Below are 144,179 nucleotides of genomic sequence, written 5' to 3'. Positions count from 1 at the left end.
AAAGGGTAGACAAGTGCTTTGTGCTGCTGATATGTGCTAGACTGCTCGATCTAAAAAAAATAGTAGTATGTGTGTTCATCCAGTGCTACGTGCTGCTACGTCATACATAAATGCACAGGGTGGTACAAGCAGGCTGCTGTGCTACAATAAGGCACTCTGTTTACCAAGTGCTACTTGCTACATAATACAGCCGACCAGCTGTACCTATAAAATATTCATACACCCTTTAATAACCAGGTAATTCACCTGTATAACATCGACTTGAAACTTTATTACCGGTGATTTTGGGGTGTCAGATGCTTCTCCTGCTGTCCCAGTTGCATTCCGGTGGTGTTGGCATAATTTCCTAAAGTGTCATTGTGGACTTGGTGACCTCCAAGTGGTCGAATAGATGTTTTTCAATAAACGAATACTTGTTCCCATAGACTTTAATGGGATCGAATATTTGATCAAATATTCGAATATCAGGAGTTATGCATACGAATATCGAATATTCCAGATTCGTTACGAACTTTTTGCGAAGTTCGTAACGAATCTGGTTCGTTACGGTTCGGTTCGCTCATCCCTACCTCTAATGTCCCCAAAATGTCAACTTCTACTGGTTTCATAGTCCACACCCCACTAAAGCAGCAGGCGGTGTCAGCATTGGTCTCTCCAAACACCTCCCCTTTATACTTATATCTCAGCACGTAGACCCTGAAGGTAGATTCCTTATCTTGAAAGGCACAATAGCACAGGAAATGTACTCACTAGCCTGCCTGTATGTGCCTAATATTGACCCAGTTCCCTGGATCTGCACCACACTGCATTCCTTCTCTACGTTTGCGGAGGAGACATGTATTGCCGGCGGTGACCTCAACGTTGCTGTGAAACCACTCTTACATCCCACATCAATCACTTCTCACATCTCTTATAGGAAACTGGCCAAACTTAACTGAATTTAGTCAATGTGTGGAGGTTATTTCTCCCCCCCCCCCCCCCCCTGTGACTCTTATTATATGTCTAGCAATGTAGAAAGAATCAGTGGCACTCACCAGGATAAGTTGCAAAATCAGTGAATATCTTTATTTCATTTTCTAGTCACTGGGATGGGTGCAGACGGGCGACGATCGTTTCGTGTGCTCAGCTGACGCACGCTTTGTCTCAGCCTACTACGTCACTCCGTTGCCTCTCCCTTTATAGTGCAAACAATTACAATTGTATAAACAAGTAAATACATAAATTAAATAAACATTACTTACACAAGACGTGTCTACTCCTATACTGTGGGAAACCCACAAGGTGGTTCTACGTGGTGAACTGATTGAATTGGCGTCAACTAGGAAGAAAGAGAAGTCTAAAGAAGTCTGTTGATTTTTTTTTTCTCCCAAATCTCTGTTCTGGAGAATCTGCGTAAGAAAAATAGAGTAGCTAGGACTTTCGAGGACCTTACTAAGTTACACAGTCAGCTGAAAGATGTGCTAAATGAACAATCAGCCAGAGCCTTCCCGAGATCCAATTGTCGTTACTATGGAAGACGGAAGATATAGCTTCAGAATCCTCCAAGGTTTATCATCCCCTTTACAACCTCCAGCCTTATCCCACTCCAGCAGGCCGTGCGGCCCACCAAGCTCTAATTGATTCCTTTTTAGGCTCCATTAAGCTCCCCTATCTCTCGCCAGCACAGCAGACTGCTCTTTTAGCCCCCATTTCTGTAGAGGAAGTCAAGAAGGTTCTGAGTTCTATCCCATCTGGGAAAGCCCCTGGCCCCGACGGATTCCCTATACTGTATTATAAGAAGTTTCGTAGCCTCCTAGTCCCCCACTTTACCTTCCTTTGTAATTGTTTGCTTTCAGGCTCTCCTCTCCCTGGTCTGGCCCTGGAATAACACATCACTATTATTAAGAAAGAAGTTAAAAAAGCCCAAACTGTGTGGCAGCTATCACCCTATTTTCTTACTGAACACGGATGGGAAGTGGTGGGCCAAAGTTTTGGCCTCTAGATTAAACACATTTCTTTTAGGCCTCATAGGCCCTGAGCAAGCTGGGTTTGTCCCAGGGCTTGAAGGCCATGATAGCTGCCCCACACTTTGCTAAACTTTGTAATGACGCCGTTGTCATCTTAACAATACCACTTCTCTTGCGCTCAAAGAATCTCTCAACACTATAAGGGAGAACTTGTTTGGTACGGAGGAGGCCGGGATGGGAGAAGTGGTAACAGAGCTTGACACTTTGTAGCGGCAATTTCAGGAGGAGTAGGCGGCTCTGGGCTTCACTGCAGAGCGTAGCACTCAGGATGGGTCCATTACATTTGTTTAGCATATATGGGGCGAAGAATAGGGAGAGGAGGAGATGGAGAGTCATCCTCCTGATGGGGGCAGTAAAGGCATGCCTATTCAGAGTCTGGCACACATGGCTCACTTCATGTTGGGCTGCTTTTCCTTTGCGTTACCCACATTATGGAGAGCTGAAAATACTGGATCTGCGCACTCCTTGATCCCAGGTATAAAGAGAATGTGTCCTCTCTAATTTTATTATAGGAAAGGAGCAATAGGTTAGTGGAATACCACAAGGAACCAATTCAGAACATGATGTAAATCTTCCCACCTAACAGCAGGTCTACAAGCATCAGGGGAACACTCTCCAAGGTGTAGGACACTTTCATGACACCTCCTCTGGAAACTTCCACCAGTGCCTTCACTATTGTGAGTAGAAGGGACAAGTATCAGCAGATATTGAGCGAGTACCTTGCCAACCGTAACCCTCTCCCCTCCAATCCCTCTGCGCTCTACAGTTATTGGGTGTCCAAGCTGGACACATTGCTGGAACTGTCCCTTTATGCCTAGGAGGAGCTGGCCTGCCCTGCAGCCAGCTTTCTCTCTGAGAGGGTAATCAGCATAGCCGGAGGCATTATCACAGATAAGCACAGATGCCTGTTAACTGACAGTGCTGATCAAAATGAACAGCCACTGGATTGACCCAGACTTTGCATGTCCACCGGTGGAAAGCAGCCAAACATGAAGTGCCATGTGTTTTCTCAAGCTCTGCCAGACAATTTCTCTGTTATTACCATAACAAAGTGTGTGAAGTGCATGGTTTCGCTATTTACTTCCTCCGGCAAAAGATTAACGGGATAATTTTTTAAGGCAGGACACCACAAGATTCTTGGACACATTTTTGTAGCGCTCATTTCAAGGGCTTTAAAATTAATGTTTGTAGGGCTCACCTCAAGGGCCTTAAAATTAACAAGGACATATAGAGAAAGGAGCAGCTGCCCCTCACACCTAGGGCTGACTAATGCCGCTCGGCTAAATTTAAAAACCAAAGCCAGCATGTTGGTATACAATTTGATCAAACCATATTGCCTCATGTACCACGTGCAGGTCTCCTTGTTCACATGAGTCCCTACACTAAATCAACACTGCACTGTATAGGTCAGCGACCGCCAACTCCGCAGAGTGAGAGCAATCAGGGAAGGGAGGCCACGGAATGGCCCTGCAACCCCAATGTCACAGGACCCCAAGGGCCCCCCAAAACCCAGCAGGCACCGCGGGCGGAGAAAGCATTCACCAAGCAACACAAGTGTGAACAAGGTCTTACCACTCGCCACTGCACCAGAGGTAGAATGGGAGGAATGGGAGGTACTTACCATGTGTGCACAGGTGCTTTCTGCTAATTGGGGTCAAATAAGTCTTACAAGGCGAGTGCTAGCACTCAGAAAAGGGAGAAAAGTAAAATACGGACATGGAGAGAAAGGAGCAGCTGCACCTCACACCTATGGCTGACACTAATGCCTCTCGGCTTACATTTCCGTGGCCTCCCTACCCTGGCCTAGCGGGGTTAGCAGTCACTGACCGACACAGTGTGGAGTTAGTGTAGGGACTCATGTGAACCAGGAGACCTGCATGTGATACATAATATGGTTTGATAAAATGGTATACCAACATCCTGGCATTTGGTTTTTAAATATAGCCTAGAGGCATTAGTGTCAGCCATAAGTGTGAGGTGCAGCTGCTCCTTTCTCTCCCTGTCCGTATTTTACTTTTCTCCATTTTCTGCATGCTAGCACACCCCTTGTAAGACCCATGTGGCCCCAATTAGCAGGAAGCACCTGTGCACACATGGTAAGTACCTCCCATTCTACCTCTGGTGCAGTGGCGAGTGGTAAGACCTTGTTCACACTTGTGTTGCTTGGTGACAGCTTTCTCCGACGGCGGTCCCTGCTGGGTTTGGGGGGCCCTTTGGGTTTTTTTCCTGTGACAGTGGGGTTGCAGGGCTATGTCGTGGCCTCCCTTCCCTGCTTGCGCTCACTTTGTGGGGTTAGCGGTCACTGAACGTCACAGTGTGGAGTTAGTGTAGGGACTCGTGTGAACCAGGAGACCTGCACGTGATACATGAGGCAATATGGTTTGAACAAATTGTATACCAACATCCTGACGTTGGTTTTTAAATATAGCTAAGAAGGATTAGTGTCATAGGGTTTGTAGGGTTCACCTCAATGGCCTAAAAAGTAATGTTTGGAGGGCTCAACTTAAGGGCCTAAAAATAATTGTTTGGAGGGCTCACCTCAAGGGGCTAAAAATAAATGTTTGGAGGGCGCACTTCAAGGGCCTAAAGAATCATGATTGGAAGGTTCACTTCAAAGTCATCAAAATAAATTTTTGGAAAGTCTCAACTCTAATTTAGGGTCTCGAATTTCAATTTTTACATGGTTTCCATGAGACCCATATCTCTTTATGTGTAGGACGTGTCTGACCACATCACACAGAAACACACACAGTGACAGTTAGCGGTGGGTGCTGTTTGATTCTCCCCCTGCCTATGCCATCTGTGGTTGTCATATGCAATGTGATTTAGGGGTGCAGGAAAATTTTTATTTTGCTTACAATTTAGCTTTCTGTCCATGCTCATGTAGAGGAAAGAAGGTTTTTTTCCACTTTACATAGAGGTTATATTGTGTTTGGAGTGTATTGTTAAAAGGCTGTGAAAGTGGCGTACTTGGAAAGTGCGACTTGGACATGGTAGATACACCCAGGCATGCTTCCCCTGCTGTCCAATTTGCATTTCAGAGGTGTTAGCCTCATTTTCTGAGGTGTCATTGAGAACTTGGCGACCTCCAATTTAGGTTTCCAAGAAACAAGCATTTTTCTCCCATAGACTTTAATGTGGTTCAATATTCGATCCAATAGTCAAACACCAGACTGAATTTCGAATATTCCACCACTCTCTCATCTCTGGCAGTTTGTTTGAATTTGGTTAGAATCAAACCTGAACTTTGCGCTGAAATCAATCAAACCAAACCAAACAGGCTCCCGATCCCTGCCAGAGCACCTTATACATACCTGAAGCCCGGCGCGCGCACTCCTGAGATGAGTCCAACGCTCATAGTGAATGACGGAGCATCAGACTCACCAGTCATTCTCTATGAGCGTTGGACTCATCTCAGGAGTACGCGCGGCGGGCTTCGGGCGCTGACATCTCCGTCACCGGACCATCTCAAGAAGCAGGACCCCGCGCGATCAGGTACGTATAAGGTGCTCTAGCGGGGGGTCGGGAGCCTGTCACCTCGGGACCTGGGGTTACAGGTCCTCTTTTTAGGATGTATAACCCTGTTGCTTACTCTTGAAGACCATGAGCTTCTACATGCCTGTGGCCTACAAGAGGAGGACAGGGCATGTCAGTGTCCTAGTGCTGTAGCATGCGGATTCCATCTACTGCTGTACATGGAAGAGGAAGAGGAGACAGGAGGTAACACTAACCCACAATCAGGAGCAATATCTCATCTTACTTAGATACTGTAGTGAATAAGCGAAACAGGATCCAGTTAATCACTCATCTGTACATTTATCTATTTATAGGCCACATTTTCAGGGATTCATACATTTCCTGATATTTTTCTTTGCCATTGATAATATTAACCTATAAATCCTGACATTTTACCCAACATTACCCTGGGATATCACGCCTATGATTCCTGCTTAGATGTAAGATTTGCAGTAAAAAAAGTTATCCATCTTCTGTCCGGTCCGGATAAGGTGAAAACGAATTACTCTTATGGGAGCCGTGGCCAGCTGGGCGGGGTCATTGGAGATCACCACTCATCTACCACTATTACTGCAGCACAGATCCTTGGACTATATAGATATACAGTGGTGCCTTGGATTACGAGCATAATTCGTAGAAATTATAGAAATCATAGAAATGTAAACAATTGGTTTCACACCCCAATAATAATAATTTATTATTTTGAATAACATGTAAAATAGATGAAACAAACATTCAGAAACAGCAGAATATGTGATATTATATGTTACTGTACAGTAATGGAGAGGATGGAAACCACAAGGGCTGACAGATACTGCAGGAAGTATGAGGGAATGAGCAGGGCAGATGTGGGCACATACACGCAGCGCTCTCTGTCCAGGGAGACAGGGGTTACAGCTACATGAAGAGGTTACCTCCACAGTCTTGTCCCCTGATGTGAGCCCCAGCCTGAAGTGGATCTGCTATGATTTGGAAGGTGAGGGAGACTTCCTGGGTCAGAGTAAAGGGCTGTCGACCCCGCTATGACCATACCCCTCCTCCACTCGCGCTCCCACCCAGTACAGGGAGCTCTTAAACCAAAGCAATGCTCTTAAACCAAGTCACAATTTTGAAAATCTGTGAGCTCTTAAACCAAAACGCTCTTAACCTCTTAAGGACCCATGACGTACCGGCACGTCATGGATCACTGTCACTTAAGGACCCATGACGTACCGGTACGCCGGCCCTTTAAACGGGCGCCGCACGAAATCGTGCGGCGCTCCGGTGAAGATGGCTGCTGATTCTATCAGCAGCCATCTTCCTGTGTCACGTAGGGGGCAGTTTCCCTGCCCCCCCCCGTGACGCCGATAGCTGTAATTGGCCGATGACTTCTCATCGGCCAATCATAGCAATGTACTTTGTTTCCGGGACCGGACCCCGGAATTCAGCGGTGATTGGTGCTGTCCGAGACAGCACCAATCACTGCTGTGCCCGGGCGTCACCTGCCCATGGATCCTGCCCCCTGATCGCCCGTGATTGGCCGGTAACCACCGGCCGGCCATTCATGGGCGATCGTTACTACTTCTCCCATCATCTCCTTCTCTGCTCGCCGGAATTGGCGAGCTGAGAAGGAGATGATGGGAGTACTGTGCAGTGAGCCCGGCGCCCGGTGCATACCTGGTGTGTGTCGGGTGCCTCCTCCCCCGTACTGCCTCCTCCTCCTCTGGCCCCCTCGTGCTGCCGCCAATAACAGGGAGATCAGCAGCCTCTGATCTCCCTGTGCTCTCTCCCGCTCCTCCCCGGTACCTCCTCTTCTTCCCCGCCGCCGATCCATGCTGCCCCCCCTTCCTCCTCCTCCCCATCAGCCGCTCCATGCTTCCTCCTTCTCCCCCACACCTCCGCCCGGTGCTTACTCCTCCTCCCCGTTCCGCCGCCGATCCATCCCTCTCTCCCTGTGCCCTGCTGGCATCCACCCTCCCTCCCTCTCTCCCTGTGCCCTGCTGGCACTCACTCTCCCACCATCCCTCCCTGCTGGCACCCACGCTCTCACCATCCCTCCCTGCTGGCACCCACCATCCCACCCTCCCTCCCTGCTGGCACCCACCATCCCACCCTCCCTCCCTGCTGGCACCCACCATCCCTCCCTGCTGGCACCCACCATCCCACCCACGCTCCCTCCCTGCTGGCACCCACGCTCCCACCATCCCTCCCTGCTGGCACCCACGCTCTCACCATCCCTCCCTGCTGGCACCCACGCTCCCACCCCCCTCCCTGCTGGCACCCACGCTCCCACCCCCCCTCCCTGCTGGCACCCACGCTCCCACCCCCCCTCCCTGCTGGCACCCACCATTCCACCCCCCCTCCCTGCTGGCACCCACCATTCCACCCCCCCACCCTGCTGGCACCCACCATCCCACCCCCCCACCCTGCTGGCAAAAACCATCCCACCCCCCCTCCCTGCTGGCACCCACCATCCCACCCCCCCTCCCTGCTGGCACCCACCATCCCTCCCCCCCTCCCTGCTGGCACCCACCCTCCCTCCCTGCAGGCACCCACCTTCCCTCCCTCCCTGCTGGCACCCACCATCCCTCCCTTCCTCCCTGCTGGCACCCACCATCGCTCCCGGCACCCACCATCCCTCCCTCCCTGCTGGCACCCACCTTCCCTCCCTCCCTGCTGGCACCCACCATCCCTCCCTCCCTCCCTGCTGGCACCCACCATCCCTTCCGTCACCCACCATCCCTCCCTCCCTGCTGGCACCCACCATCCCTCCCGGCACCCACCATCCCTCCCTCCTTGCTGGCACCCACCCACCTACCAACCCTCTCTGCTCTTCTGCCACCCTCTCCCCTGCCTGCCACCCTCTGCCCTTTGCTGTTTTTTTTTCTTTAGTGTAAATTTCTTTCTTTTTTCTGCACCCCCCCCCCCCTTCTCCCCGGTGTGCCTGCCAAGTAAAAAAAATGTAAAGTAAAAAAATAAATAAAAGAAAAATGTAAAAACAGTACATAAAACACACACACTTTCATGTGTAGAAGCATAACACTTACACACCCCTCTAAGGGTGCCTTCACACACTCCGGATCCGCAACGAAATCCGCTCCAGATCCAGTGTCAGTTCATCCCTATGAGAATACATACACGCAGTGGGCTTGACATGCTGCTGCGTGTATGTAAGTTCACCCCCCGCTGCCCGGAGCATACATCATCTGTTCCCCGCTCCAGCTTGCTTCGGAGGTTCTCGGCAGGATGTCCTGCTCAGCCTATCTGTGGTTGCGGCGGGGCAGCACACTGATTGGCTGCGCGGAATGAGCAGACACCGTAAACCCTGAAGCAAGCCGCAGCAGGGAGAAGGTGATGTATACTCCGGCCAGCGGGGGGTTAACTTACTTACACGCAGCGGGATGTCAAGCAACATGTTGGCACATGTTCTACGTAAGTGCCCTTCACCAGTGGGGTCCATATCCTCACTGCACCCCTTGTTAGATTCCATATGGGGTGTAGTTTCCAGAATGGGGTCACTTGTCGGGGGTTTCTACTGTCCTGGCAGCACAGGAAATTTGTAATTGCGACATGGCCTCCATCCTCCATTCCAGCCTCTAAATGGCGCTCTGTCCCTTTGGTGGCTTGCCCTGTGCCCATATGGCACATTATGTCCACATGTGGGGTATTTTCGTACTCAGGGGAAATTACACTACACGCTTTGCGTTTATTTTCTTTTTTAGCCCCTTGTGGAAATGGAAAAAAATCAAGGTTAGACCAACATTTAGTATAATTTTTTTAAAATTTTTACTCTAAATCATTGATCTTGTCTTGATTTTTTCATTTTCAGAAGAGGCTAAAAGATAAAAAAAACACAAAATGTGTAGAGCAATTTCCCCTGAGTACGGAAATACCCCACATGTGGACATAAAGCTCCATGCGGGTGCAGGGTAAGCCTCCAAAGGGAAGGAGCGCCATTTGGTTTTTTGAGGCTGGATTATATTTCGAGGGGTCATGTTGCATTTAAAAGGCCCCTGTATTGCCAAGACAGTTGAAACCCCCCACAAGTGACCCCATTATGGAAACTACACCCCTCAGGGAATGTAACAAGGGGTGTAGTGAGCATATGGACCCCACTGGTGACGGGCACAAATGTGGAACAATGTGGCGTTAAAATGAAATATTACATTTTTTACACTATAATGTTGGTCTAGCCTTGAATTTATCATTTTCACAACGGGTTAAAAGAGAAAAAAAAAACACTCAATGTGTAGAGCAATTTCCCCCGAGTCCGTAAATACTCCACATGTGGACATAAAGCGCCATGCGGGTGCAGGGCAAGCCTCCGAAGGGAAGGAGCGCCATTTGGATTTTGGAGGTTGGATTTGGCTAGAATGGATGATGAACGCCATGTCGCATTTACAGAGCCCTCCTGCTGCCAAAACACTGGAAACCCCCCACAAGTGAACCCATTCTGGAAACTGCACCCCTCAGGGAATCTAAAAAGGGGTGCAGTGAGGATATGGACCCCTTGATGAAAAAATGAAAATTTTCATTTTCTCGTCACATTTTTCCACATTTGTGCCCGTCACCAGTGGGGTCCATATGCTCGCTGCACCCCTTGTTAGATTCCTTGAGGGGTGTAGTTTCCAGAATGGGGTCACTTGTGGGGGGTTTCCAGTGTTTTGGCAGCACGAGGGCTCTGTAAATGCGACATGGCCCTTGAAATCCATTCTAGTGAAATCCAGCTTCCATAGGCCAATTGGCGCTCCTTCCCTTTGGAGGCTCGTCCTGCGCCCCCTTGGCACTTTATTGCCACATGTGGGGTATTCCCATACTCGGCAGAAACTGCGCTACATGTTTTTTTTTTTTTTCCTTTTATCCCTTTGTAAAAATGAAAAATTGAAGGCTAGAACAACGTTTTAGTGTAAAAAATACTTTTGTCCTTTTTCACGCCATATTGTTCGGAAAATCTGTGAAGCACCTGTGGGGTCCAAATGCTCACCGCACCCCTTGTTACATTCCTTAAGGGGTGTAGTTTTCTAAATGGTGTCCCTTTAGGGGTGTTTTTTAGGTTTTGGCACCCCAGAGCCTCTGCCAACCTGAAGTGGTACAGTCAGAAATGACCTAATATAACGGAGCCATTGAAATTCACTAGGCGCTCCCTTATATCTGAGGCTTGTGGTTGCGTTAAACAATGCAATAAGGCCACATATGGGGTATTTCTATAAACTGCAGAAACAGGGCAATCAATATTGGGGTGCATTTCTCTGGTAATAGGTTTATAATTATGAAAAATATTGGATTACAATAAAATCTCTGCACAGAAAATAAAAATTTTCAAATTTCTTACACACTTAGCTTTTATTTCTGTGACTCCCCTAAAGGGTTAAAACACTTTCTTGATATGCTTTTGCAGAGTGTGGGGGGTGCAGTTTCTGAAATGGGGTGCTTTGTGGGGCTTTCTAACACAGAGTCCCCTCAAATACACTTTAAACCTGAACAGGTCCCTGAAAATATCTGATTTTGAAATTTTACTGAAAATTTGGAAATTTGCTGCTAATGTTTTACGCTTTCTATTGTCTAAAAAAAATGAAAGATCGTTTAATAAATGCTGCCAACATAAAGTAGACATGTTGCTTATGCTATTTAATATATAATTTATGTGGTATAACCATTTTCTGTATAAGCAGAAAAGTTTTAAAGTTGGAAAAATGCATTTTTTCACAATTTTTCACGTTATTTTGGTTTTTTTCATAAAGATTCGTTTTAAGTATCGACTCCAATTTACTAGAAATGTGAAGTACAATATTTCACGAGAAAACTGTCTCAGAATCAGCCGGATAGGTAAAAGCATCCCAAAGTTATTAATGAATAAAGTGACACTGGTCATATTCATAAAATTTGCTCCGGTCCTTAAGGCCATTTCAGGCCCGTTCCTTAAGGGGTTAAATCAAATTACTCTTAAACCAAGGTACCACTGTACTCAGGTATAAGATACTTTACATACTGTCTTATAGTATGATATAGAATAGAATGAAAAGAGTACAATGTTGAGTTCAACCTCAGTTTATTATCGGACACGCACGCATAGCAGGGAGGAGGAGACAAACATGTGCAGGTACGGTGGTGGGACGACCATTTTGCACCTTATCCCCTTCCTGCTTTCTGCTTGTGCCCGATAATAAACAGTCTTTAGTGGGAACTGCTTTATGTAGTCTAGAAGTTCTCTTTCTAGAACCTTCTAGAAGGTGGGTGGAACTTGCTATTATGTTTTACACAAAACCCTAGCTGTAACAAGAAGTAGGGTTCAGTGTTAATTGTCCAGTGTTCACGGTCCACTACAGTTAGTTTCTGTGAGCAGGCCAGTCAAGGTCTGATCAAAGCACAACGGTATATACAGGGTCAGCACTCAGTCATGGAATCGACCATTCATGTCTCCTGACTGAATTGCCTTCAAGTTGAGCACATGAGAGATGCCCCTGGACACCGGGGTAATTCACAATGAAAAAAGAAGAAAATTTATCTCCAGCTCTCGTGATTTTCAATGCTTTATTAAATATTTATACAAAACCATGTTGTACGAATATGTTGCATGAATGTTTAATAAAGCATTGAAAATTACGAGAGCTGGGGAGAAATTTTCTTCTTTCTTCAAGGTCTGGTCAGCCAGATAAACCTGTCTGTTGCCGACAAGAAGACAGAGATCAAGGAGAAAGAGGAGAGGCTGAACTACAGAAGGAGAAAAGATAAGAGAAAGTCAGAGAGTATTATTCATGAGTATCTACATAAACTTAGGATACTTCTCTACAGTTTGTGGGAATTCTCAGGACATGAACCTAAATCAAGTGGACTTGCATACATTGGGTAGCAGAGTTAACTTAGGCCTCTGAACAATATATTTCTGTGTTCAAAGGGGAAGTTGAACAAAGACCTTTGGATAATTCTAGGAACATCAAGTAGTAGCTTTTGGGTTGGCCTAGATACTAAAGCAGAAATCTCTCTAGCTGTAAGAGAGGAAAACGTCTCAAGCTCCAATGGGAAAGCCAAGATCTCAGGGTTAGTGTGTCCACTAGTGTCCCACTTGTAGGGACAAACTGGAGTCTGAGGCAGACCATCTCTTAACACACAAAACCTCTCCACAACAAGCGCAGTAAACCGTTTAAGTAGTAGGAACTGTATTCAACTGGACTGTACAAGTGCCTTTAAGTTATCAGTAAAGGAGTTATTGTTACACCGCTTCAGTCCTTTTCTCCCTGTTGTCTGGTCCACGTGCATCTCATCATCATCAAGGGCCATCTTGCCGCACAGAAGTTCTACAGGTCTATACCAGTGATCACCTTAAACCTGGTGCAGCCCCACTAATACAGTGGCCCCCAGAAGCGAGTGGGATCACAGGGAAGCACCAGAGAGTGGCCTGCTCCAGCAGAAGCCCTCATACCCACCTGATACAGTGAAAAGTCTGTAAGGCTGTGGTGCACCACAAGACCCAACCATCCTGCAGGTATCATCACAACTCTCACTCTGCAGTTCTCAGTGCATCTTCTCATTTCAGCACTACACACAGGACAGACTAAAACCTATACTACCAACAGCTCCACTTTCTCCATTAACTATCTTACTTTTTTCCACACGCAAGCTCAATGCAGTATTGTTACCCTTTACTTTCACTTTTAAAAACTTTACTGGGCCTCACATAAGGATGGACTGAACAGTGATCACACGCAGGGCTGTACTGGGACTGAAAATCAGCCCTGGCATTTCAGGGCACACAGGCCCACTCGCCGTGCAGTAATAAGTTATGAGACAATGTTGTGAGTGCAGCGCGGCTACATGTTGTATCATCACGGCCATGGCTGGGATAACAACACAGCAAATGGGGTCAGAAGCTTCTGTCTCTGCACTATGTCTGGTGCTTCAGTTACAGCTCATCCCCACTACACAGTGTACAGAGACAGACTGCTTCGGGCCCTGGTCACCGTGCTAAGTTTAACACCACCACCACATACTGACTAATACCAACACATACTGACTAATACCTCCACATTCTGACTAATTCCACCAAATACTAACTAACACCACCACCTTCTGACTAATACCACCACATTCTGACTAATACGACGGCATACTGACTAATACCACCACATACTGATATATACCACCACAATCTGACTAATACCACAGCATACTGACTAACACCACAGCATACTGACTAATACCACAGCATACTGACTAATACCACCACATACTGACTAATGTCGCCACTGCTACTCCATAAAATCCATTTTAAAAAGACTAACATCACCTCATACAGTTTTATAGAGGTAAACACAGCTCTACACAGGCTCTATACACCATATAAATTACAGTGCAGTTACATCAGGGGACTCACAGGGGTCTTCTTCTTTGATTGGAGTTTTTCCCTTTTCATTTTCTTCTCTATCTGCCCTGGGCCATTAGAACTTCTCCGAGTGACTTAGAACTTTTCCAAACAACGAATCCACAGAATCTGCCAGACAAACATATTAGGCTCCTCACTCTAGCACCATCCTCATCTCTATACTAACTGCACATGTGTATTGGCCCCTTTACACCCTCATTTAGTGGGTAGGGTAACTCTATGTGACCCCCTTATAGTATATCCCCCCCCTCTATGTAGCCTCCTTTTTCATGGTCCTCCTCTGTGTGTCCCCTATAGTATATGAATCCCCCTCTATGTAGCCAACTAATAGGTGGCCCCTTGTTCAGTCTTCCATATAGATCGCTCCATGTGCATCTACTTGAGAGCCCCCCCTCTGTGTATTCCCCCTTTAGTAGATGATACCCTCTGTGCATCCCCTATAATATATGGCCCTTCTCTCTGAAACTCCTCCTTATAGATGTCCCCTTTGTAGAGTCCACTATAGTAGATGCCCCCCTCTATGAATGCCCTACTATATACGCCCACCTGTGTAGTCCCCATTATAGATGTCCCCCCTGTGTTGTCCCCCTTATATATGCCCCCTATAGATGGTTCCCCCTGTGTTGTCCCCCTTATAGATGGCCACCTATGTTGTCCCCGCCATGTTGTCCCCTTATAGATGCCCCCCATGTTGTCCCCTTATGCATGCCCCCCATAAAAGGTCCCCTATGATGCCCCCCTTATAGATGCCTCCCTATGTTGTCCCCTTATAGATGGCTCCCTATGCCCCCCCCCTTATAGACGCCTCCCCCCAGTAATGGCTCCCTATATCCCCCTCCCTCTATATTGGCCCTTTATAGATGCCTCTTTCTCCCCCTATGTTGTCCCCTTATAGGCCCCCTCTCCTCCTATTATGTCCCCTTATAGATGGCCCCCTTCCCCCCTATGTTTCCGCTCCCCTTATAGATGGCCCCCTCTCTCCCCCCATTTAAAGATTGCCCCCTCCCCTTTATAGATGGTCTCCTCTCCTTCCTCTTTATAGATGGCCCCCTCCCCCCCCCCCCTACAGATGGCTCCCTCCCCTTATAGATGGCTCCCTCTTCCCCTCCCCTTATGGATTGCCCCCTCTCCCTCTTGCAGGGATATATTATACAGAACCCAACAGCTCTTTTAAGGGCTTACATTTTTTTTTTTTTTTTTTATTACTCCAGACTGCTGGCTGGGACTTGCAGTGCAGATAACACAATTTTAGCAGCACACTGTGGTGATCGGCTGCTGTCAGAAAGGGAACATTAGGTGTTGTATACAGACCCCAAAGAAGTCCTCAGTACAGTGATGGCCAAAAGTTTTGAGAATGACACAAATATTATATTTTCACATAATCTGCTGCCCTCTGGTTTTTATGTGTGTTTGTCAGATGTTTTTATCACATACAGAAATAGAATTGCAATCATATTAGGAGTAACAAAAGCTTATACTGACAGGTAGATGAGTTACTGCAGCAAGTCTATAATATTTGCAGTGTTGACCCTTCTTCTTCAGGACCTCTGCAATTCTCCCCGGCTGCTCTCAATCAACTTCTGGAACAAATCCTGACTGATAGCAGCCCATTTATGCACAATCAATGCTTGCATTTTGTCAGAATTTGTTGGTTTTTGTTTGTCCACCCGTCTCTTGATGATTGATCACAAGTTCTCAATGGGATTAAGATTAGAGATGAGCGAATTTGCTGGATTTCTGGTTCGTATGAATCAGAAATCTCGGCGTCTGATTCTCGCTGTCTGCTCGCTCCGTGCCAATGCCAATGGCTGTATCCCAGTTTTCCAGGCGTTCCTTACGCTGTATCCACCCGCTGCACGGAGCCGGCAGAGGGAGTCAGACGCCGAGATTTCTGATTCAAACGAACCAGAAATCGGGCAAGTTCTCTCATCTCTAATAAAGATCTGGGGAGTTTCCAGGCCATGGACCCAAAATCTTTATGTTTTGTTCCCTGAGCCATTTAGTTATTACATTTGCTTTATGGCAAGGTGCTCCATCATGCTGGAAAAGGCATTGTTGATCGCCAAACTGCTCTTGGACGGTTGGGAGAAGTTGCTCTTGGAGGACATTCTGGTACCATTATTTATTCATGGCTGTGTCTTTTAGGCAAGACTGTGAGAGAGCCGATTCCCTTGGTTGAGAAGCAACCCCACACATGAATGGTTTCAGGATGCTTTACAGTGTGCATGAAACAAGACTGGTGGTAGTGTTCACCTCGTCTTCTCCGAATAAACCGTTTTCCAGATATCCCAAACAATCGGAAAGGGGATTCATCAGAGAAAATGACTTTACCCCAGTCCTCAGCAGTCCACTCCCTGTACCTTTTGCAGAATATCAGTCTGCCCCTGTCAGGGCCCCTGGGACAAAGACACACAGGACAAGTGGGCCCTATGGCTAAGACCCCCCACACTGTCCCTACCTGCTTGCAGAGCAGGCCCTAAACGATCGTCCGCAACTGGGCGGCGTTCCCTACGCTGCAGTAAGTGCGAATATAGACAAGACACACAGGACAGACAAACAAGGTACAATGACATAAGACAAAGCAAAATACCACAGAGGGACAGGAGCAAGAAGGCAGCAGGAACAGGGGACCAAACAAACAGAGGACGAAAGCCAGAGATGCAACCAGGTAATGGTGAAGCCAAAGCCAGAACAGTGGAGCCAAAGCCAGAGATGAAGCAAGAAGAACTGAGCACTAAGCAAGGTAAAGGAGGACTAAGGAGAACACTGAACCAAAAGACAAAGAAGGTAATAAACAAGCAAGGGATCAGAAACCAGGAATACAGACAATATTACAAAGGCTGGATCTAGCAGAACAGACAAGCTGCAAAACTATCAAGAGCCCTGAGTGAAGGGAGAGGCACAGGTATAAGGGATAAGAAGTCCCGGACTCCAAGCTGATAGGTAGAATAGGAGAAACACACAAGAGAAAACCGAAAGCCAGAGAGGCGACCTGTCAATCACAACACAGCAGACACAATCAGTGAACAGACCACAGCAAGGAAAGTGCAGGGATAACTAAGAAAACCAGGACTGGATTACAAAACACAAGCAGAGAACATAACAAAACCAGGCACGGACCTAATGCCAAAAGCGCAGTCTTTGGCGCACATGTCGAATCTTTGGAACAGAGTATGGCACTGATGCCTTTTCAGGCGCGATCATGACAGTCCCTGATGTTTTTTCTGGAATGAAGTGGCTTCTTTGCTGTCCTCCTTGAGACCAGGCCTTGCTCCAAGAGTCTCCGCCTCACAGTTCACAGTGCAGATGCACTCACACCTGCCTGCTGCCATTCCTGAGCAAGCTCTGCACTGCTGGTAGCCCGATCCTGCAGCCTGCTGGTCTTTCTTGGGCACCCTGGAGCCTTTTTGGCAACAATGGAACCTCTCTCCTTGAAGTTCTTGATGATGCGATAGATTGTTGACTGAGGTGCAATCTTTCTAGCTGCGATACTCTTCCCTGTTAGGCCATTTTTGTGCAGTGCAATGATGACTGCACGTGTTTCTTTAGAGATAACCATGGTTAACAGAAAAGAAACAATGATGCCAAGCACCAGCCTCCGTATAAAGTGTCCAATGGTGTCATTCTTACTTAATCATGACATATTAATCTCCAGCCCTGTGCTCATCAACATCCACACCTGTGTTAATGGAGCAGTCACTGAAACGATGTTAGCTGGTTCTTTTAAGGCAGGGCTGCAATGATGTTGAAATGTGTTTTGTGGGATAAAGTTCATTTTCTAGGCAAATATTGTCTTTGTAAGTTATTGCTGTTAAGCTGATCACTCTTTATAACATTTTGGAGTATATGCAAATTGCCATTTAAAAAACTGAAGCAGTGGCCATTATAAAAATTAATATTTGTATAATTCTCAAAACTTTTGGCCATGACTGTACTACTATATTTTTTGTGGCTGGTGCTGCTGCTGTACATTGTATTGCTGTGATTTGTAGTACAGCTGCATAGAACGTCACTGCTCATTCTCCTGTGTAACAGCTGGCATACACTATATAGCACCACTTACACACAGACTATACGACAACCTCCAAAAAGTAGTGTGACCAGTATATTTACTTACTTCTTCATTTCTGACTTCAGTCACATCCAAGCTCACTGCTAATTGCCCTGTGTAAGAAAGTGGCATACACTATATATCTGCAGTTGGCAACCGATTGTATTATACGACAGCCTCCAAAAAACTAGTGTGACCACCAGTATATTTTCTTATTTCTTAGTGCAGCCATATCCAAGCTCACTGTTAAATTGCCCTGTGTAAGAGGGTGGCATACACTATATACCTGCACTTACACCCAGGCTCTCTACGACTACCTCCAAAAGTAGTCTGAGTAATATATTTTCTTGACTAGCTTTGATCTGTAGTGCAGCTATCTCAGTCTTGACTCTGCACTGTCCATAAAATGATGAACCCCAGGGATAAGGGTCGAGGACGAGGGCGTGGGGTTTCAATTGATGCAGTGGGCAGAGGCCGTGGTTCAGGGCAGGGTGACACAGCAGCACCCATTGAGGAGGGAGCAGTGGCTCACCGCAGACATTCACTCCCTAGCTTCTTCTTGCAACTTGCGGGGTCTCAGGGTACACCGCTATTGAAACCGCAGCAGTGTGAACAGCTGATCACGTGGATAGCGGATAATGTGTCCAGTAACTTACTTAACCACCCAGTCTTCCACGCAGTCTACCCACGCTGTCGCTAGCCAAGAGAGTGGAACCATTGCCCCATTACCTCAGCCTCCTTCCCCACAGCCTGGCCCATTCAGGGAAAGGAGGAATTCAGATCCACCACTATGCTCCCGGGAACTCTTTTCTGGACCCTTCACTGAGTCTGAGCAGCGGGAGCAGTCGATCTGTCCCGATGCCCAATTTATGCAGCTCACGCAGTCAGTGGGTGATGAGAGTGGGGACTTGCAAGCAGGGTTTGAAGAGGTGTCTGATGATGATGATGAGACCCAGTTGTCAGACAGTGACGTTGTTTCATGGATGTAACTCAAAGTAAGGGGGGAAATGAGGAATTGGAGGAAGAGCTGGTGGATGAGGACGAGGTGACTGACCTGAGCTGGGTGGATAGGCCTAGTGAAGACCGTGCTTCTGAGGGGGAGGCAAGTTCAGTCACAGGACCGGTTGGAAGAAGGGTGAGCAGAGGCAGAGTGAGTAGATCAGCAACTGTTTCACAGACTCAAACTCCTGTGGCCAGGGCTAGATATTTGCAAGTCTGGAGGTTCTTTAACCCATTAAGGACCAGGCCTGAAATGGCCCTAAGGACAGAGACAAATTTTGTGAATATGACCTGTGTCACTTTATTCATTAATAATTTCGGAATACTTTTCCCTATCCGGCTGATTCTGAGATTTTTTTTCTCATGGCATATGGTACTTTACATTTCTGGTAAATTGGAGTCGATACTTATAACGAATCTTTGTGAAAAAAACTAAATAACGTGACAAATTGTGAAAAAATGCATTTTTCCAACTTTGAAACTTTTCTGCTCATGCAGAAAATGGTTATGCCACATAAATTATATAGTAAATAGCATTAGCAACATGTCTACTTTATGTTGGCAGCATTTATTAAAGTATCTGTCATTTTTTTTAGACAATAGAAAGCGTAAAACATTAGCAGGCATTTTCCAAATTTCCAGTAAAATTTCAAAATCAGATATTTTTAGGGACCTGTTCAGGTTTAGGCTATGTTCACACTACGTATGAGACCGACCGTTCCGTGACACCGGCCAGGTCATGGAACAGCAGGTCTGAGCCCCGGATGATCTTTCCTCCGTGGAAAGCAAAGAGTGAAGGGGGGCGTGGCTTAGCTGCCGAGGAGAGAGGACGTGTTTCGCGGAGCTCCTGCACTAGCCTTCATCTAGCGACTATTCCACCGATTGGACTTATACTTTTATCATTTCCAGACGGACTTATTATCTCTCCCTCTCCGGTACCATGCCTGCTACCTCTCGGAAGGCCACGGCAGCCGCTCGGAGGCGACAACAATCATCCCTTCCTTCGGTAACAGCTCCGCAACATGGCGCGGACATCCTCGCTGCTCCCTTCTTGAACCTTCTTAGCGCAGCTGCCGGAGCGGCGTGGCAGGCTTCCCCGGCAGAAGTGGAAACGATAGAGCAACCCAAGGAGGAAGCCTTGCAGACATCCAGCAGATCGCTGCAACACCCGGGACGCTATTCACGGGGACGGGCCGATGTAAGTCATACTCCTGCCGCCAGTTGCCAGCTTTCACCCTCTGTAACATCGGCCTCTTCAAGGCGCCGCAGAAGGAAAAGCTCATCCGGGATCCCTCCTGGCTCGGTCGCTTTGAACCCTCTTCCTGCACTCGGGTCCCCGGCGGCTCCAGAAGCAGATAACACCGCTCACGTATTATCTCAGCCCCTGGGATCTTCTGCCTCTTATTTCCCATCTGTCGCCATTGACAAAGCGACGAGTAGCTGGTTGGATGTTTTATGTGATATATCTGCTCCTCTGACACCCGACTCTGAGACAAATCCTCCTCACGCTGATCTCTGCTGTGAATGATGGGCTTGCTAAAACTGTAGCCGCTCTCAGAGACACTAATCGGGTTATGGACCAAAGAATACTCAAACTGGAAAACACTATGGGTGAACTCTTTGATAACCATAACAGCTTAATAGATGACCTCTGGGATTTGGATTTGGAAGTGAACCGCCTACGTATCACATTGGCTCAGGTTGACGATCGTTCTCGAATTAACAATATAAAGATAAGAGGAATTCCGGAATCCATCTCGACTCCTGATTTGCCTGGATTCACTCAGACTCTTATTAGAGATCTTCTGCCAGCATATTCCCCGGAGGAACTCACCATAGATTGGGTAAGACGTATCCCCCGACCTGAACAATTGCCTAGCATGGTACCTAGAGTCACTATTGTGCAGCTACACCACTTCAGCGCTAAAAAAGCAATTCTTACGGCCACTAGGAAACGCAATGGCTTCGCAAGAGAAAAAGATGGTATATCGGTTTACCCTGATTTGTCAGCAACTACCTTGGAGCGGCGCAGATTACTGGCACCTTTTACATCGGCGATGAGAGAACACCACATATTTTATAAATGGACTTCCCCGGGACGTTTGCACATTTCAAAAGGGTCTGAAACTTTTATTGTTGACGATTTGCAGACTGGCCTTCTACTTTTGGACAAGTGGAATATACCACATGGACAGCACCATTCTTCCATATTATCGTTGACGGAGAAGAGAGGTTCTCTCGATTAAGAAGTGCATATCCAATGTTATGTCCTCATATTCCAGCGGCTTGCAGGCCTGCGGAGCCTGTTATAACATCCACTCGTACCTACTCCTCGGTTTTGAACGAACTCAGTGCCCCACACCTTTGTAACTCATTTTCCATCCTGAGTTGATATTGTCAATACATGTAGCGTCGAATTGACGCTTGTTTAATTGTCTATGTGTAGTCTTGTCATGGATGCTCCAGTTGATGTTCGCTGCGTTAATGCTTTATTTCAGATTTGCTTATGTATAACGATATTTTACTTTTCATTGTCTTTATTGAGCCTCGACATAGCAACGTTATTCTCTATTAATGCCTGCTACTTCATATAGCTTTGTTTTCTCCTGTTGGTTTCCAGTTATGCCACAGCCCCCTTTATTGTTAGACTGCGCTATGTGTTAAAAATAATTTTTTTCTTGCCAGCCTTTAAGCTTACAGGTTTATCTTGACCCTAGCGTGGTCTCTATTTTAACATTTGATGACCAACGGTGTAGAATCTGCAGGCAATGCTTGGTATTATCAGGCAAATCGCATCATTATGCTTATGATTCTTTTAGGTTAGCAGCTAACATCCCCTTGTTAGCATTACTTGTTGTTTTGTCTTTATTATGTGTGATGTCTGAGAGTCTTCTTTGCTTACCTTTGCATATCTTACATAGTGTTTCTTGACTGCTCAAACCTGTTGTGTTGTGTAAAACTTTTGAAAATCTTCTCAATAAAAACCATTGAAACAGAAAGCACAGAGTGAAGCAAGCGGCCGGAGCCGCTCGCTTCACTGTGTGAACTGACAGGTCCTTCTGTCCATTGAATTCCGTCTGCAAGTAATGGACCTCTCAGTTGTTTGCAGCGCCGTATGGGAACCGGCAGGAGCGTATACGATGTGTGTGCGCTCCGGCCGGGATCCCATAGCAAATAATGCTATGTTCCACCCCGCAAATCTACGGCTGTAGTTCTGCGGCGAGATCTACGGCAGTAGATTTACGTAGTGTGAACATAGCCTTAAAGTGTATTTGAGGGGACTGTAGGTTAGAAAGCCCCACAAAGCACCACATTTCAGAAACTGCACCCCCCACACTCTTCAAAAGCATATCCAGAATTTTTTTTACCCTTTAGGGGAGTCACAGAAATAAAAGCTAAGTGTGTAAGAAATTTGAAAATTGTAATTTTCTGTGCAGAGATTTTATTGTAATCCAATATCTTTCATAATTGTAAACCTATTACCAGAGAAATGCACCCCACTATTGATTGCCCCGTTTCTGCAATTTATAGAAATACCCCATATTTGGCCCTACTGCGCTATTTGACGCAACCACAAGCCTCAGATATAAGGGAGCGCCTAGTGACGCCTCCGTTATATTTGGTCACTTTTGATTGTACCACTTCAGGTTGTCAGAGGCTCTGGGGTGCCAAAACATAAAAAACACCCCTAAAGGGACACCATTTAGAAAACTACACCCTTCAAGGAATGTAACAAGGGGTGCGGTGAGCATCTGGACCCCACAGGTGCTTCACAGATTTTAAGAACAATGTGGCGTAAAGAAGGAAAAATTCTATTTTTTACACTAAAATGTTCTAGCCTTCAATATTTCATTTTTACCAAGGGATAAAAGAAAAAAAAACACCAAATGTGTAGCGCAGTTTCTCTCAAGTACGGAAATACCCCACATGTGGACATTAAGTGGCAAGCGGGCGCAGGGCGAGCCTCCAAAGGAAAGGAATGCCAATTGGCCTTTGGAAGCTGAATTTCACTGAAATGGATTTACAGAGCCCTCGTGCTGCCAAAACACTCAAAATCCCCCATAAGTGACCCCATTCTGGAAACTACACCCTGCAAGAAATCTAACAAGGGGGGCAGTGAGCATATGGACCCCACTGGTGACGGGCACAAATGTGGAACAATGTGACATGAAAGGGAAAATTTTCATTCTTTCACTTTCACGGCACAAATGTGGCCATTCACAAGGGGTCCATATCCACACTGCACCCCTTGTTAATTCCATGAGGGGTGTAGTTTCCAGAGTGGGGTCACTTGTGTTTTTTTTTACTGTCTTAGCAGCACGAGGGCTCTGTAAATGCGACATGGCGTTCATCATCCATTCTGGCCAAATCCAGACTCCAAAATCCAAATGGCGCTCCTTCCCTTCGGAGGCCTGCCCTGCACACACATGGTGCTTTATGTCCACATGTGGGGTATTTACAGACTCATGGGAAATTGCTCTACAGATTTTTTGTGTTTTTTTTTCTCTTTTAACCCCTTGTGAAAATGAAAAATTCAAAGCTAAACCAACATTATAGTGTAAAAAATGTAATATTTAATTTTCACGCCACATTGTTCCACATTTGTGCCCATCACCAGTGGGGTCCATATGCTCACTACACCCCTTGTTACATTTCCTGAGGGGTGTAGTTTCCATAATGGGGTCACTTGTGGGGGATTTCAACTATCTTGGCAAAACAGAGGCCTTTTAGATGCAACAAGGCCCTCAAAATCCATTCCAGCCAAATCCAGCCTCCAAAAACCAAATGGCGCTCTTTTCTTTAGAGGCTTACCCTGCATCTGCTTCGCACTTTATGTCCACATGTGGGGTATTTTCGTACTCAAGGGAAATTGCTATACACATTTTGTGTTTTTTTTTCATCTTTTAACCCATTGTGAAAATGAAAAAATCAAGACAAGATCAATGATTTAGTGTAAAAATTTGAAATATTTTTAAACTAAATGTTGTTCTAGCCTTTATTTATTTATTTTTTTTCACAAGGGGTTAAAAAATAAATGAACACAAAATGTGTAGGGTAATTTCCCCTGAGTACGAAAATACCCCACATATTGACGTAATGTGCCATATGGAAACAGAACAATTCACCAAAGGGACAGAGCGCCATTTAGAGTCTGGAATGGAGGATGGAGGCCATGTCGCAATTTCAAAGCTCCTGAGATGCCAGGACAGTTGAAACCCCCCACAAGTGACGCCATTCTGGAAACCACACCCCTCACTTAATCTAACAAGGGGTGCAGTGAGCATAGGGACCCCACTGGTGACAGGCACATGTAGAACATGTGGAGTGAAAATAAAAAACATTTTTTTTTTCATTTTCACGGCACAAATGTGCCCCTTGTTAAATTCCTTATGGAGTGTAGTTTCCCGAATGGGGTCACTTGTGGGGGGTTTCTACTGTCCTGGCAGCAGAAGGGCTTTGTAATTGCATCATGGCAAGTCTCTAATGGGAATGGCGGCCATGCCTATTTAGTTGGGGAAAAGGGACAATTCTGATTTATTTGGGGGTATTAGGCTAATTATTAGTTTATTTGTATGTTTTCTGTTGGTTTTAATGTATTTTCTCAGTCGTAGTTCACTGTTTATTATGACTTTTTCTAAATGTATGTGCCTTTTTATGAAATAAAGAATTTTTGTATGTTGACTAGAGTCCATCAAATTAAACCTGTGTTCATCCAGAGGAAGGCAAAAAAACCCTCATGAGGCAGACGAAAGTAGCCTCATCACTGGGAAAAAATTCCTTCCCGACTTCAAAATGGCAATCAGAATAATCCCTGGATCAACGTGACCCCTGAAATAGGAATAAGAGTAAGAATTTAGAAAATGTAGAACCCCAATGACGTGTAGTACGCCTTGAAGCGATCCTTTATGCAGAGGCCGGGTAGATCAGTACAGGTTTCACACTGGAAAATGGAGTCCTTTCTGATCCCCCTGTTACGCCACACTATGCACTTCTTCTGGGGTCTCCAATTTTCCAGTGTGGGGGACGTCACCTGGAAAATGTTGCCCTGGTACGAAGCAGGGTCCTTCATATCCAGAAGCGCTGGGTCCGCTCCATGGCTGCTAAAAATTAGGGCTCTAGTTACTGCTTCTGATATTTTCAGATCATGCTGCAAGCTACAGTAGAGGGGATGCTGGTATAAAAGTTATCCCCGTACAGGTGAAAACCTTTATCCAGCAGTGGGAAGATCAGCTCCCGAACGATCTTCCCACTAACTCTGATGATGGAGGGGGGCATCTGGGGGCTGCATTCGGGTGTCCCTTCCTTCATACACTCTAAGGGTACCTGCACATTGCGGAATGGTGAAGAATAACCCTTCGTGAATTCCGCAGCTAGCACTCACCAGCGGACTGATGCAGGCTCGTCTCTGCCCGTGTCATAGACTCCATTGTATGCACGGGCGGATTCCACCCTGTCCAAAGAATGAACATGTTTATTCTTTGGACGGACGAGGGAATCTGCCCATGCATAGAATGGAGTCTATGACACAGGCGGAGACGCACGCCCGCATCAGTCCCCCGGCGGGTGCCAGCTGTGGAATGCACAAAGGGTTATCCTTCGCCATTCTGCAGTGTGCAGGTACCCTCAATCTGTAAGCGTACCCTGAGGTACACTCACAGAGTTTGTAGAATTTCACGCCATACCGTAATCTCTTATTGAGAAGCAGACAGTGGCAGTAGGATATAGAAAAAAAACACCCTATGTCAAAAAGGAGGAGTTACTGATTAGCAGCGCACTTACGTGCGATGCTGATCAGCACTCAGCGGCGATAAGGTGCGTAAAATAATAAAAAAAAAAAATTAAAACAAAAAACAAACACTTTCTACAACCCTATAGATACTGATAAGTGTATAATATGTATAATATACACTTATCAGCTGCAAGGGGGCAGTAGGACACAAAAGCCGGAAAAAGCCGAAGATAAACGACGCTGGAGCCGACGGGACCGTTGGAAAAAGCCGAAGACAGTTGCAGGGAAGAAGGACGCCACGGGACCCGGAAGACGCAGATCGGGACCCTGGATCAGGTAAGTATGGGTCAATACCTGCTCTGGACACCTCAGCTACCTAGCTGAGGTGTCCCAAGCAGGTATTTAACCCTTTGTTGGGGGACAAAGGGCCACAGTAATGGCGGTCGGTGCTGTCTCATTGGCCTGTTACATTATAGCAGTCCACCTTTCTCGATCGCTGTGTGTGTACACACAGCAATCGGGGAAACCGGGGGCGTAAATGTATGCCCGTTTGCGTAAAGGCACGGGCTTCTGGGGCGTACATTTACGTCCGTGGTTGTTAAGGGGTTAAAGAAACAGTGGTTGACTGACAGACTGTAGTGTGCAACCTGTGCCACACCAGCATCAGCAGGGGAGCCACCACTACCAGCCTAACCACTACCAACATGCGCAAGCATATGAGTGCTAAGCACCCCACTCAGTGGAACCAAGGCCATTCAGTTACTGCAAGTCACACCCCTGCTCATTCCCCTGTGTCACGTGCTGGCTCTCTCAGTCCCCCCGCCCAGGCCCCTGGAACGAGCGCCTCCCGCCCTACACCCACCCCTTCACCTCCACTATGCTCCACACCTTCCAGCAAAGTGTACAAGCGCAGCGTTCAACTGTCCCTGCAACAGACCTTTGAACCGAAGCGCAAATACACTGTCACTCACCCACATGCACAAGCCCTAAATGTGCACATAGGCAAACTACTGAGCCTGGTGATGCTGCCCTATCGGCTGGTAGAGACAGAGGCTTTTAGGAACCACATGGCCGGGGCTATCCCTCGGTACTCTATCCCCAGCCGCCACTACTTTTCACGGTGTGCCGTCCCAGCCCTACACCAGCATGTGTCAGATAACATAATCCGTGCCCAGTGACAAGGTCCATCTAACCACTGACACGTGGACAAGTGTTGGCGGAAAGGGACACTATATCTCCCTGACGGCACATTGGGTCAACTGGTGGAGACTGGGACAGAGTCTGACCCTGGTTCCGCTCATGTGCTGCTCACACCGAGGATTGCGAGGCTTACCTCGGTCACGGTCTCTCATGATTTGTATACCTCTTTATCCTCCTCTTCTTCCTCCTCCTCTCTATTACTCTCCATGAGCACTTCGCTTCCATTTGGTAATGCAAGGTGCAGTGCCAACAGGCAGTGTTAAAACTGCTCAGCTTAGACAGCAAGAGGCACACCACCCAGGAGCTGTTGCAGGGCATCACGGCGCAGACCGATCTTTGGCTTGCGTCATGAAACCTCAAACCAGGCATGGTTGTGTGTGACAACGGGTGGAACCTGTTGGCTGCTCTGCAACTCGGCAGCCTCACACATGTGCCATGCCTAGCCCACGTGTTCAACCTAGTGGTGCAGAGGTTCCTTAAGACCTACCACAGATGCTGCCACCCTTAGGGCAGTGCAAAGGCGCTTGCAACTGCAAGCTCATCGACTGTTGTGCATCGTGCCCATGCGGTGGATTTCCACCTTCCACATGGTAGCCAAGGTTTACCAGCAACGCAGAGCCATTGTGGAATGCCAGATATCAACCTCGGCAAGAAGCGGTAGTCAGGTCAGTCAGCTTCCTCAAATCTACAATGAGGAATAGACGTGGATGTCTGCTATCTGTCAGGTACTGGGCCCTTTGAATAGTCAACACAGATGGTCAGCGGTGATGCCCCCATCATCATCCCCACCATCCCGCTGCTGTGTGTGTTTCAAACCTCTCTGCTCATCCTCAAGTCTGAGACTTTGCCTTTGTCTCAGGAGACAGCCCAACCTCACGTCTGTTTCTCAGCACAAAGTAGAGGAGGAGGAAGAGGAGCAGACTGCCGCCGCGACTGAAGAAGGTACCTATGCTCAATCTTTAGCTGTTGAGCATGTATGGCCTGAAGAGGAGTAATTGGTGGAGGAGGAAATTGAGAGTCAGCCTATTTTTGAGGAGAGGAAGTTCTTGTATGTTAGGACCCTGGCGCACATGGCTGACTTTATGTTAGGGTGTCTTTCCCATGACCCTCGGCTTAAAATTTTTTTGGAGAACACTGATTATTGGGTGTTCACCCTTGGTACAAACAGAACTTTTCCACTCTCATTCCTGCCGAGGAACGCAGTATGAGAGTGAATCAATATCAACAGGCCCTGGTACAGAAGCTGAAAATGTACTTCCCATTTGACACCACTAGCGCCAGAGGACGTAGTTCTGTGGGCCAAAAAGTGGGGGAGAGGAGAGGTGGAGCAGGCAGCTTGTCAAGGGGCAGGGGAACCCTCTCCAAGGCCTTTGACGGTTTCATGGCACCCCAGAAAGACTATGTCACCTGTCCCCAGTCTAGACAGAGTGGGGGGGAGGCCTTCAGAAAGATGGTGAGGGAGTACCTTTCTGACCATACCAACGTCCTTCCCGGTCACTCTGCTACATACAACTACTGGGTTGCAAAGCATGGCCGAACTGGCGCTTTACGCCTTGGAGGTGCTGGGCTGCCCTGCCGCTAGCGTGTTGTCAGAGCGGGTCTTCAGTCAGCTGGTGGCATCATCTCTAATAAGCGCACCCGCCTGTCAACTGACAGCACTGACAGGCTGATGTTTATAAAAATGAACAAAGCCTGGATTTCACCTGAATTCAACTGTCCACCCGGGTAAAGCAGCTCAACATGAAAATTCTTTGTATATCCTCTCCTCCTCCTTCAATTCTCAGCCAACAGTCAATTCTTGTTCATCCAAGCTGTGTCAGCATAAATTTTGGGAGGCTCACCTGCTACCACTTCTACCTGGGTCCCTCTGTCTTCACCGCCATGCTGTGTCTGTCATAATTTTTGGGAGGCTCACTTGCTATCTCACTTCTAATGGTTCTCTGTGTCCTCACTGCCATGCTGCGTCTCGCATAATTTTTGGGAGGCTCACCTGCTACCGCTTCTACCTGGGTCACTCTGTCATCACCGCCATGCTTTGCTTGGCATAATTTTTGTCAGTATCCTCCTCCACTCCAAGATGGGTAAAAAAGGCGCAGTTCCAAGGGGTAATAGTGATTTTAAATATCATAAAATTTATTAAAAGAATTATGCCAGCGACAACGCATTTCGAGACCGTTTCAGTTCTTTATCAAGTGTCTAATACCATAATAATACAAAGGCACATATATATATAGAGAAAAAAATATATAACGGTGGAACCACCACTGCTTACATCATCATGGGGAGGATCAAAAAAGAGTTAGCCCTTAACATCTAGAAAAATACATAATTTGCTATACCATAAATAACTCTCTCATGTATATAAATCCACTTTAAAAATACACATATTTATATCACTATAAAAATATTGTAGATTTTTACTATAATCTCAGACATAACCGACAATAACTATACCAGAATCCATATCAGCAATTAGTGGACTGAATTTAACAAATAGTTGTGGTCAGAGTGTGTGAACAGATGCTAAAACACATAATCCCATGAAACTGCTGCAGTGTGTGAACAAATACTTATGCACAAAAACCTACGAACCTGCTTCAGTGTGTAAACACATTCTAACACACATAATCCCATGGACCTGCTGCAGTGTGTGAACAGATTCTAACATACATAATCCTATAAACCTGCTGCAGTGTGTAAACAAATATCATTACATATAATGGACAGAGACTATTGCACATAATCCTCTTGACCAGCTACAGAGTGAGAACAGATACTAAACAATAAACCTGCTGTAGTGTGTGAGCAGATATTGGTACACATGATACCACTATCCAACTGCAGTGTGTGAACACATACTGTTACAAATAATAATAATAATAATGATAATAATAATAACCCCTTAACGACATTGGGCGTAAATTTACTCCCCCGCGCCCTGGTACTTAGCGCAAATGGACGTTAATTTATGCCCGATGTTTCCCCGATCTCTGTGTGTTCACACACAGCGATCGGGGAAGATGGCCTGCTATAATGTATAGCAGACCATCTCTGCTCGTCGGCACAGGGGGTGATTAACCCCTCCCGTGCCGACGACCGCTGCTATAGGCTGATCAATACAGATCAGCATATAGCAGCTAAATTCAACTTTCCGGGTCATCAGTGACCCGGTGACCCGGAAAGCACTGGCGATTGGTGCTGTCCGAGACAGCACCAATCACCATTAGTATCCGGGGAAAAGATGGCGCCCATGCCACCCCCACAATCGCCGTGATGGGCCGGCCAGTACTGGCCGGCCCATCACGGCGATCAAAGCGTTAAAAAACAATGTCCCCGGGTTCTGCACCCCTCAGCTAGGTAGCTGAGGGGTGCAGAACAGGTGTGTATAGTGTAGGTGCACTATACTCACCAGATCTGGGCGTCCGGAGCAGCGATCGGGTCCCGCGCGTCCTCGCGTCTTCACTTCCGGGTTCGGTCTGGTCCCGTCGGCAATTTCCGGCTCTTCGGGCTTTTCCGTGGCCCCTATCTTCGGAAGTCTTCGTCAGCTTCTCTGTACAGCCCCCTAGCGGCTGATCAGTGAATATCATTCACTGATCAGCTGCTTTAGGTTAAAAAAAAAAGTTTTTTTTTTTACTTTTTATGCGCCCTAACGCCGCTGAGTGCTGATGAGCATCGCACGTAAGTGCGCCGCTGATCAGCAACTCCTCCTTTTTGGTGTAGGGGCGTTTTTCCCCCCTATATCCCACCGCCACTGTCTGCTGATAAGTGCCGCACATCTTGCCGTAGGGATATTTTTTTCTTACTGTCAAAAAAACGTAAAAAAACACTACACTACACCACACTACATGGAATAAAGTTTTACACTACACCAGAACACATTTACATACCCCATATACTAGTCCCGGTATAAAGATGGCCCCCAGGGTGTTTTCGGCGTCGGACGCATACGTTGTTATTGCCTCCGACACTGAAACAGCCAGTGAGGATGAATGGGGGGGGATCCTTCTTTCCCGAATCAGCCCCCAGATGCCCCCTCCCCCCCCCAATCCTCGGAGTTAGTGGGAAGATCGTTCGGGAACTGATCTTCCCACTTCTGGATAAAGGTTACCACCTGTACGGGGATAACTTTTATACCAGCACCCCCTCTTCTGGTCCCTCGCTGCCTGAGCTACTGTAGCTTGCGGCACGATCCAAAAATATCAGAAGTAGTAATAAAGCCCTAATATTTAGCAGCCATGGAGCGGACCCAGCGCTTCTGGATATGAAGGACCCCGCATCGCACCAGGGCAACATTTTCCAGGTGACGTCCCGCACACAGGAGAACGGGAGACCCCAGAAGAAGTGCAGAGTGTGGCGTAACAGGGGGATCACATTTTCCAGTGTGACACCTGTCCTGATCACCCCGGCCTCTGCATACTGGATCGCTTCAAGGCGCACCACACGTCATTGGAATTCTACATTTTCTAAATTCTGTCCCTTATTCCTATTTCAGGGGTCACGTTGATCCGGGGATTATTCTGATTGCCAATATGGAGCCGGGAAGGAATTTTTCCCCTGTGATGAGGCTTCTGTCGTCTGCCTTATGAGGGGTTTTTGCCTTCCTCTGGATCAACACAGGTTGAATTTGATGGACACCTGATATTTTCAACCTTATAAACTAATAATTGGCCTAATACCCCCAAATAAATTAGAATTGTCCCTTTTCCCGAGCTAAAGAGGTATGCCCGCCATTCCCATTAGAGGATGTCATGATGCAATTATAAAGCCTCTGTGCGTCCAGGACAGTAGAAACCCCCCACAAGTGACCCCATTCTGGAAACTACACCCCATAAGGAATCTAACTAGGGGGGCAGCGGGTATATATGGGCCCCCTGGTGATGGCCACATTTGTGCCGTGAAATTGAAAAAAAAAATATTTTTTATTTTCACGGCACACGTTCTACACATGTGCCCATTACCAGTGGGGTCCATATGCTCACTGTACCCCTTGTTAGATTCCTCATGGGGTGTAGTTTCCAGAATGGGGTCACTTGTGGGGGGTTTCTACTGTCCCGGCAGCACAGGAGCTTTGTAGGAGCATTCATTTTCTTTTCTAAACCCTTGTGGAAATGGAAAAAATCAAGGCTAGACCAACATTTAGTTTAAAAAATGTTTAATTTTTACACTAAATCATTGATCTTGTCTTGATTTTTTCATTTTCACAAGGGGTTAAAAGATAAAAAAAAAACACAAAATTTGTAGAGCGATTTCCCCTGAGTACGGAAATACCCCACATGTGGACATAAAGCGCCATGCGGGTGCAGGGTAAGCCTCCAAAGGGAAGGAGCGCCATTTGGCTTTTGGAGGCTGGATTTGGCTGGAATGGATTTCGAGGGGCCATGTTGCATTTAAAAGGCCCCTGTGTTGCCAAGACAGTTGAACCCCCCCACATGTGACCCCATTATGGAAACTACACCCCTCAGGGAATGTAACAAGTGATGTAGTGAACATATGGACCCCACTAGTGACGGGTACAAATGTGGAACAATGTGGCGTGAAAATGAAATATTACATTTTTTACACTATAATGTTGGTCTAGCCTTAAATTTTTCATTTTCACAAGGGGTTAAAAAAGAAAAAAAAGCCACAACATGTTTAGAGCAATTCCCCCTGAGTACGGAAATACCCCACATGTGGACATAAAGTGCCATGCGGGTGCAGGGCAAGCCTCCGAAGGGAAGGAGCGCCATTTGGATTTTGGAGGTTGGATTTGGCCAGAATGGATGATGAACGCCATGTCGCATTTACAGAGCCCTCGTGCTGCCAAAACACTGGAAAACCCCCCACAAGTGACCCCATTCTGAAAACTACACCCCTCACGGAATCTAACAAGGGGTGCAATGAGGATATGTACCCCTGGATGACGGGCACATATGTGCCGTGAAAGTGAAAAAATGAAAATTTTCACTTTCACGTCACATTTTTCTACATTTGTGCCCATCACCAGTGGGGTCCATATGCTCACTGCACCCCTTTTTAGATTCCTTAAGGGGTGTAGTTTCCAGAATGGGGTCACTTGTGCGGGGTTTCCAGTGTTTTGGCAGCACAAAAGCTTTGTAAATGCGACATGGCCCTTGAGATCCATTCCAGTGAAATCCAGCTTCCAAAAGCCAATTGGCGCTCCTTCCCTTTGGAGTCTTGTCCTGCACCCAAATTGCGCTTTATGTCCACATGTTGGGTATTTCCGTACTCGGGAGAAACTGCGCTACACATTTTGTGTTTTTTTTTCCTTTCATCCCTTTGTGAAAATGAAAAATTGAAGGCTAGAACAACGTTTTTGTGTAAAAAATAAATTTTTCTTTTTTCACACCATATTGTTAGGAAAATCTGTGAAGCATCTGTGGGGTCCAAATGCTCACCGCACCCCTTGTTACATTCCTTGAGGGGTCTAGTTTTCTAAATGGTGTCCCTTTAGGGGTGTTTTTTAGGTTTTGGCACCCCAGAGCCTCTGCCAACCTGAAGTGGTACAGTCAGAAATTACCAAATATAACGGATCCATTGAAATTCCTTTGTATCTGAGGCTTGTGGTTGTGTCAAATAGCGCAATAGGGCCACATATGGAGTATTTCTATAAACTATAAAAAGTTTTAAACAATCGCGCTCCTGGTAAAAACACTAATAAGTGTGCGTACTGCTGCGAGCTACAGCTAGTGGTATCTGCCTCCACTAAAAATAGAAACAATATAAATAATTTTAAAAAATGCCGTGCCGCGCTAAGTACTGATGTTAGGAAACATAGTTTAAAAACATAGTCATTTCTATCAGTGCACAAAAGGGACCAGTGCAAGATATTAAACCAGATTGCTCACCGTTAGTTCGGGTATGGGCTAGTTGGGATCTGTAGTCCTCCACGTTCGTGAACCTGTGTGGATTCCTATTAGATGTCCTGTTGTGGTCGGTGAGTTGCTGGTCACTGCCCACTACCCGAACTAACGGTGAGCAATCTGGTTTAATATCTTGCACTGGTCCCTTTTGTGCACTGATAGAAATGACTATGTTTTTAAACTATGTTTCCTAACATCAGTACTTAGCGCGGCACGGCATTTTTTTAATTATTTATATTATTTCTATAAACTGCAGAAACGGGGCAATCAATATTGTGGTGCATTGCTCTGGTATTAAGTTTATAAATATGAAAAATATTGGATTACAATAAAATCTCTGCACAGAAAATAAAAATTTTCAGATTTCTTACACACTTAGCTTTTATTTCTGTGACTCTCCTAAAGGGTTAAAAAACTTTCTGGATGTGCTTTTGCAGAGTGTGGGGGGTGCAGTTTCTGAAATGGGGTGCTTTGTGGGGCTTTCTAACATACAGGCCCCTCAAATACACTTTAAATCTAAACATTAAACATTTTCCAATAAACCTACTGCAGTATGTGAACATATACTAATGCACGTAATCCCAAGGGTATGTGCAGTGTGCAAACAAATGCTATTGCACTATATGTGTGAACAAATACTAATAAATACACATAATCCGATAAAATTGCTGCAAAGTGTGAACAATTACTATAGCACATAAAGAATCAATACTATTGCACATATTCCAATAGACCTGCTGCAGTGTGTGAACAGATGGCTACCAGACATACTGTACTACCTTGGATTTTCTATGGTCTTATTCAGACCATGTAGGAACATGGTGGATAGCTTTAAGATCCAGAACGACTGCCAATTGATGAGGCGTCTGAATCTATCACCTCTATCAGCAGGGATGCTCTCCAGGATGGTAAGTTTTATAAGAGATGGATCACAATGGTGTTTTAAAAAGAAGTGTTTGGACACACTATGTAGAAGAAACCCATGTTTAATATTGGATCTATGTTTATTTATGCGTGATCGCAGAGTTTGCACTGTACGGCCCACATATTGAAGTTTGCGATCTCTCTCTCTCTCATATATATATATATATATATATATATATATATATATATATATATATATATATATATATATATATATATATATATAGTAGGGATCTTCCCGGGGGGATGGTGTGTGTGGTCACAGTTCACATCAGGCCTTGAGTTATAAAAGGTCAACTTGGCGTTTATTAGCGGCATAAACAGACCAGTAAACGTAAATAGAGCAATACCATGCTTGAAAAACAGAACAAACAAAAAAGGTCTTGCCCGTCTGGGCACTTACTAACACAGGTCTCCTATCTGACTCTTCAGTAGGCAGTATCACAGGGTATGAATAGGCCCCAGCGGCGGCAGTATTCGTTGCTCCCAGGAGATACAGCATGCAGGCTGTTCACCCCTGGCTGAGAGCAATCCCTTTCAGACTGACCAGAGCTTTTGTCTTCTCAGGCTGATTGGGATCAGAGCTCACCTGATCCCAAAACCCACACTGGATCGAGGGGGAGGGAATGGCAGGTCCCACTACCAACCTACCCACCATTCCAGTAAATCCGGCCCGGAAAATGTAAAGAACAACTCAGCAGCATAATACTGCTGAGTAAGAGATCTTTCCCGGATTTACCACCTCACCATGTGCAGAAGCCTGGGTGAGATGTACCTCCCCTAGAACACCTTTCCTGTGACATGTCCACAATATATATATATATATATATATATATATATATATATATATATATATATATATATATATATATATATATATATGTGCCTTTGTATTATTATGGTATTAGACGCTTGATAAAGAGACCGGACTGGTCTGAAAACGTGTTGTGTCGCTGGCATAATTCTTTTTATAAATTGTATGATATTTTATATCACTATTACCCCTTGTAACCTTCGCCTGATTTACCCGTCTTGGAGTCAAGGAGGATACTGACTGTCTTTAATCCCTTTGGGGATTAGTCGGGAGTGGCTGCGGTTCATTCACATGCTATCAGTAAGAGTTGTGCCTTACACCAGCACAACCTCCTCAGGTAAGAGTTCTATGTGCTTACTTTCACCACTTCAGTCCTGTCTGAATTACGCTATGGAGCGCTGTCTTATATTTTGTTTGTGGCATCATTTTTGGGAGGCTCACCTGCTACCGAATCTACCTGGGTCACTGAGTCCTTACCACCATGCTGTGTCAGGCTAAATTTGGGGGTGGTTCATATGCTACCTTTGCTTTAATCCTTCACTGTGTGATCACTTCCACACTGTTGCCCATAATTTGGCATAATAGTGCGATTAGGCAGCCTCAAAGGCATCCATACATGCTGCCCGTGCTGTTTCCTGTCCATCTCCGTGGTGTTTCCATCATTTTCTGAAGTTGACAGGTTTTCACACAACCTTCCCTGGGCCGAGCTTGGGTCCCCTACAAAAATGCTCAAGTTTCCCATTGACTTCAATCGGGTTCGTTACTCGAAACAAGCACCTGAGTATTGGGAAATATTTGTCTCGAGTAACGAGCACCCGAGCATTTTAGTACTCGCTCATCACTATTCGGTTATTAAATATTTTTCACAATTTGTCTACTTGTCTACTTTACAAAGTAAAACAAACAAACTAAAAACTAATATCCATCCTCCAAAGGAGCTTATTGCAGGGGTCTTGATAATGTAAGTGTAATGTTCACAATAAATCCCTATTATCAGGCAGTGTGATATTTCCCAGTCATTCCTTCCTTTTCCCCAGCAGGTCAGATTTTTTGTTCATTTCAGACCTAAATAAAATGATAAAACATTTGGGGAGAAACACACATCCTAACAGTCCAGCACTGGACGCCATCACTGCAAAGACCTCCACAGCCACCATGGATTTCCCTGTGGTGCTCAGATAAGCCGGGATCATGGCGATCCAGACACTGCAGAACACCAGCATGCTGAAGGTGATGTACTTGGCCTCATTGAAAGTGTCCGGTAATGTCCTCACCATGAAAGCCAGAACAAAGCTCACTGCTGCCAGGAACCCCAGATACCCCAACATGGAGTAGAACCAGATATCAGACCCTGCATTACACTGAATAATGATCTTCCCAGGATAAGACTGAGTGTCCAGGTCCTGGAATGGTGGAGAGATAGACAACCAGATAACACAGATTACAACCTGAATGGATGAACACAACAACACTATGGTATAGGGCAGCTTCACACTCAAACATTTCCTCCAGGGGCTTCCAGGCTTGGTGGACTTAAAAGCAACACAAACCATCACAGTCTTGGCGAGAAGTGAAGAGACGGCAACTGAGAAGAAGACTCCAAAACTGGTTTCCCGTAATCTACAAGTGACATCACTGGGACGACCAAGAAACAAGAAGATGGAGAGGAAGCTGAGGATGATGGAGACCAGTAGGAGATAACTCAAGTTCCGGTTATTAGCTCTAACAATAGGAGTGTCCCGATAGGAGATAAATATTCCCAATATGGAGCCGGTCACAAGACATCCGAAGAGCGAGACACAGGAGAATACAGAAGCCATTGTGTCATTGTGGTAAGAGATGAAGTCCAGGACTTTGGGCAGACATCGGTCTCTCTTCTCATTCGGCCATTCATCACTTGGACATTTATTACAGGTGTCAGAATCTGTAGGAAGATTTCATAACATATTCATATCAAAAGCTTAGTCTATCCATCCATCCATCCATCTATCTACTGTATCTATCTATCGACTTATGATGTTCCATTACCATAACTATTAGTGAAGCCAGCTTATGTCATTGGATTATTGGTGAAGAGTTTATAAGGAAATAATTGCTGTTGGTGTCTGGATATAACAATATATTGGTAAACCGCCTAGATCAATGACCTCACCATATTCCTATCACAGTGTAAAATCATATAGAATACTATGTATTACATGTAGTTTCCTAAAGATGGAATAACATTATAATTAGAGATGAGTGAAGCATCTGAAAATTCATTTTGAGAGTGTTGCAAACTTTGGGTCAAATTTGTTAAGATTTGCAAATCTAATCTTAATGAATTTAGCTAAAACAGCCAAACTACACTAGCTACAGTACTGGAACTATGACAGAAAAACAAATTTGTTGATGTATGTTCTAGTATAAGTGGTAAAAACTGGAACATCACAATTTAAAAGGGCCTCAAGTAGTACAATAATTTCCCATGCTACTGTATTTTCCTATGCACCCCCCCCCCCCCCCCCAAAAAAAAAGGTGTGTTTAAAAAAACTTGTTAAATATGGGCCTGCATATCAATAACAGATGTTACTGTTTGGACAGAGTGCAAGACGCAACCCACGTGTGCATCTCTTGAGGTGTTTATGCTGTCTCCAGCTTAAATAAACAGGGAAGGGGCATACCTCTGATGGGGTATGGGAGTGTCCCTCCTACCCCTACTTTGACCACCATGTCCTTAACTTGCATATCTGACCGCCAGCACTGAAGTAGATGGTCGCTCTGCTGTAATTACCCTCGGTGATGAAATTATTGAGTGCGGCCTACATGACTTTAAGCAGAGGGATGACATCATTCCCGCTGTACTCGTTGCGGCTGACCAACAGAGTGGCAGTTCTGCGAGAAGGTGCCAGAATGCATGACGAGGAAGTCCGAGACCGCCAATCTCTGTTGGTAGAGGCGATCCAACATGTGTATAGACAAGTTCCACTGTGTAGGCACATCACAAAGCAGCCAATATTTTTGCAGTCCAAGATCTTGTGGAGGGCGTTCCATGTCACTTACTGGTGGCTAACGTAAATACATTTTTTTTGCCATCTGCAGCAGATCATTGAGTCCTGGGAGGGATATTTATCCAGTTGTCACGGCCGCGGCGGCGTCACGTGCTCCGGACCGCCGCCGGGACCTCTCCATGCAGCTGCCGGGGTCCATGTACAGGGACCCGGCGCTGCTTCTAGTTCGGCCCCAGGGGGCGCCTTACCTCACCCCACTCCTGTCACCCGCTGTGCCGGCCGGCGCGCGCGACCCCGCCTCCTAGGGCGCGCACGCACCGGCTGTTTCAGGTTTAAAGAGCCAGTCCGCACCTTATTGGAAGGTGCACTAATCACTTCCTATAAATTCCAGCCCTGCCCCACTACAGGGGTTGGAGGCTCTACATGCTTTCCATAGCGTTTGGCCCAGCTCCCTGTTGTTCCTGATTCCTGTCCGCTACCTGGTCCCTAGTCCTTGTTCCAGAATCCTGACGTTCCGGTGTCCCTCCTGAGATTCCTATGCAGGTGGAACGGGCTCACCTGACGCCTGATGAAATAATTCGTCGTGTGGAGCTGAATCTCTGCCTCTACTGCGGTGGTTCGGATCACTTTCGGCTGAGATTTCCCCAACGTCCTCAAGCGTCCGGGAAACGCCAGCACCTAGGTCCGGTGGGAGAGGTCTCCCTAAGTGTGAATGTCACCTCTCCAAGGTTGTCTGTGCCAGTCTCCATCCAGACACCTTCAGGACAAATTCACCAGACTACTGCCTTTCTCGATTCTGGGTCAGCAGGCAGTTTTATTGCAGCTACTTTGGTCCAAAGATGGCGGCTACCCGTGACCAAACTAGCCAGACCCCTGACTATCTCCTCGGTCACGGGCGAGATTCTTACCGACCATGTGCATTACCAGACCGCACCTCTTGTCCTCCAGGTGGGCACTTCACATCAGGAAAAGATCTCCTTCTACGTCCTGCCCCATTCTTCTTCCACCATCCTCCTGGGACTTCCTTGGCTGTGATTACATGCCCCTAAGCTGGACTGGAGAACTGGGAAGATTCTTAGTTGGGGTCAGGACTGTTCCAACCAGTGTCTGAGGTCACCTCAGCCCAAGTACTCTATGTTGTCACCCGACCCCGCCAAGCCTCTATCCGGCCTACCGGCGGAATACCAAGACTTGCCTGATGCCTTCTCTGCCACGGAGGCGGACTCCCTACCACCTCATCGGGCGTACGATTATCCCATAGACCTCCTTCCTGGGTGTACCCTCTCTCAGTGCCCGAGACTGAGGCCATGTCCTCTTACATCCGGGAGAACTTACAGAAGGGTTTCATCCGCAAATCCACATCCCCTCGCCACATAGGGATGGACTTCATCACTGATTTGCCTCCATCTGCAGGCAAGAAAGAGGGGGAGGCCAAAAGGGGGGGGGGGGGGACTGTCACGCCGCGACCGCGCCATGCAGCTGCCGGGGTCCATGTACAGGGACCCGGCGCTGCTACTAGTTCGGCCCCGGGGGGCGCCTTACCTCGCCCCGCTCCTGTCACCCACTGTGTCGGCCGGCGAGCGCGTCCCCGCGCCGGCTGTCTCAGATTTAAAGGGCCAGTCCGCCCCTTATTGGAAGGTGCACTAATCACTTCCTATAAATTCCAGCCCTGCCCCACTACAGGGGTTGGAGCCTCTACATGCTTTCCATAGCGTTTGGCCCAGCTCCCTGTTGTTCCTGATTCCTGTCCGCTACCTGGTCCCTAGTCCTTGTTCCTGATTCCTGTCCGCTACCTGGTCCCTAATCCTTGTTCCTGATTCCTGTCCGCTACCTGGTCCCTAGTCCTCGTTCCTGGTTCCTGCTCCTGTGTTCAGCCTGTCACCTGCGGTTACGCCTACAGACCTCTGCCAGCACCATCTCCTGCCTACTGCTCCTGCCACGCCTGGCCTGCCGTCACTAGCAACCAAGCCAGGCGTAGCGACCTGGGGGTCGCCTGCCGCAGCAAGTCCATCCCGCATTGCGGCAGGCTCTGGTGAAAACCAGCGGCCCCTTAGACTCCGCTCCCTGGTGAGGTTAGTGCAATCGCTAGTGACGGTCCAGTGGATCCACTACTCCAGGCGTTACACCAGTGACAGTCACAGACATATATCGCCCCTGGCCATAGCTGGAACTCCATATGTCTGTGCTAAGGTTCACCCGATGGTGATGAAATTATTGAGTGCGGCCTACATGACTTTAAGCAGAGGGATGACATCATTCCCGCTGTACTCGTTGCGGCTGACCAACAGAGTGGCAGTTCTGCGAGAAGGTGCCAGAATGCATGACGAGGAAGTCCGAGACCGCCAATCTCTGTTGGTAGAGGCGATCCAACATGTGTATAGACAAGTTCCACTGTGTAGGCACATCACAAAGCAGCCAATATTTTTGCAGTCCAAGATCTTGTGGAGGGCGTTCCATGTCACTTACTGGTGGCTAACGTAAATACATTTTTTTTGCCATCTGCAGCAGATCATTGAGTCCTGGGAGGGATATTTATCCAGTTGTCACGGCCGCGGCGGCGTCACGTGCTCCGGACCGCCGCCGGGACCTCTCCATGCAGCTGCCGGGGTCCATGTACAGGGACCCGGCGCTGCTTCTAGTTCGGCCCCAGGGGGCGCCTTACCTCACCCCACTCCTGTCACCCGCTGTGCCGGCCGGCGCGCGCGACCCCGCCTCCTAGGGCGCGCACGCACCGGCTGTTTCAGGTTTAAAGAGCCAGTCCGCACCTTATTGGAAGGTGCACTAATCACTTCCTATAAATTCCAGCCCTGCCCCACTACAGGGGTTGGAGGCTCTACATGCTTTCCATAGCGTTTGGCCCAGCTCCCTGTTGTTCCTGATTCCTGTCCGCTACCTGGTCCCTAGTCCTTGTTCCAGAATCCTGACGTTCCGGTGTCCCTCCTGAGATTCCTATGCAGGTGGAACGGGCTCACCTGACGCCTGATGAAATAATTCGTCGTGTGGAGCTGAATCTCTGCCTCTACTGCGGTGGTTCGGATCACTTTCGGCTGAGATTTCCCCAACGTCCTCAAGCGTCCGGGAAACGCCAGCACCTAGGTCCGGTGGGAGAGGTCTCCCTAAGTGTGAATGTCACCTCTCCAAGGTTGTCTGTGCCAGTCTCCATCCAGACACCTTCAGGACAAATTCACCAGACTACTGCCTTTCTCGATTCTGGGTCAGCAGGCAGTTTTATTGCAGCTACTTTGGTCCAAAGATGGCGGCTACCCGTGACCAAACTAGCCAGACCCCTGACTATCTCCTCGGTCACGGGCGAGATTCTTACCGACCATGTGCATTACCAGACCGCACCTCTAGTCCTCCAGGTGGGCACTTCACATCAGGAAAAGATCTCCTTCTACGTCCTGCCCCATTCTTCTTCCACCATCCTCCTGGGACTTCCTTGGCTGTGATTACATGCCCCTAAGCTGGACTGGAGAACTGGGAAGATTCTTAGTTGGGGTCAGGACTGTTCCAACCAGTGTCTGAGGTCACCTCAGCCCAAGTACTCTATGTTGTCACCCGACCCCGCCAAGCCTCTATCCGGCCTACCGGCGGAATACCAAGACTTGCCTGATGCCTTCTCTGCCACGGAGGCGGACTCCCTACCACCTCATCGGGCGTACGATTATCCCATAGACCTCCTTCCTGGGTGTACCCTCTCTCAGTGCCCGAGACTGAGGCCATGTCCTCTTACATCCGGGAGAACTTACAGAAGGGTTTCATCCGCAAATCCACATCCCCTCGCCACATAGGGATGGACTTCATCACTGATTTGCCTCCATCTGCAGGCAAGAAAGAGGGGGAGGCCAAAAGGGGGGGGGGGGTACTGTCACGCCGCGACCTCTCCATGCAGCTGCCGGGGTCCATGTACAGGGACCCGGCGCTGCTACTAGTTCGGCCCCGGGGGGCGCCTTACCTCGCCCCGCTCCTGTCACCCACTGTGTCGGCCGGCGAGCGCGTCCCCGCGCCGGCTGTCTCAGATTTAAAGGGCCAGTCCGCCCCTTATTGGAAGGTGCACTAATCACTTCCTATAAATTCCAGCCCTGCCCCACTACAGGGGTTGGAGCCTCTACATGCTTTCCATAGCGTTTGGCCCAGCTCCCTGTTGTTCCTGATTCCTGTCCGCTACCTGGTCCCTAGTCCTTGTTCCTGATTCCTGTCCGCTACCTGGTCCCTAATCCTTGTTCCTGATTCCTGTCCGCTACCTGGTCCCTAGTCCTCGTTCCTGGTTCCTGCTCCTGTGTTCAGCCTGTCACCTGCGGTTACGCCTACAGACCTCTGCCAGCACCATCTCCTGCCTACTGCTCCTGCCACGCCTGGCCTGCCGTCACTAGCAACCAAGCCAGGCGTAGCGACCTGGGGGTCGCCTGCCGCAGCAAGTCCATCCCGCATTGCGGCAGGCTCTGGTGAAAACCAGCGGCCCCTTAGACTCCGCTCCCTGGTGAGGTTAGTGCAATCGCTAGTGACGGTCCAGTGGATCCACTACTCCAGGCGTTACACCAGTGACAGTCACAGACATATATCGCCCCTGGCCATAGCTGGAACTCCATATGTCTGTGCTAAGGTTCACCCGATGAGAGACAGACATTCAAAAAGAGTCGCCAACCTTCTTCTGCAGGTACCTGTACATATATAGAATGGCTTTGTTGGCAAAACAATGGCGACTGGGCACTCTCCATCATGGTTTCGCTAAAGCCATCAGGTCCCTAAATGGCTTTGAGTCCACCAATTGGAACGGGAGAGACTGTAAGGCAATAAGCTTAAACATGTGGGCGTTTAATTTCTGTGCCAGTTGTAGGAGTACTGCTGCTTCCTTGTGATGGATTCAGCCAGCGACTGCTGTCTCACCGATGACAGTGTTTACTCATTGTGAGCCGCGGAGGAGGTAGAGGTAGAAGCCTGGGACCGACTGCTGGCTACACAAAAGGCAGATTCCTGTCTTGCAAGGCTGGGCTGCTCGATGGTAGCTGCAGATCTTTCTTCCTCCCAGAAGTACGTTGTTTGAGGGTCCTGGTTCTTCCAGGCAGCAGGGTGGTGTCGCTCTATATGCTGACGCATAGAAGTGGTGCCTGGGTTTAAACCCAAACCCTGACCAACTTTATGTTTGCAATTGATGCAAAGAGTTGACTTTTCCTCCCCCAACACGGAAGAACTGCCAGACTGCTGATCTCAGTAGGTGGTCCTTCAGCAGGTGTACTGTTAGCCGTGGGGGAGTGCATGGGACTTTCCGATGTGTACTCTTTGATGCTTTTGCACAACCTCTTTTTCCTCTGGAACCACGACTCATAGACGGTAGCTGTCTGGGTGGGAGAAACACAGATTCATCCTCTGAATATGACATATGTGGTTTGATGTTCCATGTAGGGTCTACCACATCATTCTCTAACTCCTGGACAAAGGCCTTCCTCCATAAGAGCTTCTGAGTAGAGTGGCTGAGACTCTTGGGGGAGTGCCAGACTCACCAGGAGCTCTCAGTCTAAATGCCGTCTCAAGCGATATTGTCCCTGAGACAGCACTGGGGAGGGACAGCAGAAATATTCTCACCTTGCCATGAAATGGTGGTGGTGTTACTTCGGGACGACCCTTCAGTTGACTGCTGCCTTTGTGATTGGCCACTGCCTGCCATTCAGCTTGAAGGATCCAGTCCACAATCCCAGCCTACCTGGTTGAAATAGGTAACTGAAACTTTCCTCCTTCCTTCCTCTGGGGGCTGCGCGCATCTCCGCTGCTCCCGAAGACTACATTCTATGGTTTGTTAGATTCTGCTAAGTCTGCCAAACCGTAGAATGAAGTCTATGGGGGCAGCCGAGATGTGCGCGGCCACAAGCTGCGTAATCCACGGCGGGTGATCCGCCCAGATTCCATAGTGTGCACATACCATAACTGTGGAGAAAACAGTCCGATACCTGAGCAGTGGGAATTATACTTTGCCCCCAGTCTGAGTTCTAATTTCCTTTGTTTTCAGGAGGAAAAAAAAAAAAACATTTCTGTAAATTATTATTAGATACAATTTTAGTTTTTGTCTTGAGGAGCATTGTATCTCTATAGAAGTGTATTGGGTTGTGATTAGGGATGAGCGGATGTACATTACTAGAGAAACACCTCCCTAGTCTGAGCGGTCGTCTTGTCAGAAGGCTGCCTTTGATCCCGATGCAGCTCCATGCCACTCCGCTCTGGGTGCTGGGAAAAGCTGGATCCAATCCAGAACTGGGAAAAGAGTCATGGAGTTTAAAGGCAGCCGACTGACAAGCCGACCGCCGAGACCGGTAAAGTGTTTCACTAATACTGTAAATCTGCTCATCCCTAGTTGTGATCTAAGAGAGAAGTCGGACGATTTATAAAAGGGCAAGGGCAGGGGGGGAATTAATTAGGAGCACAGACTTACCTCTCCCCGTGAATCGGGAATGACCGAGCTGATGGACTGGACACTCAGCCAATCAGTGACTGGGGTGGGACGCCAACTGGAACAGGCCTTTTCCCCAGAGATGTGACGGTCAAGCCGCTCACCACAGTCACAGGGAGAGGTACTGTGATCAATTTCTTCCCTGCCCCTACCGTCTTCCTTATTTTATTTTATCGGACTTCTTGACCATCATTTTATGTATCCACCCTGGTAATACTGTACTATTACACTACTATATACCTGATATATTGGATATCTCTCCCTCTGAACACAGGATGCAGCTATAGCAGCAGGTATGGATGGATTCTCCTGGCTTTTTCCGGCTTCCAGGTAGACATGGGTCTGAGCAGCGGGATACTGGAACCTGAATGAAAACACAATGAATTTTACAAAAAGACTGAATGTACGTTTCAAAGATTTTTATTGAAAGGATTTTTTTCATACAGGAAATTTTTGTACATAAACAATAAAGATATAGGAATACAAAGGTATAGGTAGGAGTGGGAACCACCATATCATAAATCGGTAAGTAAGGACCAGGGACCAGCAGAGTCCATGGGTCAACGACCCCTCCTGAAGGGGGTAGAGTATCGCCTTTGCTTGTATTCCATACAGTATTGCAGATCAGGGCGATAATGGCTTCCTTGTAGGTGGTCCCGTTAGGTTCCAACAGTAATCACATAGAAGAGGTAACTATAACTTTGTAAACAAGACGACCTGTCAACAGGTCAAACAGATCAACCAATCAAATAGAAAGGCAGGGCAGCGTCTCCAGGCAAGTAAAGGTGGGTATTGTACACAGTCAGGGGGGGGGGGGGGGTCAGGTCAAGTATCTAGTACTCCGTATATTAGTTGTGCCCATATATGAGGTAATCAACAAGGGGCGTTGGCAGAAAAGGGGGGGGGGGGGGAGGGGGGGGGGATGGAAATGTCTCTATGTGAGATCAGGGGTCAGGGGTAGTGTGGTGTTTACTGTTAGTCCACACCTCCCATTGTGCAGAGAAGGAACTAACAGTCCCTTTGCCTTGAGCTATGTACAATTCCATGGCGTATATCATTCTGGTTTCTGCTATGACCTCCCTAGCTAGGGGGGGGGACTCTAGACTTCCATTTTCTGGTGATTAATAGACGTGCTATAGTCAGGATTTTGCAAAATAGAGGTTTGTGTCGGGCCTGGATCTGGGGCAGACGTAAGGATAATAGTGCCTGATCTGGAGAGAGGGCGAGTTGTGTCTCAAACAGTGAATTCAACAAGTCTGATACTTGGCTCCAGAACAAGCGGAGAACTGGGCACTCCCATAGTACATGTATCAACGAGCCTGTTTGACCGCAGTGTCTCCAGCAAAGTGGATCCGACGATGGGTATATTAAATTGAGTCTTTGCGGTGTGTAGTACCAGCTCAGGCGGCACTTCACCACATTCTCTCTTTGTGGGATGCTTAACACAGACTTAAGGGACCAGCGGAACGCCTGTGTCCATTCCTGTGGTGAGAATGAGGACTTTAGCGCTGTTTCCCATTTGAGGATATATGGGTCCTTGCTGAAGACACTGAGGTCCCCCACGTATTCATAGAGTGGCCGTAGGCCTTTCTGTTTACGATTTAGTAATAGGGGTAAATATGGATCCCAGAGTATTTCTATCTTACCCTTAATACCCAAGAAGTGGCGTATTTGCAGATATATGTAAAAGTCGCGGACTGGCAACTGGAAATGTTCGCGTAGTGATTCGAAGTCCTTCAGGACCAATCCTTCATGCAAAAAGGCTGAGTTGGTTAGGCCTAAGACTTTCCACTTTTCCAGTGCAGAACCTGCGACAGAGTGCAGGAGAGGAGTGAAAGCTGTTATAGGAAAGTGTAGAGAGGAAGGGGTGTGAGAGGAGCCTTTATTTGTATGACAGAGCTTCCAGCACTTTAAGCTAGCTAACATGGAAGGGGGTAAATGTCTCGGGATTACAGCGGGATCTAGGATTGCTGCAAAAATGAAATCTTGTAAGCTGCCTTGTATATATGTTCTTTCTATTGTAACCCAGTTAGCAGATGAGTGATCGTTCCACCAGTGGCGGAGCTGCGAAAGAAGGGTGGCTGAGTAGTAGAAGAAGGGGTCAGGGACACCCAGACCCCCCATGTTGAGTGGTTTAACTAAGACTGAATACTTAATCCTAGGGGGGCGGTTTGCCCATATGTAGGATGAGATTACTCTACGGACAGCTTTAAAGAATTTCTGGGGAATCGTAATGGGGAGTGTTTGAAACAAGAATAAGAGTTTGGGGAGGAGGAGCATCTTGAACGCCGCCACACGGCCCATCCACGACGTCTCTGTTTTAGAAAATTGTAAGGTAAGCGACTGGAGCTCTGCCAACAAAGGCGGATAGTTTTTTTGAAAAAGTAAGGATGGGTGAGCGGTAATGTGAGTACCAAGATATTTTAGCGAATCACTTCTCCAGTCCAAGGGGAATCCGGCTTTGAGGGAATTCAGCTCAGCGGGGGGGATATGGAATGGGAGAATTTCAGATTTCGTTTCATTCAGTTTATAATAGGAGAGGGCCCCAAATTGTCGTAGCAAGTAAAGAGCGCGTCCAAGGGACACGGCAGGGTTGCTAAGTGACAGGATGACATCATCTGCGTATAATGATACGGTGTGCATATGATTTCCAATTTTAATGCCGAAGATTTGGGGGTCAGTGCGTAACAAGTGTGCCAAGGGTTCCATAGATAGTATAAAAATCAGAGGGGAAAGTGGGCAACCCTGCCGTGTTCCATTCGTGATTGCGAATGGAGGGGAGAGTATACCATTCGTGAAAATTTGAGCTGAGGGATTGCTATATAATGCAGTGATAAATTTATGAAAAGGGCCCGAGATGCCAAATTTCTGGAGGGCCGAGAAGGCGTACGGCCAGGAAATCCTATCGAACGCCTTCTCGGCGTCCAACGATACTAAGACTGCTTTAGTTTTATGTTGGGAGATATGGTGTACTATATTTATAACTCTACGGGTGTTCTCATAGGCTTGTCTTGATTGGACAAATCCAGTTTGGTCGTTTTTAATAATATGAGGAAGGAGGACTGCTAATCTAGTGGCGAGCAATTTGGCGTATATTTTTATATCTACGTTTAGCAGGGATATAGGACGGAAATTTTTAGGGTCTGTGGTTGGTTTGCCCGGTTTTGGTAGAGTAATGATAGTAGCCAATTGATTTTCAGCTGGAATTTTGCCGGATTCCCCAATGGACTGGAAGAAAGATAGAAGATGAGGGGCTAGAATAGGAAAGAAAGTTCGGAAATAGAGGTTAGTGAGGCCGTCAGGCCCGGGGGATTTAGAGGTCGGTAAGGACTTCACTATAGATTCCAGTTCAGATATCATAAAAGGAGCGTTCAGAGATAGACGCTGTTCTTCTGAAATAGAAGGAAGTTTGAGAGAGTCCAAAAAGGAATCTATAGCTGGTTGTGAGGGAGCAGGATTGTCTCTATCATCTCGTAAATTATAGAGTTTAGAGTAAAATGCTCGAAAGGATTCGGCTATATCTGACGGGGTCACCAGTTTACCCTTAGATATAGGGTCTACCAGGTATGGGATCCTAGATTTCGTGTGTTGAGCTTTGAGCCTCCTTGCGAGCACTTTACCAGCCCTATCCCCTTGCGAGTAATACACACTCTTAAGTTTACGTAGCTTATATTCATAGTCCGATAATAGGACCTCTCTCAATCTTTGTCTTAAGGACCTAAGTTCTGTAGTTATGGAAGATGATTGACAGCTCTTATGAATAGTTTCCACTTTTTTGATATCAGCCAGGAGAGAAGTGATCACTTTCTGACGGGCTTTTTTGACTTGTGAGCCTAGTTTTATGAGGGTGCCGCGTATCACTGCCTTATGGGCATTCCACAGGGTTTCTGGAGAGATCTCGGGAGAGGTGTTAGTTGTGAAGTAGTCGGCCAGACATTTTTCAACCTCTGGTCTATGTAATTTGTTCGATATGAGAGATGCATTACACCTCCACATAAAAGTTTTAGGCGAGTTGGTTTGCTCTGAAACGCATATGGAGATAGGTGCGTGGTCTGACCATGTGCGTGTCAGAATGGCTGACTCTGTGATACATAATAGGGTTGGAAGATTAGTGATAAATAAATCTATTCTGGAATAGGAATTAAATCCAGCGGAATAGAACGTATAGTCCCTTTCTGAGGCGTGGTGGGCTCTCCACACGTCATATAAGTCTTCCTTCCATAAGGTCTGATCCAAGGAAGGGTGAGGGCGAGTGGGGGCTCTTGAGACGTCCCTTTGGAGGTCAGGCGAGATGTTAAAATCTCCCCCTAGGATGAGAAGTCCTTTCTGGTGTCGTTGCACAATTCTATATACTTTCCGGAAAAAGTTAATTTGGCCTCTATTAGGGGCGTACACGTTGACCAATGTAAATTGGGCATTATTGATTGTGCAGATGAGGATCAGATATCTCCCGGCTTTATCAACTATTTGGTGGTCTATGGTGACCGCAATTGAGTTCCGAAAGGCTACAAATACACCTCTACTCTTGGCATTATAATGGGAATGTATAATAGTAGGGAAAGCAGAGTGTTTAATTCTAAAAGCATCTTGGGCTCGGATGTGAGTCTCCTGGGCGAATAGAATGTCACATCCGAGCTTAGAAATCTCCGACCATAGGAATGTTCTCCTCTTGGGAGTGTTGAGCCCATGTACATTATAAGATACAATTTTTATGACCATAACGACATTCTAGCAATATGCTAGTATTTACGTTCACCATCTGGGCATGCACTGGGGGGGGTACCCATGACTTACTTTTAGTAACCAATGACCAAGAGTGTAGGATACGGGAGGGGTACTGGAGACGCTGCCTGCAAACACAAAACAAATAGAACAAGGAAAAACACAAGAAAAGCATGAACATAAACCGGGCCATATTAGGCCCATAGGGCAGAAAAGGAAAGAACTCGGGAAAACGCATACTGTCCCGAGTAGGTGTGGGGCTCAAAGTCCGGCCTAGGCCGAAGGGGTAGAACACTGAATGGATCCATGGAGTGGCCCTTTATGATTTGCCGCCTCGACCCTTGCGGCGAGAGACGGTCTCCCATTCTGGACGGATCCTCTGTGGCTTGGGAGCTGGTTGGGAAGTCAGAGGCTCTGATACTAAATTCCATGCGTGTAGAAGCTCAAATCCATCTTCTGGAGTAAAGACAATGGAGGTCGCGCCATTCCTGGTTATGATCAGCTTATTCGGGTAACCCCATCTGTAGACAATATGCTCTGCTCTCAAAGCGGAGGTTATGGGGTTTAATGAGCGTCTCCACTGTAAGGTTGCGGCAGATAGGTCTGCAAAGACACTGATGTCCTTATATTTCTCTGGGACAGAGTCCCGCTTCCTTGTTGCCTGTAGCACAGCCTCTTTTATATGGAAAAAGTGGACTCTGACTAGCGTGTCTCTGGGGACTTCAGAGGAAAGGTGACGAGGGCGCGGTACCCTGTGTGCACGGTCGATAATACGGTCTCTGTTAGAGGAGTCGGGAAGTACGTCTTTGATAAAGCGTTGGACGTAATACAGTAGTTCGTCCGAGGGGACAGATTCAGGGATACCCCTTATTTTCAGGTTGTTACGCCTGGATCTGTCTTCCATATCAGTGATTTTATTCCTCAAAGCTTGTACTTCTTCAGCTAAGTTAGAGTGTGAATCCACCATATCGTTATGAATTGAAATCATCTCAGTCATCTTATTCTCAGTGTGGTTCACTCTGTCCTCCAGTTGATTCACACTGGCACGTATGGGGTTAACAGCAGTAGAAAAGCTTTGTTGTATAGTGTTGCACAGCATGGACAAAAGATCTATCATTGCTGCATGTGTCAGTGGCTCTGGTGAAGGTTGTATAGCTTTAAAGCAGTCAATAGGGATGAAAACCTGCTCCTCAGCAGCATGTGTGAGGAGAGGTCTTTGCTTAGCAGGGCTGGTAGGGGAGGGGGAGGGAGAGGGGGAATCTGCAGGCTCATGGCAGCCATCTCCTCCCTGTTTCTCTGCACAGTCATGGGAAGCTGAAGCTCTAGCTTCCTCAATGTCCTCTATGTCCCCCTCATTCTCCAAGCACGCTAGTGGGGTGAATCTGTTGGAGACTTGCCCCTGTCTCTTACCAGAGGCTGAAGTAGCAGGTGCCTGTGGGTCTCTCCCTGTGCTGCTGCGGGTGCCATCTTGGATAGCTGAGGAGGAGAAGAACTCCGTCATTTTGCGGGGTAGGAAGGGTCTTTTGCCTCTGCGGGCTGCTGCCATGATCCAGGAGGGATTCCGGTGTCGGATGGTACCGTTTTTGACGGTGTTCGGGTCGGCTGTCGCTGATGTGAGCTGCTATGGGCCAGGAGCTCTCCTCTCACATGTCCATCTGCTCCAGCTGCAGGCCACGCCCCCAAAAGACTGAATGTACATGTGTGATAAATGTAATAGTGGACATAGGGTGTATACTACAGGACGTGGTGTGTCCATTCATATATAGTATATCATCCTGACACCACAATGGTGGCTGTACAAGGTGTAAATCCTGATGGCTGGCTACATCTATATCATAAAAATGGAAGTCTGTCTGTCTGTCCCGTATAGACTTCCAAACACCTGAACCGTTTAACCCCAAATTTGGCACACAGATGCATTGGGTGCCCGGGAAGGTTATAGCAAAAGTCCCATCCTTGCCAGATGTACAGGATAGGAGGGGGATGCAGAAGAGCGCCCCATAGAGATGAATGGGAAAATCTCCACACTGCACACACAGGTGATATAATTAGCTGCAGCTTTGCCTAGCAGTAAATGGCAGTTGGAGCCTTAGCAACCAATAGGATTACTACTTTCATTTTCACAGGGAGCTATGGTTGCTAGGGTAGCTGCCTCACATCCACAGTAATAACTGGTAGACCCCCTACTCCATCTATACAGTACATGTATATAGGGCACTACAGGTATACAGGACCCCCTACTCCATCTATACAGTACATGTATATAAAGGGCACTACAGGTATACAGGACCCCCTACTCCATCTATACAGTACTTGTATACAGGGCAGTATTACCAGCTGCTGCTGCCCTAAGCCCTAAACCTAAGGACGCCCCATCCTCACTCACCAATTAGCATCATGAGAGATTGGTATATAATAGCTATGTCAGACCTGACCAATACCGCCATAACAGACCTGACCAACACCGCCACACTGTGACTGGATAACACTACCATCTAAGACCTGACCAATACTACCACACTGTGACTGGACAACACCGCAATACAAGACCTGACCAATACCGCCACACTGACTGGATAACACCGCCATACAAGACCTGACCAATACCACCACACTGTGACTGGATAACACTGCTATACCAGACCTGACCAATATCGCCATACTGTGACTGGATAACACCGCCATACGAGACGTGACCAATACCGCCATACTGTGACTGGATAACACTGCCATACCAGATCTGACCAATACCACCATACTGTGACTGGATAACACTGCCATACCAGACCTGACCAATACCACCATATCGTGACTGGATAACACTGCCACACCAGACCTGACCAATACTACCATACTGTGACTGGATAACACTGCCATACCAGACCTGACCAATACTATCATACCCCCTTCGAAAAGACTAGATTTTATGGCAAGTCTGAACAGGAGGTGGAAAACTAGAAAAATAAAAAAAAATGTAAAAGTTGTTTCCTTCCCCCTGCTCCCTGGTGCTGCGCCCATGCAAGGTGCTGCCCTAGGCAGACCACTAGTGCCTAATGGTAAATACGACCCTGCAGGTATACAGGACACTACAGGTATACAGGACCCCAAATCTATACACTACAGGTGCACGGGACCACCACCAACTATACACTACAGGTATACAGGACCTCCACCAACTATATACTACAGGTATACAGCACCCACACCAACTCTACACTGCAGGTATACAGGACCCAAAACTGTACACTACAGATATACAGGAACTTCACCAACTATATACGACAGGTATAAAGGACCCCAAACTATACACTACAGTTATACAGCACCTCCACCTACTCTATACTACAGGAATACAGGACCCTCAAACTATACAGTACAGGTATACAGGACCCCCAAACTATATACTACAGAACACTACAGGTATACAGGACTCCAAAACTATACACTACAGGTACACAGGACCTCCACCGACTATACACTACAGGTATACAGGACCTCCAAACTATACACTACAGGTATAAAGGACCTCCACCAACTATACACTACAGGTATACAGGACCCCAAAACTATACACTACAGGTATACAGGACCTCCATCAACTATATACTACAGGTATACAGGACCCCAAACTATACACTACAGGTATACAGGAACCCAAAACTATACACTACAGGTATACAGCACCCTCAACAACTCTATACTACAGGTATACAGGACCCCAAACTATACACTACAGGTATACAGGACCCCAAACTAAACACAACAGGGATACAGGAACTCCACCAACTATATACTACAGGTATACAGGACCCTCAAACTATACACAAAAGGTATACAGGACCCCCGAACTATATACTTCAGGTATATAAGATTTCCACCAACTCTAGACTACAGGTATACAGCACCTCCACCAACTCTATACTACAAGTATACAGGACCCCCACCAACTCTATACTACAGGTTTAAAGGATCCCAAATTATACACTACAGGTATACAGGACCTCCATCAACTATATACTACAGTTATACAGGACCCCAAAACTATACACTACAGGTATACAGGACCCCCAAACTTTACACTACGGGTATACAAGACCTCTATCAACCATAAACTACAGGTACACAGGACCCCCAAAATATACACTACAGGTATACAGGACCCCCGTACTATATACTACAGGTATACAAGACCTCGACCAACTATACACTACAGGTATCCAGGACCCTCAAACTATAAACTACAGGTATAGAAGACCTCCACCAACTATACATTACAGGTATACAGCACCTTCACCAACTATATATTACAGGTACACAGGACCCCCAAACTATACACTACAGGTATACAGGACCCCCAACTATTCAGAACAGGTATACAGGACCTCTACCAGCTATACACTGCAGGCATACAGTACTTCCCAAACTATACAGTACAGGTACACAGCCCCCCCCCCCCATTATACACTACTTGTAAACAGGACCTCCCTCAACTATACACTACAGATATACAACTCCCCCCCAATTACACACTACAGGTATACAGGACCCCCTCAACTTTACGCTACAGATATACAGCCCCCCCCTAACTATACACTACAGGTATACAGGATGGATGTTTGAAGTTTCAGACAGGGAAGTTCCAGACAGGGAGGGTGGAGAAGAGAGGAGGCCTGCATGCTGTGGCTCAGCATCACTTCTGTGGCACTTCAGCTTTCAGGGGAAAATATTAGTTTATAACTTTACAAAAGACCATTAGCAAAATCAAAGACATCACTTGTTTTTCCTATCCTGTTCCTATCACCTGCCATCTGCCTGTGTCTGCAACTCTTCACCTAGTACAGACCTGATAAATTCCCTTTAGACTGTTTTCTCTCTACAAAAAATACCTGAGAATATGGCTTCTTTTTTACATCAGTGGTCAGTGGTGTAGCTACCATGGAGGCAGACCACGCAACTGCTATGGTGCAAAGAGTGGTCTGCCTTCATGGCTACAACAGCAAACCCCTTTCTCCCAGCAGCAGCTCATACCATTACCCACAGTGCTCTCTGATTGTTTTATATTGTTCTTTTCTTTCATGAATGCAAAATTAAAAGACTGTATAAATAATCTTTATTGAAAATTTCCATGCAATTTTCCTACCACATATACAGACTGTAGGTAGGAAGTAGAGATAAGCGAATCTACAGTAAGGAGGAAGCGAAGTGCCCAGTCCCTATCTGTATTCCACTCATCAGGCTGCGGCGCTTTGATGTACGATCCCCCCCCCCCGCGACGCTCGTTTCCAGGTGCTGGGAAAAAGATTGATCCCGTCCTGGGAAACTGGGAGAAGATTCCTAGAATGGGATCCATCTTTTTCCAGCACCTGGAAAGGAGCGGGGCGGGGCGGATCGTACATCAAAGCGCCGCAGCCTGATGAGCGGAATACAGATTGGGACAAAGCGCTTTGCTTCGTCCTAACTTTAGGTTTGCTCATCCCTTATAGGAAGGAAAACAAAGAAAGAACAGTTTTCAGGGGAACATTACTTTGGCTGCGTACAAGAGAAGAAAGAAAGCAAAACCCACAGCAAACTGCAGTAGTAGAGAAAGTAAGTAAAATTTTTACATACATTTCGTATTGTTTTTGTTTTTCAACAAAAATACGTAGTAATAATAATAATAATAATAATAATAATAATAATAATAATAATAGTAAACTCTTTAAAATCTTTACTTTTTTTTAAATATCAAAAATTATGATCTGACCTTACCAATTTATCTTTACAGATTATATTTTAGCTTTGATGAGATTAGCTGAGATTAAAAGGGAGACTCTGCCTAGTCTCCCTGGGAAAGAGCTCTTATACCAGACTTGCCATGGAAAAGGGTGGCGCTGTTTCTAAAGAAAAAGCAGATCGCAATAATCTCATCCACAACCCTGAACATCCAGGCTATGTTCACACTACGTATATGTCCGGCCGCATATTTTCGCGGCCGGACATATACGTGTTAAACGTATATGTCGGCGAAGTTACGCCCATAGTCTACTTACGCTTCCTGAGCGCCGTACGTAGCGATCTGACAGCGGTCTTTTACTTGGAATTCTTCGGCTAGCCCCGGACACCCCACAGAACCTTTTGGATCGGCAAAGAAAAGTGCAAAAATGAAGAAATCACCACTCCGTACGGGACCGCATGTTACGCTATGGACGTAAGTTACGGTATTTTTGTCCTCAAACAATTGTCTGGTTCATTTTCACTGTGCCGCGTACGATCCTGGCGTAAGTTCTTACGTAGTGTGAACTGTGCGGCCGTAGACCGTATACTTTCCATTGTACGCAAACTACGAAAATCTCCGGCCGCTTATTCACGGAACGCGCTACAGCCGGAAACTTACGTAGTGTGAACATAGCCCCCAATTACACAGGAAAGTGATAGCTTAAAATTGGTTCCTTGTAGGTTTCTCAACAGTTGATTTTTACTTTTTACTTTTTTTACTTTTCGCGAGTGCTTAACGTTACACAGCACTGACTGCCGGGCTCTGAGCCAGGGAAACCATGTGACCAGTTTATTGGCTATTGTCACGGCCGCGGCGGCTTCCCGCGTTCCGGGTCGCCGCCGCGACCGCCTCCTGTCCCATGCAGCCGTCGGGATCCTTGTGTAGGGACCCGGCGCTGCTGCTAGTTCGGCCCCTGGGGCGCCTGACCTCTCCTCCATTCCTGTCTCGGTCTGTGCCGGCCGGCGCGCGCGTCCCCGCCTCCTAGGGCGCGCGCGCGCCAACTGTCTCAGATTTAAAGGGCCAGTCCGCCCTTAATTGGTTAGTTGCACCAATCACTCCCCTATAAATCCCAGCATGCCCTGTCCCTTGTGTTGGAGCCTCTACATGCTTCCCATAGCGTTTGGCCCAGCTCCCTGTTGTTCCTGATTCCTATCCGCTACCTGGTCCCTAGTCCCTGTTCCTGATTCCTATCCGCTACCTGGCCCCTAGTCCCTGTTCCTGATTCCTATCCGCTACCTGGTCCCTAGTCCTTGTTCCTGGTTCCTGTTCCCCTGTTTCACCATTGCTCCTGTGTTCAGCCTGTCACCTGCGGTTACGCCTACAGACCTCTGCCAGCACCATCTCCTGCCTACTGCTCCTGCCACGCCTCGCCTGCCGTCACTAGCAACCAAGCCAGTGGTAGCGACCTTGGGGTCGCCTGCCGCAGCAAGTCCATCCCGCCTTGCGGCGGGCTCTGGTGAAAACCAGCGGCCCCTTAGACTCCGCTCCCTGGTGAGGTTAGTGCCATCGCTGGTGACGGTCCAGTGGATCCACTACTCCAGGCATTACAGTAGGCTCCAACCATGGATCCCGGCGAGGTCCCTGATCTCTGTGACGTCGCCAGAGTGGTCGCTCAACAGGCTCAACAGATCCAGCAACAGTCGCAGCAAATCCAGCAATTGACTGCCGCCCTACAGCAGCATACTACAGCCCAGCGCCTATCACCACCTGCAGCTACCTCGAGACTTCTACTGGCTCTCCCAAGCAAATACTCTGGTGACTCCAAGTTGTGCAGAGGATTCCTGACCCAATGCACTATGTATATCGAACTTCTAAGCAATCAGTTTCCCACTGAGCGCTCTAAAGTGGCTTTCATCATTAGCCTATTAGAGGGTAGAGGTCTGGCCTGGGCCACGCCGCTGTGGGACCGAGATGACCCTGCTGCTGCCAATCTCCGAACCTTCCTATTCGAGTTTCGCTCCGTCTTTGAGGAACCTGCCCGTGCTTCTTCAGCTGAAACTGCTCTCCTCAACCTCTCTCAAGGGAGCTCCTCTGTTGGCGATTACGCCATCCAGTTCCGTACCCTGGCGGCTGAATTGGACTGGAATGAAGCCGCTCTAATAGCCACCTTCAAGAAGGGCCTGTCTAGTCGGGTGAGAGACGTGCTTTCCGCCCGAGACCTACCCACCTCCCTGAACGAACTCATCCTACTGGCCACCAGAGTTGATACTCGTTTTTCGGAGAGGGAGGAGGAGGTTCGGCATGAACATCCACTAGGCTTACCCCGTCGCCATCACCAGCTGGCGCCGGTTTTCCAGAATCCTGACTTTCCGGTGCCCCAGCCCTCGCCTGAGATTCCCATGCAGGTGGAACGGGCTCACCTGACGCCTGATGAAAGAATTCGTCGTCTGGAGCTGAATCTCTGCCTCTACTGCGGTGGTTCGGATCACTTTCGTCTGAGATGTCCCCTACGTCCCCAAACGTCCGGGAAATGCTCGCACCTAGGTCCGGTGGGACAGGTGTCCCTAGGTGCGAATGCCACCTTTCCAAGTTTGTCTATGCCGGTTTCCATCCAGACACCCTCAGGACAAAATCACCAGACTACTGCCTTTCTCGATTCTGAGTCAGCAGGCAGTTTTATTGCGGCAACCTTGGTCCAAAGATGGCGGCTACCCGTGATCCAACTAGCCAGGCCCTTGACTATCTCCTCGGTCACGGGTGAGATTCTTACCGACCAGATATATTTCCAGACCGCACCTCTAGTCCTCCAGGTGGGTCCTTTACATCAGGAAAAGATATCCTTCTACGTCCTGCCCCATTCATCCCCCGCCATCCTCCTGGGACTCCCTTGGCTGCAATTACATGCTCCTAAGCTGGACTGGAGAACCGGGGAGATTATCAGTTGGGGTCAGGACTGTTCCAACCAGTGTCTCAAGTCACCTCAGACCAAGTACTCGGTGTCGTCACCTGACCCCGCCAAGCCTCTATCCGGCCTACCGGCAGAAGACCAAGACTTGGCGGATGCCTTCTCTGCCGAGAAGGATCTCATCCACAAACCCACATCCCCTCGCCACAGTATACCTCCTGATCGCCTATTACCAGTCGTCACCTCTACTCTTCAGAGAATACCCCCCGGAAAGACCCATGTTCACCCTGCGCTTCGAAGAGGGATTTTGAAGTGGGGACATTCCTCATTGGAGGCCGGGCACCCTGGAGTCCGAAAGACCGGGCAACGGATCTCTCGCCACTACTGGTGGCCCAGTTTGTTCCAAGATGTCAAAGACTTTGTGGCTTCCTGTGCCATTTGCAGGCAAGAAAGAGGGGGAGGCCAAAGGGGGGGGGGGGGGTACTGTCACGGCCGCGACCGCCTCCTGTCCCATGCAGCCACCGGGATCCTTGTGTAGGGACCCGGCGCTGCTGCTAGTTCGGCCCCTGGGGCGCCTCACCTCTCCTCCGTTCCTGTCTCGGTCAGTGCCGGCCGGCGCGCGCGTCCCCGCCTCCTAGGGCGCGCACGCGCCGGCTGTCTCAGATTTAAAGGGCCAGTCCGCCCTTAATTGGTTAGTTGCACCAATCACTCCCCTATAAATCCCAGCATGCCCTGTCCCTTGTGTTGGAGCCTCTACATGCTTCCCATAGCGTTTGGCCCAGCTCCCTGTTGTTCCTGATTCCTATCCGCTACCTGGTCCCTAGTCCCTGTTCCTGATTCCTATCCGCTACCTGGTCCCTAGTCCCTGATTCCTATACGTTACCTGGTCCCTAGTCCTTGTTCCTGGTTCCTGTTCCCTTGTTTCACCATTGCTCCTGTGTTCAGCCTGTCACCTGCGGTTACGCCTACAGACCTCTGCCAGCACCATCTCCTGCCTACTGCTCCTGCCACGCCTCGCCTGCCGTCACTAGCAACTAAGCCAGGGGTAGCGACCTGGGGGTCGCCTGCTGCAGCAAGTCCATCCCGCCTTGCGGCGGGCTCTGGTGAAAACCAGCGGCCCCTTAGACTCCGCTCCCTGGTGAGGTTAGTGCCATCGCTGGTGACGGTCCAGTGGATCCACTACTCCAGGCGTTACAGCTATTTGCATTATGTACAATGCAAAATCTCAGAATCTCTTTAAATGATATAGAAGTAAAAGCATTCCAAAATTATCATCACATAAAATAACACAACAGATGTGAAATATTAGGCCATGTCCTTAAATTGTACCTGTCATTTTAAAAAACTTTTGACCTGTCAAAGAGACAGTTGAAAAGTTTTGATCAGTCCAGAACTGATTGTTTACACCTGTACCGATCGGGAGAATGAGCAGGGAGAGGACCGTGCTGTGCCCTATCCTCTCCCCGCTCTGTGTAAGGAAAAAAGAGTTTGGCTCCATTATAAGCCTGACTCTTTTTTTCTTACACAGAGCGGGGAGAGGACACGCTGCAGCACACTCCTCTCTCTGTTCCTTTTTCCGATTGGTAAGGGTCTGAAAACTCAAACCCGGACTGATTGAACTTTTGACCTGTCTCTATAATGTCTCTGCGACCTGTCAAAAGTTTTTTTTAAAACAACAGTGACAATTTAATGAGTTTAGGTGATAAAATGTATAATGTAACACATCTAACCTCCCCTGTATGTTTCCAGGTTATAGACTGGTGATTCATGTAAAGCTTCTGACCACTGACATCCCAGGGGGTATAATTTCCTATTTCCACCTTTCGTACGTCCATATGTGGGGTCTTATTTATAAATACCCAGTTTATTATCTTATATGGATGTGCAGCTTCTCCTTGGTCATTGAAGTAATATGAAGATGCCATTGGATCCAGTGGAGACTTCATCCTCTGTAGGTAGCGCTGTAACCTCCGGGTATATTGTAGAAGTCCAGGGATAGAATTTTCTTGATATTTGTCTTTTATATATAAGAACATTTCATGTAGAGACTTTCCCAGGATTTCTACTGCGTGATACACTCTCGGAGAGACTCCGGAGGAAAGGTAACTCCTCAGACTTGGCTTAGTGTGAAAAAAAGTCAGATTATTCCCGTCATCTGTTGAATTGTAGAAAATAAAGGAATCTGTACCTCCATTTCCTGTTATGAAATCAATTTCTATCCATATCCCCTCAACATTCAATATATTGGGGAATTTCCTGTAATTTTTCATGAAATTTTCCTCTCCTGGAAACTGTTGTGATGAAAAGTCCACGGCTAGACTCCCATTCATTCCTGGATATTGCATTTCTGATACAAGGTAACTGAGAGCCCAAGATGGTGGAAGGATGAGAGTTTTGCTTAGAAATATAGCTTTATAATTAAGTAATAAATCAACTATATGATCTGTGTAGGTGCCGCATATTATAATGACACTGACTTGTGGACTCTGTAACATCTGTGAAATCCGCTCATTATCCTCCTTCTTATTCTCCTCTGTAAGTTTTATAATGTAAGCGGCACAGATCCCGTCCTCTCTCATGTACTTTGTCAGTATCTGCAGCTCATTCTCTCCGGCATCATTATCCGATACTAAAATCCCAACCCAGGTCCAGCCAAAGTGCTTCACCAGTTTGGTTATTACCATATTGTGGACGTGGTGACTCTGGACGGTGCGGAAAACATGCGGATAGAGGCGTCTATCAGATAGTGAGTGGTCGGTGGCTCCATAGCTGATCTACAAAATGCAGAAGGAAATGTTATGGGTGCACATAAGTGCTGTCATAGTGACTGTCTGCTCCAAATTACAAGATATAAAGTTTATAGTGCGCATTAAGAATTAAACACCCTGACACACTGATGGCTAAGGTGGATCTACTTTATTCAAAGATGGCAGCCTGTTTATATAACCTGGGGTAGGGCTGGGCGGTATACCGTAAAAATACCGATACTGTCACTGGCGTCAGTTAACCGACCTCAACTTTGCCAGGACGGTATCTGCGGTATTTTCACTATCTCCCCGTCTGAGCCCTGAGCTGCACAGGTTGGAGGATGTCTTATATGTTCTGTGGGTGCAGGGAAGCACAGGCAGCACATAGGAGACTGGCACTGTGTGTCTAAGTGCCCCTGCCGCCCCCTAACCCCCGGCGTTTCAGCCCATCCCACCCGCCCAGCACAGCGCTCCCGCCCATCTCAGCCACTTCCATCAATCCCTCACCTGCCCGTCTCAGTGGCACTGCATGGTACAGCATAGCGGGTCAGAGCGGCCCAGCGTCACTCGCCCATCTCAGCCAGTTCCAGCGGCTCCCCACCTGCCTGTCTCAGCGGCTCCCCACCTGCCCGTCTCAGCGGCCCCCCACCTGCCCGTCTCAGCGGCACGGCATGGTACAGCATAGCGGGTCAAAGCGGCCCAGCGTCACTCGCCCATCTCAGCCAGTTCCAGCGGCCCCCAACCTGCCCGTCTCAGCGGCCCCCCACCTGCCCGTCTCAGCGGCCCCCAACCTGCCCATCTCAGCGGCCCCCACCTGCCCGTCTCAGCGGCTCCCCACCTGCCCGTCTCAGCGGCTCCCCACCTGCCCGTCTCAGCGGCTCCCCACCTGCCCGTCTCAGCGGCTCCCCACCTGCCCGTCTCAGCGACCCCCCACCTGCCCGTCTCAGTGGCACAGATTTATAGGGGACATGTAAGTAGCTCAGCAGGGATGCCAATTGGCTGCTCCTGAAAAATTTTCACTCCTGGCCCAGATGTGACATGCAGTTACTATATGTGTAACAAAACTACAACGCCCAGCATGCTCTGACAGAAGCTTTAGATAAAATTATAGTTATCAGAAAGAAAAGATATAAATATGATAGATAGATGAGATAGATGAGAGAGATGATAGATATCTTCACAGTGTGTCAGCACAGTGCCATCTACAGCCCCCCTATAATGTGCCACTCATAGTGTCCCCATAACAGTGCCTTTGTACTGTCACCTATATATAATATACCCATCATATGTATTGTGTGTCCCTGTACTGTCACCTGTATATACTATATACCCATCATATATACTCTGGGTCCCTATAGTACATAGCTATATACCTGTATATACACGTCCTGTAGTGTGTACATAGCTGTATACCTGTATACACACGTCCCGTAGTGTGTACATAGCTGTATACCTGTATATATACACGTCCTGTAGTGTGTAGATAGCTGTATGCTGTATACCTGTATATACATATCCTGTGGTGTGTACATAGCTGTATACCTGTATATTGTGGGAGATTAGCTCTGTAGAGCCAGGCAGACAGCAGGATTGGCAGTCAGAGACAGGGACACAAACTTGTATAAAACAGAGATTCTCCTGTTTGTTTATTGAAACCAAAAGAAATTCAGCCCTTACATACAGGCACAAAGTAACATAAATCCTGCTCGTCTGAGCTCTAACACAGCAAATCCTAACTATACAGGTGACCGGCTACCAGTCACCCAACATAAAACAACAACAGTTGGTACAATACCAGTGTGGCTCAAAGTCCCAGCAGAAGCTGTAGCAGCCCTGACCCTCTCCACAGCCAGGAGAGACCTCCATGTACAGGAGAGACCTCCATGCACAGGAGAGACCTCCATGCACAGGAGAGACCTCCATGCACAGGAGAGACATCCACAGCCAGGAGAGACCTCCATGCACAGGAGAGACATCCACAGCCAGGAGAGACCTCCATGCACAGGAGAGACCTCCACAGCCAGGAGAGACCTCCATGCACAGCCACAGCTCTATACACTCTGTGCATCCTCTTATGAGACCTGTGATCAGTGGCCTCCAGCACCTGGGCTGACTTGGCCAGATAGAAAAACCTGGACTGGCCAGAAAGGGAATGACAGGCCCTTTTTCAGCAACTAAAAACAGTCCCATAGCAAGTAGTTTGCTATGGGTTTTAACTTTCCTGGATTCCTCCATATCTCACCCAGCTTTCCCTGGATGAGGTATGGACTTTCTGGAACCTAGTGTTCACATATGACAGGTACCTCGGGGAGATATAGCTATTCCCAACCACAATCCCTGTCACTGTCTCACAATATACATATCCTGTGGTGTGTAGATAGCTGTATGCTGTATACCTGTATATACACGTCCTGTAAGAGTGTACATAGCTGTATGCTGTATACCTGTATATACATATCCTGTGGTGTGTAGATAGCTGTATGCTATATACCTGTATATACACGTCCTGTAGTGTGTACATAGCTGTATACCTGTATACACACGTCCTGTAGTGTGTACATAGCTGTATACCTGTATATATACACGTCCTGTAGTGTGTACATAGCTGTATACCTGTATATACATATCCTGTGGTGTGTAGATAGCTGTATGCTGTATACCTGTATATACACGTCCTGTAGAGTGTACATAGCTGTATAACTGTATATACACGTCCTGTAGAGTGTAGATAGCTGTATACCTGTATTTATACATGTCCTGCAGTGTGTACATAGCTGTATACCTGTATATACATGTCCTGTAGAGTGTAGATAGCTTTATACCTGTATATATACGTCCTGTAGTGAGTACATAGCTTGGGTTGCTGCTCATTGAGTTACTGTACTTTTTTTTAACTTTATTGAAACAAAATATCCCCGATTTGGCACGGTCAAGTAGGTGTGGCTTGCAAAAAGGGATGTGGCTTACAAAAGAGACGTGTCATAGTTATCGTCCAATTATCGTTTCTGCAGCTACATATGCGATAAACCGCGATATTGATTTAGGCCAATATCGCCCAGCCCTACCCTGGGGTGTGTTCTTCTACTAAGGCTCGTGTCAGTACTTTATTGGTTGAGGTACAGAAGCAGTTAGTTAGGTAGCACTAGTGTTACTTACGTAAGCTTTAAGGAATGTAACATCTCTACTTGTTTAGAAGGTCAGCGCCATATTGTAATAGCTTCATTAAATATACAGAATATCACATCCTTAACAGCCCCCCCCCCCCCCCCCCCCCCCCCCCTTTGATGCCATTATCAAAAGCAGATGACCTTCATTGCTAGGTCAAAAGGCTAACAATCTTTTTCACTGTATGTTTGTTCTGAGGTCTTCACGACTTTGGAGACAACCCATCTCAAGCAGATAGGCTACTTCTTAAGGGGCTTATACAAAGGAAAGTCATAAGTCCAGTTCTAGTCTATTCCTGTCTAAAATGAAATGTGTGGGAGTGGCTTTGCTTCTTAATTGTTCTTTGGCTTTAGGCTTTTGAATTTTTTTTTCTTCTTAATCATCGGACTAATACCACCACATACGGACTAATACCACCGCATACTGACTAATACCACCACATATTGACTAATATCACCACATACTAACTAATGTTGCCACTGCTACTGAATAAAATCTACTTTAAAAAGATGAATATCCCCTTATACAGTCAAAATATAGAGGTAGACCCAGCTCCACACTGGTTCTGGACACCATATACATTACAGTGCAGTTACATGAGACGTCTTCTCTGATCAGAGTTCTTCCCTTTTCATTTTCTTCTCTATCTGCTCTGGGCCATTAGATATTCTCCGAGCAATGAATCCACAGAATCTGCCAGACAAACATATTAGGCTCCACACTCTGGCACCATCCTCATCTCTCTACACACTGCACATCTGTATTGGCCCCTTTTACACCCTCGTTTAGTGGGTAAGCTGACTCTATGTGGCCCCCTCTATGTAGCCTTCTTATAGATGGTTCCCCCTCTGTGTATTTCCTAAAGTATATGTCACCCTCTATGTAGCAATCTTATAGGTGGCCCCTTGTTCGGTCTTCTATATAGATGGCTCCATGTACATCTACTTGAGAGCCCCCCCTCTGTGTAGTCCCCCTATAGTAGATGACATCCTCTGTGCATCCCCTATAGTATATGGCCCTCCTCTCTGTAGCCCCTCCTTATAGATGGCCCCTCTGTGTAGTCCCCTATAGTAGATTCCCCCCTCTATGCATGCCCTATTATTTTACGTCCCCCCTGTAGTCCCCGTTATAGATGCCCCCCATGTTGCCCCCCTTATAGATGGCTCCCCCTGTGTTGTCCCCCTTATAGATGGCAACCTATGTTGTTCCCCTTATAGATGGCCCCCCTGTGTTGTCCCCCTTATAGATGGCCACCTATGTTGTCCCCTTATAGATGACCCCCATCTTGTCCCCTTATATATGCCCCCGCTTTAGAAGGCCCCCCCTATGTTGTTGCCCTTATAGATGGCTCCCCCTGTGTTGCCCTCCTTATAGATTGTCCCCCTGTGTTGTCCCTCTTATAGAAGCTCCCCCGTGTTGTCCCCCTTATAGATGCCCCCCATGTTGTCCCCTTATAGATGTCTCCCTATGTTGCCCCCATTATAGATGGCCCCCATATGTTGTCCCCTTATAGATGTCCTTCTCTCTCCCTATGTTGTCCCTTTATAGATGGCCCCCTCTTTTCCCCTTATATTGTCCCCTTATAGATGTCTTCCTCCCACCTATGTTTTCCCCTTATAGGCCCCCTCGCCACCTATGTTGTCCCCTTATAGGCCCTCTCCCCCTATATTGTCACCTTATATATGGCCCCCTCTGCCCCTATGTTGTCCCCTTATAGGTCCCCCTCCCCCTATGTTATCCCCCTCTCTCCTTATGTTGTCCGCTTATAGGCCCCCTTTTCCCCTATGTTGTCCCCTTGTAGGCCCCCTCTCCCCCTATGTTGCCCCCCCTTATAGATGGCCCCCTCTCCCCCTATGTTGTCGCCCCTTTTATAGATGGCCCCCTCTCCCCTCTGTGAAAAGCAGATTTAAAAAAAAAACACAACTCACCTAATAACCCGCTCCCCTGTTGAGCCTCTCTCCTCCTGCAGGCTCCATCAGAGAGCTCCCTGTGCACCGGCGCTGGGACTTCCAGCACAGGGAGCACCTCTAACGTGCGCTCCCTGTACCGAAAGTCACGGCCACAGGAACACAGGGGGTTCTCTGATGCACACGCTGCCAGGGATAGGACGGGACACCCCATGCAGCCGCGCATCATCCGGGGGCCAGTACGAGCTGGCCGATCCCGTCTTTCTCCTGGTCCAGGTACTCCTTTTCCCTACAGTAGGGGAAAGGAATTGCTGGGTCTGGAGGAGTATGTGACCGGCCCCCGGAGGCCACCAGCCTTTCTGCCATTTGCCAGAGGTACTCTCTGGCCAGTCCGGACCTATTCACAACAGTACAGCAAGTGATTGTAGTTCAATGTTTTCAAATATAAAATAATGCACTTGTGAAGGAGAAAGTTAGTTGGGCAGAATAGATGGACTAGGTGGTCTTTTTCTGCCAACAATCTTCTATGTTTATATCTAATAAAAGAAAAATAATATGTAAATGTGTTGTCAGGGCTGGGATAAACTTACAACAGAGGAACGTGAGCTTACCCCAACCTCTGTCCCTGTCAATTGCCCCCGCCCCCCCCCACACACACACACACTAGACCGTTGGGTTACAACCATGAAGACTGCGTATACACTGACTAGTGTGCAGGGGATAGGAGACAGGAGACACAGACAAACACAGAAGAATTGTCAAACAGGCCGAGTTAAAACCAGGAAAGAGCGTCAGGACAAAATCAGAAAGGTCAAAAACAAGCCGAAGTCAAAACCAACCGGTAGCAAGGTACAAAGGGGTCAGGCAAGAGAAGGTCAGAACACAGAGCAAGGAGGGGCGGAGCGAGCCAGCTATGTGAGAGGACGTGCCTGGTGTGAGCTCCGTCCATGCAGCTGTAACCTGGCCTAATTATTAGGGTCCCGATTGCTGAACCCCAACTGCAACACATGGGGAAGAGTACTGGGAGACGCCTGCACACCCCGAAAACACCTGTGCCCCGACAGAGCCACCTACAAACTCTTGACCGCTTCTTTCCGCCCAGCGTGTCAGACGGCCGTGGATCCCGAAGCAGCCGCCGCACCCCGGGCAATACAGACACCTCTGACCTGCTCCGTTCTGCCAGTCAGCCTCCCGTGTCCTCACCGGGCGGCTGTGCGGCGCGAGAAACGTCCCTGCCCGCCGCTGCTACAGAGCTGAGGACCCGCTCGGAACACAGAGCAGGAAGACGGGCGCCATCTTGGACACGTGGGTGCCCTGCTCCCTCACCGCGGAGTGCAGCGGGAGATCCCCGACACCCTGCAGAGACCTCCTTCGCGCCAGTAAGTGTGACCCGGAGTCCCCGGGAGCCCCCCACTGACCTGGCACCTGGTGAACAGGCCTATACCCAGCTTCCATATTGCCTGTCCCCTGACCCGGCGCCATCTTGGCCTCAGGAGGCACTCACTGATAGCGCCCCAGAGCTGGACATAACCTCTGCCCAACTGTGCTGCCCCACAGCAGAGGGCCTCCCGTTTGCCTCTTCTACCCCTTCCCCCCCCACATCTGCCCTCTTGCACCCTACCTTATCCGCTCTGTCTCTGCCTGTGTCAGCGGTGCAACACAGTGCTGACATGGCTGCAGCTCCTCTGCCACAGAGGGGAGATAAGCTCCGCACCAAAACCTCGCAGCAGCAATTAGTGCGGCAAAAATCTGCAAAGTCTACTGATGGGGGATCTTCTCAGACTGGGACACCTCCTCATGCGGCCTCCTGGCACCCTGGAGCTGATTCCGACTCTGACTCGTCTATTTTTGGGGCGCAGTCCCAAGGGAATGTCAGGCAGCTTCTTTCCCAACTCCCCACACGAAATGATTTCAAAACCCTCCTGTCAGAAATGAAAGCATGCAGGGCTGAAATATCAGAAATTCGCAAGAATATCCAGCATGTTTCCGACCGGGTGGAAAATCTTGAGGAGGAGCATGATGCTACCCGCTCCTATATTACCCAATTACATGACACGGTGGCAGTGCAATCCTCTGCTCTTAACGACATGCAGCGTCACGTAGAGGACTTGGACAATAGGGGACGGCGCAATAATATCAGGGTCCTAGGGCTCCCGGAGGCCACGCAGGATGAAGACCTGTCAGACACTCTTGAAGCTATCTTCAATATTGTCCTGGGAGAGCCCTCTTCACACAAGATTAAGTTGGACCGAGCCCACAGGGCCCTCAAGCCTAAATCAAACACTGGCATTCCTAGAGATGTTGTATGCTGCGTACATGACTATGTGATGAAAGAACGCATCATGGCTAAATCTCGTGCAATGAAAGAGTTGGAGTTTGATGGGGCTCCCATTCAACTTTTTCCAGATCTGTCCTGGCTTACTTTACAAAAAAGACGACTCTTGCGCCCCCTTCTCACAGCGCTGCGAGACAATCAAGTTGTATATCGCTGGAACTTTCCATTTGCCCTGATAGCCAGAAAGGATGGACGATCAGCAACTTTGAAAGACCTCTCGGATCTCCCTACATTCTGTGAGACTTTCGCTATTGCTGTCCCCCAGATTACGGAATGGACAGTTGCGCAACCTCCGACTCCTCCTACAACTGTCTGGCACACCCCGCAGCAGAAGCGACGTCGACCCAACACTCCCCGTGGTTCTGGGGGTCCCTCATCTCCCCGCTGATCCTTCTTCCCCTTGGTTGCCGGGACTCATGGACGGATGCCTTATTATGGGACCACTTAGCACCACACTTATGGCCTAATTTTTGCTTATCTAACTAAATAGGCTGCATGGACGAGCTGTCCACTTGGTTACTGTTTTGAAATGTTGTTTCTCAGGTTCACGTTCTGTCTTCTCCTCCCCCCTTGGAGCCCTATCCTTTTTCTCTGTGTAGTTGTCCTCATATCTACCTTCGGGTATGGGAATTTGTGTTGGGTTTTTTGCTCCTTCCCATGCGCGTTTTGCATGGGTATACGGTCTAGAGCCGTAGATTCCCTTCTCTGGGATTTTTCTCAATTGTTTACTGATTTGTTTTTTGTCTCTCTTTTCCTCCTGTGTAGTCTCCGTAGGTCCTCCCCTCCTCCCCTTCCCTCCTGTTTCCAGCAGTTCCAGATCCCGGACGAGCCTTCAGCCTCCTCAGATCGCCTGTTATACTGGAAGTCCTATGTTCTGCGCTTGGGTGAGTTCTGTTTCCTCGCTAACCTCCCACCCTGTATGGCCCCCCATGGCTAAGATAGTTACGATAAATGCCAAAGGGCTGAATTCCAATGTTAAAAGGCGTTTGCTCCTACAGGAATTACGCACCCTAAAAGCGGACATTGCTTTTGTCCAGGAGACCCATTTTGATACTACTGCCACATTCCACTTTACAAAACACACCTACCCTCATACTTACTCAGCCACCATGGGGTGTAAAAGGGGAGGGGTAGCTATACTTGTCTCTCGACATTGTCCCTTACAGGTACTATCTTCATACTCCGACCCGGGAGGGAGATTCGTCATAGTTGAGGGTAATCTTCAGGGTAAACCTCTCTTGTTATGCAATGTCTATGCTCCGAACCGCAGACAAATTCCCTTTCTCCGAGGGGTTCTCAAACGCCTTGCATCTTACCCGCTCTCGCCTAGAGTATTGGGAGGAGACTTTAACCTCCCATTCTCTGAGTTGGCAGACAGATACTCCCTTTCAGGGGTACCCCCCTCCCAGGACATACGTAGACTATCGGCAGAATTCCGTAAGCTAATTCGCCGCCATAGCCTATATGATCTCTGGCGAATTGTGCATCCCTCGGAGAAGACCTATTCTTTCTACTCACATCCGCACCAGACACATACCAGACTTGACTATTTTTTTGGAAATACCCCGACTGTGCGCTTGCTGCAAAGGGCGGATATTGAGCCTATCTCATGGTCGGACCATAGCCCTGTCCATATCACCTTAGCCTCCCTACTTTCACCCACCCGGCAATGCCACTGGCGCCTCAATGAATCCTTACTTAAATCACAGACTTCACGAGACTCCATTAAACAATGCATTGAACATTACTTTAATGACAACGAGGGGACGGTCTCCTCTCAATCAGTCCTTTGGGAAGCTCATAAGGCAGTTGTTCGAGGCCACTGTATCGCCATCAGTTCCAAAATAAAAAAAGACCGCCAGGCAGCCATTCTAACAACCAAACAGACCATCCGAGCCTTGGAGACATCCCTGTCCCAGCGGCCTTCCGTGGGCGCCCTGCGGAGATTAGTTGCGGCCAGAGCTAAGCTCAGAGACCTCGCTATTCATAAGGTTGAACGCCTGCTCTTATTCTCTAGGCAGCGTTTTTATGAAAAAGGTAACAAAGCGCATACCCTTTTGGCTCGCATGCTCTCGGAGCGCGCGGCCGCGCAGTCTCCGCGGGCCCTCAGGGACGGATTGGGCGATATAAAGTATCATCCCTCCGATATCTCCCAAATCTTTGAAAAATACTTCTCTGCCTTATATTCCCTCCCGTCTTCTCTCCCGACTGACCCTGTCGCTCGGGCTCGGAAGATAAGGGACTTTTTAATTTCCTGTAATCTTCCCACTTTGTCTCCGGAAGCAGTGGAGCACCTTAACTCACCTATTACCATTGAGGAACTGCTGGACGTACTTAAACATCTCCCCTCAGGGAAGTCTCCTGGGCCAGACGGATATACCTATTTGTACTATAAAACTTTCTCCGCGCTCCTCTCCCCTCGACTGGTGTCACTATTTAATACATTTATGCAGGGCTCCCCCATGCCATCCTCTCTGCTCCACTCTCTCATCACTCTACTACCCAAACCAGACAAAGACCCCCTGGACTGCTCCAGCTACCGGCCTATCGCGTTGTTAAACGCGGATCTAAAACTCTTTACGAAGATTTTAGCTATGCGCCTCGGGCTCTACTTGCCCTCACTGGTGGATAAAGATCAGGTAGGGTTTGTCATGGGCAGACATGGGGCGGACAATACCAGGCGAGCAATTGACATAATAGATGCTGTTAATCTCCTAAATGATAAAGCGCTGATTTTGAGCCTTGATGCCGAAAAGGCATTTGATCGCCTGGGTTGGCCCTTCTTGTTTGAGGCCCTGCATATATATGGTTTCTCTGGCTCCTTTCTGGCAGCAGTTCAGGGACTATATTCCCACCCGACGGCATCCATTAAATCTTCGCATCACTGCCCTGGGGTGTTCCCTCTTTCTAATGGCACTCGCCAGGGTTGCCCTCTCTCACCATTGTTATTTGTCCTTTGCATAGAACCCCTGGCGGCGGCCATTAGAAATAATGCAGATATTAGCGGGGTTACTATTAGGGGAAGGGAATATAAGTTGATGCTGTTTGCTGACGATGTCCTGCTGACCCTCACGAACCCACTTATAACTCTACCCAACTTACACAAACTCCTGCAGGAGTTCGGGGTGTTATCCGGGTATAGGGTTAACACGACAAAAACGGAGGCACTGCCTCTTAATCTGCCAGCTAAAGAATTGCATCATTTACGTGCTAACTTTAAGTTCCGCTGGTCCGCAGACTCCATACGGTATTTGGGAATCCGCTTGACTGCGTCTTACTCTTCCTTGTACCCGGCTAGCTTTCCTGCACTCTTCGGAGAAGTTAAAGCTCTTATGGTAAAATGGAACAAACATTACATCTCTCTGCTGGGTCGAATAGCGGCGGTCAAGATGTCTATCCTCCCTAAACTATTATATCATTTCGAAACTCTCCCTGTCAGGGTTCCTATGGGTGAACTCAAAGCTATCCAAGCAGCTATCTTTAGATTTATATGGGGTGGGAAACGGCATAGGATCCCCAAGACTGTGATGATGACCAGTAAATTGCAAGGGGGCCTGGCAGTCCCGAATATCACACACTATTATTGGGCTACCAATTTACGATACATCCCTTCTTGGACCTCATACCATAGCTACAGTAAATGGATGGCCATTGAGCGGAGATGGCTAGCCCCCATACACCCAAACTCTCTCCTGTGGCTCCCGGGCCCGGACATATCCCTCCCTGACCCACTTTTGGGCCCCATCAGACATACTAGGAGAATCTGGCAAGAGTGTTCGGCCAAATTTAAACTCTTCTCTACCGCCTCACCTCTAGTTTCATTTTTACTCAACCCTACATTTGCCCCGGGTGGGGAGACTGTGGTGGTCCGGACATGGGGAGAACGCAATCTCTTCCAGTTTGCGGATATTGTTAACCCACTTACTCGCACCCTGCTACCTTTTGCAGACCTCCGCGAAAAACATGGACTCCCATTGACAGAACAATTCACTTATTTGCAATTACGTCATTTTATGACCACCCTCTTGGGGTCCACCACGGTCTCCAAGCCTACAGCATTTGAGCAATTGTCCCGAGCTGGCTCGAATGCACAGGGATTGATCTCAGATATCTATAAAATATTGGGCTCGCCTGTGGGCGACACTCTGGCCCGTCACAAATATATGGTGAAGTGGGAGACTGCCTTGGGTAGGTCTATTTCCCCGGAATGCTGGGGGATCATATGGGAAAGGGCAGCTAAATCGTCCATTTGTACCGCCTATAAAGAAACCCAGTATAAATTGTTGATGCACTGGTATCACACCCCCGAACTACTGAACAAATTGAACAATTCCATATCACCCCTGTGTTGGCGATGTCTGGGAGGAATCGGGTCGATTTCCCACATCTTTTGGGACTGTCTGGTCATTAGACCTTATTGGTCTATGGTCTGCGGCATGTTCTCGGCAATTATACAGCGGCCCTTTCCTTGTGATCCTCTCGCATGTCTCCTTCACCTGACCCCCAAAACTATCGGTAGGAAAACCACTAAATTGCTTTTACAGCTGCTGACAGCGGCCAAGACTCTATTAGCGCGGCAATGGAAACAGACCTCTCCACCCACGCAGACGGACTTGGTGTCTAAAATAAAGGATATGAGAACTATGGACTATCTCACAGCTTCCCTGGCAAACCGCTTGGAACTCTTTGAGGCGGTGTGGTCTCCGTGGGACGCTTATTGCACTCAACGAGGCTATTCCTGAGGACTCTGGACTGCTTCCCCATTCCCCCCTCCCCCCCCCACCCCAATTGTTTCTTCCCACTCAGGTCTGTCTCGTCTGTATTGTCTACCCTCTTCTTTTGGATTCATTATGGATCCCTTCACACCATATTCTTCCTCCTATCTCTTTTTATTGTTTGTTGATACTATACCCAGCCATGCTGCATATGTATTGACTCCTAGGCCACTTACGCTAGCTTGTCGTAGATACAGTATTCGGACGATTCATGTTAGTGACCTCTTGGGGGCCCTGGATTTCTCTATGTTTCTCTTTCATATGTTAGGTTGCCTACCTTAGCGGTTTTGCTTGTGTATTTGTTACGCCTTGTGGCCGTATGTTTTATGGCTTGGCCTTGTTTGTTCTTATTTGTACTCTCATTCATAAAATCTAATAAAAATCATAGTTTTAAAAAAAAAGAACACAGAGCAAGGTCAGAATTGCAGAGATCAGATCACCAAACTAGCTAGTGCAGAGATATCAAACACTGGCAGTAGGGATGAGCGAACCGAACCGGTGCGAACCAGATTCGTTACGAAATTTGCAAAAATTGTACTGAACCGAACTTTCAAAAAGTTCGCTAAGAAGTTTGTTAAAACCGCAACGGCGTCGCAAAACTGTATTGTTTTCACAGAATGGAAGGGGATATAAGGAATTATTACTCCTATAATCCCTTTTGTCCTTTTATTATGTGAATATCAAGGTGTGTGACGTCACTACAGGAACAGGAAGTGCTTGAGCGTCCATGTTCTTTCTCATTGTGTGTCTAGACTGCAGAGAGAGAGGAGCTCCGTGCTAGTTAGGGAGGGAAAACACACAGATAGATAGGCAAACAGGTAGATAGTTACAGGGAGGGAGAGAGAGGGAGAGAGAGATAGGCAGAGATAGGAAGTAAAAAACTTGTGATATCCAGAAAATAGTCAAACAATGATATTGTCAGCAACGGCAACACAACCAGACAGTGGGCCCTGATCTGATCCCACCCACTGTCCCTGCCTAATTGCCTCAGTCGACCCTAGGCGGTCGCGGACAACCACGAAGACGTTCCCTGCACTGAACACGTGGAACACAAAACACGACAGACGGACAAAACACAATAAAGGGAAGTCGACAAGCCAGGTCAAACCACACGGGCAACGCAGTACACAATCGGCAAGCAAAGAATAGTCACAGGTCAGGCGGAGGGTCAAGAACACGAGAAGACAAGCAGAATGGGATATAGGGCAGGGAACGCTGGGACGGAGCAGGGGAGCTGGGACTAGAAGAACTAATAGCCAGCAATTACCAGCTGGCTTTCACATTACTTTATACTGGACCAGGAGCCCGGACCAGACACTGATTGGTCCGGTCTCCTGATCCAGCAATTACTGCAGCTGCGGTGCTGCAGACCAAGTGGCAGAGCGATCTGCCACTCAGCCCGCACGAGCCGCATCAGCTGCAAGACCAGTCAGCTGACTGACTGTCACGTGAGACCGCGGCGTCCCCGGTTACTAGGGACGCCGTCGGGTCTCCGTGACGTCACTCTGCTCCGGCGGGCGGAGCTCCGGCGCGTTCTCGAGCCGGCCGCCGGAGCAGAGGCCGGGGAAGACGCCGCAGGAGCCAGGTCAGGTGACTTCCTGACAGATATATCACAAAATATCTTTATTACATGCTCGAAATAGGGGGCAAAGGCTGTGTGACCACTAATCACAATCATTTATGCCAACAACAACCTTAGTATAGGAGGGAGTGCAGGCAGGACGCCCACAATTTATTCTTTAACGTCAAGCCAGATGTTGGTCTCCCTGCCCAGGCTCAACAGGGCCCTCTTGGCCTCTTGGTGGTGGAGTCATGGTGCGTGCCTCCGTCAGATGAGCTTCTTTATTCTCTTCATCCGATGAGGCCTCTGCTGTTTGTTTAGCTTCTTCATCTCTGCTAACAAATGAACAGTGGACAAAATCTGTTATTACAAACATGTTAGCAACATTGTAACAATTCTCAAGAACCAATATGCATCCAATGCAGGATTTTACTTAGGCTTTTTGTGTCCTTTTTTATCCAGTATGTCCAATGTGTTAGGCAGGGTCGTAACTACCACTATAGCAGCCATAGCGGCTGCTATGGGGCCCACCGCATCAGGGGGCCCCATGGCCTGCTCCTGCAATACACTGGGCCCCCTGAGCCGTCATCATTTGCAGCACCGGGTGGCCCTGCTGGTCTCCTGGGTTTTGCAAATGTCCCTTTAACTGCAAGCACTCCTGACCAGAGCTAGCAGTTATGTAGTTATGACTTCACTTGACCGTTTAGTGGTCAGTCGGGGGGGGCAATCAAAAGTTTGCTATGGGGCCCAGCCATTTCTAGTTACGCCCCTGGTGTTAGCCCTACCTTTGTGCATAATCTAGACTATTGATCAACATTCACACACTGCTCCCCAAAAATGATGCTTAGGGAAAATAATATGTCTGCAAAGAAATAGTAATTTATTCTCACATCTGGCGCTAATTAGCCCTTGGCTCATTAAAAATTTCACTTGAGAAATGAGTGGGACATTGTTAGGTCATATGTAATCTTTGGGGCACATTTGTCACCATTTATCCTGTCCGTGCTTTGTAGCTAAATCGAACTCCAGTTAGGTCTTACATCATCGACTTATTAAACAATTTTTAGTATCCAGTTAGGGCACGCTGCATTTATAAAGAATATTGAGTGTCCAGCAGGGGGAGCATTATTGTTAGTAACTTTATTATTATCCAGTTCCAGAAATATATAGGTCCCCCTGCAGGAAGCTCGATGTATATAATCTCTGTCTACGTAACACATGTCTATATGTCTGCACACATAACAGACTGAACTAATACTGACATCATCTGATCCTAGCATGGACAGATGCAATTAAGACACACACTTACTGGCGCCATCTGCTGGCATTCAAAATGAAACGCAACATTGGGGCAAAACGCAAAGAGCCGAGTTCTTCTTGTGAGGCCCCACGCCTCATCAGCTGCCGTCGCTCCCTAATGAATCTGTCCCTCACACTGGACCACCTGGTCTCCACATGTTTGGCTGAAAGCAAAAAACGTACAGACATTAGTAATATATGAGCGTCAGGTGACCATAGCAGTAGAGTTTCTCGTTTGACATAGTGGGTAAATAACTTACCAATGATCAACTTCTGTAATCTACTATGCTTGTCCCAACCTGGGTACACAATCCGGGCAACCTCCCTCCATGTGGCTCTCCACCTTAGCCGGCTTGTGTACCCAGGCGCAGGGCCGTCCCATAGCAGTGGCCGAGCATGGACCTTAATAAAAAGATAAATAAATAATATAAACCTCTTGCAAACAATGCTCGCTTGGTAAGGTAATAGCTAGTCGAGTCTTTTTCCTTGTTAGAGGCAATGTTGCTGACTAAATATGACGTCACTTATGTGGGTGGGTTATGGAGCTTCCCGTGCTGCTAACTCCCTCCCTCCTCCCTCTCCCTCCATGATGTCTGCTGCCGGCCCATATCATATACACAGTACACAACTACTCCCATCATGTCGTCATAGTGTAAGCCTCAAATATTTCAAACAAAACATAATAGTGAATTCGACACCACAATCCGGAGGGGGGATGGGGGAAGGGGGGAGTGAGTTAGCTGCACGGGCAGCTCGCTAACACAAACCATCAGTCACACCCTCATTTCTCAGCAACATGTGATCAAACAAAGAAAATTCCTGGAAGAAATATTACACAAACATAGTGAATCAAACATAATTAGCGGCACATTGGCTACAATTGGAAATACATTGCATTATGTTTCACACAGACAAATAGCCGAAGGGTACAAACACACACACCGTATACACAGCCTATTTACTGCTGCGATACGCAGCAAATACGGAACTAATACGCAGCAAATACGCAGCAGATTAGATCTAAATAACTGAACACAGCATCAAATCTGCACCACCAAATCTGCTGCAGATCTGCTGCGTATTTGCTGCGTATCTGCTGCGTATACGGTGTGTGTGTTTGTACCCTAACAAATATAAATGTATAGTGCGATTTAGAGCTAACCCTTATGGGCAAGCCATAGGAATTACACACATTCGTAGGGACGTGAACTACTATCAGCAATGTATGGTGACCAATGTAGTCACACAGGGCAATGGGTGGGGGCAAAAATCCATAATAAACATTTAGCTTCGTCATAAATAAAGATCATTCATGACTAACTTGTAATTGATAAATTAGGAAGGAAAGAGCCTTTAACAACACATATATACAATGAAGCAATGTAAAGTACCGGGACAGAATGTAAGCATTATTGAGAACAGATATCTGATATATTCGAAGACCAGACCTGTACATTTAATTTTGACACTAACTCTAAAAAATACATCAAGTGACTGTCACACACATCGCTTCTCAGACTCACAATGATAAGCCAAAAAGCGGTGAGCTGTTAGAACTCCACTTATGTCAACATTTATTAACTTACTATTGGCAAGGCGTTATCAAATACTTACTTCTAAGATTAATAGCGATGAGTGATTTATCGATAACCATATCTGCCTCCATCGATTTGCCTTCACAGTTCTAAATAAGCTAATTGAGTGAATTGCTTTCACTCTTCAGATGTGAAAATACAGAAAATGGCGAAATAACCTTGACATATACATACAGGAACAAAAAACGATACATTTGTTTCTCAAAACAATCATGTGACCCCCTAGATGCAATTGTATCATGGCCAGTGAACCTGCTTCGTAGGAGTAAGTAGATTTATTTTGTCAGAAATTTGTAAGCCGAGGAACAAAAATAGAAATATAATCATCACTAGCAGTAGTGGATTATAATAGGGGCATTTTGGGCGGCAGCCCGGGGCCCTGAGCTCCTGGCAGGGCCCATGACCACCCAAAAAGACTTATACTTTCAGTGGTGTACTGTCTCCTGCCTACACTTCTGCCATGATTTGCAAAAAATCACTGTTTAAATGGCAATTTTGCACAAATCAGGACATCATGACATTATCTATCCTGTACTATGAACGCCAGGCTAGTGCCGCCATAGTTACAGTGGGTTGGGGGGGCCCAGGCTTGGTGAACAGCTCGGGGCCTATGGTAAAGTTAATCCGCCCCTGATCACTAGTAGTCTGTTTTTAATTATACTGGCCTGTAATCGATCAACTGTTGCCTCCTCCTCAAGTAGCCTCTCCTCAATAATACTGGACTGGAATCAATCAACTGCTGCCTCCACCTGCTGCTCAACTTGTCTCTTCTCAACAATACTGGCCTGGGTGCAATCAAGTGCTGCCGCATCCTCCTTGTAAACTTTTTTTTTTCAATATTTTTTGTCACTATTTTGGCACTTTGATCCACTATATTTTATTAATTTTATTCCTATTATTATAATATTTTTTTTTTTTTTCTCATTATTTTTGGAAAAAAATTTTCCCACTTTTTTTCATTGTAATATCAACTGCAACTAAACGAAACTGTACCCTATCACACTCCCACTATTGTAGCTGCAATTATTCAGCCGTTAGAGCAAGGTTTGTTTTCGGTTCGGACCGATCCGAAATTCACGGAAGTTCGCCGGATCGAACCGAACTTTTCAAAAGTTCGCTCATTCCTAATGTTGAGGCGTTATACTCATCAATCACATACCGCAAAGGGAATGAGACAGTTTGATATTTTCTACTTACTAGAGCCAAGGTGTACCAGGCCAAAAATGCTCTGGTGTTGGAGTTTGTCTTAAAATGTCAGTGTCACTCCACAAAACTTTTGAGATGTCATAGAGACATACAATAAAACAGAAAGTACAACAGCAACCCACAGGTGCAGGTGCTTACCATATATACCCCCCACCCCAAGGAAAATTTGACAGCACATCTATGCCTCTGTTCACACTGCAGGTTGCAGGCTGCATGTGGCTGAAGTACAGAAAAAAAAAGTGCAACAGCAACCCACAATGCTAGTGTGAAAATGTTAGAGTAGGACCATGTCTCTCAGGACACCTAAACGTGGTGACATGGTACACTCTGTTTGATCAAACGGTTTGCTAAGATCCTCATTTTTAATAACTAGGGATGAGCGAACCGAACTGTTACGAACCAGATTCATTACAAACTTTGCAAAAGGTTTGGTTCGGTACCGAACCGAACTTTTAAAAAGTTTGTGACGAAGTTCGTTAAAATCGCAATGGCGTCGCAAAACTGTACTTTAATCAGAGAATAGAACAGGCTACAAGGGATTATTTCTCCTATAATCCTTTGTATCCTGTTATTATGTGAATATCAAGATGTGTGACGTCACTCCAGGAACAGGAAGTGCCTGAGCGTCCATGCTCTTTCTCATTGTGTGTCTAGACTGCAAAGAGAGAGGAGGTGTATATTAGGCAGAGAGGGAAAACACATAGATTACATATCCAAACAACTGGATGAGTACAGGGAGAGATAGAGAAGGAGTATATATTGTTTGTGAGAAAAGCCGGAGAGAGGAAGATTAAAAAAAAAAAAAAAAAAAAACGTGAGATCCAGGGAAAGCTTGATAAGCCCATACATAGTGAAAGAGGCTGAGAAATCAAGAGTTAGGTAGAGAGAGGGAGAGATAGCCATCTAACTCAAAAATCGTGATATCTAGGGAGAGATAAGGAGATAAAAAAAAGAAATAGGGAGAGAAAAGTGAGAAGAGTCACTCAGGACACGTAGCATTGAACCAGCTACTGTTCCGTAACAGAGAGGAGACGCTAGACTTTGTTTGTGATCAGCTGTTGTAGGTGACGCTAAGTCAGCGCCTCACAAAAGCTGTCCGTTTGTGCTCTGCTGGTTGCCGTTAACCCCGTCTAGCCACCCGCAACCAAAAAAGTAAAAAAAAAAAAAATAAAAAAAAAAATTGTTTGTTTGTTTGTTTGTGATCAGCTGTTCTATTTGAGGCGAAGTCAGCGCCCAAAAGCTGTCCGTTTGTGCTCTTCTGGTTGCCGTCAAACCCGTCTAGCCAACAGCAATGAAAAAAGTTAAAAAGAAATTTAAAAAAATTAAAAAAAGTTTGTTTGTTTGTTTGTGATCAGCTGTTCTATTTGAGGCGAAGTCAGCGCCCCACAAAAGCTGTCTGTTTATGCTCTGCTCGTTGCCGTCAAACCCCTCTAGCCACCCGCAACCAAAAACAGTTAAAAAAAAAACTTAAAAAAAAATAAAAAAAAGTTTGTTTGTTTGTTTGTGATCAGCTGTTCTATTTGAGGTGAAGTAAGCGCCCCACAAAGCTGTCCGTTTGTGCTCTGCTGGTTGCCGTCAAACCCCTCTAGCCACACGCAAACAAAACAGTTAAAAAAAAAGCTTAAAAAAAAATAAAAAAAAGTTTTTTTGTTTGTTTGTTTGTGATCAGCTGTTCTATTTGAGGCGAAGTCAGTGCCCCACAAAAGCTGTCCGTTTGTGCTCTGCTGGTTGCCGTTAACCCCGGCTAGCTGCCCGCAACCAAAAAAGTTTAAAAAAAACGTAAAAAAAAATTAAAAAAAGTTTGTTTGTTTGTGATCAGCTGTTCTATTTGAGGCGAAGTCAGTGCCCCACAAAAGCTGTCCGTTTGTGCTCTGCTGGTTGCCGTCAACCCCGGCTAGCTGTCCGCAACCAAAAAAGTTTAAAAAAAACGTAAAAAAAAAAAAATAAAAAAAAGTTTGTTTCTTTGTTTGTCATAAGCTGTTCTAGGTGACGCTAAGTCAGCGCCCCACAAAAGCTGTCCGTTTGTGCTCTGCTGGTTGCCGTCAAACCCGTTTAGCCACCCGCAACCAAAAAAGTAAAAAAAATATATATATATTGTTTTTTGGGGATAACCTGTACATTTCTCCTTTGCTGGGTGCCTCCAACCCACAAAGCAATAGTCACTGAAAATGTGTGCCTTCTGCCCAATGGATTATTTCTTTTTCAAAATTTACACCAAACAAAGAACTATGTCCAAGCGTCCTACTTCCAGCACTTCCCAGGCAAGGACTGCAACGACAGGCGGTGAGGGTAGGAGAAGTGGCAGCACCAGGCCCGGCGGCAGCCGGGGCAACAGGCGTGGCAGCAGGGTGCAGCTACCCCAGACACCCAGTGGTTCTGTAAGAACCACACAGCCAGTTCTAGATTGGCTTACTCAATCCTCCACTTCCACCGGCCAAAGCTCCCAAACGAGGTCGGCTGGATCATCCGACACCACCCTTACATGGGACGGTCGGCGAGAGTCCTCTGCCCTGTCCCCTGTTATTACTATGCCACCCACCTCTGGGGCACCTTCTGCCAGGGAACTGTTGGCAAATCTTGATCTGCCTTTGAATTCTCTACCACTTTTTAGTGATGATGAGGAGGAGGAGGTAGTCCACCAAAGGCAGCAGGTGGAACATGCAGAGACTGCAGAGGAGGAGGTGGCTGTAAGCCAGGGAGGGGCATCCAGTGCCACACCTGAGATCCTGTCCCAGCCACTGGAGGACAGTAGCAGTGGTGGTGATGATGATGTCGCCGATCGGACGTGGCGCCCCCAAGCACCATTATCCTCAGCGTCATCAGGGGAGGAAAGTGAGGTGCTACCGAAGCAGCAACATCCCACTGGTGCAAGGAAGCGAGGCACAAGAGGGAGGGATAGAAGACAACCTACCAGGCAGAGTCCCTTACCTCCAAGCCTTGGTCCTGAGAGGGGACCCTCAGGCAGCAGTGGCAGCCAACAGGCCGCAAGACCCCCCGTGGCTGGCAGCAAACCACGGTCCTCTGTCGTCTGGCAGTTCTTTCGGCTGGGGACAGATAAGCACATCGCTCTGTGCCTGCTGTGCAACGAGAGGGTCAGTCGTGGCAGGGGTGATAATCTTGGGACAACATCCATGAGGAAGCACATGGAAAGGCAACACCAACAGGCCTGGAAAAAACGTGACCCCGATACCACCTCCTGTCAGGATGTACCATACACTGCAGATCCCATCATGCAGCATCCTGTCACTGCAACTCAGGCCTCGTCAGCCTCAGTTGGCAGCAGCAGCACAGTCTCACTGCCATGTATAACCTTAATGAGGAAGCAATCCCTGACCAAGTCCATGGGCAAACGTCAGGTGTACTCCAGCAGCCATCCCCTGGCACAGAAACTGGCCGGACACCTGGTTAAGCTGCTGGTGCTTCAGTCCCTACCATTTAATCTTGTGGACTCCCAGCTTTTCAGGGATTTCATGGCTTGTGCGCACCCCAGATGGCGAGTCCCCAGCCGCCACTACTTCTCGAGCAAAGCTGTCCCATCACTGCACAGTTACGTGAAGAGAAAGGTTGGCGACTCATTGGGACTCTCGGTGTCCAAGACCGTGCACCTAAGTGCTGATGCCTGGTCCTCTAATTATGGGCAAGGCCAGTACATGGCAGTTACTGCCCATTGGGTCAACATCCTCCCAGGAGACCATCAGGAAGTTGGCCCATTCTTGCCACTGTCACCTTCACGGTGCTTTAGGGGGCCAGCAGCAGGTAGCACAAGTTCTGCCTCCACCACCACTGCAGTCCAACCTGACCCAGAGTCTTACCACCTTCTTTGTGAGCAGGCAGGACTATGGGATTAACAACATCATCCCACTTCTCCATGTTCTGGAAAGTGCGCTGAGCAACATCATCGCGAGGATTCCCAGGCCACAACTCCAAGGCTGAACATCGCCTTGAGCCCAGAGCTGGATGAAGTGCAGATGGAGGTTGAGGAGAAGGAAGATGTCTACGCCCAGCCATTCCACACACCGCCACCTGGCTTCTCTGCCTCTCCATCACAGGAGGAGATGAAGGATGAGGTGGTAGAGGAAGAGGAGGAAGACCCCAGCAGACCCTGGAACTACACCGAGGACAGTGGAGAGGAGAGGCGCTCATTGTCCTTGGTGCAGATGGCAAGGTGTCTGCGGGAGTGTCTGCGGAATGATAGCCGGATTATGGACATCAGCTAGAGGGACCAATACTGGCTAGCCACCCTGTTGGACCCTCGCTTCCGCCGCAAAATGGCAGAATTCTTCCTGCCATCACAGAGGGAGGCTAAACTGGTGTACTACAGGGACATGCTCACCAGTCAGTTGGTCTCAACTTACCTGCGAGACCAGCCAGGTTCCCAGACAACATCCTCTGGGGGGGAACCAGCGCGCTCCACTCCCACCACCACTAGTGGAGGCATCAAAAGTCGCTACAGCCTGCAAGCCCTCATGAGCGATTTCATGCAGCCAGTTGGTGAAGAAAGGACACAGCACCGGACCCATGGCATGGACCAGCATGAGCTCAGCCACTCTACCCAAAGTGTCACCGACCCCGTGCAGTACTGGGCAGAAAAACTCGAGATTTGGCCTCAATTGGCAAAGTTTGCCTTGGCTCTGCTGTCCTGCACAGCCAGTAGTGTGGCGTCAGAGAGGGTATTTAGTGTGGCGGGTAACATCATAACACCGCAAAGACTCTCTTGCCACAGTGTGGAGATGCTCACTTTTGTTAAGATTAATGAGGGCTGGATTACATCGGATTATACCACCCCCTGCCTGATGTGAATGAATAAGTCATCAGTCACCCGTCTTGCATGGCAATCCGTGTGTCCAAGAAATTGACCTTGATATCCTAAACATGTGCCCAACGTAAAAATCCCGAATTAATTTGGATACATTTGAAATAACAGATCCCCATTTCCAAATTTGATGCCCATGGTGTGTTGGCTATTTAACCCTTTAAGGACATGGCCCATTTTCGTTTTTACGTTTTCGGTTTTTCCTCCTTGTGTTTAAAAGGTCATAGCACTTGCATTTTTCCACCTAGAAACCCACATGACCCCTTATTTTTTGCGTCACTAATTGTACTTTGCAATTACAGGCTGAATTTTTGCATAAAGTACACTGCGAAACCAGGAAAAAATTCAAAGTGTGGTGAAATTGAAAAAAAAAATGCATTTCTTTTATTTGGGGGAAATGTGTTTTTACGCCATTCGCCCTGGGGTAAAACTGACTTGTTATGCATGTTCCTCAAGTTGTTACGATTAAAACGATATATAACATGTATAACTTATATTGTATCTGATGGCCTGTAAAAAATTCAAACCGTTGTTAACCAATATACGTTCCTTAAAATCGCTCCATTCCCAGGCTTATAGCGCTTTTATCCTTTGGTCTATGGGGCTGTGCGAGGTGTCATTTTTTGCGCCATGATGTGATCTTTCTATCGGTACCTTGATTGCCCATATACGTCTTTTTGATCGCTTTTTATTACATTTTTTCTGGATTTGATGTGACCAAAAATGCGCAATTTTGCACTTTGGGATTTTTTTGCGCTGACGACGTTTACCGTACGAGATCAGGAATGTGATTAATTAATAGTTCGGGCGATTACGCACGCGGCGATACCAAACATGTTTATTTATTTATTTGTTTACTTTTATTTAAAACCTGGGAAAAGGGGGGTGATTCAGACTTTTATTAGGGGAGGGGGCTTTTTACTATTAACAACACTTTATTTTTATTTTTTTACACATATACTAGAAGCCCCCCTAGGGGACTTCTAGTATATACACTTGGATCTCTCAATGAGATCTCTGCAGCATAGATATGCTGCAGAGATCCATGAGATCGGCACTCGTTTGCTTTCGGCTGCTGCAGCCGAAAACGAACGAGTGCCGAGCCGAGGACGGCGCCATCTTTGACGCGTCCCCGGCCGGCATCAGTAACGGAGATCGCTCCTCCGGGACAAGGTCCCGGAGGAGCGATCTCCCCCACTAGACACCAGGGAAACGTTGCCTCCGGTAATCGGAGGCAGCTGTCAACTTTGACAGCTGCCTCCGATTAGCTAATTAGCGGGCACGGCGATCAGACCGTGCCCGCTAATAGCAGCGGTCCCGGGCTACTCGCGGCACCCGGGATCGCGGCACTTCAAAGCGGGGCCGCCGCGCGGCCCCGCTTTGAAGTGCAAGTGCGGACATATGACGTACCGGTACGTCATATGTCCTTAAGAGGTTAATATCTCCACACCAGATTAATGCCTTGCATCAGTTTCCCCCGTCCAACCCATACCCCAAGAACAGTAGCAACCCTAAAATAATCCCCACCACTATGCTTCAAAAAGTGTGGATTTCACCTTTCATGAACTATAGCCGTGGGGTTCTATCCCTGGCACCCGTGGAGTTCTTCTGTGTGCAAATTATTTCACGCCTCTCATGCAGTCACGCGTGGAATAAGGCTGTCTATGGGGTATACATCACGGAGGCTGCTGTCCTTCAACTGTGATATAAAAAACCACCACAGTTAGTTACAGCAACAAACAGTTGCTGAAAGGCAGGTTAACTTGCCTTCTTTACGGGGGCCTTTACAATAGGAGGCTTTTTTTGTGGTTCCCTGCTGGCTAAAATCCACAGCGCATTTTATGCCACCTTCAGTACTATGGGGCTGGGCGCAAATACCCAGTTCAGCGCAGAACTGCGTATGTCCGTCCGGCACGCAAGTACTGAATGCCATTTGGTGAACGGTATAAAAAGGCCCTGTGGATTTTACTCAGCAGACCCGCAGCCACATGTGAAGGTACCCATAGGGTGAGGTTTTTTGGGAGTGACAAAAGCGAGGGTGGGAGGTCACTCCCATACCCCATCAGGGGTTTTTCCCCTACCCACTTTAAAAGATTAAGTCCAGGCAGTCAATAACTTTCTGTACCCTTACTTGACCCAGAAACTTATTAATTGACCGGACTTATCCTTTAAGCCAGCTGGTGACAGCGCTTAAAAAACACAAAAGCATACATCCATTGTATTGGACGCTACACCCGGTTAGGACATTAAACTGGTGTTATGAAAAAAAAAATATATGTGTGTATCGCCAACAGCCATAGGCCCAGATTCAACAGGTTTGACACCAGAGTAGTTGCATCAATTTGTAAAGCAAGTGCCAGTGAGGTGTCAATTTAATGAAAATTGGACACGTATTTTTGGATAATGGAACTGGGGTAAAGCCTTCTTGAATGTGTACCTTTTTAAATGTCCTTTCTTCACCTCATGGATTCTGTGGGTGAGGTTCTTTGTCTATTTTACCGTATCCGTATCCTGCTAAACTGGGTGTAATGTTAGAGGGGGTGTTTTTTAACGTTGACTGTCCTGTGCTGAACTCTACATCAATATGTTGTCATGTTTAAAGAATGATTTTTACACACATGCATATCCTTAGCTTCAAACTTTAGTTGTCCGTACTAGGTCCTTCTGGGTCCAAAAGAATACTACTCCTACTAATGCCCCTACAGTCAATTGTCTATTTGGAAACATACTGGGTGGAAGCTGCCTTCTCAACTTGTCTGTTTGTAACAATACTAGACTGAGAGCCATCAACTGCTGCCTTCTCCTGGTCCTCAACTGGTCTGTTTTAAATAATACTGACATGGAATCAATCAAATGCTGCCTCCTCCTCCTCAAGTAGCCGCTCCTCAATAATACTGGCCTGGAATTGATCAACTGCTGCCTCCTCCAGCTGCTCAAGTAGTCTGTTTTTAATTATACTGGGCTGGAATCAATCAACTGCTGCCTCCTCCTCCTCAAGTAGCCTCTCCTCCATAATACTGGCCTGGAATAGATAAACTGCTGCTGCCTCCTCCTCAAGTAGCCTCTCCTTGATAATACTGGCCTGGAATCAATCAACCGCTGCCTCATCCTGCTGCTCAAGTAGTCTGTTTTTAATTATACTGGCCTGTAATCGATCAACTGCTGCCTCATCCTCCTCAAGTAGCCTCTCCTTAATAATACTGGCCTGAAATCAATCAACTGCTGCCTCCTCCACCTCAAATAGCCTATCCTCGATAATCCTGGCCTGGAATCAATCAACTGCTGCCTCATCCTCCTCAAGTAGCCTCTCCTCGATAATACTGGCCTGGAATCAATCAACTGCTGCCTCCTCCACCTCAAGTAGCCTCTCCTCGATAATCCTGGCCTGGAATCGATCAACTGCTGCCTGCTCCTCATCAAGTAGCCTCTCCTCGATAATACTGGCCTGGAATCAATCAACTGCTGCCTCCTCCACCTCAAGTAGCCTCTCCTCGATAATCCTGGCCTGGAATTGATCAACTGCTGCCTGCTCCTCATCAAGTAGCCTCTCCTCCATAATACTGGCCTAGAATCAATCAACTGCTGCCTCCTCCTGCTGCTCAAGTAGTCTGTTTTTAAGTATGCTGGCCTGGAATCGATCAACTGCTGCCTTCTCCTCATCAAGTAGCCTCTCCTCGATAATACTGGCCTGGAAACAATTAACTGCTGCCTCCTGCTCCTAAAGTAGTCTGTTTTTAATAATACTGGCCTGGAATCGATCAACTGCTGCCTCCTCCTCATATAGCCTCTCCTCGATAATACTGGCCTGGAATTGATCAACTGCTGCCTCCTCCTGCTCTTCTAGTAGTCTGTTTTTAATTATACTGGCCTGGAATCGATCAACTGCTGCCTGCTCCTGCTGCTCAAGTAGTATGTTTTTAATTATACTGGCCTGTAATCGATCAACTGCTGCCTCATCCTCCTCAAGTAGCCTCTCCTCGATAATACTGGCCTGGAATCAATCAACTGCTGCCTCTTCCACCTCAAGTAGCCTCTCCTCGATAATACTGGCCTGGAATCGATCAACTGCTGCCTGCTCCTCATCAAGTAGCCTCTCCTCGATAATACTGGCCTGGAATCAATCAACTGCTGCCTCCTCCACCTCAAGTAGCCTCTCCTCGATAATCCAGGCCTGTAATCGATCAACTGCTGCCTCATCCTCCTCGAGTAGCCTCTCCTCAATAATACTGGCCTGGAATCGATCAACTGCTGCTGCCTCCTCCTCCTCAAGTAGCCTCTCCTCAATAATACTGGCCTGGAATCGATCAACTGCTGCTTCCTGCTCCTGAAGTAGTCTGTTTTTAGTAATACTGGCCTGGAATCGATCAACTGCTGCCTCCTCCTCATATAGCCTCTCCTCGATAATACTGGCCTGGAATCGATCAACTGCTGCCTTATCCTCCTCAAGTAGCCTCTCCTCCATAATACTGGCCTGGAATCAATCAACTGCTGCCTCATCCTCCTCAAGTAGCCTCTCCTCCATAATACTGGCCTGTAATCGATCAACTGCTGCCTCCTCCTCAAGTAGCCTCTCCTCAATAATACTGGACTGGAATCGATCAACTGCTGCCTCCTCCTGCTGCTCAACTTGTCTCTTCTCAACAATACTGGCCTGGGTGTAATCAAGTGCTGCCGCATCCTCCTTGTAAACTTTTTTTTCCAATATTTTTTTTCACTATTTTGGCACTTTGATTCACTATATTTTATTAATTTTATTCCTATTATTATTATTATTTTTTTTTTTTCTCATTATTCTTGGAAAAAAATTTTCCCACTTTTTTTCATTGTAATATCAACTGCAACTAAACGAAACTATACCCTATCACACTCCCACTATTGTAGCTGCAATTATTAAGCCGTTAGAGCAAGGTTCGTTTTCGAACTTTTCAAAAGTTCGCTAGTCCCTATTAATAAACATAGAGCTGGTTTTTATCATGTGTACACCGGCAGGAAATAGTTAGAAATGCAGGTATAAGATTTAAGATTAGTAAATCCTCTTAATAGGTTATATCTGAAACACCAGACAATGCATATGAATCAGCATGTGTACATATAGAGATAAAAATGTAGGAAAGTACACAAGTAGTATGTTGCAATATAGAATATAGAAATAGATTTATTTTACATATAAAAACATGGGATGTCTACAAAAGTTTAATCTGGTACCAGAAGATAACACAAAAAATGACAAGAATATATTTCAAAATGCTAATAAAATAGCAAACAACATGAAAAAATGAAAAGAGAAATGAAAAATAAGGAATGAAAAAAAAATAATAATAATAAATAAAAAATACAAAAATAAATAGATAAATAAATAAATAAATGAAAAAATGAGTTCTAAGTGTAATAAATGAAAGGAAAAACGAGAAAGAAGAGATATAAACAGAGCAGTTTGAGTATTGTCGGCTCTGCAGATATACGGTGGTTTGTGTTTACACAGTCTGTAAAATCTTTGTAGTGAGAAGGTAATTGAATTACTCTGAAGTAATGAATGGAGTTGTAACCAGGCAATTAGTTGTGATTGATCATCAGTGGCTGATATTATGCTGGTAATTGGATCTTGTTAAGTGTGTACAATGTTTGTATAGTCATTAAGTAATTACTCAGTACGAGTTGTAATATTTACAATTCAGGCAATTGTTGTGGAAAGCAGGCAGCGGTGATGGCCAGCGCTAGCTGCCTTCCCTTGTTTGACACTGTGTCAGTGTCAGTACTGCATTAGCCGCTTGGATAGTGTGAAATTCCTCACTGAACTCGTAGTCACTAGTGGGAAAAAGCAGTATTTGGTGTGGTACAGCACTTGAACTGTTTAAGACAAACGCCGTTGGTAAATGCAAGGCAAATAATGCTTGATAGAGAAAGTAGCTTTTGGTGCGATGTGCACCTCTCACCCTTCCGTCGGTTACTGGTTTCAGGCCAGGTCGGGTTCGGTGTGGAGCTTTTCCTTTTCTTTGCGGCATGATCTGGTGCTGTTCCAAACGGTGTAGCAGGTGCCTGTAGCGGGGTTTGCCTTCAGATTTTAAGAGTGGATGTCTTGCGCATACTCAGATGAGCTTGGTACCCACGGGACCTCGTGGATTTTTGGCGGCAATTACAAATTCGGCCGTTAGTTTGGAAAACTTCTGTGGATGTAATCTTATGATATGGATTACAGTAAAGCTGGGGAATCGGCTGGACGCATTTCGGAGCCCTCTTGGCTCCTTTCTCAACAGCAAAAAAGGGTTAGAGTTATGGTAGTAGGTATCTCGGATTTATATATGAGTGTCTTGATGTATTAATTGGTTAATTAGATTGCCACATCCTCTGGGTGGTTCTAAAAGGCTGAACTGGATTGCTGAGTAATATCAGCTTTGTTCCAGAGTGCATGAAAAAGGTTATGTGAAAACTTTAGGGTAAAAAATAAAAAATGGAAATAACAATAAAAATAAACATAGCAGTGATGGTATAAAAGTTAAAAAACACAATAAAAATAAAAATAGCAAACATATAAATGCATAGGTAATAAATATATTAATATACAAGGGGCGTGGCGAGCCGCTGAGGGGAATGGACGCAGAGTGAGGGAGCTCCTCAGCCACACAGCCACATTACAGGGACCCAGACCTGCCTTACCCGATCTAACACCCCCAGCATATGTGGAGGGGCAAGAGGGGGACCCCCAGACAACGGCCGCCTCCAGCGGGACCGGATTCCGGGGCTCCGTCGGCGTCCCCGTACCTCACGAGGGGCGCCGCTGCTAACACGCCGCGGCCGCGGCCATCTTCTCCCGCCGCTCCGGAGGCCCGGGAGTCATCTGTGTGCCGGGGGCCTGGTGATCCGCTCCCGCCTGCCGGCTTCTCCGCCGAATCACAGCCGCGGAAACTGTCTGCCTGGACCCTGGAGCCGAGCCTCCCTGCAGATCCCTCTGTGCAGCCTGGGGAGGCCGCGGCGCCATCTTGTTGTCTGGAGAGCGCCTCCGGCCTCGTGGGTGAGTTAACCCCTTCCCTGCGGCCTGCCAGCAGCCAGAAGTTGTCCCTGCCTCATCCCACCTCTGGCACTCTCCATCCCAGTGCCCTAGACCCCCTTCATCCTCCATCACCTCCCAGTGACCCTTCAGCCAAATCTCACGGCCTCTTAAAGGGCCAGCAGCGCATCTCTGCATACATGATGGCGACCTCAAAACCGCCAAAAAAGGACAAAACTAAGGCTGGCAGTAACAACCAAGATGCCACCCTGCTCAGAACCTCTCAATCTGTTGCCCGATCTGGGGTCCCACGTAATCCTGGGGGAAGGCACTCTGACTCGGACTCTGAAGCTTCCCTACTGGGGTCTGCCTCCCCCCAGGGTGTTCGGGATATGCTTTCACAATTGCCTACAAAGAGTGACCTGCTAACCCTTATCACCGAAGTGAAAGATGCGTTCAGGGTTGAAATCGCTGCAGTCCGGAAGGACATCCAACATATTGCACTAAGGGTTGAAACCTTGGAGGATGATCATGACTCTACTCGGGCATACATTTCTAGCCTGCACTCCACTGCTTCCTCACAAGCTTCTGCCTTGGATGATATGCAGCGCCACATTGAGGATCTCGACAACAGAGGCAGGCGCAATAACATCAGAGTCAGGGGTCTCCCAGAGGCGACACAGGACAATGACCTAGAATCTACCCTAGAAGGCCTCTTCAATATGCTTCTGGGCGAGCCATCTACCCACAAAATTAAATTTGATAGAGCTCACCGGGCCCTACGACCCAGGAACTCTTCCGGTCCACCTAGAGATGTCATCTGCTGCTTGCATGACTATACCTTGAAGGAAAGCATCATGGCCAAGGCCCGTTCCCTTCGAGAACTGGATTTCTATGGTGCCCAAATACAGCTCTTCCCGGATCTCTCCTGGATTACCCTCCAAAAGCGACGGCTCCTGCGGCCTCTGCTGACTACCCTCAAGGATCATGATGCTTCCTACAGATGGAACTTTCCGTTTGGTCTTACTGCAAGACGGGATGGACGCTCTGCTGTTCTCCGAAGTCTGGCGGATTTACCTACATTTTGTGACACCTTGGACCTCCCAGTCCCCAAAATCTCTGACTGGACGGTGGCTCCCCCACCACCTCCCCCGCCATCCATCTGGCACTCGGCTAGCCAGAAGAGGCGCCGTCCCAGATCCGAGAGTTCCCGCTCCTCCCCTGGTCCTACTGGCTGAGTTCCCCCCCCCCCCCCTCCAAAATTTATTATAGTGATTTACATTGTTACTGATATTCTGGGTCCCTACTTTCCGTTACTCATTTGTTATATGTAGCTGTGTGGTTTTATTTGACCCTCCTCTTCGGAGTGTTCCTATGTTCTTTATTCCCCTCAGGTGGCGCCCTCTTCCCCCGTGGGGCTGCCAGTTGACAGCCATGGTGCTGTTTTGGCATTTTTTTTTGCCTCGTTACAGGCCGCTTAGGCTTGTTCTTTGGGCCATGTGCCCTTCCTTTTCTTGGTTACATTTTTCTGTTTTTTGTTGTTTTTATGTGTCTATGTGTTTTCCCTCTTGTTCCCCCCCCCCCCCCTTTTTTTCTCCTTTACCACCTAGGATTCCACGTTGGCCGATGCTGCTCTGGAAACTGATCCCTTCCACTCGTTGGGACAGAGTGAGTACCCCCATCATCGTTAGTGTTCTCTTATCCCTTCCTAATGGCTAAGTGCATATCTCTTAATGTCAAAGGCCTAAACTCTAACACCAAAAGACGCCTTCTCCTGAGGGAACTTCGCAACCTGCACGCGGATGTTGCCTTCCTTCAGGAGACGCACTTCGATCAGGAGGCATCTTTTAGATTTGCCCGCCATTCTTATCCCACTGTTGCTTCGGCCTCTAGAGGCAATAAGACGGCGGGAGTAGCTATCCTATTTTCTCACAGGTGCCCCATGCAGATTTCCTCCTCATATTCTGACCCAGGGGGAAGATATGTTATTGTGGACGGCACCCTACAAGGCCGCCAATTTATTTTCTGCAACGTCTATGCCCCTAACCGCTCCCAGATACCCTTCCTCCGTAGGGTTCTCAATCGATTGGCGAAATACCCTCCGGCTCCACGGATCCTTGGAGGGGATTTCAATTTGCCGTTCTCTGAGATAATGGATAGGCACTCAGTAGACGGCCGGCCTACCCCTACGGAACAGGCTAAACTGTCAGCAGCATTCCGCAAGCTCATACGTGCTCATAAGCTTTATGACCTTTGGCGGCTCGACCACCCTACGGAGCGGGGGTATACTTTCTTCTCCCATCCCCACAAACTCCACTCTCGCATTGACTACCTCTTTGGCAACATTCCTACTGTACGATTGCTCCAGAGTGCGACCATAGACCCCATTTCCTGGTCTGATCATGGCCCCGTGATAGTACACTTCAAGGCCATTCTCTCCCCTACGCGACACTGTCACTGGCGTATGAATGATACCCTTTTAAAAAATCAGATTACCAGAGACTCTATCAAGACTGGTATCTCTAATTACTTCTCGGAAAACAAGGGGTCTGTTGCCTCTGAAGGGGTTCTATGGGAGGCCCACAAAGCAGTTGTCCGGGGTCATTGCATAGCAATAGGATCCCGCCAGAAAAAAGATTCCATGATAGCCATTCAGAATGCTAAATCTGCCATAGCTTCCCTGGAACAGCGTCTGGCCCACCGTCCCTCCCTGGGTGTCCTGCGGAGACTTGTGGCGGCTCGAGAAAAACTCAAAGACCTTTCGCTGCAAAAGGTGGAGAAGCTTCTCCTCTACTCTAAGCAGCGCTTCTATGAAAAGGGCAATAAGGCTCATACTCTCCTGGCGAGGATGCTCAACGACCGGGCTGCCGCACAGTCGCCGCAGGCTCTCAGGGATACAACGGGGACCCTACACTATCACCCTAAAGACATCTCCTCTATTTTCCACCAATTCTATTCTAAACTTTACTCCCTCCCCTCAACCTTACCATTGGACCTGGAGGCCCGTTCCCGATGCCTTTCTGATTTCCTTAGCGAGTGCAATCTGCCTTCCCTGACCGCTAGTGCGCTCGAGGAATTGAACGCGCCGATCACCGTGGAGGAACTTGCAGAGGTTCTTAAGGCCCTTCCATCGGGGCGGGCGCCTGGGCCAGATGGCTTCTCCTACCTCTACTACAAAACTTTTTCTTCTGAACTGTCCCCTAAACTGCTTTCTCTCTATAACTCCTTTCTCCAGGGATCTCCTATCCCTACTTCCATGTCTCACTCTTTCATCACTCTTATCCCCAAACCTGGCAAGGACCCCCTGGATTGCTCCAATTACCGGCCGATTGCCCTCCTAAACTCAGACTTTAAAATATTCACTAAATTGCTGGCTACTCGATTGGGGTATTGGCTCCCTTCCCTAGTTAATGCAGACCAGGTGGGGTTTGTGCCGGGGAGACAGGGTGGGGACAACACGAGGAGGGCTATCGACCTCATTGATGTTGTTAATCAACAAGAAGAGAGTGCCCTTGTGTTGAGCTTGGATGCTGAAAAGGCCTTTGACCGTCTTGGGTGGCCTTTTATGTTTGAGGCATTGCAATGCTATGGCTTCTCTGGGCCTTTCCTAACGGCGGTCAGGGCCTTGTACTCCAATCCCACAGCGGCACTTAAATTTCCTCATATGTTGTCTGAGACCTTTTCCCTTCCGAATGGCACCCGCCAGGGTTGCCCTCTGTCACCCCTGCTTTTTGTTCTTTGCATCGAGCCCCTGGCGGCGGCGATTCTAAACTGCCCGGACATCAGAGGTGTGTCGGTCAGAGGCAAGGAGTTTAAAATCATGTTATTCGCAGATGATGTCCTCCTCACCCTGTCAGACCCGCTCATTTCCCTCCCGAACCTACATTCCCTCTTGGGTACGTATGGTCGCCTATCGGGATACAAAGTCAATACCTCTAAATCTGAAGCTATGCCCCTAAATCTGCCGGACCCCTTGATTGCCCAGCTCAGCTCAAACTTCAAATTTAAATGGACCTCTACCTCCATTAAATATTTAGGTATCCGCCTCACTCCCTCCTACCCGTCCCTATACTCAGCTAACTACCCAGCCCTCTTCCGAGATATACGGAACCTCCTGACTAAATGGTCCCCCCACTATATTTCGCTCCTAGGCCGTGTGGCGGCAGTAAAAATGACCATCTTACCTAAACTTCTATACTACTTTGAGACGCTCCCGGTCCGTATCCCCCTCTCAGAGCTGCGTTCTGTCCAAAGAGCAGTATTCAAGTTTATCTGGGCGTCCAAGGGGCACCGCATCCCCAATTCGGTTATGATGAGTAGCAGATCTCGAGGAGGGCTGGGGGTCCCTAACTTTCTCCACTATTATTGGGCGGCACACCTACGCCAAATCACGGCATGGTCCAAATATTTGGCGTACAAGAAATGGGCGGAAATTGAAAAAATATGGCTAGCTCCCTTCCATCCTAACTCTTTCTTGTGGCACTCTTCACCGCCTAGCTTCTCACATCTCTCGCTCTTGGGACCTATCCGTTTTACCCTCCATATATGGTCCTCATGTTCTGCCAGGTTTGGGCTCACCTCCTCTGCTTCCCCCCTGAACTCTTTCTTGCTCTTTCCAAATTTCCCTCCTGGTCTTCAGTCCCATACTGTCAAACTCTGGGGATCGAAGACACTCTTTCAGTTTGCCGACATAGTTGATCCCATATCTCGTACACTTCTTCCTTATGATAAATTGGCTGACAAATATGCTCTCCCTTCCTCAGCGCACTTTATGTACCTCCAGCTCCGACATTTTATGATGTCGCGTCTAGGAGCCCTCACAGTTTCTAAACCTTCGGCTTTTGAGCAACTAGTCAGAATGGGGACTTCAACCTCGGGCCTTATCTCTGACATCTATCGCATCCTGGGCTCCCCAGCTGCGGATACCCAGGTACAGCACGCCTATATGACTAAATGGGAAATGCTTTTAGGGAGGACTTTGCCTCCAGAGTGCTGGGCCGCTATATGGGACAGGGCTGCCACCTCCTCCATATGCACTACCTACAAGGAATCCCATTATAAAGTCCTGATGTTCTGGTACCGCACGCCGGAGGTACTTCATAAGTTCAATGCCTCAATATCCCCATTATGTTGGAGATGTGCTAGAGTATTAGGCTCCCAGTTCCATATCTTCTGGGAATGTGGGCTTATCCGACCCTTCTGGCGGGAGGTGTGCGAGATATCATCAGCTGTCCTCGGTGTTAAAATCCATAGGGACCCAGGCCTCTGCCTCCTCAACCTTTTCCCCAAAACTATCAGGAAGAAACAAGCTAAATTGCTATTGGTCCTTCTGACTGCAGCCAAGTCCCTAATTGCCAAATGCTGGAAGCAATCGACTTCACCTTCCATTCCACATTTTAAGGCTAGAGTCAGGGAGTTACGCTCTCTTGAGCGCCTTACGGCATCCCTGAATAACCGGTTGGAGGCCTTCGACTCTATCTGGGCTCCTTGGGACTTGTACTCCTCCCCGGCGGCTCCTGCCTCTGGTTCATCCTAGATTCCCGTCCTTGTCCGTCTGTTCCCGTCTTTGTCTTCCCCTGTCCTTGTCTTCCCCCCTCCCCCTCCCCCCCCTCATCATTCCCTGCTCCCTTCTCGTCCTACGTCTGTGGCTTGTTCTGTGTTGTTTCGTTACTGGCTTAGTATGGTCTATGGACCTTACCCAAACGGACATTGTTTTTTCCAAACCCTGTTCGGGACCTGGTAACTGTTGTTTTATTACGGTTTATTATTCTGGACTTCCTACCTGTTCCTGCCTAAGGGTTAAGTTACCTCCTTGACATTTATGTTACACATTTTAACAATGTCCTGCTGCTTTTACTTGTGCTCCACCCAGGTTGTACAATTCTATGTCTGTCTTTTTTGAAAACTAATAAAAATTACAATTGTTAAAAAAAAAAAAATATATATATTAATATACAAATGAATAGATGCATACAATGAGCATAAGAGATATATGAGATATGTGAATAAGAGATATATGAGATATGTGAATAAGAGATATATGAGATGTGTGAATATAAGAATAAAAAGTCTATATAGGTTGAGATCAGAATGCAGTCTCTAGGTGAGGAATTCATCTGTAGATATATATACACAGTACGGATAGTGTGGGGTTAAAAACAAAGGTAGGTAGTCTATAATGCATAAGGTATAGAGTCATACAGTTTGGAGCAGGGTAGTCATCCAAAAGTGGAAGGGATGCTAGATATCTGTGTTCTTAATGAGACCTAGAGAGGTTGAATGAATGAAACAGTCTAATGTGTCTGTCTTGATAGTGGTGTCTAATGTTGGGTTCTAATTTCAGGAAGGGAACCTGAGTCCGTCACCACGCTGATAAGCAGCCGGGCAGGTGACGGGCTGTGGGGAAGGGCCCCAGGGACCAAGGGAGGTCTGATTAAATGAAGCCGAAGATCTCCAGTTCTTCGTTGAGGCCTTTTGGAGCTACAGTTTCGAGGTCATAAATGAATCTGGATTCTGCCCTGGACATAGATGCAATATAATCGCCCCCTCTCCAACTGTGTTTGATTGCTTGAATTGCTATAAATTTGATTCCTGTGACATCACAATTATGGAATTGTTTGAAGTGCATCAAGAGAGGATGTTTTTCGTTTCCTTTTTTGATGTTATAGAAATGTTCATGTAGGAGGGTTTTTAATTCTCTCTTTGTGCGATCTACATATTGTTGGAGCAGGGGCATTCTAGTAAATAGATTACTCATTTGGTGTGGCATGTAAGTAGTTCTCTTATGGTCCATGTGAAGTCATTGTTGGTAGATGTCACAGTAGTTGTTTTCTTTGGGAAATTTGTTCTCGTGCAGCAAAAACCAGTGCTGCATCTGAAGAAGCCTTGTGAAGATAGCCATGTGGTGGTTCTGGGTTTGATGTTTGTATTTCTGATCGTGGGTGCCACTTTCAGGCCTAGGTTGGGTGCTTTTGTGTACACTATAGGTGGTTTCTTGGGAAGTACTGGTGCTAATACTTTATCTTGGCATAATATTAGCCAGTTCTTGTGTAGGATCTTCTCTATTTTCTTATATTCGGGATTAAATGGTAGAATAATTTTTGAGGTGTTTTCCTGTTGAGAGGTTTCACCATGACTGGGTATTTTTTCTTCAAAGAACTTTGATCTGTCCATATTTTAGATCTTGGTTAATGAGTTTTGTATTGTGTTTTCTGGATTTTGTTTGCATCTAAATAGTTCTGTAAGGTTAGACGCCTCTGTGTGGAAAGTTTCTTCATTTGTGCAATTACGTTTTAACTGCCTGAATTGGCTCGTGGGGATATTGAGAAGCCACCGTGGGAGGTGGCAGCTGGAGAACAAAATGTAGCTGTTTCTTGCCGTAGGTTTGGTATATGTCTGGCATATAAGTTTGTCAGTTTGTGCTGATATGGATAGGTCTAAAAATTCTACGCTCTCGGAACTGATATGTGGTGTAAATTTCAAATTATATTGGTTGATGTTAAGTTGTGAGATGAATGTTTCTAACTCTGTCTTGGGCCCTCTCCAAAATAGGATAGTATCGTCTATGTATCTTTTCCAACAAATTAAGTCTGATTCTAGGTATGGTGTAATGGTTTGGGATTCCCAGTATGCCATGAATAGGTTTGCGTTATATGTTTGCTATTCTTATTTTTATTTTTTATTGTGTTTTTTAACTTTTATACCATCACTGCTATGTTTATTTTTATTGTTATTTCCATTTTTTATTTTTTACCCTAAAGTTTTCACATAACCTTTTTTATGCACTCTGGAACAAAGCTGATATTACTCAGCAATCCAGTTCAGCCTTTTAGAACCACCCAGAGGATGTGGCAATCTAATTAACCAATTAAGACATCAAGACACTCATATATAAATTCGAGATACCTACTACCATAACTCTAACCCTTTTTTGCTGTTGAGAAAAGAGCCAAGAGGGCTCTGAAACGCGTCCAGCCGATTCCCCAGCTTTACTGTAATCCATATCATAAGATTACATCCACAGAAGTTTTCCAAACTAACGGCCGAATTTGTAATTGCCATCAAAAATCCACGAGGTCCCGTGGGTACCAAGCTCATCTGAGTATGCGCAAGACATCCACTCTTAAAATCTGAAGGCAAACCCCGCTACAGGCACCTGCTACACCGTTTGGAACAGCACCAGATCATGCCGCAAAGAAAAGGAAAAGCTCCACACCGAACCCGACCTGGCCTGAAACCAGTAACCGACGGAAGGGTGAGAGGTGCACATCGCACCAAAAGCTACTTTCTCTATCAAGCATTATTTGCCTTGCATTTACCAACGGCGTTTGTCTTAAACAGTTCAAGTGCTGTACCACACCAAATACTGCTTTTTCCCACTAGTGACTACGAGTTCAGTGAGGAATTTCACACTATCCAAGCGGCTAATGCAGTACTGACACTGACACAGTGTCAAACAAGGGAAGGCAGCTAGCGCTGGCCATCACCGCTGCCTGCTTTCCACAACAATTGCCTGAATTGTAAATATTACAACTCGTACTGAGTAATTACTTAATGACTGTACAAACATTGTACACACTTAACAAGATCCAATTACCAGCATAATATCAGCCACTGATGATCAATCACAACTAATTGCCTGGTTACAACTCCATTCATTACTTCAGAGTAATTCAATTACCTTCTCACTACAAAGATTTTACAGACTGTGTAAAGACAAACCACCGTATATCTGCAGAGCCGACAATACTCAAACTGCTCTGTTTTTACCTCTTCTTTTTCTTTTTTCCTTTTTCTTTTTTCTTTTTATTAAATTTAGAACTCATTTTTTCATTCATTTATTTATTTATTTATTTTTTATCTATTTATTTTTGTATTTTTTTATTTATTTTTTTATTTTTTTTCATTCCTTATTTTTCATTTTTATTTTTTCATGTTGTTTGCTATTTTATTAGCATTTTTAAATATATTCTTGTCATTTTTTGTGTTATCTTCTGGTACCAGATTAACCTTTTGTAGACATCCCATGTTTTTATATGTAAAATAAATCTATTTCTATATTCTATATTGCAACATACTACTTGTGTACTTTCCTACATTTTTATCTCTATATGTACACATGCTGATTCATATGCATTGTCTGGTGTTTCAGATATAACCTATTTAGAGGATTTACTAATCTTAAATCTTATACCTGCATTTCTAACTAGAGGACCTCCACTTTACTGTTTACATAAGCTGATAGCAGACTGTGAGAGATATAGTCTGAAAAATATCTATATGTATATGTATACTCAGGTATAGCTCGTACTGCCATATGGTATTCATTATATATATATATATATATATACTTGAATGTGTCTTTGTTCTCTTAAGAGTTGGGAGGGGGGGAGCGAGTTGTCTGGGTGTCACATAACTTAGGAACTCATCAGCATAAGACCCTTCCGAGTAGGCAAATAGCCAATTGTGCCAGTATTAACCCATGATGTAACCACCCTTTTCCTGTACGTCATAACTAATATAAGAACTGTTGTTTGTGTAATAAAGCAGAATTCTTTTGCATTGATACCAATTGCTATTGGTGTCTGTGTGAATCTGTATGAGCGCTCATACTATTATTTGATAATTTGGATACCGCACAAAGAGGAAGAAATCGCTATTAGTGCGATAACAATTTTGGTGCCGTGACTCGGATGATCTAGATTTAAATGGCGTTTGTTCAACTGTACCAGAGATAAGCTTTAAGGGGGAACATTAGATGAGATCACAGCTGCAGCAGAGTTAAGAAAGCCTTATTTCTTACACTCTCCTCTTGGTTCCCGCTTAGCTTGTCCCTAAGTGTTGACCTAATGCTATTTAGGGTTCACTTGTACTGGATCTAGATCTAAATTAAGAACCCTAAGATCCCCTCTTTGTGTTGGTAGTGTTAAAAGTCTGTGTTTTGTAGAAAGAATATTCGGTACCATTCGGATATAACGCAGTACGTGAGACGTAATACGTAATACGTAGTATTGTGTATTGTTTAAGGGCTCCCTCTAGAGGCTGTTATATAGAAACTGCATAAAGAAATTGCATGTAAATAGAAAGTGAGTTAGAACTGTCTGTAACTGTGAATAAAGAACCCATACATTAGTTAGCCTCACTCTCGCAGCTGAGTATTAGTCAGCCGTCCAGGAGCTTTGTGTGTGGTTAGAGTACACCGAGTACTGTTTGGCCCGGTCGATGCTGAGTATTAGTCAGCCGTTAAGGAGCTGCGTGTGTGGTTAGAGTCCACCGAGTACTGTTTGGCCCGGTCGATGCTGAGTATTAGTCAGCCGTTAAGGAGCTGCGTGTGTGGTTAGAGTCCACCGAGTACTGTTTGGCCCGGTCGATGCTGAGTATTAGTCAGCCGTCCAGGAGCTGCGTGTGTGGTTAGAGTTCACTAAGTTTTGAAAAAAATGGGTAATTCTAATGTTACAGGTGGTAGCGTAACAGCTGCCCAATTAATGGAGGACAGAGAAGGTAAAGATGCAGTTAAAAAGTTGAAATCGTTTATGCAAGCCTTAGGGATGCCAGAAGGTGGTAGATTGAAGGAAGAATTGTGGAAAGAGATATTGCAGGAAAAGAGAGGTTGGTTGAAGGATAATAATCGTCTAGAACAAGCAGAATTATGGTGGAAGATATCTTTAGAAGTGACTGATGGAAAGTTGAAAGAAATTGAGAAACATGGACATTTTTTTTATATGAGAAGATGTCTGAAAACAAAGAGTGTGTTAGCTCTTCAGCACAGGGAGGGGCAGCCCCCGCCACCGTGTGTAATGCTCTTTCAACAGGAACTCCCTCCATCGAGCAAATCATTCCAATCCAAAATCCTCCAGCTTCAATCCCAAATGGTATACCTTCTATGGTGCATACTGCTCCACCCCCATATGGTGGGGGTTGGGAGTGTAGTTGTAGACAAAAGAATCCTGACTGGAGAGAGACTTGTTGTAAATGTACTACACCCAAAAGTTGGCTAAGTCCTGTTATAACAGCCAGTACTGGCCTTTACCCTATTGTATGTGCAAATAATTCTTCCCAATTATATGTACCACCAAAACCAAGTATGCCTACTATAGCTGCACCTATAATGACTACGGGAGGTTCCTCACATGCACCCCTTGAATATAGTAATCCACCATCACTTCTACCCTATTCAGATAGAAGTGCACCACAGTCACAGGAAAGTGCAGCAATGGTTTTGGAAGATAGAGATTTTAGGTCCGAGGGAACATTATCTGCACCAAACAAATCTAGATCAAATCCTTTTTGGCACACATCCCGGCAACCAAGTTATGGGATTGGCCCCCTTAGGGGACCAAATGATCATCCTGCTGAGCCTGCCTATCGCCCTTGGTCCCCTAGTGAGATGCTAGCAATAATGAGCAGAATTCCTAATCCAGAGGAGTTGCCTTTTTGTAGAGAGATGGCAAAGATTAGGAAGGCTTTTTCATGTAGTTGGAGGGATTTGGAGGAATTGGTGCAGTGTAAAGCTGGGGATTCGTTTTCTCAACTCATTGCTTCTGCTGTGGGCTCGTGATGGGGATGATACAACTTTCCAGTCTGGAGAGCGATATATAGTCAGACTTACTGAGTGGGGGAGGAAGAGGCTAGCAGGTGAGTCAGCCACCTTGTCTGATATGCAACAAGACAAGACAGAGAGTGTGGAGAAGTTTTATACTAGACTGCAGCAGAGATGGATGGATTTGGGCTTTGAAAATACCTCAGAGATGCACGGTAGAATTTTGACTGCTGCTTTTGTAGAGGGTCTTAGAGAAAACATTCGTAAAGGTTTGGTATTGGCCAGACCTGAGTGGAGGTCTCTACAACCTCCTATTCTGTTGCAATTTGCTAAAGGAGTGGAAGTAGAATTCACCAAAAGACCTAGAGCGGGTAAGGCTGCTTATCAGCTCCACCCAGAAGAGGGAAAGGGAGGAATATTTCGACGCAGGGGTAGGTGTTTCAACTGTGACAGATATGGACATTTTAGGCGTGAGTGCCGTGCACCTCTCCGCCCCAGAGAGGAGGAAACAAATGGGCGCTCTTAGCAAATGGAACGCCCATAGGGAGTTGCCAATGCAGAGTCAAATGCTGTGTCTCTATTATCTATGCCAGCCTTTCAGACTCTATTGCACTGAGTCTCTTGGCCACGCGTCAGCTGTCCTCACTCAAGCAAGGGCGGGCAAACAACATCCTGTGGCCTATTACGCTACTCTGCTGCCTCTGGAGGGGGGAGGGAGTAGTAGTATGAGTCACCTAGCACAGTATCTTCCTGACTCAGAGGAGTCACATGACTGTCTCCAATTAATGTCCCAAGAGACGGCAGGGTTTGATCATGTGGTAGACACCCCCCTAGAAAACCCAGAAATGGAGCTCTTTGTGGATGGATCGCGGTATGGTGTCCAGGGAAAATTTTATACTGGGTACGCAGTTGTTACCCAACATGAACTCGTCAAGGCAGAACCCCTGCCTCCTCATATGTCTGCACAAGAGGCCGAACTCAAGGCTTTGGAAGAGGCCTGCAGATATGCGGAGGGAAAAACTGCAAACATATTCACTGATTCCAGATATGGGTTTGGGATTGCCCATGATTATGGTCCCATCTGGAAGGCTAGAGACTTTCTCACAGCAAATGGCAAGCCAATTAAAAATAGCAAGGGTGTAAAGGCCCTAATGGATGATTTGCTGTTGCCAAAGAAGGTGGCCATTGTTAAGGTCAAAGGCCACTCTTCAGACAAAACCCCTGAAGCTCGAGGGAACCATCGGGCTGATCAGGCAGCGAAAGCTGCTGCACAAAATCCCAGACATGACCCTGCAGGGATTGCAGCCGTACAACAAGACATTTCTCTGCCAGTTGATTTTGAAATGCTTAAAACATTGCAATCTCAGGCCAGTAAGGAAGAAAAGTCTGGGTGGGAAGAGAAAGGAGCTAAGATGAATCCTGAGGGAGCATGGGAACTAAAAAGGAAATTGTGTTTACCCCGTGCCCTGTTTCCTGTCACAGCTCAGGCCATCCATGGCAACACCCACTTGTCAAAGACTGCAATGTCTGATCTTGTGGATAAATATTGGTATGCCCCAGGATTTAGTGTTGCAGCAGCCAAGTTTACCCAGGCTTGTATGATTTGTGCCCATCACAATGTGGGAAAAACTGTAAAAACACCTTTGAGACACACCCCCAGGCCCAATTTCCCCTTCCAAAGACTACAAATCGACTTCATGCAACTGCCCAAAGTCGGGACCCTTGAATATGTACTAGTGTGTGTAGACCTATTCTCGGGATGGCCAGAGGCATATCCAGTGGCCAAAGCCACTGCGAAATCTGTTGCCAAGAAATTGATTAACGAGATAATTTGTCGTTATGGGGTCCCAGAGACAATTGAAAGTGACCGTGGTACACATTTCACAGGGGAGGTCATGAAGGAAATCAGGGGGGCCCTGGGCGTTGAGCAAGCCTTCCATACAGCCTACCATCCACAAAGTAGCGGTAGAGTAGAAAGACTGAATGGAACTATCAAATCTAAGCTGCAGAAAGCTATGGCTGAGCTGAAAAAGCCATGGACAGAGTGCCTACCCCTAGCACTCTTCTCCATTCGGTATACCCCTAACCGAAGGACAGGCCTCAGCCCTTATGAAATTCTTTTTGGAAATTCCCCTAGGCTAGGGCTTTATTTTCCACAACTCCAGATGCAGAATAGTAACCTTACTGACTATGTTATCTGTCTCACAAACCGATTGTCTAACATATATTCCCAAGTGTTTGCTTCTCTTCCAGATCCAGAAAGCATAGAGGAGACCCACTCTCTACAGCCAGGAGATTGGGTAGTGGTGAAAAAGCACGTCCGAAAAACTCTAGAACCACGGTTTGAAAGTCCACACCAAGTTCTGCTGACCACCGCCACAGCTGTCAAATTGGAAGGAAAACCCAATTGGATCCACGCATCCCATTGCAAGAAAGTGCCTGAACCGTCACCAGAATGATCTTCAGGGGCGTAACTGTCCTGCATGTGTTGATATGTTTTGTGTATTTTATAAAAGGAGAACCTAGGACTGATAAAATCCCTACCTTTTTGTTCCACCAAGACGAAACAAAAACTGCTAGGTTTGACTTTTGTAGTGTAGTTGACTATGGGCCAAAGGACAAAATAAATAAGGACACATGGCTCTGGCCGGACAAGTATATATGTGTGACTGAACCAAACTCTATGGCATGTGGAAAGTGGGGATTGGTGGGATGGAACACTAGTCCAAATAGTTGGGGATATACTCCGACAGGAGCCACCTTGAGGGTTAACAAAGGGGAAAACCTATTGCAGAGAATGACACTCATAAAAGCAATCCCATCTGATAACTGCAGGTAGGATAGATGTAACCCTCTGCTCCTATCAATTAGAAATCCCACTCAAGAAGATTCAGGGACTTATGTCCTAGGAGCAGTGGTAGAGGGCAAAGATCCCATAGGTCAGTTCAAGATAATGGTAATAGGCAAAGATACACAGGCAAATCCTACCCCTCTGCCAATATTTGGTGTTAAATACTTGGGCAATCTTAAATACGAAGATAAGTTAGCCATCGAGACTGGGTTCTCCGATACCAACTTATGGGTAGAATGGGTACGTTATACAGCCCTTTCTCAGGATAAATCTGACTGTATTGCCTGTGCTGCAGCTCGTCCCCATTTAGGAACTGTACCTTTTCCATTAGATGATATCGCTGATCCTGAAGGTCTCAAGTGCATCCTTAGGCTATGTTCACACTACGTATATTTCAGTCAGTATTGTGGTCCTCATATTGCAACCAAAACCAGGAGTGGATTAAAAACACAGAAAGGATCTGTTCACACAATGTTGTAATTGAGTGGATGGCCGCCATTTAATGGCAAATATTTGCTGTTATTTTAAAACAACGGCTGTTATATTGAAATAATGGCAGTTATTTACCGTTATATGGCGGCCATCCACTCAGTTTCACCATTGTGTGTTTTTAATCAACTCCTGGTTTTGGTTGCAATATGAGGACCACAATACTGACTGAAATATATGTAGTGTGAACCCAGCCTTTAGATGTATTCTAAAACTGTTCCTATTAATAAGATGGCCCCACGTTGTAAAACCCTAGCATTATTATATCCTGCAGTAAAGGAGGAAGATCATATGGGATTTGGTGTTGTTCCGCACCCTGGGAACTATACTTGTTTTGAAAGCAATAGTGTAGGACTACCCCTTGGTGCTTTCCCTCCAGGGTACTGTTCACACATTGTACAACTCACTGACCCAAGCAATAGAAGTGACGATTATCTAGATAGATGGTTTATTAATCAAATAAAACAGCATGCAGATATCTGGTGGATGTGTGGAGACTTAAAACTCCGACCCAGGATGCAGACAGAATGGGTAGGCCAGTGTGCTTTAGTTAAGATACTTATGCTTTTCCAGATATTTTCCCCACCTAAATGGAATGAGGTCAATCACGAACGTAGTAAGAGATCACTCCCAACATCCTTTGACCCACATGTCTATATTGATGCAATAGGAGTTACATAGTTACATAGTCAATACGGTTGAAAAAAGACACATGTCCATAAAGTTCAACCAAGGAGGGGATGGATACAGGGAAGGGGGAGGGGTGATAGGTTCTATACATATGCATTTATATTATTTTGCTCTAAGAACTTGTCTAGCCCTGTTTTGAAGCCCTCTACTGTTTTTGCTGTGACCAGATCCTGTGGTAGACTGTTCCACAGATTCACAGTTCTCATGGTAAAGAAGGCTTGTCGCCTCCGGAGATTGAACCTTTTTTTCTCCAGGCGGAGGCAGTGCCCCCTTGTCTCTCCAGGCGGAGGCAGTGCCCTCTTGTCCTTTGAGGGGGTTTTACCTGGAACATCTTTTCCCCATATTTCTTGTAGGGGCCATTTATATATTTAAATAAGTTAATCATATCTCCCCTTAAACGTCTCTTCTCCAGACTAAACAAATGTAATTCTTTTAATCTCTCCTCATAACTAAGATGCTCCATTCCCCTTATTAGTTTAGTTGCCCGTCTTTGTACCCTCTCCAGCTCTAGAACATCCTTTTTATGAATCGGGTTCCAAAACTGGACGGCATACTCCAGATGAGGCCGCACCAAAGCTTTATAAAGCGGTAATATTATATCCCTGTCCCGTGAGTCCATGCCTGTTTTAATGCATGACAATATCCTGCTGGCCTTAGAAGCAGCTGACTGACATTGTGCTGTTCTGTAGTCTATTATCTACAAATACACCCAGATCCTTCTCTATCAGTGACTCTCCCAGAGTAACTCCCCCCAGGACATATGATGCATGCGGGTTATTAGTACCCAGGTGCATAACTTTACATTTATCCACATTGAACCTCATTTGCCAAGCGGACGCCCAAACACTCAGTGTGTCTAAGTCATCCTGTAACATCTGCACATCCTCCATAGACTGTACTGTACTACAAAGCTTGGTGTCATCTGCAAAGATAGAAACATTGCTGTTAATTCCATTCTCAATATCATTAATAAACAAGTTAAACAGAAGAGGGCCCAGTACTGACCCTTGGGGTACACCACTTATTACCGGGGACCATTCGGAGTAGGAATCATTGACCACCACTCTCTGGGTACGATTATTAAGCCAGTTGTCAATCCAGTTACACATTAAATTTTCCAAACCGATAGACTTTAACTTACCCATCAGACGTCCATGAGGAACTGTGTCAAACGCTTTTGCAAAATCCAGGTACACGATATCCACAGCTGCGCCCCCATCCAGGCTTCTACTTACCTCTTCATAGAAACATATCAGGTTGGTTTGACAGCTTCTGTCCTTAGTAAATCCATGCTGGTTATCACTTATAATACTATTAGCCACTACATATTCCTGGATGTAGTCCCTTATAAGCCCCTCAAATAGTTTCCCCACAATGGGCGTTAAGCTTACAGGTCTGTAGTTACCTGGGGAAGTTCGAGAGTCCTTTTTGAAAATCTGCACTAAATTTGCCTTACGCCAGTCCCTCGGCACAATACCAGTAAGCAAAGAATCAATGAATATTTTATACAAGGGTAGAGAAATTACAGAACTGAGTTCCCTAAGAACTCTGGGGTGCAATCTATCAGGCCCTGGAGCTTTGGTTACATTGAGTTTATTTAATTTATCTTGGATCATATCTATAGTAAACCAGTTCAGTACATTACATGTGTTAGCAGCACTGGCCCCACCCACCTCAGTACTGGCCCCACCCACCACAGCTCCATCCTCTTCTTTTGTATATACAGAACTGAAGAACCCATTAAGTAACTCAGCTTTCTCCTGATCCCCAGTTATTAATTCCCCTTCACCATTATTTAGGGGTCCTACATGCTCTGACCTTGGTTTTTTTGCATTAAAATATTTGAAGAATTTTTGGGGGTTTCTTTTGCTTTCTATAGCTACCTGCCTTTCATTGTGAATTTTTGCTGCTTTTATTACATTTTTACAGGTTTTGTTGACTTCTTTGTAATGTTTAAAGGCTACAGCTGACCCCTCTGATTTGTATTTTTTGAATGCCCCTTTTTTTTCATTTATAGCCCTTCTAACCTCGGTTGTCGCCATGTGGGATTGGATTTTAACCGTTTATATTTGTTACCCATAGGAATATATTTGGTAGTACAGTTATTTAATGTGGATTTGAAGATTTCCCACTTATTAGCTGTATCCGTATGTGACAGCAGCCGCTCCCAGTCTATGCCCTGAAGTTCTGCCCTTAACCCAGGGAAATTGGCCCTTTTAAAATTAAGAGTTTTTGCCCTCCCAACATGTTTTTCTTTTCTACACTTTAAGCTAAAAGTCCCTATATTGTGGTCACTATTCCCCAGATGTTCATGGACAGTGACATCCCCAACCAGCTCAGCGGTGTTAGAAATAACCAGATCCAACAAGGCATCACTTCTAGTTGGCTCCTCCACAAACTGGCCCAGAAAATTATCCTGCAGGAGGGTAAGAAATTCCCTCCCCTTTCTGGTTTTAGCTGAACCATGACCCTAATCTATATCAGGGTAGTTGAGGTCCCCCATTACCACTACTGTCCCCTCCCGGGCAGCCCGCTCTATTTGTCTATTCAACTGACCATCTACCTCCTCAGTAATGTTGGGGGGTCTATAGATTACACCAAGAATAATTTTTTCACTCTTTACCTCCTTCTGTAGTTCTACCCACAATGCTTCCACATCATCACAGTCATCTCCCACTATTGCATCTTTTACACTCACTTTAATATCATTTCTGACATACAGACATACTCCTCCTCCCCTTCTGCCCACCCGGTCCCTTCTGAACAACGTAAATCCCTGAATATTGACAGCCCAGTCATGTGAGGAGTCCAGCCATGTCTCAGTCACACCAACCACATCAATGGACTCCACCAGAACCAAGGCCTCCAGCTCCCCCATCTTGCTGGCTAGACTTCTGGCATTAGTAACCATACACTTTATATTACCATCGAGTTTAACCGCTTCATTATAAGAAATAGGATTTATTACTGTGCTGTGGCTACAATCATCCTCACTGTTCATCTGCAACATATGGATCTCCCTATGCACTGCTCTTATCCTCCCCCCACAGGACCCTTCTCCTCCCACCTCAATGTTCTGTCCCCTCTCTAACCTATCCACCACTATATTACACACTACATTGTCCTCCCTCCACATCCCTAGTTTAAAAACCTCTCCACCCCTTCTAGGATTCTCTCCCCCAGCACAGCGGACCCCCTTCCATTAAGGTGCAAATTATCTGCGGAAAACAGTTTGTACCCCAATGAAAATTCAGCCCAGTGCTCTAAAAACCCAAACCCTTCTCCTCTACACCATGACTTGAGCCATGCATTTAACTCCCTAAGCTCCCGCTGTCTTTCCTGCGATGCGCATGGCACAGGCAGTATTCCAGAGAATACCACCTTGGAGGTCCTTCCCTTCAACTTAGCACCTAGCTCTCTAAAATTATTTTTAACAGACCTCCACCTACCTTGTATCCTGTCATTGGTTCCCACATGGACAGCGACAGCTGGGTCATCCCCAGCCCCCCCAAGTAATTTATCCACCCTTTCCACCACATGCCGAACCCTGGCACCAGGGAGACAGCAAACCATTCGGTTGAGGCGGTCTTGGCGACAAATTATTCTATCCGTCTTCCTGATTATAGAATCCCCTACAACCACCAACTGTCTAGGCCTACCTACAATACCATCCCTCCCACTACTAGTTGGACTGTTCCCCCGGCTGTTAGGGAGAACAGGTTCCACTAGAGCTGCCATTTCTGACACGGATGCCCTTGCATCATCACCTAACTTGGCAATTTTGCTTGGGCATATAGTAGAAGAAGTGGCCTTCCTTTTCTTGGATCCCTTACTGGTCCCTCTAACTACATTAACCCAGCTACTTACTTGGGCCTCCTGATCTATATCACCACCCTCCATCTCTAACCCACTAACTTCCTGCTCAGTGAGCCGAAGTTCCCTCTCAAGGTGGCCAAGTTCCCTCAGTGTTGCAATATGCTTCTCCAGATCTCTAACTCGAGCTTCTAGATGGGCAACATGCTCACATCTGTCACAGCGGTACTCACCCTGGAACACCTGCTCCAGTTGTGCGTACATGCGGCAGACTGCGCACTGAATGAAACCTTCCATCTCGCTAGCCATCATCCTCAGTGCAAACAAACAGTGAAAAAGAAAGAGATTTAGCACTTACCAGAACTTGAAACTCCTTCTTTGAACTCCTCTTTAAACTCCACTTATACAAACCACTTGTCTGCAACCACAGTGAGTGCTGAGCCTTGATTTAAGCATCTGAGATCAATTAACCCCACCCCCAGGTGCAGAGCAGACCAGAGAAAAAAAAACTGTTGAACCTGTTTAACTAAGCAGCTATGGTACTATCTATCTATGCGCTGCAGCATAGATAGATAGTACCATCTAGGGGAGTCCCAGATGAGTTTAAAGCCAGAAACCAGATAGCAGCAGGTTTTGAATCTCTCATTCCTATGATTGCCATTAATAAAAATGTAGATTGGATTAACTATCTCTATTATAATCAACAGAGATTCGTCAATTACACCCGTGATGCTGTCAAGGGAATTGCAGAACAACTAGGCTCCACCTCAATAATGGCTTGGCAAAACAGACTGGCCCTCGACAGGAGGGGTCTGCAAGATGTTCGGAGCTTCGTGTTGCACATTCATTCCCAACAACACTGCCCCTGATGATAGCATCACAAAGGCATTACAAGGACTCACAGCTTTATCAGAGGAACTGGCTCAGAACTCTGGAACTGATAATGCTTTTACCTCATGGCTTGAGAAATGGTTTGGAAGCTGGTCCAATGTAGTAGCCAACCTAGTTATCACACTTGTTGTTGTTTTTGTTATATTAAGCCTTATATGTTGTTGTGTCATTCCTTGTTTCAGGAAACTTGTCTTACACACATTCAACACATCAGTGACCTCAAACACCATGTATATGAATAGTAACCCTATCAAAGACAAAGACTATTATGATCAATTATTTCAAGAGCGCAACTCTGCCCTTAAACGAACTGATAATCTTTGATAATTGCGGGGCTGTTAGGACAATGGGAAGGCGATACCCAAGAGGATTGTGGGGGACCTGGTGAAGAAATAGGAAAGTCCAGCTCTGCGTCATTTAGGGCGAGGGTATGCACCTCACTTCGCCTTCTCTCATTGATCCTACAGTCCGCAAAAAGGAGGGAATTGTGAGAGATATAGTCTGAAAAATATCTATATGTATATGTATACTCAGGTATAGCTCGTACTGCCATATGGTATTCATTATATATATATATATATATATACTTGAATGTGTCTTTGTTCTCTTAAGAGTTGGGAGGGGGGAAGCGAGTGGTCTGGGGTGTCACATAACTTAGGAACTCATCAGCATAAGACCCTTCCGAGTAGGCAAATAGCCAATTGTGCCAGTATTAACCCATGATGTAACCACCCTTTTCCTGTACGTCATAACTAATATAAGAACTGTTGTTTGTGTAATAAAGCAGAATTCTTTTGCATTGATACCAATTGCTATTGGTGTCTGTGTGAATCTGTATGAGCGCTCATACTATTATTTGATATAATTTGGATACCGCACAAAGAGGAAGAAATCGCTATTAGTGCGATAACACAGACATAAAATGGACAATATAGAAGAGAATGAAGCGACCACTCTCCATCAATATCAACTTTATTATCGGACATAAGCACAAAGCAGGGAGGGAATAAGATGCAAAATGGGCGTTCCAGGACCGCACCAGCACCTGGTTGTCTTCCCGTCCCTCCTTGTTTTATTCTCTTCTAAATTTTACTAAAATACAAAGTCTAGAGTATCCAGTACCTGAGGATATCCATATAGGCCAAGGATCTGTGCTGCAGGAATAGTGGTGGATGAGTGGTGATCTCCAATGACACCGGCCAGCTGGCCACGGCTCCTATAAGAGTAATTCGGTATTATCTTATCCGGACCGGACAGAAGATGGATAACTTGTTTTACCACCAATCTTACATCTAAGCAGGAGTCATAGGCGTGATATCCCAGGGTAATGTTGGGCAATATGTCAGGGTTCCGATTAATATTATCAATGGCAAAGAAAAATATCAGAGAATGTATGAATCCCTGGATAGCTGGCCTATAAATAGATAAATGTAGATACAGATGAGTGATTGACTGGAGATCCTGCTTCATTTATTCACTACACTGTGTAAGTAAGATGAGATATTGCTGCTGATTGTGGGTTAGTGTTACCTGTTACCTCACCACCTGCCGAGCTCCTGTCTCCTCTTCCTCTCCCAGGTACAGCATGGAGTAAGATGGAGTCCGCATGCTGGGACACAGCCATGCCCTGTCCTCGTCTTGTAGGCCACAGCCATGTAGAAGCTTGTGGTCTTCAAGAGTAAGGGGAGGAATGGGGGGGGGGGCGTGGACTCTAGGTCCGCTGAATTTATGATTTTTTGCATGGAAAAATAAGGAAACCTGTGGCGTCGGTTTCCCTCCATGCGCACAGGATTTATATAGAGGCAGTGCACCTCTAGATAAATCTGCATACTGTCGGCACTGCAGGGACATTTTTAAGCCAGGCGACTTAAAAAATGTCCCCCTATGTGTGGGCCTACGTAAGGGAGAAATGTGTGGTGCAAGGTCTTTTACAGTAATTTGCACTGTCTGAATTTTTGAAAACTGCTGAAAAAGTTTTATTTCTTATAGGAAAGGTAAAGGCAAGGATAGAAATCGAGAAATTTGGGAAAGAGATCTAGGAGTTATAAGTGGGAAAAGTTGGGAAACTTTCTGTACAAATAGTAATAAAGTATCATTCAAAGAAGCTCATGAACTGAAACAATTCAGAATACTGCAGAAAAGCTATTGTTCTCCTCCGGTTCTGTATAAAATGGGTTTCTGTGAGACATCGGAGTGCCCAAAGTATGGGGGGCCATGGAACAGATATTATTCATATTATCTGGACATGCATTAGAATTCAGGAGTTGGCTTCCGGTTCCGGCGCCATGCTGTGAGGTCGCAGGGAAGAGCAGCTCCGTGCCTCCAAACCCGTCCCAGGCAAATAATACCCGCAATCTCCTCCCCACGAGCACCAGAGCGGGCCACCGGGTAGAGCAGACCCACATGGACTGATTTGTTAACAAAATGGGCCAGAGAGCACGATCCAAGGCAACCGGGAAAGCTGGCAAAGCGGCGCCTCGAGGCACCAAGATGGCGGGCGCGAACATGAACGCAGGAGCTGCGCTCTCTGAGGGGGAATACTCGGAACAGGAGGAAGACCAGGTACCTCTCCAGCTAGACTACAGGCAGATTGCCCTGGAGGTAGCCAAACAACTAGCCCCTGATCTGCAGGAAGCCCTCTCCTCCACAGTCGCTACCACCCTTAAGCAACTGCAGTCTGATGTGAGTCTGCATGCTGAGAGATTAGATGAGGTGGAGACCAGGCTGCAGAACATGGAGGACTTCATAGACCAAAAGTCATCCCAGCTTGCCGCCCTGGAGGAGGACAATAAGAACCTGTGGGGAAAGGTCCAAGACCTTGAGGACCGTTCCCGCAGGAATAACCTGAGAATTCTGGGGGTACCGGAATCGGTCCTAGCCAGGGACCTGAGACAGTTTTGTGAGGTAACCCTCCCCCAGCTCCTGCCACGAGATTGCGAGGTGGAAAGAGCCCATAGACTTGGCCCGGACCTCCGCCAGGGCCCGATACAATGGGTACCCAAGGCGCTATTGCCCAGGGAGAGACCTCGGCAGATTATAGTAAGATTTTTGCGCTTCACTGACAAGGTGGACATTTTGCAGGCGTTTCGGCGCCATAAAGGCGAGCTGTCATATCACAACCACAAGCTGCTGATCTTCAGTGACTTTTCTGTGGAAACAACAAGACGGCGCCGGCTGTTCTCGCCCATATGCTCTGACCTGTTCAAGAACAAAATCAAATTTGCCCTGATATACCCGGCCACCCTGCGGGTGTTCCATGACGACGGCTCCATCTCCTCGTACACCTCTCCCGACGCTGCCGCCGAAGGTCTTTCCTACATTTTACGGCCGCCGGATGGTTCCTCTACTCACCCCAGGCCGAGCGGGGGACAGTCCCCTGGAGATCTACCGCCCAGCTCTATAAGATCCCCCCCACGGCCTCCCAGCTCTTCGTGGCCCACGGAGTCGAGGAGACCCGCGACAACCCCAGAACCCCAGCCTAAAGAGCAGCGCAAGAGGAGATCATCACTTCCTTCAGGTCTGAAGGTTCCGGATCCATATCTATGGTCCGCCATGTTCAGAATGTGTTGAATGTTTTCCCGGGTCCCGAAGTTGACTTCATGTCTTACTCCCCTCAGGGGCTGACTTGATACAGATATACCTAGGGACAGATCTAGGCTGCCCCGTCAATCCCTCGGATGGGGAAGTTAGCACCAAGTCCATTTTCTCTGGGACAAGGTGTTACACACCACAAGCTCTAATTCTCTTCATTAACGGGGGCAGGGATATGCTCTCAAAGGAAGGAGACTTCAGGTTATGTGGAGGAATGCAAACCTCTGCACCTTGCCGCATGGAAAAAAGGAAGCCATGAGGCACCGTGGATCCCTACCAGACGCGGTCTGGTCCCAGCAATTAGGGAATGCCTTACTGTATGAGAAGGTTGTTTACTATATGTTATCTGTTGTTGTTCGGTTGGTTGGGGGTTGGGAAGGGGGGGAGGGGGGATGGAATAACTCGCAGAGCGCTCTCTCCATGTTGTCAGAAGGTGATCTATTCTGTTCTGTCAAGGTATGCGGATAATCTCCTGGAACGTTAAAGGGCTCAAATCTCCACACAAACGCATGATGGTCCTTCGCCATCTGAGAAAATTACGCCCTGATGTGGTCTTGTTACAGGAGACCCACCTACAATCTGAAGACTTTGACAGAATGCGAAAACTGTGGGTGGGATCAGTGTTTGGTTCTCTTTCAGATGCTCGCAAGGCAGGGGTGCTAACACTCATCAGCAAACACTTCTCCTGCTCAGTGTCCTTTATTCGATGCGATGGAGAGGGGAGGCATTGTGTTGTCAAAATACACACTGGCACAGAAGAATTCGAAATTCACAATGTATACGGTCCTAATGACTCTAATCGCTCTTTTTTTTCAGAGCTCGCGACATCAGTGCTGACGGGCCTGTCGCGGCATGTCCTGGTGTCTGGGGACTTTAATGCAGTCCCTTCCCCTCCGGAGGACAGAAAGAGAAAGCAGGTGGGTCCGGGAAGGGTGTCGGCCAACGATGCTGTCTTTGGGGACTTTATTAGCACCGTGGGTCTCACCGATATGTATGTGGCGCCATTTGCACCCGGACGGGAGGGAGTTTTCCCACTTTTCTCATGTTCACACCACTTGGTCCCGCATTGACGGCATCCTGGCATCCGCCCCCTTGCTTCCCAGAATAATAAGATCGGAAATTCATGAGATGGTAATCTCCGACCATGCCCCTGTTAGTTTAGATGTGACTGACTTGCACCCCCGCGGGTCTGACTTCCAGTGGAGGTTCCCTCTCGGGCTGGCAAGGGATGAGTCTTTTCAAGATATGCTAAGGGGTTGGTGGATGGAATACGCCTCTGATAATGCGGCCCATGCCCAAGACACCCAATTATTTTGGGATACTGCGAAAGCAGTGCTCAGGGGTAGAATAATGGCCTACGTGTCCTCCCAAAAGAAAAAAAAGCAAACTCTCACCTTGCCCACTACAGTCAGCAACTACGGGTAGCCTACACTGCCTTTCTAGCCAATCCTAACCCGACACTTCAGGAAGCGTGGTCACAGGCCAAATCTGATTATGATCTGTGGCTCGAGAGGAAGGAGGCTTTAAGCCCCTCTCATCTGGAGGCACAGCTATTTAGGTACGACAACAAGGCAGGCCGCTTACTAGCCCGCTTTGCCAAAGGCCCTAACCCCCCCTCACATGTCACTAAACTTAGAGATGCCCAAGGCACATATCATACTTCCCCCGCAGCCATTAATAAGGTTTTTGGGGATTACTATGCAAAGCTTTATTCTGCTGACCCCCCCCCCCAGGAGACTCACTGGGACCCTGGTTAGACCTTTTGCCTTCCCTTTCAGAAGAAGAGAGCTCGGCTCTAAATGCCCCTATTACAGCAACGGAGGTGCAGGAGACTATCTCTCACTTGCCCAAGAATAAAGCCCCTGGCCCAGACGGGTTTTCGGGAGACTTCTATTCCATCCTAGCTGAAAACGTATCTGAAACACTAACCAGTCTGTATAATACATATTTGTCTGGAGATGGAGTGATCCCACCACAAAGTAACACGGCCCATGTGGTAGTAATACCAAAACCCGGGAAAGATGTACTCCTTCCAGGCTCCTATAGGCCCATATCACTAATTAATGTGGACCTCAAAATAGTGGCCAAAATCATGGCGGACAGGTTGTCGCTCATCCTTCCGAGATTGATATCCCCAGTACAGGTTGGCTTTATCAAGGGGAGGACTGCAGTGGCTAATATCAGGAAGGTAATAGCAGTCCTTGATGAGGTCCGTCTGCGCCCTGACCTGCACCCATCCCCAGCCATGTTGTCGGTAGACGCTGAGAAAGCTTTTGACAATGTGAGCTGGGGATGGTTGCGGGCGGTCCTAGAGAGAATGCAATACCCTGCCGCTTTTCATAACCTTATAGCTGCCATGTATCATTCCCCTGTAGCGAGAGTATCCACCCCAGGTTTCCTGTCCTCTCCCTTTCCCTTACTGAAGGGGACCCGGCAGGGCTGCCCCCTGTCTCCCCTGCTTTTTAACCTTGCTATAGAACCTTTGTCGCGCCAACTGCAGGCTACAACTCAGGTGAGGGGGATTAGAATTGGCACACAGGAAGCCAGGGTGGCCTTGTTTGCGGACGATCTCCTACTGTTTTTGGAGCGTCCGGATCAAGACCTACCTGAAGTCTTCAGATTACTGCAGAGGTTCGGGGAGTGCTCTGGCTATAGGGTCAACGTAGCAAAGAGCGAACTGCTGGATCTATCTCCCTCCCCGGCCAATAGATTGAGCCTCCTTGATATTCCAGTTAAAGTCACCCACACGTACATACGCTATCTGGGGATACACGTAGGTCATTCTCCGCACTCGCTTTACTCCCTAAATTTTCGACCTATTATTCAGAAAATTGTACGAGAACTGAAGAAGTGGGCCGCCCTGCCTATTTCCTTCCTAGCTAGATGTCACTTGTTGAAGATGATGTCTTTTGCCAAGATGTTTTACCCCCTCCAGATGATACCTCTACTCCTCAGACACCAGGACGTTCTGACGCTACAGCGGGCATTTACCGCATTTATATGGGCAAACAAACGCCCTCGCATAGCTTACAAAAAACTGGTACTCCCAAAGGACAAAGGAGGCCTTAATATGCCCGATGTGCGATATTATAATCTAGCTTGCTTACTGCGACATAGCATAGATTGGTTACGAGGCAGTGGACCATTCTCAAATGTCCCTCTGGAATCTGCATTGGCCTCCCCGTGGTCCCTGGGGTCCATACTGCACACCAAATTCGCCTGCCTCCCGCCTAGCATAAAAGGCAGTGTGTCATTCCGAGATACCATTGCGGCCTGGAAACAGGTCAGGATCCTGCTAAAGCAATCGTATCTGGCTAGTAGACATATGGACCTCTGGAACCATGTAGAGTTTACAATGGGGAGAGAGAATAATATGTTTACGATGTGGAAGGTTAGGGGTATAAGGAAAGCCGGGGATCTCCTCCACTACTCGGAGCCGAGACTCTTGACGTTTGCAGAACTGCGGGCAGCCACAGGCCTGGGAGCAGGTCACTTCTTATCATATAGACAAGTCACATCCTTTTTGACCTCCCGCCTTGGGAATTGGTCTCAGGAAATACAACCGGGGGTCTTAGAAAACTATGTGGACTGCTCGGAGGCCTGTCACTCCCTATCATTTATCTATCAGGATGTCAAAAGGTCAGGTCTGGAACACTTGAAATCACAAATGTTTGACTATTGGGAACGTAAGTTAGGGGAGAGTGACCTGAAAGATAACATCCTGAACTGCTGGGGAATAATAAGAGCCTCGGTGGTTAACCCCTTGCCGCAAAATGAGGTTTGGGAAACGTCATGTAAAGCAGGTAGTTCCCGCAACATGACGTTTCCCAAACGTCATGTCTTCCCTACCTCCCCCCGCTGTCCCTGACTGTGATTGGGCAGCGGGAGGAGGCTATGTCACACAGCCTCCTCCCGCTGCCACTGCCCGGAGGGGAGCCGCGCTCCCCCCGGGCAGTTAACCCCATAAACGCTGCGGTCAATGCGACCGCAGCGTCTATGGGGAGATTCAGTGTCCCCCGCCGATCGGGCGGCGGGGGGAGGCTGCAGAATGCTGCCTCCCCCCACCGCCACTCACTGTGTGTCCCCCGGCCCCCTCCCCTCGTCCCCCGATACCGGCGGATTGCCGCTACTACCTCTACTGCCGCTACTACCTCTACTACCTCTAGCCGATAGCTTTCATCTCCCCCCACCGTGAATCCACGGTGGGGGAGATGAAAAATGTCCCCTCAGACACCAGATCAGCCCCCCGATCAGACCTTAGATCACCGTACCCGGGTGGCCATCAGATCCAAGATGGCCGCCCCCATCCCTGCGAACAAACGATGTTTGTTCGCAGGGATGGAAATGAATTAGTGATCAAAGCCCCATGCTCTCCGCCACCGGGGCGGAGAGCATGGGGCAGTGATCGGGGACCCCCCCGTGTGGTCCCGGAGCAGGCGATCGGCGGTATATACTATATACCGCCGATCGCCTGTTCCCAGTGCTGATCAGCACTTTTTATCCCCTGTCACCATAAAACATTGGTGACAGGGGATAAAAAGTGTCACCGTGCCCCCCCCCCAAGTCACCCCCCACCCCCCCAGTAACCCCCCTACCCCACATACATTACCTGATCCAGGGAGGTCCGTCCTCCTCGACGTCCAGGCTGATTCTGAAGTGCGCATGCGCTCCAGAATCAGTTAGGGCGGGTTCACACTACGGAATTCTCGCGGACAATGTCCGCGGAATTCCGCTGTCTGTCCGCCCGCACATCTGGGCGCTTTTCAGCCGGCTCCATAGACACCATTCTATGGGCCGGCGTATTCCGCTATACGCTGAAAGAAGTGTCATGTCACTTCTTTCAGCGGATCGCGGAATACGCCGGCTCATAGAATGGTGTCTATGGAGCTGGCGGAAAAGCGCATGCCCGTGCGGGCGGACAGACAGCGGAATTCCGCGAGAATTCCTCAGTCTGAACGCGACCTTATCTCGGAAAATTTAAAGTGACAGAGACCAATTTGGTCTCTGTCACTGAACTATGATTACTGTGATAGAAAATATCACAGTAATCATAGTAATACAGTGAAAATTTATGTATAAAGTACAAAAAGTGAAAAACATACAAAAAAATAAAACACACACTTTTTATTATAGTAATAATTGCAGTTTACTGCCAGATTACCCCTAACCCCCCCAAATTACCCGTAACCACCGCAGGTTGCCCATATCCGCCCCAGGTTGCCCGTAACCACCGCAGGTTGCCCATATCCGCCCCAGATTGCCCGTATCTGCCCCAGATTGCACGTAATCACCGCACGTTGCCCATAACCACCGCACGTTGCCCATAACCACCGCACGTTGCCCATAACCACCGCACGTTGCCTGTAACCACCCCAAATTGCCAGTGAGCCCCTCCAGATGGTCCGTAATCAGCCCCGATTGCCCGTAACCCCCCATATTGCACGTAACCACTGCACGTTGCCTCTAACCACTGCACGTTGCCTCTAACTCACACACGTTGCCAGTGACCCCCTCCAGATTGCCCGTAACCACACCAGATTGCCGTAACCACCCAAAATTACATGTACCACCCCTGATTACCTATAAGCACTTCCGTTTATCCGTAACCACCCCAGATTGTCTGTAACCACCCCATGTTGCCCGTAACCACCGCAGATTGTCTGTAACCACCCCATGTTGCCCATAACCACCGCAGATTGTCCATAACCCCCCCAGGTTGCCCCTAATCACATGTAATTCCCCCCCGGTTGCCTCTGACCACCGCACGTTGCCTCTGACCACCGCACGTTGCCTCTGACCACCGCACGTTGCTCCCGACCACCGCACGTTGCTCCCGACCACCGCACGTTGCCTCCGACCACCGCAGGTTGCCCCTGACCACCGCACGTTGCCCCGACCACCTCAAATTGCCAGTTACCCTCTCCAGATTGCCCGTAACCAAGCCAGATTGCCTGTAACCACCCCAAATTACAGGTACCCATCCCAGATTACCTATAAGCACTTCAGTTTATCTGTAACCACCCCACATTGCCCGTTACCACCCCACGTTGCCCGTTACCACCCCACGTTGCCCGTAACCACCGCAGGTTGCCCATAACCACCCCAGGTTGCCCGTAACCACCCCACATTACCTGTAATCTCATTTTTTTTTATTGTATTTTAGTAACTGCGCTATTCTAATAACCATTACTGGCTGCGGTTTTGCTCCAGCAAATTGGTGCTCCCTTCCTTCTGAGCCCTGCTGTGTGCCCATACAGTGGTTTATGCCCACATATGGGGTACCGTTCTACTCAGAAGAAGCTGCTTTACAGATTTTGGGGTACGTTTTTTCTCCCATTCCTCGTGAAATTGAGAAATTTTAAACTAAACGAACATATATTGGAAAAATTCGAGTTTTTCATTTTTACTGTCTTATTTTGAATATTTTCCTCTAATACCTGTGGGGTCAAACCGCTCACTGCACCCCAAGATGAATTCTTTGAAGGGTGTACTTTCCTAAATGGGGTGACTTTTGGGGGGGTTCCATTCTGCTGACACTACAGGGGCACTACAAACGCACCTGGCGCTCAGAAACTTCTTCGGAAAAATCTGCACTGAAAAAGCTAATTGGTGCTCCTTCCCTTCTGAGCCCTGCTGTGTGCCCACACAGTGGTTTATACCCACATATGCGGTACCGTTCTACTCAGGAGAACCTGCGTTACAGATTTTGGCATGCAGCTTCTCTCCTGTTCCTCGTGAAATTGAGAAATTTCAAACTAAACGAACATATTATGGGAAAAATTCTAGTTTTTCAATTTTACTGTCTTATTTTGAATACTTTCCTCTAATACCTGTGGGGTCAAAATGGTCACCACACCCCAAGATGAATTCTTTGAGGGGTGTACTTTCCAAAATGGGCTGACTTTTGGGGGATTCTCTTCTACGGACACTACAGGGGCTCTGCAAACCCACCTGGCGCTCAGAAACTTCTTCAGCAAAATCTGAACTGAAAATGCTAATTGGCGCTCCTTCCCTTCTGATCCCTGCTGTGTGCCCATACAGTGGTTTATGCCCCCATATGGGATACCGTTGTACTCAGGAGAACCTGCGTTACAAATTTTGGGGTGCGGATTCTCTCATGTTCCTTGTGAAATTGAGAAATTTCAAACTAAACGAACATATTATTGGAAAAATTCGAGTTTTTCATTTTTACTGTCTAATTTAAAATACTTTCCTCCAATACCTGTGGGGTCAAAATGGTCACCACACCCCAAGATGAATTCTTTGAGGGGTGCACTTTCCAAAATGGGGTGACTTTTGGGGGTTTCTCTTCTACGGACACTACAGGGGCTCTGCAAACGCACCTGGCGCTCAGAAACTTCTTCAGCAAAATCTGCACTGAAAATGCTAATTGGCGCTCCTTCCCTTCTGAGCCCCGCTGTGTGCCCATACAGTGGTTTATGCCCACATATGGGGTACCGTTGTATTCAGGAGAACCTGCTTTACAATTTTTGGGGTACTTTTTTTCTCTTTTTCCTTGTGAAATTGAGAAATTTTAAACTAAACGAACATATTATTGGAAAAATTCTTGTTTTTCATTTTTACTGTCTAATTTTGAATACTTTCCTCTAATGCATGTGGGGTCAAAATGCTCATCCTACCCCAAGGTGAATTCTTTGAGGGGTGTACTTTCGAAAATGGGGTGACTTTTGGGGGGATTCTATTCTGCTGACACTACAGGGGCTCTGCAAACGCTCAGAAACTTTTTCAGAAAAATCTGCATTAAAAAAAGCTAATTGGCGCTCCTTCCCTTCTGAGCCCGGCTGTGTGCCCATACAGTGGTTTACGCCCACATATGGGGTACCGTTGTACTCAAGAGAACCTGCGTTACAAATTTTGGGGTGCAGATTCTCTCATGTTCCTTTTGAAAAGGAGAAACTTTAATCTAAACATATATATTATTGGAAAATTAAAATTTTCGATTTTTTTATGGTCTAATTGTGAATACTTTCCTCCAGCCCCTGTAGGGTTAAAATGCTCATTATACCCCTAGATTAATTCTTTAAGTTGTCTAGTTACCAAAATGGGGTCACTTATGGGGGTTTACAGCATACAAGCCACCTAAATCAACTTAAAAAAAGAACTGGTCCCTAAAAAAAATCAGTTTTGGAAACTTTCACAAAATGTGATAATTTGCTAATAAATTTCTAAGCCCCATAACAGCCTAAAAAAGTAAAATATGTTTCCCAAATTATGCCAGAATAAAGAGGACATATTGGTAATGTGATTTAGTAACTAATTTATGTGCTATGACTTCCTTTTTTAGAAGCAGAGAATTTCAGAAGTTCATAAAATGCAAAATTTTCAAATTTTTCATGATATTTTGATGTTTTGCACAAAAAACACACAAAGTAGTGACCAAATTTTGCCGCTAATATAAAGTGCCATATGTGACGAAAAAACAATCTCAGAATCGCTAGCATACGTTAAAGCATCACTGAGCTATAAGCGCATAAAGTGAGACAGGTCAGATTTTGAAAAATGAGCCTGGTCATTAAGGCCAAAACAGGCTTTCGAGGCAAGGGGTTAATGAACGTGGAGAGAGACGCAATGTAAAATAATGCACCACGCCCAGTATGGCTTCTCACTGCCTGGTACCCCCACAGATCCCAACCGTCTCACAGCATGTCCCCGGTGTCAAACGCCCAATACTGATCTTTTGCATGGTCTCCTGACTTGCCCTAACTTGGACTCATACTGGTCTGCCTTACAGGACCTGTTGAGGTCTAAACTGCACCAGCAATTGCCAATAAAGGCCACTACCATCATACTCCATATCCCTGAAGGCGATAGCCCGATCTCCCATCTCATGCATATATTTATTTTAGTGGCCAAGAGGTGTCTGCTGGCCAATTGGCTCGTACCCACCATCCCATCTGTATCGGAGATAGTCGCCCAGGTAAAACATTACATGAAAATGGACCAGTTAGAGGCGGAGCAGTATAAGTCCACAAAAACCACACATTTCATCTCTAAATGGAAACCATTTAGATGTTCCTTTCTTAGCAACCGGGAAATTGTTCACACTATCTCCCCATTCAGACTGACAGAGTGGTACCTGAAAGCAGATCTGGCTGGTTCCTTGGGGAGACTTAAACTGCAGTAACCAGGGGAGTACCCCAGGCCAATACAGGGAGGCAGGGGAGTTACCAGTTATCAGTTATCATTCGCCAATTGTCATATCTCCTCTACCAATACCAACGTCACACTCGTCATAACTACTGTTTTATTAATACTGTTCTATGATGGTTACATGTAATTTGCGAGCAACATGGAGTGGTGTGCTGCGAGGGGGGGGGAGCTTGGAGTTGGGGGGGGAGGGCTCAATGTTGGATTTGTGTCCCATGTGAAGTTGTAAAAATTTTATGTGAAAAAATTTAATAAAAATATATTTTAAAAAAAGAATTCAGGAGTTCTGGGAAGAGATATAAAAGTTCGAGAAGAAAATCAAACAGAACATCCCGATCTCTGCTGCATTGGATATTTTGAGGAATTTAGAGCAAATCCAGAGTAATAACATTGTAATAACTAAAAACCTATTTTATACAAGGCTAATCAAATAAAGAAAGTGCCTTCCATCTGCCATACCATCAGAACGAAGCATGGAAGAATCCAGTCACCTGGATAAAGAAATAGGAATATTTGTGGTTTCTACATAAAAAGAATGGTTTGAGCATGTATTTTTGGGGAAGAATTGGGGGGATTATTGTTATGGTGGCGGCAGATGGGATTGCGGCAATGTTCATTCTGTGTTGCCTGCTCTCTTGGCAGACATCGGGTCCCGGGTGGTTTGCCTGCAACTCTGCCCCTGTCCCTCATCTTTACCTCCCCCCACTAAATTATCTTGTCTCCTCGTCGGCGCGTGTGTCCCTCCTAGGCACAGTCAAATTTTAAGGGTCCGTGTGCCTCTAATTGGTTCTATGTCCCCCTGGCTTTAATATAAAGTCCTGCCTCTTAGTGGCTCCCTTTCTGGATCCTTAGTGCTCACAGCCTAATGAGAAAGTGTTCTTTGCCTGTCTTGCTGACCCTTGTTTCTGATCATTTGCCCTGTTGCCTGCCGCCTGTCCAAGACATTCCTGCCTGTCTTCTTTTCAAATATATATTTATTCAATTTTCCAAACAAAAGTACATTAATAACAATAAAGTCACATTGCCGGTCACACAGTAATACAAAAGCACATTATTCACCTTCTGAGTTGGACAGAGTGAAAATAAGAACAAGAATCCCTTATAACAAGTCACGTATCTGACAGTCGCAAGGGGCCTAGCGACCCTGCTATATCCGCTTTACAGTACCATTCCGTATATCTAAACGGCTTAACCAAATCAACAATTGCGGATTGATCATAGTGTGTAATAAGGAATGTTTTCCATTTCTGGACGAACTTTTTAACAGCCTTCTCTTTGTGCCTTTCTGTGTCGATTCTGTCAATAGCCAAATACGTCTTCATCTGCTCTATCACCATAGGTATATCAGGGGGAGAGGAAGATAACCATTTAAAAAGGAGACAGCGTAGGGCCACCACTAGCACTACATGAACCAGTTGGGGGGTAGAGCACCGATCATCACCGTCGTCAGGGGGGCTGGGTTGATGGAACAGGAGCATCTGCGTATATACATAGTCAGTTACCTGCTGCCAATAATGCTTCGTGGACGGGCAATTCCATATGCCATGCCACAGGTTGGACAGGGGCAAGTGACATTTAGGACATGCAACGATTCGGTCCGGGAAGGGTAGAATGTCAAAACCATAGAGGGCACAGTGGGCCAGCTTGAAGAAAGATTCCCTCCACCTCTCATTATTGATGCATTTCCGGACAGTAGCCCACCCTGCCAAAATGGTATCTGCTATGTCCGTGTCTTGTGTCCATCTCGCCCAAGTCTTAAAGATCGAGGCCTTGTCAGGTCTTTTGTCCTGTGTCTCATTTCGAATCGCATTGTATAGGGAGGATATGGACGCTTTGCGCGGCTCCGTGCCAATAATGTCATCCAAGGCATGGAAATCGGCCTCTTTGGAGAGGTGTACTAGTCTTTTTTTACAAAAATTAGAGGCTTGTCCCGCAAATAGAGACCACGCGGAGGGAAAGCCATATTTGGTGCTGATTTCAGCAGGGGTCAGCCACCTATGGCGCTCTCGGTCCATAAGGTCCCCTGCCAGGTCTTTGGCGTGGCTCCCGTTGCAAACCAAGGGAAGGACTGTCCCTGGGGAAACTCCGGGTGACGCGCCAAGGGCATATTTTTAGATAAGAGGAAAGGAAGGCCAAAAGCCTTGCGTATTTCCTTCCATGATATAATCGTATCCCTCAGCAAGGCAGAATGCTTGATGGCTTGGGGCAATTTGGCATAGGATGTGTGGAGAAGGGCTTTAACATCCCATGGCTGCGCATAGGATTGTTCAAGGAGGGTATTAGAAAAAAAGGAGGAGCCATGGATCCAGTCTAATACGTTTCGGAGAAGGCAGGCAAGAATATAGCTTCTTATATTCGGGAAGTTGAGTCCCCCCTCCTCTTTACAGAGCATTACTTTTGTGAGGGCGATTCTAGGGCGTTTCCCCTTCCAAACAAACCTTGTAAACGCTCTGTTCAGGGCAGAGACGTCTTTGTGTTTAAGTAAAAGGGGAAGCGTCTGGAGGGGGTACAAGAGGCGGGAGAAACTAATCATTTTTATTAAATGACAGCGACCTGAGAGGGTTAAGGGCAAATTCTCCCATTTTTTCAGTTCAGCAATTATTTTCTTAAAAAGAGGGATATAAATCATGGCATATAAAGTGTCCGTAGTCCTACCAACATGCAGGCCTAAATATTTCACGGAGGAGGGGGCGACCGCCACACCGAGCCGTCGGGCTTGCTCCTGCCAATCCGGCCTAGTCGTGCCAATAGGAAGGATTTCACTTTTCGTTACATTAATTTTATAGCCTGAGAAACGGCCAAAATACGTCAGAAAGTCCAGGATCCCCGAGAGGTGCTCCGCAGGGTTGCCCAGAAAAAGTAAAAGGTCATCAGCAAACATAGTTAGTTTAACCTCCTGGGCACCCATCTGAATCCCCTCAAAGACCGTCGACTGGGTGAGGTACCTGGCAAGAGGCTCAATGGCCAAATCAAAAAGGAGAGGCGATAGGGGGCAGCCCTGCCGCGTCCCCTTTTCCAGCTGTATGGGAGCCGATAGGAGGCCCCGGGTAGAGATGTGTGCTTTAAGGGCGGAGTATAGGCCACCCAGGAATGTGCGGAATGCCCCCGTGATGCCAAATCTATGGTGCCCCGAGCCCAGCCAGTCCCAGCGTACGTTGTCAAAGGCCTTCTCGGCGTCCAATGTGAGAATAGCTGGGCGTTCGCCTGGCTGCGGTCGATGCTGGACTCGGTCAAGCACCATAACTACCTTCCTAATATTTGTCACCGCTGACCTGGTGCGCACAAATCCCACCTGATGATCACCTATTAGGTCTGGTAACAGGTCCGCCAGTCTATCTGCTAGAATTTTTGATATAAGCTTTATGTCCTGGTTAATCAGGGAAATTGGTCTATAAGACCCAGGATCGAAGGGGTCCTTCCCCGGCTTCGGGAGGACTTTGATGTGGGCCACTTTAGCCGCAGTCGGGATAACCCCTGTGCGTAGTATGCCTGTGAAATACTCTGCCAGTACCGGGGATACCTGTGCTGTAAGAATTTTATAAAACTCCCCCGGGTACCCATCTGGGCCTGGGGATTTGCCATTGTGCAGGGCTTTAATGGTCGCTGCGACCTCCTCCTCCGTGATATCCGCATTCAGACCATCCCTCTGCTCTGGAGTCAGGGAGGGAAGAGATAACTTGTCTAGAAACCTAAGTCCCTCGGAGCAATCCACTGCTTCTGAACGGTAAAGAGCAGTAAAATAGTCTTTCAGTGTCGCTGAAATTTCATGGGGTAGTTTATGAGTCACCCCTGTGGGGCCTCTGAGTGCCAGTACATGGGAGGGAGGGTTTCTACCCTTAGCCAGTCTAGCTAGCAATCTTCCCGCCTTATTCCCCTGCCTGAATAAATCCGTTTCGTACTGACTACGATGCATGCGCTCCCTCCGGTCAATCCATAGTTCGAAAGCCGAGCGAGCATTCTGCCATTCTAGCTTAGAATCTGAGGAAGGGGAGCCCACGAAGTTAGAGTATGCCTCGCGTAACCGCCTGCTAGCCCCAATGTATTCGCGGTGGATCTTCTTTTTCAAAGAAGAATGGTAAGCCAGCAATCTACCTCGGAGAACGGCTTTGGCCGTCTCCCAATATAGGGGCACGTCACTTCTGTGTTCTCTATTGTCTGAAGCGAATTCTAACCACCAACCCTTAATCAGTTCCGGAAATGCATCATCTCTAGACAGATAGGTCGGGAATCTCCAGAGAAAATGGTCAGTCTTAGGAGCAGTCGTGAGAAACTCTATAATGACAGGGGCGTGGTCAGAGATGACTAAGTCCTTGATGTCTGCCGAGAGCAATTTGTCACAAATCCGCGGGCTGGCCAGCAGGTAATCTAGACGTGACCAGGAGGAATGCGCATGGGAGAAGTGTGTAAATTCTTGGTCGTCTGGGTGCAAGAGGCGCCAGCAGTCTTGGAGATCAGCAGTAGTAAGGACGTGGGGTAGGACTCTGTCTCTGGGCCGTACTGGGCCAGTCTGGACCGTGGGGCTGCGTCTATCCACCGTCCAGTCCAATGTGGTGTTTAGGTCGCCCCCTACTACCTTCCAGGGTATCCCGTCTGCCTGAAGGTCAGTGACCACCCCGTCAAAAAAGGCCTTGTTCTCCCCATTAGGAGCATAGATGTTATAAATACTATATGTGTCTCCGTTGTGGTCTAAAACTAAATGTGAAAACCTCCCATGCTCATCACTAGAATGAGAAAGTAAAGAAAAAGAGAAAGATTTATGGATGAGAGTGACGACTCCAGCCTTACCATCGAGAGCAGACGAACCGAAAACGTGCGCAACCCACATTTTACGCAACCTAAAGAAATCATCTGTAGAGAGGTGCGTCTCCTGCAAAAGGACAATGTCTGGCTGCAAGCGTTTGAGGTAACGTAGCACCTTGACCCTTTTCTGCGGTGACCTAAGACCTTTGACATTCCAGGTAAGGATCTTTACGGATTCAGCTGTCATCTAAAATATATTAGCAGTTCTAGGGAACTGCATATGGGCCACATGGAATCGAAACCTTGGGTTAGGCAATTGTGGGGTGAGCACGTCGGTTCGGAGAAAGGCACAATCACTAGATAAAGACAGGAAGCAGAAGATCTTTTGCATTCATTTGGATAGGCAGAATAATCCCTAATGTATGTGACTTCAAAACATAACATAAACAACTATAGTATGACAAAAGATAAGTTGATAAGATAACTTGAAACATCAACATCCCCTTGGAGTGTCAAAGATGACCTTTAATGTACACTTTAATGTACACTAGGGTAGGAAACCTCCTTTTTTCGGGCATGCGGCGCAGAAGAGACCACACCGCCCAGCCCATTTTATGAACTAATGTGGCAGCCATAGGGCTCACAAATCCACGGCATATGTCCTTCACCAGCTATGAAGGGGAATGAATCAGCACTAATCAGGAGAAGGTCATCTTTGAGCGCACCACCATCTACATATAAATATTGGGAAGCTAAATAAGCCTCTCTGGAGAATGAGTGAGAAAGAGATATACAATAATGACAAAAAAGACGTCCCCTCATAACAGTTGACAATTAACAATGAATCAGGAGACACCCTTAAACCCCTCCCCCACTAATTCTCACAAAAGCATTGTATCCCCTGTTTCACCCCAGGAGAAGGGAAGAAGGGGGACGCAATTCCTGAGCGGATAGTATACATTACTCAGTCAGACAGGTGTCCAGCTCCTAGTCAGGAGATGGTGACCTCTCGCTGTCCGTACGCCGAGCAGGAGAACGTCTGCGTTTCTTCTGGTCCAGGTGTGTCTTAGAGCTGCCAGAACGTCCACCAGACCGTCCACTGTGAGATGCGGACGAGCGGGCCTCCATCGGTGAGCTCGAACGGCTGCGGTGTTGCCGCTGCGGAGATCGAGGTGCATCCGGGTCCAGGTGCAGGGCTGAAGCCGCTTCTTCCGGGGTCGCATAGGTCGAAGAGGAGCCATCATTATGGAAGACTCGTAAAGTCGCAGGGTACTGGAGTTGGAAACGTTTGTTGGCCTTGTTAAGTGCAGAACAGATACTGCTAAAAGCCCTCCTTCGTTTGGTGATGTCCACAGAGAAGTCTTCAAAAAGGAGGAGGCGCTTCCGGTGTAAGGTGAGTGGTTCGCGCCTTTTACGAAAAGCGCGTAATAGCTCTGTTTTGTCATTAAAGTCCAGCAATTTAAAGATCACTTGTCTCGGTCTTTGAGATGCGCCCTCTTGCTGCTTTGGGTCTTGTGGGGGCCCCAGCCTATGCGCCCGTTCAACCCTACAGGGGTGTTGGAGACCCAGCGCTTTGGGAAGGTCATGCTCACAGAAGCGTTGTAACTCAGCAGGGAGTATTTTTTCACTGACTTCCACCAGCCTTAGATTGTTGCGGCGGGAGCGATTTTCTAAGTCCTCAAGTTTATCTCCTGCTCTGCCCATATCTGATTCTAAAGCAAGAAGTCTGTCCTCCATATCTTTTTTGTCATTGTCCAGAGAGAGAACTCTTGTTTCCAGCTCATTAATGCGTGTGGTGTGGTCAGAGAGTTCCAGCTGCATGTTATGTAATGTTGCTGCTATAGCAGTCTCCACAGATTTCTGAATCTCCGGTGCCATAAGCCTGGCCACCTCCATGGCCAATTGTTTGTGGTCAAATATTCCCCCTGGGGGTAGAAGGGGTCGGTCTGCGGCTAGTGGCTGCGTATTGGGAGAGGGGGTCATGTCTGCAGCGGTCCCGCTGCTCTGCGTCTGGGTGTCAGGCACAGTGCCCTGTGTGAGCGGGGTCTGTGCATCCATGGCTGGATCCGCGGGCGCCATGTTTGCAGCGGCGCGCCGCATGTCAGCCTGTCCTCCCGCTGCGGGCGGCTGCCGGGGAGTACCTTTCTGGACAAATTTGTCCATCATCCGGGATCGCCGGGACCCGGTACTGTAATGGCGGCTGCCGGTCAGTCGTCCTGGGGGGACAGTTAATGCTGGTCGGGCCGGCGTGTGCGGGAGCTTCTGCCTGGCGCTGCTCACATCCCCGCGCCGGAACCGGAAGTCTTCCCTGCCTGTCTTCTGACTACATTGCCTGCCTCCTGTCCAAGACCTTCCTGCCTGTTCCTTAACATGAGCCGTTATATGTTTCCACTTCCCTTTGCATCTCTGGCACCACAGCTATCAAATCAAGCTAGGGGTACGTGTGGTATCCCACCACCGGTGTTTTGTGTTTTACACCTGTCGAAAAAGCTCTTTTCTCAAAGTTAAGTGGTGATGAATGTATTTTGTAGTTTCACCACAGGATGTAAGTGTTTTATGTATATGCTCTTATGTATTGTACAGCTGAACTAAGCAAAGGGTTACTGTTTCTTACATATTATGTACTTTTATTGTCCAATGGAGATACTCTTCTTTTCTGACCTATGCTTTCTCTTCTCTTCTTTGCACACATTCCTTTCCACCACTCACAGTGTCTTTTACATACCCCTGTAGGAAGTAGTCACTTGGTGGAAGGAAGCGTCAGCCTTATCCAGATTCTCATAGGAGAAAGACACATAGAGCAGACGTCCCGGCTGTAGCTAAGCCAGGGCCAGGCTCTGCCAGAATCCCTTTCCAGGAAAAGTCTAGTCTAGACAGTGTGTTCAGTGCGTCTAGTTTAAGACACTTGTATGAAGCAATCAGAGACACTCAGTTTTTCCAGTCTATCCACTATTTCCATTATGCAGTGCTAGACACTACAGAGGGAGAAAGTCGGAGATAAGCCCAGCCCACGCTGAGAACCACTCTACAAAGTTCAGGGCAGTATCCTGATCTACAGAGGAACTGGCCTGGATAGAACAATGATACCAGAAGATCTAAATATTCTATCTTGCAGTGCAGGTGACACCAGGACACCCTTGGACACTTAGCTTCACCCAGGTAACCACAGCTGGGGCTTGTATCACCCTAGTAGGACAAGTACCTCGACACTGTAGGGCAGAAGGTGGTCAGACATTAGTCTAAACATGGATACAAGTATCTTTCACTCTCAAGTATTTCTCTAACGTTGCGGCAGAGCACAGTACTACTTTGGGTTGGGACTCTCTTGGCAAACTCCTCTCCTCTACGCTGCTCCACTGTACTCTAAACTCTCCAAACACCGATACAATAACCTCTACTTTATTCAAAACTTCCAAATATCTCCGCTGCACAAGGCACATTAAGCACTGATGTCTATATAAAGATTATCTATTTGCGGCCAAAGTGTTCTGAATTATCCAGTAAAAGCTGTTCTGTTTTTATCACCTGGCTTCAGTCATCTCTTATTCCGCACCAGCACCTATACACATCCGCCGCACACCTTGGGTAATTTTTCCCTTTTCTGTGGGTGGCAGAACTGACAGTCCAGGTGGGTCAATTGCCACTCAGGACTACGGTGACAAGAGCCCAAGGGACCCATCACAACCCAGCAGGTTACCGACCATGTCAGGGGAGTACAGCCAGCCATCATCTATAAAGCAGGTACTAACATTCCACCTGTGTGCCGGACTAGCACTGGTGGGTGTCACAACATTTACATCCTTGGCTGAGCTGTACAACAGAACCGACCAACAACCACAAAAGTGGCATCACCAGTAACACCTTAGCACGTCACCGGTCGAGTACTACTTACAGACCTGGGGGTCGTCTGGTGCAACACGTCCATCCTGCCTTGCTCTAGTGAAGACCAACGGCCTCTAAGACTCCACTCCCTGGTGCCATTTTTAGCAGTGGTCCAGCAGATCCACTACTCCAGCTGGTACAGTAACATACATAGGTGTTATACAGCAACTGTATGCTATGTAAACTACTGTAATAGCTGGATTGAAGTTGTTACCTTCCTGTCAACATTTCTTAGAACTGGAATGATTATTGTATTTAATAATTGTTTTATAAAATAAAGAAACATTTTTAAAATACATTTATTTATTTAGAAAAAGCATGGGGTCTCGCTGCTTTTATAAACCTGCATTTTGTTCCTTTTACAGAGCAAACACCAGACTGTGGCCCCCCAGACACAAAGTGCCATTTTTGTACCAGACCTAGCAATACCTATAAGAAAACCAAAATTAACCCCTTGTTTGCAATAGGAAATGTATTTGTATCATTAATCCAAAAGTTTATTTATTCATGATTCCCAAAATATCCCATAAAATCAACACATACACAATAAACATTTAAAAACAAGGTGGAGGGACACCATATCTCTAAGATCACATGTATATCAGTCCATGTAGCGATGAGGACTATCTCATATCAAAATAAATAACCAATGCTGTAACTAAAAAAACGTGCAAAGTCCATGTAATATAATAAATAAATTAATTCACATTTCATTTCAAATTAACAATCAGAGGCTACATTGCCTACACAATGGTGGTCTATGGACCACACACAAACCGCACAATAGTGCCCATGTGCTACAAACAGACCCCTCCACCTCACCCTCCAATGCTTTATGCCAAGTCTTTATCAAGTGGTGAGGCAGCAGGGGCACAGACCGGTTTATATACCTGGGGGCAGCAGATTGGGCCAATAACAAGAGCCATTGTTTTATGTATTTTGGCGCCATGCTGGTCCGTCCCCTGAGCCGCCCCCTCTCCAGCTTCGCATCACAGGGGGTGCCGTAATTGCTCCATCAGGGATACAGGAACTAGGATGGAGCCAGCATCAGAGAGGAGAGCATGCGCACCTGAGTGCACAACAGCGGCGGCCATCTTGGTTGACAATACCTGTCTCTCCCTAGGAGTTCAGGCTGCCCGAGGCACTTTGAGTGCTAATGCCCCAAACCGATGCCCCCAGGAGCATTTATGTGCAGTTTGGGAACACAAACCCTTCAGCTATTTATGGCTGCTCCCCCATGCTGTCCTAGTCACTTGGGCGAGTGCATGAAAACTTGCAATACCAGGTCCCACCTGCAGTTTACGGCCACATGTGGTAGCCACTAGCACAGCAGGAAAGAGTGCCCTCCATTCACTAATGTTTTTTTCTCTCTTGTTTTTGAGATGTAGGAATGTTGAGGACTGACGGATTTGGTGGACTAATTTGATAACCTGATGATTTTTATTTATTTATAAAAAAACTTTTTTTAGCACCTAGACGACCTAAGGCGTACAGGTCCGCCCTGGCCAACAGTCACCAGAGAACCCAGGACTAGTGATGAGCGCACATGTTCATAAATGTTTGTATGAACATGATGCTAATTGTTCATGCTTTCCGATCACGATTTGTTGAGTGATTGGAATGGGTATAACGATCATTGTCGAACATACGAACGTTTATCTTACGATGTACGCAACTGCATAAGTTTCCTCCCACCAATTTGAAAGAGCCAATGAACGTGTGGGGAAGAAAGGGCACATCAGGTCATGTAGTAGCCATGTTCACCACTGGCATTACTGTGATTGGCTTTAGAAATTGGTGTCATTACGTATGTTACGTACATGCAATAAAAACAAGACGCTGAGGCAAATTTTCTCAGTCTTTCTTCATTCTTGTGCCGTTCAGTAGGGAGAGTGACACGAGCAGGGACATCATCTGAATTTAGTTAGGCAGCAATATTTCTGGTGGTGGCAAAAAGAGGAATAACAATTGGAAATTTTGTTTCCCCCACTCTCCCTAGGAAATCTAAAAAGGGATGTGTGTGGTTATCTCAGGGTTTTTTTTCCTGTGAAGGTAGCAGATGCAACGCATGTAAATTAGCTAAAAAAAAACAAAATTTTTTCATGATTGTACAAACACAAAGACACATAAAATTAATTCATTTATTAATTGTGACAGTGATCATATTGTATATTGCATAGAATGTATAGCCTGTAGAAAGTTGTATATAGGATGCACTGCACGCTAATTAAAGACAAGAATTGCAGAACACTTATATGATATTAGTAAGAACAAAAACAATATGTCAGCATCACGTCATTTTGCCGAAACACATAATGGAGATACTGCATATTTTCATTTTTTTGGTATAGAAAAAGTTTATAAGAATGCTTTTTGGATTTTGAATTTGCAATCACGCTTTCCGAACTTTCTTAACTATAAAACGGACCTTCTGTATATTTATTGATTTTGATGGATTAATGTTTACCTCCAACCAGTAGATGGGGCTGCCTGCCACCAAACCTAGAACCAATTGTTCTGCATGTGTATGGTGCTCGGAGGAGCTCCATCGTAATTACTCTACGGTTCGACAGGTGGTGAGAGGAGCAGGTGAGCTTGTCTGCTTGTATTGCTATTTATATGTCTTATACACATTGGGGGAGATTTATCAAAGGGTGTAAAATTTAGACTGGTGCAAACTGCCCACAGCAACCGATCACAGCTCAGCTTTAGGCAGTGCTGAAAGGAAAGCTGAGCTGTGATTGGTTGCTGTGGGCAGTTTGCACCAGTCTAAATTTTACACTCTTTGATAAATCTCCCCCATTATGTTTTTATGGAGTGACTAAGACGGTTGTACGTCAAAACGCGTAGCAGAGACTATTTGTATGTTTTTTATATCCAATATTGAATAAAAGTGGATGTTTTATGGGACGGCAACATCGCTGGCTTTTTTCTGGAAGTGTGCAATACAAACCCGGTGAGTCACTGGGCGTCAGCTGCGCCTCCCTATTCCACATATTCTATAGGGGATGGTTCACTTAAATTAAATAAGGCATGATTATGGTAGTAGTGTTTTTTTCCCCCTACTTTCTTGTTTAGATACACTGCAGCCTCTTCCTCATAGTGCACTCCAGCTGCCTGTCTGTCTAAACATACTGATGTCCTGCTAGCCAGTTTAATAGCTGTATATATGTGTGATCAATCTATAATTTTGGCCCTAACAAGGGCTTTTGTGGGTCCCTCCTGCCTAACATCTCCTAACATCTAACTCACTCTGCTACACACTGTCTCCCTGTCTAGCTCCAAGTCTCATCTGAAAACAAATCTCAAATCCATTATTTTTTTAGTGTGAAAGTCACATAGTTTAGCCAGCCAATGAATGCTGTTTTTTTTTTTTTTTTACTTCCTATGTGCTCCTAGTGCCTGCCCCCCGAGTTATTGGTAATATATATATATATATATATATATATATATATATATATATATATATATACTGTATATATATACTAGAAAATTTACCCGGCGCTGCCCGGGTATATCGTGTCAGTGTGTTAATTAGATTTGTTCCAATATCGCCCAGGAGGCCAATCTATGCCCTTGATTTTTTTGTTTAAGGGGAAATCGCCAGGAGCCTATACTCCTTCATACACTATATACCCCGACAGTTCTGCACTGTTTATGTAAATTGTGGTTTATGCACATTAGAATTAAACTAAAAACTTTAAACATCCTAAATACCTAATAGCCAAACTGAGATGTCATGTACAGAGCCTGGTTATATACAACATTGTCAGTGTAATACACAGCCTGGTTATATACAACATTGTCAGTGTTATATACAGCCTGGTTATATACAACATTGTCAGTGTTATATACAGAGCCTGGTTATATACAACATTGTCAGTGTAATACACAGCCTGATTATATACAACATTGTCAGTGTTATATACAGCCTGGTTATGTACAACATTGTCAGTGTAATATACAGCCTGGTTATGAACAACATTGGTGGTGTTATGCTGAGCCTGGTTATATGCAACATTGACAGTGTTGGTGGAGGTCCTGTATACCTGTAGTGCATAGTTGATGGAGGTCCTGTATACATGTAGTGTATAGTTTAGGGGTCCTGTATACCTGTAGTATATAGGTGGTGGAGGTCCTGTATACCTGCAGTGTATAGTTTGGGGGTCCTGTATACCTGTGATATATAGTTGGTGGAGGTCCTGTATACCTGTAGTATAGAGTTGGTGGAGGTCCTGTATACATGTAGTGTATAGTTTGGGGGTCTTGTATACCTGTAGTATAGAGTTGGTGGAGGTCCTCTATACCTGTAGTATAGAGTTGGTGGAGGTCCTGTATACATGTAGTGAATAGTTTGGGGGTCCTGTATACCTGTAATATAGAGTTGGTGGAGGTCCTGTATACCTGTAGTGTACAGTTCTGGGATCCTGTATACCTGTAGTGTATAGTCTGGGGGTCCTGTATACCTGTGGTATATAGTTGGTGGAGGTCCTGTATACCTGTATTGTATAGTTTGGGGGTCCTGTATACCTGTTGTATAGAGTTGGTGGAGGTCTTGTATACCTGTAGTGTACAGTTTTGGGATCCTGTATACCTGTAGTGTATAGTTTGGGGGTCCTGTATACCTGTAGTATAGAGTTGGTGGAGGTCCTGTATACCAGTAGTGTATAGTTTGGGGGTCCTGTATACCTGTAGTGTATAGTTTGGGGGTCCTGTATACCTGTAGTGTATAGTTTGGGGGTCCTGTATACCTGTAGTATAGAGTTGGTGGAGGTCCTGTATACCAGTAGTGTATAGTTTGGGGGTCCTGTATACCTGTAGTGTATAGTTTGGGGGTCCTGTATACCTGTAGTGTATAGTTTGGGGGTCCTGTATACCTGTAGTATAGAGTTGGTGGAGGTCCTGTATACCTGTAATGTACAATTCTGGGATCCTGTATACCTGTAGTGTGTAGTTTGGGGGTCCTGTATACCTCTAGTATATAGTTGGTGGAGGTCCTGTATACCTGAAGTGTATAGTTTGGGGGTCCTGTATACCTGTAGTATAGAGTTGGTGGAGGACTTGTATACCTGTAGTGTATAGTTTGGGGGTCCTGTATACCTGTAGTATAGAGTTGGTGGAGGTCCTGTATACCTGTAGTGTACAGTTCTGGGGTCCTGTATACCTGTAGTGTATAGTTTGGGGTCCTGTATACCTCTAGTATATAGTTGGTGGAGGTCCTGTATACCTGAAGTGTATAGTTTGGGGGTCCTGTATACCTGTAGTATAGAGTTGGTGGAGGTCTTGTATACCTGTAGTGTATAGTTTGGGGGTCCTGTATACCTGTAGTAAAGAGTTGGTGGAGGTCCTGTATACCTGTAGTGTACAGTTCTGGGGTTCTGTATACATGTAGAGTATAGTTTAGAGGTCATGTATACCTGTAGTGTATAGTTTAGAGGTCCTGCATACATGTAGAGTATAGTTTAGAAGTCCTGTATACCTGTAGTGTATGGTTTAGGGGACAACATAGAACAGGTTTCAAAGTTTCTAATACTGTATACACTCCCCCCCCCAGCAGATAGCCCCCATAATGTATACACTCCCCCTGCAGGTAGCCCTCGTACTGTATACACCTCCCACCCCTGCGGGTAGCCCCCATATTCTATACACTCCCCCCACTTGCAGGTAGTCCCAAAAGTGTATGCACCCCCCCCCCCCCCCTGCAGATAGCCCCCATACTGTATACACTCCCCCCCACTTCTTGCAGGTTTCCCCCATACTGTATACACGCCACCCCTTCTTGCAGGTAGCCCCCATACTGTATAGACTCCCCAACAGCAGGTAGCCCCCATACTGTATACACTGCCCCCCTTGCAGATAGCCCCCATGCTGTATACACTCCCCCTTGCAGGTAGCTTCCATACTGTATACACTCCCCTCTGCATGTAGCCCCCATGCTGTATACACTCCCCCCTGCAGCTAGTCCCCATGCTGTATACACTCCCCCCTGCAGGTAGTCACCATACTGTATACACCCTCCCCTGCAGATAGCCCCCATGCTGTGTACACTCCCCTCTTCAGGTAGCTCCCATGCTGTATACACTCCCCCCTTCAGGTAGCCCTCATGCTGTCTACACTCCCCTCTTCAGGTAGCCCCCCCATGCTGTATAGACTCCCTCCTTCAGGTAGCCCCCATGCTGTATACATTCCCTAACACCCCTGTATATACAGCTAAGCCCCTGTATATACCCTGTATACTGTTAGGGTCTGTTCACACATACAGACTTGCAGCGGAAATCTTGCTGCGATTCTGGCAGTTCCTGGCAGATCCCAGTAACTACATACTCGCAGCGGTCTTTTTAATGCAGCCATCCCCTTAACCCCTCCGCTCCCACCCGGCTCCCGCAGTGCATATACATTACCTCTCTCCTGCACAGGGTCCCGGCATCCTGCTCTGCCACCCAGCCAATCAGTGGCTGCGGCTAGGCAACACACTTGTTGGCTGGGTAGACTCGCAGCAAGATTTCTGCTGCGAGTCTGTACGTGTGAACAGACTTTTAAGGTACAAACACACACACCGTATACGCAGCGTATTTTCTGCTGCGATACACAGCAGATATGCAGCAGATTTGATCTAAATAACTGAACACAGCATCAAATCTGCACCATCAAATCTGCTGCAGATCTGCTGGGTATCTGCTGCATATACGGTGTGTGTGTTTGTACCCTTACTGTATTTATTTCTTGGGATATCATGTCAGGCAGCTGCCCTAGCAACCACAGCTCTCTGTGAAAATGAAAGTAGTAATCCTATTGGTTGCTAAGGCCTCCAACTGCCAGTGCTAAGGCCTCCAACTGCCGATCCCAGCTCCCCCTGTCTATTCCTGTGATCCCCGTCCTTACTCCCTCTGCTTGCTCAACTTTGTTATCTGACCTCTGGCTTGACTTTTTGACTATTCGATTGTTACCTGATTTGTATTACGCTGCCCATTTGGTTCTGACACTGCTGTTTAACTATCCGCTATTGTGTTTGTTTGTCTGTCTTCATGGTTTTCCACGGCCGCCTAGGGGCTTTGAGGCAAGTAGGTAAGGACAGTTGGTGGGTTCATCTTCAGGATTCACTGTTGTGTCTTGTCCCTACCTCCCGGTCCCTGACAGGTCTTTTAAGAGCGACATTAGTGCTGTCTCTTTAATGATGCCTTTGGTGCCTGCCCTTTAACAGCAACTTTGGTGTTGTCTCCAATCAATCCTCTCAAGATATCTCTCAAGTTTCCTCCAGAGTACAAAGCCATATTAGGGCTCCGCTGGCAAACTCCTCTACTCTCCTCTCTCTCCTCTCAACTCTAAAAGCACTGCTGCAGCTCTTCTCAAGCACCTACCTCCAGCACACAAGTGTGTGTAAAAAACTTCTACTGTAAAGTTGTTATATTTTTATAGTAACGCACAGAACTCTGTCATCTTCTGTCTGCACCTATACACACACCATCGCACACCTTGGTTTATTTAACCATTTGGGGAGTACAGCCAGCCATACAAGACAAGCAGGTATTAGCATCACACCTGTGTGCTGGACTAGCATTGGCGTCACAACACTAACATCTCCGGCTGAGATGACAAACACCAGTACACATGACATCTGGCCACACCATAACAGTTCAAGCATCTGGATCTATTGCTCCTCCTGCCATACAATCTTCCCCAGTTTTTCTCATGCAGATCATCTGAAATAAACCTAAACTTTTGTTGCCGATCTCTTTGATGGTAGTCCAAAAAGATTTCAGACTTTCTGAGAATCTTGTTACGTGTATTTTCATTTTAATTTGTTCCCTTCTTAAGCCGAAAAAAGTAGCCATTGTAGTGTCTCTTCTACAGGGTCCTCCTCAGGATTGGGCCTTGGCTCTTCCTCTTGAGGCCCCTGAATGGCCTTAGGGCAAGTATACGATGACCCTAACTGGGCAGCACTGGCAGAGGCTAAACAGCAAAGCTGCCACTCAGCAGAAGACTATTGCTCAGAGTTTCACCAGTGGTGTGTGTTGACAGGGTGGCCCGACAAAACTTTAAAAACACTCTTCCAAGAGGTATTGTCAGATGCCACCAAAGATGCTATGGTTAGTCACTCTACCCGACACACTTAGCGACTCCATGACTTTGGCAGTGGCTATTGACAGAAGACTGAGGGAGAGTCACAGGGAAAAGCAAGGGGGATCCCACGTAGTTTAGACCGGACTTATCTGTCAAACCTCTTTCTACGCTTTCCAAAAGTACAGCTTCTCAATCACTGTCTCAGTTTTTTGGTGAAGAAGCAATGTTGTTGGTGTCAGGAATCTGCAGTAGCCTGGTCTGAACTGGGCCTGGTGTTTTGCTTTTGTGTGCCACACCCGATTGCTTCTCAGCTTTCGGACATGCAGGAGTTAAGCTGAGAAGCTTCTGGACTTGATTTTACACCTGTCTGGTACCTGTGATTGACTGGTTTCTCTGCCTGTCTACAGCCTGGAGGATCAGAGCGCCGGTCCAATGAGGATCCGGACCGGGCTCTTGCTCAGTATAAAGCAAAGCTAAGGCAGAGTTCCAGTGCTGGTTAATTAGGTTCACTCCTGGTCCCAGCTCCCCTTGTCCTACTCCTGAAAACCCCATCCTATTCCTTTTCTGCCTGACGTACCCGTGATGTTGAGCGTGTCACGTCCGGGGCAGGGAAGAGTGAGCCCTATCTGAACCCAGACCCCTATCCCTACCTGCTTGGACGACCTGCCCTAAGCAGCAGTCCCCAACTGGGCGGCGTTCCCTACACTGGCTAAGTGCAGGAGGGGAGATGAAACAGTACAAGTAAGGAGGGAGCATCAGCTCTGATTGGACCGGCGTCTCTGTACTCTGACAGGCTGAACAGCATGCCTGTCAGACAGTCCAGACGCCTCCCCCCTTTCCAGCTGGTGTGCTGAGAGAGCAGTGGAGGCATCAGCAGGTATGTTCATAACAGTACCCCCCCCCCTTTTATGAGGGGCCTCAGGACCCTTAAATGGACTGGGCTTATCTGGATGAGATTCATGAAATCTCTGAATCAATTTGTCTGCATGGATAGATTTAACAGGGACCCATGATCTCTCCTGTGAACCAAGTACTGCCAAGAATTTCTGACTTTGCGAATATCTAAAATTCTAGAAACCTCATACTCAAGTTCACCTTGAATCTCCACAGGAGCAGGAGGTTTCTTGGACACGGAAAGAGAAGGAACATATTTTTTTAACAAAGACCTATGAAATGCATTGTGAATCCTGAAGGAGTCAGGCAATTTCAGACGATAGGATACTGGGTTTATTCTTTCCACAATGACATACGGACCAATAAAACGAGGTGCCAGTTTCCCAGATGGTACTTTAAGACGGAGATTACGAGTGGACAACCAAACCTTCTCCCCCACTTCAAAAACGTAACCACATAAACGTCTTTTATTGGCATTTTTCTTTTGGATGCCCTGGGACTCCTTCAGGTTCTTCTGAACCTGGTCCCAGACTGTGCACAGATCAGTGATGATAGCATCCGCTTCAGGATTATCAGACATATTATCGGAAAGAGAAGAATACCTAGGATGGAATCCGTAGTTACAGTAAAATGGTGACATTTTAGAAGATGCATTGTCATGATTATTTAACGCAAATTCAGCTAATGGAAGATAAGAGACCCAATCGTCTTGATGATCAGCAATATAGCAACGCAAGTATTGCTCAACAGATTGGTTAACTCGTTCAGTTTGTCCATTGCTCTCTGGATGAAAGGCTGATGAAAAGGACAAAGTAGTACCTAACCTCCTACAGAAGGCTCTCCAAAATCTAGAAACAAATTGTACCCCTCTATCAGAAACAATGTTGTTTGGAACACCATGCAACCGTAAAACATGTCTAATGAATAGTCCTGGTAATTCCTTAGCAGAAGGTAAACCATGTAAAGGAATAAGATGACACATTTTGCTGAACCGATCAATAATTACCCAAATCAGTTTTTCCTTGAGAAGCAGGTAGGGAGTAAGGAGGGAGCATCAGCTCTGATTGGACCGGCGTCTCTGTACTCTGACAGGCTGAACAGCATGCCTGTCAGACAGTCCAGACGCCTCCCCCCTTTCCAGCTGGTGTGCTGAGAGAGCAGTGGAGGCATCAGCAGGTATGTTCGAAACAGAGCGTCTGTTGATGGGGTTGAGGCAGGGCAGACGACCTGTACAGGAGTACTGTTCTGAGTTTAGAGAGAGGAGCGGTCTCTCCACTTGGAATGACTCAGCCCTGACTGACCGGTTGAGTGACCGACTTAAAGACATGCTGGTGGCTTACCCGACCCCTGACTCACTCGAGGAGAGTATGACGTTAGCCATCAGAGTTGACCGACGTTTGAGGGACAGGCAGCGAGAAAGGGGTACTCCTGACCTCCCAAGAACCTTATTGCCTCCAGTCACCTACCCTAAACCATCCCCTCCTATTACACCCACGCCAGAAGAGCCAATGCAGGTGGATTCCACTGACTCCAAGGTCAGACGTACGCATCGGCTACAGAACAATCTCTGTCTGTACTGTGGGAAGGCAGGTCATCGGGTTCGTCAGTGTCCGTCCAGGCCAGGACCACCGGCGGAAAAACTCCAGCAACTGAGAGACTATCGAGGGAGTCTCTCAGGCGCACAGGTAACCTTCAAAAATAAATTGCTGTTACCTATTTCTCTGGTATTGGGAAATAAAAATATTAATGGGTATGCCCAGATCGACTCTGGCGCTTCTGCAAATTTTATTAACCCCATGTTTTTTTCAGGCTTGAAGGTATGTCCCCTACTACTTCAGCGTCCAGTTAATGTCACTAGAGCAGATTCTGCCCCCTTTGCTCAAGGTGACGTACGGTATATGACCCCATGTCTAGAGGTCAAGGTGGGGTCTGTCCATATTGAGAACCTTGAGTTCCCTCTTATGCATAACTTGTCCTCTGATGTTATTTTGGGATTGCCCTGGCTGGAAACACATAACCCGGTCTTTGATTGGTCCAGCAGGGAACTTGTGCGGTGGGGACCTGGGTGCGCTTCCCACTGTATTGCTGTATCTCTTGCTGAATGCTCTCCGGGGCAGGGGGAGATTCTGGAATTTTTGTCTGATTATTTTGATGTGTTCGATGAAAAGGCGGTGGACGGGTTGCCACCCCATAGACCATATGACTGTGCTATTGATTTAGTTCCCGGTGCCAAATACCCTCAAGGTCGAATTTTTTATTTGTCTTGCTCTGAAAGAGAAGCTATGCGAGAGTACATAAAGGACAGCCTACGCAAGGGCCACATACGTCCGTCCTCTTCTCTTCTGGGGGCAGGGTTCTTTTTTGTGGGCAAAAAAGACGGGGGTCTCCGGCCCTGTATTGACTACCGGGAACTTAACAAGATTACTGTTAAAAATCAACATCCATTGCCATTAATTCCTGATCTCTTTAACCAAATTGTGGGTGCTAAGTGGTTTGCGGGGGCTTATAATTTAATTAGAATCAGAGAAGGTGACGAGTGGAAGACTGCCTTCAATACCCCAGAGGGCCACTTCGAGTATCTTGTGATGCCCTTAGGGTTATGCAATGCCCCGGCGGTCTTCCAATACTTTGTCAATGACATCTTCCATGAGCATCTTGGACGCTTTCTTGTGGTCTATTTTGATTTTCTCCTCAGATTGGTAGTCTCACGTGAGGCATGTTCGTACTGTGATGGAGCTTCTGAGACAAAATAACCTATGTGCCAAGTTGTCAAAATGCCAATTCGGTATCCAGGAGGTCTCATTTCTGGGCTATAACATTACTCCCAATTCATTTGGTGTGGATCCACTTAAAGTAGCAGCTATTAAAAAATGGGAACGACCTAACAACCTAAAGGCCTTACAAAGGTTTTTGGGTTTCGCGAATTATTATAGAAAATTCATTAAAGGGTTCTCAATCATAGCCAA

The sequence above is a fragment of the Dendropsophus ebraccatus genome, chromosome 7 (genome assembly GCF_027789765.1).
Source record: "Dendropsophus ebraccatus isolate aDenEbr1 chromosome 7, aDenEbr1.pat, whole genome shotgun sequence".
NCBI classification, from domain to species: Eukaryota; Metazoa; Chordata; class Amphibia; order Anura; family Hylidae; genus Dendropsophus; species Dendropsophus ebraccatus.
Note: the sequence above shows the minus strand (reverse complement) of the source record.